This window comes from Pholis gunnellus (assembly GCF_910591455.1).
Source record: "Pholis gunnellus genome assembly, chromosome: 1".
Classification (NCBI taxonomy): Eukaryota; Metazoa; Chordata; class Actinopteri; order Perciformes; family Pholidae; genus Pholis; species Pholis gunnellus.
This window is the reverse complement of record NC_136528.1, coordinates 14,132,095-14,276,273: the sequence shown is the minus strand read 5'-3', so window position 1 is coordinate 14,276,273 and position 144,179 is coordinate 14,132,095. Positions and strand designations below refer to the sequence as shown.

General features: G+C 40.1%; 1 protein-coding gene across 1 annotated transcript; it reads left to right on the top strand.

Moving 5' to 3' along the window:
- Window positions 1-55,782: 55,782 nt before the first annotated feature.
- Window positions 55,783-140,919, top strand: unc13c (unc-13 homolog C (C. elegans); the record flags this gene model as incomplete). The annotated part of the gene is made up of 33 exons (XM_079162216.1): window positions 55,783-58,329; window positions 58,546-60,055; window positions 67,397-67,419; window positions 68,067-68,113; window positions 69,259-69,337; window positions 72,122-72,193; window positions 75,920-76,139; window positions 77,257-77,484; window positions 80,829-80,970; window positions 82,664-82,833; window positions 84,462-84,577; window positions 84,864-85,027; window positions 89,212-89,368; window positions 89,831-89,899; window positions 97,792-97,881; window positions 98,937-99,065; window positions 105,141-105,274; window positions 107,743-107,828; window positions 118,307-118,433; window positions 119,733-119,829; window positions 120,659-120,802; window positions 121,015-121,092; window positions 122,915-122,992; window positions 123,775-123,801; window positions 126,772-126,860; window positions 127,618-127,755; window positions 129,650-129,773; window positions 130,725-130,784; window positions 132,663-132,743; window positions 135,715-135,862; window positions 138,873-138,965; window positions 139,177-139,336; window positions 140,634-140,919. 33 exons carry the CDS (start codon window positions 55,783-55,785, stop codon window positions 140,917-140,919), a joined length of 7,713 nt encoding a protein of 2,570 aa, XP_079018342.1.
- Between the last annotated feature and the right edge of the window lie 3,260 nt (window positions 140,920-144,179).

Genomic DNA, 144,179 nt, shown 5'->3' with positions numbered 1-144,179 from the left:
GACATTTCACAAACGCTTCGGAGAGGTCAGCATTAAGTGTAATTATGACTCCCCATTTTTATAATTATATATATATGTATATGACGCACTGTATGAAAAGGCAGCCATCCTCATGAAAACACCCACATCTGAGTTGAAATCATTTACTTTGAGCTCATGCGCAAAAAAACACACAGATATGTCTGCATAGTACAAGAACGCTGCCATCCTTAACATCCACATCTGAGTTGAAAAACAAAATGCCATTACGCTGTGGCATGTGTGCTACACATAAACAGATACCTACAAGAAAGAGAACATGGGTCAATACTTGGACCAAAACTGTTTTCCCTACACCTTGCAGTATGATATTGAGCTTGTTGAGGTGTTTGTTAATAACGCTGAGAAACACAAGTTTCACCACTAAATCGTCCTCAAATTCCTTTATGGCATCAAAGCAGCCGCCAAACCGCTCCAAAACTTTGCTTCAGCTTAGCCACCGAACCGCTGAGTGGAGAGGTCTTTGTATTTCCTCGAGCAGGGTCTGGAACTATGGAGTTAACAACCTACAACCTGGTTTTATGCAGAAGTGCTCCTCCTTTACACTGAAATCACAGTATTTTGCCAAGACTGCCAAACAAAGTAGATGTCATTCACATGGATTCTTCCTTAAGGCAAGGTTTTTTGTTTTTTTTGAAAGGCTAAAATCTCCATCCTTGACTTTTGATGCCTTTGCTAAACACACTGCCTTTGTTTCTGCTTTAATCCTCAGTCAGTGCTGTCACTTGGATACATCACAGCTTTTTCTTTTTGAGACACGGGGGAATACTTTTCATGTCTCAATCTTTGAGGTCGTCTTGCTCGGGGATCTCTCTTTCTACTATTCAATATTCTGTTTCTGTGTTTGTGTCTGCATTTCTGAGAAGAGGTGTGACAGATGAGAGAGTGAAAGAGGAACAAGGCGAGATAAAGCGAGGAGGTAGTATTACCTGCTACTGTATGTGCTGCACCAAGCTGATTCTGAACTGTGATGGGAGGCGACACCTTTCTGAAGCAGTAAAAGTCCCCATGAATCACACATTGCTCCCCCCCTTTCTCTCTCTCTCTTTGTAGATCTTACTCTCGCTCTTTATCTCCCTCTCTCTCCCCTGTGGGACACAGCCTGTCTGTGTGACTCTCTTTCTCTTTTTCTGTTTGTTTCTCCACTAACACACGTACCGGTCTCAGAGCACATCAGCGACATGAGGTGTGCTGGATAGAAATGAAGTGCATTTGTCACTGTTTTCACATTTATACACTCTTCCTGCCACATGCAGTTGTATCTCTCGCTGTGTCTTCACGCCTGTCTCGGTTTCTCGGTCTGGTCCTGCCTTACTGCCGTGTCCGTTACTGCTGTGTAGTCGAACAAACAGGCACTTCATCAGGTCAGCAATGAGGAACTCTCCATCTTTCACTGTTCAAAGAGTGGTACGTTTGCTATTTCAACATATTCAACAATTAGCTATTATCTGTTCAGAAGCAAAAAAAGATCATAAATTGCCGATGAGTCTTTAATAAGGTGACTCCAAATTTGACAAAATATATATCCCCTCCCCCACTAATACACTTTAACACTATAGGTGGAAAACAAAGAATGCATTTTGTAGACACAAATTCAAACGGCCACACTCAACACTCGACACTTCCAAGCCTAGTGTGGGGACACAGCAGTGCATTTCTTTTGGCGTCACATCTTTGCGAACACATTTCCGCAGATAATATTGAAATTGCATGTCAAAGCAAAGCCTGTGTTTGTGTGCTCACTTGCAAAAAGGAAAAACAGATCTAAAATAGAAGCTCCTGAAGCAAGCAGCGAACAGTGAGGATGATCAGAGCTGACATGCTACTTTGTGTGGGCAGGGGCAATGGGAAAGCCACTCTTCAGGGTCCTGTTGCGTGAGTCTGTATGTGTGCATGTGTACATTTGTTTGTGTGGTTTTATGTATGACTGTTTAAGGGCAAAGGAAAGCCTACTCCAGGGGAGGGAGAGAGGGGAGACTTTGGTTAATGTGAGGAGATGTGTTCAGTGAGCAGAAATTGGCTCTGACAATCCCAAATTCAGACCTTAGATTTACCCAGTTTGACCCTTTGACCCTAGACAATACGGTCTCCAATTGAGCTTTTGAGCTGCTCCTTTTATTAGCTGATTGATTTATTGACATGCATCTAATCAATGCTGATCCAGAACTCTCGAGACTTAAGAGAATATTTCAGCATGTTGCCCATAAATGTGGCCTTTGTGACACTATGGATTGTGCTAAATCTGTACTTGCAATGTATTTTTTAGTGTTTAGAGGAAACGAAGACTCATGCAAAACAAAGTATATCCAGGCAGGCCGTGTGAGCCTACCGCAGCTTTCAAAAACCCTCCGATTTTTACATTAATAATTGAAACACTTTTCTCTTGAGTCAGAGCTAAAGTAAACATACAACAGTAGTACCCTCACGGCATAGAGATCTACATGCTGCTCTGTGTTTCTACAGTAGCCCAGAACGGACAAACAAAACACTTGCTCTAGCAAGAGCCTTTTGTGTTTTATGTTACCTGAAGGCCAATAAGGTCCCATGGGGGACACTGGAAGGGGAGGGCTTTGCCTCTCTATCTAGAATAAACTTTAAAAAACTAGATTGCAATCAGCTGATTCCAGTAGAGGGAAGAGATGTGTAAAATAATAGGCAATGTGTTTCATAGAAATAGAACAATAGAGAATGTGTGTGTATCTCACCAACAACGGTCAGAAAAATCTGTGTTTCTCTGTAGTTTCGCAGTGAGCCTCTTGTAAGAAAGAGGTACCAGTAAGTATCTTTACTTATTCAATATACTGACTGAGAATATTTGTAGGAATCATCAAAAGTGTACCTAACATAATATAACTTCTATTTGTATATGATTTTCAATTGATATGTGTGTGTTGTTTGTGAGAGAGCTTACACAGTAGCTCCCTTTATTACTTTGCAAATTGGAGATCCCTGTGTGGATTCTTTGTTTTGATTTAATTAAAATGCTTTTAGAGCATTTCTTCAAGCTAATTATGGGTATTCCTTTGGGACTGTTTATGTGGCAGGAGATCAGGTGACTCCTTCACTGTCTCCACTCCAGACTCCATTTTGCATCACAGCGAGCTTTAATCCTCCAGAGCGTGGCCAACAGAGCTTGATGCCTTACATTAATGGCTTGATGGAGAAACTCAGAATTGAACTGTTGCCAGATTCATGACGGTCAGCCGCAGGTGGGCTTGAACCTCCACTATCTTCATTCTGCCCTTACCCATCTGTGCTGAGGTGGTTAAGAGAGGGGTCACATAATTCACAGGCTGCTTGTCATTCTCCTTAGTAAGAAATTAGCAAAGAACTTCAAATGTCTCCTCTTGCTCTACCAATGCAAGGCAGTGACACACTCCCTCAACCTGCATATAATCAACAATACCACAAATGATTGGACAGAGCAGGTATGGCAGTGTTTTATCAAGTAGGACAGCACAATATACAACAGACCCCAACATCCATAATCAATCTAAACACAAATCCCAAATCATCAGATACAAGTTTCACAATCAAAATGTACCAGCATTTCCCAGGTAGTTGGTGTTTCCTTTCCTCTCTGCCTACTGAAAGTACCTCTGACTCCTCAGCCACATGCTTGGGGGGATTGGAGACTGCTATCTGGTCCAGAATGAGTCATCACAGGGGTCACGTTTGAGGCCTCTCTTGAGTCGTGGCTCGTGATCACAGGATTTGGGTTAGGTTGCTCATCTATTGGCTGATGGGCACGACGATGATCGATCCTCTGAGAGTGTATCGATCAGCTGAGACGGAGTTATTGTCTCTTCCCACTCTGATCCACTCAGTCTTTCTCCCTGTCCTCTACTCCTTTAGGACTGAACTGATGGGAAGTCTACTTTACTTTATGCAGTTATTGATAGAGACAGTTGTCTCTGTCTGTGTGTTCAAACAACCGTTTATGTCAGCCTATGTGTCTGCCTGTGTCTCGGTCTGTATCTGTCTACCTGTACCTGTCATGCCTAGTACAACGTGCAGGTCTTTGCAAGCTTCCAATTGGCAATAGTAAAGACATTGACACCCAAATTATGATTACACTTATGATTACACGTTGAATTGCCTTGTTGCAAATAAACATGCCTTGCTTTTCTAAATGTGCAGCATAGGATATCATCATCACAAACAGCACAAGTGGTTATATGATCACACTGCTTGTAAGCGCAAGCCCAATCAACTAAATAACTTATTTGGACAAATCAGAACGTTAACCACCCAGAATGTCACAATAGCTACTTGTTTGTGTATTTGCCCATTCTGGGTCCCGGTCCCTCCTTTTAGCTACATTCCCACATTCCCAGGCCCCTTTATTGCCATTTCAATACCTTTTCACCAGATGCCCTCAGCCTTTTCAAACTGGCTTAGTCACCTCGCTCTCACTCTCTTCTGCCAACAATGTCTTCTAAAAATGATGTTCCCACAATGTTCCCACATAGTCAATTACGTATTGAGGGAGGCAGAGTTTTGCTTGATTTACAGCCACAGTTTCAAACAACAACCAAACAACTTGATTAGATTTTGTAAAAGATCATGGTTTGGGTTAAAATAAGTACATTTGTTAGGTTACTGAAGTACGTAAGTTAAGTATGTTACATAACTTTTGGTATTTGGGACACACACAGCGGCCTCTTGGGTGAAAGTCCCCTCATGAACTAGCCATAGGACGAGAAAGAATTTTGTCACAGATCACAATAAGTTGATCGTGGTGAATTTCCATTATCAAGATAATCGTGAATATTGTCAATAAAAAAGCTGTTTTGCTCGCTATCAGACTCATACAATGTTGCTATTTTTTTATGTATGTATGATTTATGATTAGCTTAATTAAGATTGTTTAAAAAAAAAAAGATGTGTCCTATCTGTGATGCAATGAAAATACTTATGTAAGGTAAACATGTAAGGTGAGGTCACAGTGTGAGTCATCATTTGTAGCATGTGTGTATATATAGCATGTAAGCTTTGTTTTTTCATTTTTCCGTCCAAACAGATTCCACATATATGCAGAGCCATATCCACACTGTTTTGTTCAAAATGTTTTGCTGCTTTCAACCATAAACAATGAATACATTACATATAACATGCACATACATACTGCCCTGCCAACATACAGCAATAATGAGGGAAATCTGGGGCAGTGTGGTTTCATCTGTTTCATAATCATTAGCCACATATGAAACTGTTCATCTTATTATGCGGGTAAAAGAAAGGATGGGTGTAGGCAGAATTGAGTTATAAGCAGTTTTGCTGGACATTTGCAGAGTAAATTCATGAACAGGGACATGGCTACTATGGTTACAACTGATATTGTTAAATTCATGCTTTGTTTGGGTAAGCAACTTCAAATTCTGTTGATCGGGATGTGACCCAGCTGGTATTGGAACTTAGAGCTCTACTTTTTACAGTTTCTTAATGTCAATATTCATAAAACAAATGCCATCGATACTACACTATGTCCTGTGACTCACTGACATAAAGGGGTCGCCAGCCCACAAACTAAAGGCCGAATTAATCTGTGGGCTACTGGTAGTTTGCAGACCACGTTTAAATTTATTTATATGGGTTTGCAAATGTATATTTACGTGGAAATGTGCGGTTATTGTATGTTATCCTTTGTTCTTTTCATGTCTGCCTTATAAAACACTTTGATGCTCGTTTTGAAAAGTGACTAATAGCCAAAAATCTAAGCTTTTCCTACAAAATGTGGTGTTTGCTGTCAAAACTGAGAGCCAATCAGCTCTTTGATCAGGCTACAGCCAGGTGTTTCCCATCATGCCCTGGGTCTTGCAATCGGTGGAGAGCAACTGTGGCGCCTGGCTCTTAAAACTGCGGCCGCCCTGATCTCGTTAGGTTACCGTTGCTCACGTGTGCAAGATGTCAGAGCAAGTCACGTCAAGTCGGACACAAATCTAACCGGCATGCATTGTGCGCCGATTGCCGGTGATCTGCGCAGGACTGCCTCATCTCAAACAAGCTTAATAGCGCAGACAGTTAGAGCTATTAGGAATGTTAGTAACATTAGTCTTTCCCCTGAGGCATTACAATGTACAATACTTCTGCAACATCCTATTCAGGCTTGAGTTATTTCTAATGCTGGTTAAAAACGAAATGCAAAAAGAAAGCCCATTGCTACCTGGTGGAGCAAGGGACATTCAGGTGCGTGTGTTCAGAAGAGCACCAGCCTCAACCAGAAAGTAGACCTCAGAGTAAACAATGATTGGAAATCAAACCGAATGTTCAAATAAACAACAACAAATAAAGGAGCTTTTCAGCACCCTGGTAGGGGGATGAGTGGAGCTCCCTCGTATGATTGTCTTAGCACGTTACATTGCTTCTGTACCATTGAATTATATTCACTTAAACATAGAGTATTTGATACATGCTATTTGTTAAATGGGAGACTCAGTTAAACGCTTGAAATTTCTCAAAGGATTAATTTCCATCATGTCTATGTACACAACACCTTTGTACAGAATACATGTATAATGCAGTAGACTGGGTGGATTTTAAGATGGAAGGTTAATGTTAAGTAAAAAGATGGTAAAGAGGACATTTTCACATGATGGGATCACCTGTGCTACCTTGTATTATTTGGTGTGGGACTTCTGTGCACATCTGTGTGAGATTAAGGTGATATTGGCATGTGTGCGAGAAAGAGACCTTTGAGCACCATTGCTGCAGAGGATATACAGTTAGGACCTGGGTGATAAAGAACACCTCCATTTTATTACATTGGAGCTGAGCCCTGGAACCTGCATGCACACAGTGGAGGCGCAGATTGATTCTTCTTTGATGCTCTGTAACTTGGCAAACTTCCTCTTAGTGATGGGAATATTAATTTTGTCCTTCCTTTGTTTTAAACGTCAAGCTCCCCCGACAGAAGATGACTTCTGAGGCGTACGTGCTGTTGTCAAGACATGAGGGATGCTCTCATCTGTAATGCTATTGTTCTTCCTCTGCAGAAGTCTACGCACACTTGGGGCTAAAACCTCTAAAGTCAAGTGTACATTATATAAAATTGCACAATTAAGTTTTAATTTCTTTGTTCTCGATTCAGCCTCATACAAACACACAGTAAATGGAGGCAGTTGAAGAGTTATGTCAGTTATGTTGAGTTTTCAGCCCTTGTCTGCCCATTATCTGGTAAAAGATCATATGATCTGATGAATTCAATCAACCAAACATTGTCTGCACAATTACGAAGGTAAACACTGTGTTAGCTAAAGGCCAATTCTCACTTCTAGCTGGATTATTCCAAGTGAGGGGATCGAGATAGCCTGAGTAACATTGTGTCAAAAATTAGCATTAGTGTATGACAATACTGAAGGCATAGCTGACACTTTTACTGTAGTACAAGTCTGTCATCTTCTCACGAACATGAGTTTTTAATGTTCACTGCTCAGTTCCATCAAAAAGCCAGCAAGACATCAAAGAAATGCATGTAATGGCCAAGTCAAACTATTTAATCATGACATATTTTGCCATACAGTAGATCCACATGCTGAAGGTGATACTACACCCAAAATCTTGCTTTCTAGTTTCAAATAATCGGCCCCCTGTATGCATGAAATGTGGCTGCAAAAGTCAATCTGCGGCCAGTTAAAATAAACATAGTAAACCTGTTAATGTAAACGGCTAAAACAACATATTGTTTATACAATTGCCACCATAAAAAGAGATTTTCAGTGAAGCAACACTTTAACATAGAAGTTGCATGAAGCCCGTGGTTCATGTATTGATACAAATATTTACAAGAGCTTCTACAGTTTGATCCAAAGAAAAATAATTTTGATTTAATTTCATCTTCACACTTTTTTCTGGTATTTGACATTCTTATTTGTTGTTTTACATTTTGTTGTTTGTTTGTTTTTGTTATTATGCAATGATATCGTACATATGTACCGTGTGTAGCTGTTTTGGTATCGGGACTGTAATCTGGCTTTTTATTCTGTGTGAAAAGATGAAACAATATTAAAAAAAAAAAAAAAAAAAAAAGACCAAGGAGCCCAACCAAAGATCTTGTGGTGTGTGTGTCAGTGTCAGGCTGTCGAAGGCCTCTCAGTGGTGTCCCACAGAGGCCTAACGCTCTGAGGCATGACCAGGTGTCGCTGCGCCAGGAGGCTGTCTGCACACTGTGCAGAATATTAACAAGCCTGACCACACACATACGGGGAGACACACATTTTTTTTGCACATGCATCGGAGACACACTCACATGGACAGTACAAACACACATATGCGTATACTCTGAGAAACAACCACACACTCATGTGCCTGCACAAAGTACACAAATAAGGTGGAAACAAATACTGCATTCAAATGTCGTCTTTTGTGCAAATGTCTAAAGTCACACCACACTCTTGATACCATACACACACATTCACACTTATCCTGAAGCAATCTGCATCCTAAATGCTTCACTAGTTGTATAAACAAGCACATTAACTTGTCACTTTAGGAACATGATCCATCTGGTTGAAACATTGTATTTACTGTATGGATATTGATTTGTTGCAATGCGCACAGAAATAAACACCTAACCAACTACGGTTGATATGGCAATATATTATTCAATCTTGAATCTTGACATGCACACATTATAATACGTCCATTTAAATGTGCACACACACACACACACACATACATACATACATACATACATACATACATACAAACACACATACAAAAGTCAAGGATTACGACAGAAATCCTCCCGCTGCCCTCCCCCACTTTCACCACATTGTGATAACGCAGTCTGAGGAAGAGGTTTTTCTCGGCTCTCGTTTTTCTGCCTCTGATTGATGGAGGACTGAAAGAGAATAACATTTAGCTGTCGGTATCTACTGCTAGAATGCTCTTCTGAGACATTTACTCACACAAACACAGCAAGCTGGGGCATTCAAGCAGGCACACTCTTGCATACATACAAAGATAGATGTGGACATGATGTCACAAAGGAAGACACACAGGTCGAGTATAAAAGTATCCGCCCACACTAACACACAAACGCACACAGAGATCAGACGAGAATTTAAGAGGAATGATTGTTTACATATACAGTACATATATGAATCATATGTGTCTTCACGAATATGTATCTTTTGTGTGAGAGGTATATTCGTGTTATGTAATTCTATGTTTTCTTCGTGGGGAAACTGCATGACTTCATTGGTGTCAGAGGCAGCTAGCCACAGATTACAGTAAACCGTGTGTGTGTGTGTGTGTGTGTATGTGTGAGTAAGCCTTCAAGCCTACACATGTGCACGTGTACACTACAGTAGTGTGTGCTGCTGTATATGTGTGTTAGATGTGTTTGTAAGTTTCAGTGTAAATCCTCAATTTGTAGGTTGGAATTACTCATCATTTGTAGAGGGATGGTGGGATTAATGTCCCTGGATTATTTCTCCTTTAGATCCTTGTGGGAGTCTTTAATATGCAGACCGTGGTGTGCTGCACATGTGCCGTATCGTGTTTTCTGTTAAGTAATTCCATTGATTACCATGCATAGAAAATTGTTCCTCTTTTAGAAGCTTTGTTTGAGGTCTTTAGCTGGGAAGAAGATGGACAATACACTTCTGGATTGAGGAGGTGTTGGTCACATTGAAATAGCTCAACTGCTTCGTAAAACAACTTGACATTTGCACACATTGGCTTTAAGAATACACTAACCAAGTAACATATTTGTATAGAGTTAACAGTATGAGTGAAATTTGCTAAGACTCAAAACAAATCCTATCCTTGAGGATATAGATTAAAAGAGTATTCCAGCGAATTAGTATTGGACTTCCATAAAGCTGAGGGGAAATGGAAAGTGAGAGATTAGAAAAAGAAATTGTCGTCAAAATGTATGCAGCAGTCCCTTATGTGGGTCATGCTCCAAGAATGGTGGTTTCTATTAGGCTTGGGCTGTATGACAAGATTGTAATTTAACACAGTTTTGGTTGGGCCCAAAGGCTTCTCACGTTTTGCACGATAACAGGACGATATTCAATTATGCAATGACTGTTCCTCATTTTGTTTCATATTCAGCATCTCTCTACCTCTTTTTCTCTTGCTTTCTCTGTGCTTCATCGCATTGTTGTAGCATGAAAAGTAAGAACATGCTTGCATATGTCTTTGTGTTGTTGTAGTTATACATTTAATTTATAGTGCTGTTAGATTGCTGCTAGCCCGCCCTGTTAATACATGTGTGCATACGGTTTTTGACAGCAGTGAAAATATAGTTTTGGAAAGGCTTAACATCAACAAATATGGACTGAAGCAGGATATTTTGTCAAATAAAAACATGTCATGAATTAAATAAATTATTATATACTGTATATAGACTTTTGGTCTGAGGAATGAGACAGTTACAGAGAGTGCTCCAATTGGACAATTGCATGCAATGTTTATGTAAGTTATTAATTATAAAAACTTTAATGTCAACGTTTTAATTGAAGCTTTGAAGCTTCAAACTATTCGTCATAGCCCTATAATTACCCATGTAACTCCAACTCCAGCAGGAAAGATGTAAAAAGAATGCAAATGCCACTTCTTGACAATTCTAAACGGCGGTTGATGGATCTGATTTATTGATCTCAGCATATCCTTTTGTAAAATGTAGATTGTGGCCACTTATGGGTATGGCAACAAATACGTCTCCAGTCTATGGATAAATATCTATGTAAGTCTCTCTCTTAAACTTCTTTTCTATCATAATTTCGTATATTATTTTTCCTAAAGCAATATGCTCAGTAGCAGAATTACAATATCTCCTACCCCAAGTTCCAACAATTTCTATAATGCATAATATTGTCTTTTGTTAGAGTTACACTGGCTGTCAAACACACTTGTTTTAAACCATTAGAGACCCACATTGACCTGTTTTTGTCTTTTTTTGGTGAAAGGGGACCTCTAGGGGAGATAGCAGGTTTATATGCCGCATACAAGTGTAAATCATCTGAAAGCTGGGCACCTTAAGATTTTCCCACAAAAAAAGAGTGGCCAGTAAGGGGATGGATATTATATTTTCTATTACCAACCTTTCCCACCCAAATGCCCGTCAAATGTCCACCTTACTTGTTGGCCTCATCTCTGTTGTACTATTCCAAATCTTACAAGATACAGATTTAAAGCAAAGTAATGATTATGGACAATGCCACCTGTTTCTGGCTTTAAGAGAATCCACTTTATTGAATAAACCTAAAGCTGTAAATCCTTTGCACACTAAACAACCTCTCGTAGTCTCTTGGTGATTAAAAGGACAGATTGATAGCCTTTGTGTCTCTGTTTTGAAGTTTCATTGATGCTTTTTAAGGAATAGTCATTTCCTCTTCATATTGATTTAGTAAGGCAGATTTTATGTGAAGTGTTGTTGTTGTCTATGAAAATGCTGTGATCCCGCCTGTATTACTACAACTCTGCTCTATATGAACAACAAATGCTTCTTTTTTGTACTAAAAACTTATCCTGAGGAATTTTTGAATGGTTACGAAACAGTCCCACTTTAATACTGAAGCCTGTAACCTACATAGATAAACAAGACCATCGGCGAGAAGATTGGCAATTTCTATAGAGTTGTTCTTAATGCTTGACATTAGTTCCATCGGGTCGGTTTCGGTGCAGAATCTAATGAAATCACGCAGGTTCATAAGAAACTCCTTCAGCTCAGAATCCAGTGGGGACTCCGGCAGCGACCAGCCCACCGCAGACAGACCCAGATCCGGCTTTGCTGACTGAGCAGGGAAGATTGTCAGACCCTGTACATTTTTTCGAAAAGGACCCTGGTGATCGTAAACACTGTCAACCACAAGGACCACCAAAATCAAGTTATTTTTAGTAGCTTCAAGTGCATTCATTTTGATTAAAACTCTGATTTGATATGTTTCTTTTCTTCTCTAAACATTAATGACAATCCCAGCTATCTGCAACATTCACAAATATAGCTTTCATCATAACTTACAGGTATTTGTTTAAGAAATGTAGTCGGTTGTGTGTTTCACTGCACAGTACAGCTTTACAGTAGTGTTGCTGTAAATGGGGATTTAAATGCTCATATCCAGTTGGGTGTAAATATCTCAGGTTGGCAACATTAGTGAATTTACTGTGATGTTTTCTGCTTGTGTTGACACTTTCAGGAATTGAATAATGCCAGACGGGAGATGTCATAGCCTGTAATATATCCCACATATCCTAACATTTACTTCAAAGAGCTTTCATGAATGTTTTTTGCAGTTAACTTGAAATTAACATCAGAAAAATATGTTATTAAATGCACTGGAGTGCTTGAACAATCTATTGGTGTAGACATAGCTCATGCTCGTGAAAATAATAACAGTATATTTGGAAAATGGAGGAATGAAAATATGGCATTTGTTTGTCTCTTTGCAGTGTTGGTGTCTGTTTGTTTTGAAAGAATGGGTTAATTGACTTTTGAGTTTATTGTGTTGGCCGGCTGTTTGTTCTTAAGGTAAGGTTAAGCTGTGAGGTTGAGAATAACTAGACCTCTCATTGAAGATTTTATCTTCTGTAGCTGAAGTGCAAGAGGGAGCTTCAACATTAATAGCATTCAACCCAGGGTCATGCTGAATGTCAAATACTGGGTCAAGGGTCAAATATTGATTTCCAGGCAAACACAACATTGGGCCGCCCAATAGATGGATGATGAGCGTCAATATTTGTGTTTTGTGTATTTCTAAATAAATCCGTTACATTACCACAACATACTGTATATTTGATCAGGTTTAAGAGTCCCTTTCAAAGTAATATCCCATTGTAAAGAAACAACATTAAAAGATCAATGTTAAGAGATAAATGATGTGTTTATGGTTGCAGTTGGTTTGGACAGTGCATTGTTCATATTCAGTCAATCATAATATGACAGAAAGATGTTCAGCAAAGGTCAGATGCTGTTTTGCTGAATTGGCACAGATCAAGTTATCATAACCCTGACCTTAACCTATACAACCGAACTGAGACTCGGTGGCAAAGGTTACTGATGCAAGCTTTTGAACCCTGCATGTCAATATGGCGTTTTCAACTATATCGGTAAGAGATATTCCAAAGGAAATAATTGCAGAAATTTGAATTTAGGAATCAGACAGAAAGGACTGCAACATCCATTCGAGAGTTACTTTCACAACATATTTTGTCGGGGTGTCAGGCATTTTTGGCTTTGGGAAGGCAAAAGATACTATAATCAGGTCAGATAATCATAAGATAATGAGGGACCACTTAGTCACTACTCGGTATAATGTATCACTTTATTAGGTGCTGCACAAAAAGAGTAACTGATTATGAAGTCATCAGTAATGAATGAGTACTAGTTTTCATGAAGAAGTGGTCAGTATGTTGATTTGAAAGATATTTCTGAACTAATCATGACCTTCTTAATCATCAACAAAGTATTTCTCAGTCTTTACTCTAGTAACTCATTTTTATCTACATAGTCTTTGAGTCAGTTATTTAGGAATTACTCATTAACGATTCATTAATTATCAGGTATTTCCTCACTTGTTCTTTAGTAACTACTCACATATTTGTTTATCATAAGAATCACTCTTTCAAACTATCATTTAAATGTGGGCAAACAATTTTTTTTTGGGAATTAATTTATACAACTTTAAATTCAATATGTGCAACCAAATAATAAGATCTCAAACATAAACCACATGTGACCCATTGCATTGTCCTGTTGTCCTATCAATAAACTATTGTAATATGCTCTTGTTTTTCTCTTCAGTAATGCAAAATGGAAAAAAAAAACTCTAGCTGTACTCAACGGATAATGACCAAACTAGTCCTGTGTTGAGCATGAATGTAAGGCTGTTTGCTAACGTTGGAACATGCAACTGCATTACAGTAAAGTTAGTTTGTCACTGAAATGAGTCAGAAGGAGGCATCATGTATGAATGTAACCACCTCTATCCTATAACTAGGGCTGCTAATTTTGAATTCTTTGTCTGACCAATGCCCGCCCCGGGCTAACCGATCGTTAACCATTGCGCTAACTGACAATATTAGTACTTTGCATGCAGTGCTGCTGTGGGTGAAGTGCATAACAAGCCATCCAGCTGCACAAACAGCTTTTAATGCGAGCTGTAGTAAATGCCCAGAACAAGTAACTGCATCCCCAGTTCATAGAAGACACTTCACTTTCCATTTTACTCTTCGCACCCTGCCAACTTCCTCTGGAGTGCCTCATCAAAAAAGGGGCGATCATCATTTTTTCACACTAGACTGCAATGCTTACCTACAACATAGTTTAGGATTAGGCTACATGTGTTGCATTTCTGCACAATTGCCTTTTAGAACATGATACTGAGACATCCAGCAACAGTCATCAGTGTGAGTTCAAAATAGCTTGTGGGTATGTGATGCTAAATATAAACTAATAAACAATGCATATGTGTTTGATTATTTATTAGAAATGACAGAACAATATTTCATCTGGGAAGTGCGATTCATCACTGCCATTTGATTATTACCTATGTCACTAATGATCCCTGGCTTTATGCCAGTGGCACTTATATATTAGTGTAGTTTAGTGTTGTAATGTGTGTATGTCTGTGCTTTCCAAATGACTCCAATTCATCACAGTTCCCATGCTTTGCTGTCCCTGCATTGTGACACTGTGGTTCCCAGATGCGTAGGCCGTATTTGTGTGAATGTGATTGCACTGGAGTTCGTGTCTCTGGTCTACACCCTGGGTGATGCTGTCGAGGATGGGATGTCACAAGGCGTTACATCACTTCTAATCCCCTCAAATCTCCCTCCATCCAGTTGAGGAAGTGTAGGCGGAAATAATGAAGGAAGAAAATGCCACCTCTAACCAGGAACATGCCTGAGGCACCTTGATGATGATGTCTCACGATGGCGAGTTGACCCCAAAAGAGTCATCTCCTCACCTCCCACGCACCAAGAGTAATTCAGACCTGACTTGTGTGTCCAGCCATGAGTTGCATGAAATTCAGATCTTTCACAGTCAATGTGCTGCAAATTGAGAATACAATTTACATCTGTGACTGATTTGGGGGGAGTACTTAGTTTTCGGTACTTGTCAAAGCAGGTAAGTGTGAAGAGGGGAGCGCCTTGTTAATGTAAACTCAGTGTATCAGGTATGTTAAACTCAAAATAGTGGCTATCCAAACTAAACCAGCTGCTGTAGAAAGCCAAAGATGTAGCAAGTCATAGGGAAGTAGACAAGGGTATTGGTAAAGTTGCAGATTTGTTCAATAATGATAGTTTTAAGTTTTAGAAGATATTAGACGGAAGTTTGGAATTGATCCAAAGCACTTTTTTAAGCATCACCAAATTAGAAACTTTAGAACAAAGACATAAAACTCTCTCAGTCTGTGAATCTTAACACTTAAGAAAACGATTGCCCTAAGCCATCTGGATACAGGTGGCCAATTCGCACAATTTGACCAAATTATTGTAGCCGCGACAAATGAATCTTCAGAGGATAAAAAAGCTTGCTTAGTGTTCATATCTCAATCAGGAAATTACAGTGGAGGAATGGCAGGATATTTGTCTATAATCCCATTTCCAAACTATAAACACTCGGTTGGAATGGCTTCAGTACAAATTACAGATTGCAATAATTGTAATTTTCTTGGCCAATTCCAAAAATGTAAAAATCTCACCTGCCGATTCCGATTTTCTTTCATACCAGGAATTACAATTGACACCATACACACAAACATTTTTCGCACTTTCCTTTCATGGACATTTTTTATTAAATTGTATGTTAATAATAAAGCACTGACTAACTACATTTTCTCCAAACCTGCACCAAGTTACAGAACTTTCTCTCGCTTTCACTCTCAAAGTTCTTCTAAATGTTTTTCTGTCTGTGTCATTGGTGTTAAGGTCTGTGGTGCAGTTTGCACGATGTAAGACACCTGATTTATCTATGTGGTATCACATGAGGGGAGCTTGTTTCATTGCCATTTTTTCCTTTTTAACTTTATCACTTTAGTTGTTATTTAGTTTTGGATCATTAGGGCCCGAGCACCGACAACGTCGGGTCCGCGAGGTCCCTATTGTATCTGTAGGAATTATTATTCTTCCCTATGATGAAAATGCGTTTAAGGGTATCTGACATGTCCCCAACCTCCCCATATTTGGCGAGCATATCAGGACTGCGGGAAATTTTGATATTTTATGGGTCCAATGCTCGAGCATGACAAAATGACTCGCTAGCGCCCCCTAGAAGTTGGAAAGGCAAGCCCCGACAGCCCGTATGTCCAAATTACTTAAGATTTTACAGACATGAGCAACTGAATGAGTTCTACAAAAAATCCTCTTGGGACCCTAAGCTCCGCCTACCAAAATCTTCCGCCATTTTGAATTTTGTAAAAAAAAAAAAAAAATCACTTCTCCTAGACCCTGGGTCTGATTGGTACCAAATTTGCTGTAAATCATTATTGGATATCTATCATCAACAGTTATGAAAAGTTTGTTGATATCTTATTGCATTAAGAATATATGGACCAATGAATTTCATGAGGAATTGGCCTTCTACAGCAATATATATAATTTCAAAACCATGTGGCTTATCATCACGAAATCTGTAGCATATGTTCACATTGTGTCCTGTAACATACCCTCAAATTCTTATTCCATACAACCTCTAGGGGGCGATGCAGTAATACTCCCATTTCTTTGCATTTTGAGGCATTTTTCATTGTTTTCAGGCATTGTACTTTAACGAACTCCTCCCACAGAATTTATACAATCAACTTCAAATTTGGTCAAGATGATCTAAAGACATTCATGATGAAAAGTTACTGAAATGGTGTACTGACATTGAACGACCTTCGTTTTATGTGGCGCCCATGTCAGGCACATTTCGTGCCGTTCGCCATGAAAGAGGAAGTTGTTGTAACTACAAGGTGCTTTATTCAATCTGCCTCAAACTTGTTTTGCATGATGCTGGTCCAGGCCTGAACACATCTCCATGCCAACATTTTCACAAAGTCATAGCGCCACCTACTGGCACAAGGAAATGACAAGTTTTACACTTTGATGTACTTCGACTAGGAAGTTGCCCAGATCACTCTCAAATATGGTAAGGTAATTTGTAAGACAATGATGATGCTTCATCATGAATATTGTGAGTTGTCGTTAAACGCTGTTGCCGTGGCAACGCGTCATTCGCCATGAAAAATGAAGCTTATTTTTCTGTGGCTTAGGATGCTCAACAAGCCTTGGAACTTTGCAGAGGTGTCATAGGTGATGGAAATAAATATTTCATATGGCTTTTTGGCTTGACACTTTCAAATTGCCTCGATAGCGCCCCCTACAAATATTCAAAAACCCAGCCCCAGCGCTACGTTTGACCTACATGTATGCAATTTGGTAGCCACGTGTATCATATGAAGACTTAAAAAAAAGTTTTGTGTGAATTTTCCCATGCTTTCAAGTCGCTATACTTTAACAAACTCCTCCTAGGGACTTTGTCAGATCCACTTCAAATTTGGTCAGTATAATCTAAAGACTGTTGCAATTAAAAGTTACTAAAAGTTTTACGTTTAATGGAATGGCGTAGCCGTGGCATGGCGGCCATTTTAAGTGATTCGCCGTTAAACAAGCTGATGTAACTCCACTGGACTTGCTCAAATCTGTCCCAAACTTGCCATACTTGATAATAGTCATGGCCTGAGGATGTCTATGAGCCAATTTCCACTTAAAGTCATAGTGCCACCTACTGGCAACAGGGAGACAGCGTTATGTGACACACTGAATTGGATTTACACAATGTGGCCTATACTTGATATCGAGCAAAATAATGCATATTTGCGCGTGTTCTCTAGCGCCACATAGTGGATACAGGAACTGGTGAAATATTTGCGTTACATAATTTCCAGTGTCACACAGTCAAAGCATTAAAAATACGTCTACCTTGTGGGCTCGCTGTCTGATGGTCGCAGATATTTATGGCCGCTTCTGCCGTCATCCCGCCAGTACCCCCGACGTGCGGGAGGATGCGAGGGCCCGTACATCGCTGCTTGCAGCTTTAATTATTTTTGAACCAGCAAGATGTGATTTTAGTACCAAATACGAAGGCAGAATGTGCCTTACTCAATTATATTCAAATTAATTAAATCCTTTATGTATGTTTAACTGTGCCTTTTCTTTACACATATTAATATATTTTCTGTCCACTTGGGGCAGCAGAAACAAGTTGTAAACGCAGCACTAATTTATCAACATTTAAGATAAGGAGAAACATTAACGTTCATTTGGAATTGTGTTTCTTACTAACTGATGAATGAAAGTCCAGTTCTTATTCTTCCTTTTAGGTCTGTGTTGGTGTCCGCCAACTCCAGAAATATCTGGCCCTTTAGCTGCTAAATGCTGCAGAATGTCCACCAGCTAGTGTATAACTTTGTCCGTCTGCTTTTTGTACAGAATCAGTAGCGTACACTGAAAATAACTGATGGGGGTGGTGAGTGTGAACCAATATAAAGTCTTGTGCCCCAAAACCAAAACAATGTGCTGAAAGACACCGAAATAATTTCCACTAACTTTCTTTCTGATGCGTTTTGTCTCTGTTTCAGTCTGATGAGAAACTCTTTCTCATTTTGCAGTTAAAATGGCACATGTAGCACTTCAAAGGCTATAATCCCTTTAGAGATTGGCATGTATGTCAGCCTACACACCTTGACAACAGATCTGTCAGCCCAACAGATCCCATGCGGCAGCAGAATTGCCTTAGTGACATTTCGCAGTCCTGAAGTTGATGAGTTGACTCCATTTCAATTCTAATAATCCTTTACTATTTCTGTTACTGCAATCCATCTCTAAATTTCTAAATAAGAGGTAAACAGCATGTAACAGGTGCAAGGTGTACTGTATGTCCGTACAAGGCAGGAAACAAACCAGGTTTCTGCACTTGTTTTATGTCTCAGCAAGTATTTGTATTATTACTCCTGAGAGTTTTCTCTCAGATATAAATATGACATGGCAATCGATATTTGTTTTAATCTAATCCTGTAGGATATTTATGAGACAGTATGGAGTGAATCTGTCACTCTGCCGTTGCACCCACAAACCAATAACACATTATCTCTTGCTTTGTCCGAGTGATAAATTATGACACGGCTCCCCAGGCAGCTAAATGCCTTTCACAACACATTTGTATTAATTGAATCTGTGGGACTTATCCCTTTCAATAATGTCCCCTTGTTCAGATGTGTGAATTTGTACACAAATCTCTAAATATACGTGAGACATGTGTGTATTCCCAATCTGGAAAACAGATGATTAGATACGCTGCTCAATTGGCTGGTTTTACATGTGACCTCTGCTACCTTCCTGCCATGCCTGAGATCTGCAGATGTGTGTGGCCATCTGTCATTTTAGTTTTCTTTTCTTGCCAAGGCTCACAGAATTTCCACTGCAACAGGGGCGTGACCAAAACACCAAACGACGTGGTACAATGCAGCTGCTAATGTCACTGTCAAACAGGACTACTAGCTCAGTAGCGTTGCTTATGGTATAACCTCCACTCTTTCAGAGGGTCAGACCTGGAGTGTGAATGTACAGTTTAGAGTTGTCTAGAAACCTGCTTATCTTTGGACTGTGTGAGGAAACCGGAGTACACAGAGGAGCCCTAGGGAGAACATGCAAAGTCTGCACAGAAAGGCTTCAGCCGGCTGGCAGGTTTGATCCCAGAACCTTCTTGCCGCACCAATGTGCCCCCTTACATTGTAACCCCATCATTCCCACTCCTCACTATATTTTCTAATATGCAAATGAGTGTCATGGGGAATGTTTTTGCACACAGGTTAGTATTTCAAAACAAGCTCTTTTTATCGTTGTGTCTATGTTAATTTAACCTAAATCCCTTCTGAATATGCAAGCCTTACAAAGAGACATTTTTATTAGCTTTTCCCTTTATCAATGCAGTCATAATGCTACAAACAAGCTGTCACATAGTCCGCTTTAGAATACATTTCATATATTTATCAATTGGATGACTAGACGGTGTCTTTTTGAAACAGGCTTAAATTCTGGCTTTGAGATTTTTTTCTTTACTTTAGTCTCGGCTGAATTTTCCACATTTGTTGTCTGTTGTCTGGGTTGGTAGCTACTGTCAGTCCAGTGATGTCAAAGCATTGGTAACACTTACTGCAAAAGGGTTGTTAGGAGGGGCAGAGCAAAACACTACAGCAATCATCACCAATCAGCCCACAAACACAACAATACACTTGCGTTTTGTTACTCTTCTGACAGCAGTCAAAAGCAAGAATAAGGATGCTCGTATAATGGTCACAAGTAAATAATTGAAGGGAGGATTCAATTCGAAGGAGTGTTATCACCTTGTTTAAGTAAATTATAACATGGATTCCCCCAATGCAGACATTGAAATCTTGAAAGTTTTCAATCGGAGCCAATAAGTCACTTGACACTGCTGCTCGTTATGATGGCGTTGTGACACTGATGATAGTGGCGATGGCAGCCATGATGATGACTTGCCAAGAGCTGTTCGGAGCCCATTTTTTTGAGCTGATCCACACTGATTGTATATCCAGTCTGACCTTATCCAACCCCTTAACCGGAAATGGATTTTCCATAATGAAATTGACACTGAACTAAAACCAGGCTCATGAGACCCATTGACAGGAGTGCTTGAGCAGAAAGTCTTCTCCCAGTCTCACGTCTCACCAATCTGAACCACACAGTCATGCTTTAAAAAATCGTTTGTCTGCGGACATGCTTCAAATGTCTTACCGTTTCCTTGGAAACAGCATTACCTGCCTGCGTTGTCAGGACCGGTTGCCACTGATGTTCATGGACAGACTCCCTAACACAACCTCTCCACCATTGGCCTCAGACAAGGGTTTTAGAAGTTGAAATAATATCTGGTTATTTTTCACATCAGCTATAAATGGATCTTTATTAGATATGTCAATTTATTCCATGCAGTAACATACAATGCAAACAAAAAGATCACTATAACAATGACATCATTACATTCTTTCCTGAAAATCTCATGTTCTGTTATATTTTCAACATAGTCTGGACTAAAGTTTTGATTCAGTGCCTACGATTTATTTACCACTATTTGTCATTGAAAGCTATTGAGAGCCAGAGGATATCAAATCAGTTTTGACGGATGCTAAAACATGCAGGCTTAATGCTCATTTTGAAATATTGGAATATTTTATAGTTTTTCTTGCTGTAACAATATAATATATTTACTTTAGAAATGAATTGACACAATGTAAGTTTATTTAAACGTGGATTTAATATTTTAAAATGTAAAAGAAAAGAAAAAGGCTGTTTTTTGTCAAAAGCAGATAAAAAACAAATGCACATCTATGTCACATCTATGGTTCACTCTTTTTAACCCTAGTGTTCTGAGTATATGACGAGCTATCACGGTGTACTACATGATTGGAAAAAAAGTCATATTGAGCCAGAACCATTTTTTGTCCATAATCAACTTCTTTGGGATATGTAGGTTTCACCACACTTGTCTTCACTTTCCCCTGGAGACATATTGAGAGCTGGTTGCCGCAGGCGACCACACTCAATGTAAACTCTGATGAACAGTTTTAGAAGTAAAGAGAGAATGTGGAGAGAGAGAGAGAGAGCAAAGAAGATACTGATATAAATGGAAATAATACCCACTCATCTGTTACGGCCTTCGGAAATATACTAACGTGACCCTGTTCTGATCTGCCGTCGGTGTGGTTACGTAACTAAAACTACTTGTTTGAAGTTAGGGAAAGATTAGTATTTAAAAGAATCCAATGTTTACTGTCTGTGGGGAAAAGTCACAAGGTGTGTTGACTCAAACAGTATCACGCTACTTCCTGCTGTTGGTCCCGACAGAAAAGAGTCCAAATGTCACATTTATGTGATATTAAATTCCTGTGTACTGTGTCTTTGGTCAGCAATACTGTAATTGACACGACTACAAGAGGTCCTTGTCAGGTATACAAACAAACTGTAGGTTCTTAGAGGGATTAAAGTTAGAGATTAGACAGTATTCAAATAAATGAGAGATGTTTCATTCTTTCCTGTGATCAGCTGGATCTCGTCTGCTGAAATCCTGCTTTCTTTCATCTCAAGCTGCTCATTCATATTCCACTTTCTGGAGCAGCTCAGTCTCAAGCACCATAGATAATTGGCCTTTTTGATAGAGATTTATAGCTATTTCCCTACAGCGAGGAAAGGATATGTGTTGTGAAAAGGTGTCACTGCCCGTTTTTGTGCTAGTAATGTGTGTATGGATGTGAGGTTGTTTCACATCCATTGATCAAACAGCAGCCCAGCAGCTGCAGAGTTGGTAATATCTCCTTATCATAGCAGCCTGCCCATCATTCAGAGGCTCTTAGTGAGCTGGAGATGCAAGGCTTATCTAACCTCCAAAAGACATGACAGACAGCAGCCTGAGCCAAGGCCGGCCGCTGCAAAACTGTCAAGCCGGTAAAAGGTTCTGCACCAAATTCATTTCCAACACTTTACCTCCCCCTTACCTCTCAACTCCTTTTCCACTTTTCTTTTATGACTGCAAAGCTATCAGCGTGTGCAGGTGTTGCAAATCTTGGATATCTTGGAATGTTTTGGGCTTGGATCCAGCTCACAATCTTAACTTCATCTCTCTTTCACACATATTTTGTCATTAATGCAGAAAAAGGGGTTTATCCTAAATCTTCAAACTAGTGTCTAAGTGTCTATCTGAACCCTTCTCACCCCTCTTTTCTCGCCTTTTGAATTCCCAGTTTGTTAAAGAGTATTATATTGTGGGTCAGATAGCGAGATGTTGTCGGTGTTGCTGCGCCATTCGCTCAGCAGAGACAGAATTTTCACCTCTGCTCAGGTGGGTTTTCACAATTTTGATAAAATGTTTTCCATTTCTGTTCAACTCAAAGGTTCTGGTGATAAAAATACAGGCTTTTACTGTCAGCAGGGATCCAAAGTGGGTGAACTTTGCAACCATTTTAGCAAAAAAAGCTTTCTTGAAAGAAAAATAAACTTGGCTTTCAGGGAAGATGGCAGAGCTCATTTATCAGACACACAGAACGATTTTTGTTGAATATGTTGTTTGCTGAAAATATTTTATGTTTTTGGCAAGTTCTCTGTCAGCAGACCACAGAAATAATTATGGTAATTTTAACAAACTTGATCTTGATGGCTGAATGTGCGGTATTCATGGGATGGTATCCCTTGGCATTTCAGGTTTAAGGGAATTAGAGACTCAATCAATAAGCTTAATATCTAAACAACAAATACGCTGCTTGTTAGTGCATTTCAAAACAACCCACTATAATTTTCTGATCTGCCAAGTCTATGGTTAAGGTTAAGGTTAGGATTAGTTTGTAGATGTGTTATGAGCACTGCAGCAGGTAATACCGGCAAGGCTTGAGAGTTTTTGCCTCGTTATCTGTCCTTTCAGTGTAAATAGCATCACAAGCTGAAACCATATCCATGCCTTCCTCCTGTGTAGCAGTATACTGGGGGGGGGGGTAGTAGAAAGTGAAGAAGCAACAGGAAACCAGCGCAATGATCTTCAGACCATTAATTCAACTTCTCCAATTGGAATATCCGTCCTGAAACAGAGAAGCACTAAGCTTGTCCGTCAGGGATTTGAAATTAGCCTTTAAGAGGGTGAGGAGGTGGGAGTCTTTGAGAGGAAGTAGGGCAGGAAGACGAAGAAAATTGTGCATTTCCCATGAAGCGGTGGTAGACGATCAGGTACTGCGGAGTGTGCCGGAGAGACATTTTATCGCCTTTATGTTCTGTCTTCTGTAAACAGTGCTTCTTATCTAACCTCACCTCCTTCTCTACATCTGGAAAAGAGAGATCTGTTATTTTCTGTATGACAAAGCAAAGCAAATCTGTTTATACTGCAGCCGTGTTCTGCTCTGTTAATGCATTGAGTTTTAAATTGACTTTTTCAAAACAACTTAACAAAACCGTATCACCCTTTTGTTTGTGTGACTATCTTCTTGCTGTGTCTGCCTCATTCTCGTTACCTTGTTGTTTGTTTTGTTCCCCTATGTGTTCCTGCTGTTAGTGTGTGTGTGTGTGTGTGTGTGTGTGTGTGTGTATGTGGCACCACGTGAACATTGATGCCATGGAGTTGGGGATACAAGATGTGGGTGAGTGTCAGCCCGGATTACACCCAACCGGTCTCATCATTTTGGCACCCACACAACATGAGCTTCTGACGTAATGTAAATAGTCATACGGCCTAAGGATGAAGACTATAGTCATCTTCATCATTATCATCATTTTTGCTATCATAATCTTCCCACCTCGATGTTGTGGCCCCTTTGGGTCTCCTCAGCAGATTGTAATATCTCTAGACAGAAGAAAGTAGGTTCTGTTGACTAGAAAGAGGGCCAATGAAATTTAATATCACGTTTATGTGATGTTAAATTGCTGTGTGCTGTGTCCTTGGCAAGCATTTCATGTCTCATTTGAAACGACAAATATACAATACACAATGCAATTATGCCCAAGCAGTGGCATTCATTGCCACTTTGATTTCACTGCTAAAATTGATGACAAACAGTGAAAAGAAGAAAAAATGTTTGCATGATTTAGCAACACACCTATCATGTTCTTGGTAACAGTGTGCATTACATCGAAATGAAATGTAGGATGCAATAATCAGAGTGGGATTCACAAGTTTTTTTTAAATGTTCCAAAAAGTAGCCATGTTGTTGCTTTGAGTCCCTGTTGTTTTGCCATCTATAGTCAGACTCACCGGATGTAGACTGTGTATATAATTCGGCCGAGGCGTTTTCCTCCCCTTCCACTATCTGTGCTGCATTGCTGCTGCGGCAACATAATGGATGCTGGCTGCCGTAAAACCCCAACAGATAAGCAGAAGCTGTCTAATCTGTTGCTGTGGAGAGCTCTAGCCAAAGATACTCTATTACATAAGATAACGCATTACGAGCTCAACCAATGGTTTAAAACAGGTTTCACTTCCGTGGTCATTGCGTATTGGCCTCTTTCCTAATCCCTCTACATCGTTTTGAAGTGTTTGTAACATTGTGTAGAAGAATGAAAGCAGATTGGGTTATATTTCCATCATGTATTTACATTTAACTTTTAACACGACATATTAACATTACAAAAATAAGTCAGCTAAGGCGTTCATGAACATTAGTTGCTGAGATGGAGAAAGGTCTCTAACACAGTTCACTTTCTCTGAATATGTCTGTCTGACCAGAACGGACACTGGGAATATATTGCTTCCAACAGCATCCAAGCATACGATTTGGTTAGATGATTCTTGACTTATGCTATAAACAGTATATATATATATATATATATATTACATTTTTTTCTTAATATTTATATACACACATAAGGAGGGAAGGAGGAGATGTGTGGGTGAGAGATGCTCAACATCAGAATGAAAGATAACATTCTGTTTCATGTGGGAACATCAAACCACAGCAGGGAAAGTGTGTTCTGAAACCTCTTTCATGAAACCTTGCATGTTGCGTTTAGAAGTGTGGCACATATTGGCATGCATACACACACACACACACACACACACACACACACACACACACACACACACACACACACACACACACACACACACACACACACACACACACACACACACTAAAATACATATGTAAACGATGTGCACATGCAGACGCACACCTCCATTATTCACAGATGACATTAGTAAACAGTGATAAGAAATGTGGATTTAACAACCTACAGTAAAAAACATAATCTCTTAACACAGGCAGCAGTGGCATTTGGTGTTTTTTTGCTATGCAGGGATTAATAAGGTGAGAACACTACATTAGTATTGATTGCCCTTCTAAGGAATCAAAGCCACTTTAACTACATTTGCCTCTGTTTAATTCCAGACTGTCCCTTTCAGCAGTATGTGCTCTTTCCTGTGTCCTCTAATAAGTGATGTCATCAGCCATCACAGCTACTGGTGGGAGGGCTTTCCTCCCACCAGTAGCTGGGAGGAAAGCCCTGTCTCATCATTTGCAGTTAGAAAGGAACTAGGAATGTCCTCTCCCTGGGCGCTGATTACCCAGCTTCCTTTGCATTTCTAGAAGTAACCAAGCCCATGAGTAATGTAACTTCTCTCTGTCCCTCACACAAACACACACATACAAAACACACACCCACTACCACAAACAGTGTTATGTAAACCCACCACATGAATATCTTTGTTATCTTGTCACATAAACATCCACTGTGCTTGCACACACGCACACACACACACACACACACACACACACACACACACACACACACATACACATTCTCATGCCCACCTGCATATTTGTGCCTGTGTATGCCCCCTTCTCACCACACACACACACACACACACACACACACACACACACACACACACACACGTACACACAGTCTTCCACTTACATCCGAACCAAATTGACAAACTGTTTGCTTCAGCAGGCATCTTTTGTGCTTAGAAACAAAGCGAACCCCCCCCGCTGTCTCCCACACAGACAAACAACACGCACTCAGTGATTTGCTTAAAGTTCAACAGAAGAAAGCAACGAAACAAAAATTGGTAGAAATTATGCTGCTCATTTGAGTTAAGGAATCTCAAATGACATTTTAGGCAGTTGTGGCTTCATAGCATGTGATTTTCAGTCTGTAGCAGATCTGCGGTTGCAAGTGAAGGGTTGCAATCCATCCAATCCATCATTTCTTTAGATGACATCCGACTGCACCCACACTCAGAGAGGGGACATCAGCAGTAAACAATGGAATATATTATACTGTGAATTTACCAAGGCATCACCAGGCCTGGGGTGGAAAATACTCTATTGTATGAGTAAATTCATTATTTTGTTGTGAGTAGCCAAGCATGCCAGGAGATCAAAGCAGACAAGTGTAGCTTTCGCCCCTGGAGTGGTTGTGACAAGGAGAATAATTGCGCTATGACCAACTGTGACGTACAGTTCAGTCAAGGAATGAGCGTATTCAAATTCACAAGGTTCGACGGTGAGCGCAGGTCTCACAGACAAGATGCTTATCGATCCTGAAGAAGCATCAACAAATATCAGTGGGCAAAGCTGAGCCACTCAATAAGAGCACTGTGCATTTCATCACTTGGTGCCACACAGGAAGACTGAATCAACGGTTTGAATTATTGGGGATGTCTGGGTTTTGTGTGTTAATCGTCTCTTGCATTTGAAATTGGACCTAGGTTTGCCATAGTCACAGCTGACTGGTATACACCATTTTTTCCTCAATATGTGAATGGAAACCTCATTTTTGTGTGTTACTACTATTCTCGTACACAGTTTGTAGCTATACCTACGAAAAGTAATGCACTGTAATTCGTATACAGTATATCCCACAAAATCAATTAGTATCTAATCCTCATAATAATGAACAACGAAGTATAAAGAACTACAAACTCCACATAGGGAGGAGGTCAGGGTGGATGAGGAGGTCCAAATACACCGGACTTTCAATCAGGAGACTGCTGTTTGTGTCCGATGTGAACCTAGTAGTCGCCGTTGATTGATTTGTCAGGACATTTGTATATTTAGTAACTCCACTTTTGTAGTTATTGTAACCCAGAAAACTATGTTTTCTACTAATCATGTAGTGTTATTTTAAGATTATTGTGAAAAGACTGTATGCCTAGAATGAGGAGAAATTGACACTAGTTGCTGGACATTCGTAGGAAGACACAGAAAAAAAAGTTAAAAGTTATATATCAAAGATATCACATGAACCGTATGATAAGCATCCTGACTGGAAACATTACAAACTGGCGTGGGATGTGCATGGTCCAGGACAGGAGGGCGGACAGCCGGTGATTAAAACCGCCCAAAACATCATTGGTACCAATTTACTGAGCATCAGGGATATTGGTGAGAAGAGGAGCCTGTGAAGAGCTAAAGGGATATTAAAAGACAATACCCACCCCAGCAACAACCTGTTCCACCTGCTGCCGTCTGCCCCATATAGTATGTGCTCTGAATATTGAATTAAGCATGTATCTTTAAGCTAATACATCCTAAACGTAGGCAGTCTAATTACACCAAGATTACTTCTGTTGTATTTCTCTGTAGGGTCCTTTCCATCATCTTGTCAGGTGCTTATAATACTAGTATGAGCCTGTTAGTGGCAAAAACAAGCACTTTTAGTGGACGTAAATTGATGGTAAGGAGTTGCCTTGATTGATTACATTACAGCCGGCTGCGTTCTGCAGCATACTCCCCCAATTTCAAAAAGTGTTGCCCCCAGTCACAAAACAAGGGAAAATAGGGTCCAGCGTGAAAAATATTGAGGTTACCCTCAACAGACTGTGTGATGTGTGGGTGTGGATGCTCTGAATAGAACAGAGCTCAGTAATGAAAGTAAAGTAATGTGTCATGCAACTGATTACTTTTGCATTTCAGTCATTTGTAAAATAATAGCTTTTTCACTGGGTAATTTGTAATGGGTAATTTATCAAATGTGTTAAGTAACTTACTCAGCACTGATTGTTGCAGCATTTCTGAGATGGAAAACGAGTCCACATTGTCGGGGCACTCTTCAAGCTCCCATAACAGCATCCACTCACCACCCACACTATAGTTAATACTAAGAAACACCCAGCTTTTAAAATAATAATAATAATGGAACCTAATGTTTCCCATTGGAAAAATAAGCTGTTTTAATGATCCCACCTGTCTATTGTTCACTGATTAATGAGCATCTTCAATAAATGCAACATCGGATGTCTTCATTTTCATTTCATATTCTAGCTATGTTCTGTATGAGAAACTTAATAATGTTGTTTATCATTATTAGACTCAAAAAGGTTTATAAATCTACAGTCTAGTCAACCATATTAGTCTTTATTTAAAAGAAAATAATAGAGGAATGATCTAAGAGGATGGAGACAAAAGTAAAGATAGACCTGACCCACCACTGAAATAGCTGAGTTATTCTCATTATAAACACCTTCATTTAAGAAATGTTTGGCTTAATTAGGTGACTAATATTAATCAAAGACCTTCCTCCCACCATCTTAGCTTAACCAGAGCACAATTCACAAAATGCAGATGGTATCTCATATCCATATCATGCCATTTCTCTCTGACTGTATGAACTATCGTCACTTCTCCGCCAACTCCCCTATGTCAGGTAAAAAACACAACTTACATCCTTGTGACTTCATCATACAATATTATTCATGGTAGTTTTCTTTCTGTGGATGGCATCATCTCCCTGTGTCTCTCAAAAAGAAAATTCAATTTGAAATTGCGAGTCATCTATAGTCATGTGGCATGTTCAGTGTACTGTTTAAAAAAGAATAATAAACAGACTTTGCCTGCTTCAGTATGGATAAGAAATATGTTTTTAAACTGCAGGATTGTCCAACATCCTTAATTTAAATGTCTTACAGAATCTGTCAAATGACTACGCAAATTAGCAGCCACAACTATTGCAAGGTCACTGACCACGTGCACTTTCATTTATGCAGCGTCGCTATCTAATGCACACAAACCGATGGAAGAACAGATTCTTTGATGGTTTGAGTGTCTCAGATTCAGCGGGTGGTTACTTGACACTCGGTACAGTGGGAGGCTTATTGTTATTGCTAACTATGAATACTGATTCTATTCATTAAAACAGGCCACACACTCTTTCCACCCCTCTTACAATCCACTACAGGCCTGTCGACTCTAATTGAGAATCAACAAGCTTTCTGTCGCAGAGGATCATTTTGCTTATGCATGTGCATGCATGTGTGTTAATCAGAATGTCAAGCTTACATTGTAAACCAAGAGGTCGTAGTTGTGTCAGGCAAAGACAAGAGGGTTGCTGGTGCGTTGATGATATTGAAAAGTGAGGCGTGCCACCTCTTGAAACCAGCAGGTGAATGCACCAGATGGAGTAATCTGCATAAATGCTAAAGCATGGGTTAACCCCTTATATCCGAGACCCAACGACCTTGCAAATACTTTATACAGTTATGGGGCTTGAGAGATTTAAATGTATTATTTAAGACAACATGGTAATTGATCCTGTGTGGGCTGAAGGAGCTGCAGCCTTGATTAAACTGAAAATGTGTACAATAGGAGCAGTATACAACAAGTAAAGTTATTACTATGCTAATGAGGCATACAATCAATACCGTTTCTACAAAATTAAATTGCTTGGGTATTATTTGGCAATGTTCACAAATCCCAGTCAACAAATAGTCCTAACGCTGAGTTTTGAAAATGGACTGATTTAGATGTGACATTCTGAAATATTTTAGATTTATTGAAAGGTAAATCCTTTAAAACACCTCATCAGCCTTGATTATTGTTCACAACACTTTTGTGTTATGTATTATGAAACCTTTAATTTCCTGCTAATCCAACAAAACAATACTGAGTGATTATTTAAGCATATTATTTACTATGGTGAGATTTGCTTAGCAACCATATATATCCTGTGTTCTTTTTCCTCAGGGCTGATAACTGAGAATATTTGAAATATTTGTTGAATTAAAAGAAATAATGAGTTTGCAGCACAGTGAGATTTCTGTATAAAGAGACCGTTTCTGAATGTCATTGACTTGCATGATTCCCTCCATGTCAGGCCAATTAAAATGAAAAGATGAAGAGAGACCTTCAGCTAAAACAGCCTGCGGGGGAAATCAATCAAAACATAAGTAACAGACAGTGTTGACTGGATTATCTATTTATGATGCCAGTTAATATATGGTAGCTTTGCAGGCATTCTTTCCCCTGGACTTTATGATAGCTGAGCACGGTTGTGCAGGGCTCAGCTGCACTTGAACACAACCCAAACACCACTAAGGACAGCCTAACAATCTGAAAACATCAGCAAGATATTGTTCTCCTAGTTGCGCCTGACATTAACATTAATGTATTTGTATGGCTATTGTAGAGAGAAAATTTATACTAGCACTGTAGTGTAAAAAGGTTATTAAAATTCAGTTGATCACCAGATCAATGTTTGGTATTGATCAAGGGAAAATGTGGCATGAACAGGAGTACCTAAGCAATGTATTGCTTCTGACACCAAGTTAGTTTGGATCTTAAAGTCACACAATGACACAAACTAACCGACCTATGCAGCGGTAGACCAGTCCTGTTCTTTTTCTCAAAGGAATCTTGTGGCTTTGAAGACAGTGATATATAATCTTCTGTTCCCTGAGGCAAAGGGCTGACTGATGGCAAGGTAAAGCTGTGATAGATATTCTAAATGTAGTGTAAACTTAAAAGACATTTTTTTTGAAGTGGACCTTTTTTGTGGCTGAAATATGAATTATGGCAAAAATGTTCTGTCTCTTCCGCCCACAGCCACTTTACTCCAATGTCAAATAGCCCTTTCTGACGGGCAGCTGAAGCCGTTATATCGTTCTCTTTAAAACACGAGACTCAATTGACAAAAACAGTAATTTTTCACTCGCAGTTCACAGGAGGAGACATACATACTTACATACAGGCATACAAATCCAAACCAACTCTTTTAGTTATTTCAAAAGTTACCGCAGCTTGTGTTGACTCAGCTAGTGCTAGCGTTCTCATTATTCATAACCAGGGTTGGGAGGGTTACTTTAACAATGCATTCTGTTAATTAACTTTTACATTTTTGTAAGTAACCTAATCCTATTATCACAATATTAGTAAGTAAAGTAACTTTATAAATGTCCTTTACATTTGGATTACCAAAAGAAGAAATATCAACAACTCATAAAAATGCTACTAATTAAACTACGTCCCTCCGTCTGCCTGTGTCTCTGGGGGCAAACATAATTAACATTACGCATATTCAAATGCGGGCTTATGAGTGGGTGTTTTCATTTGACAATCTGGGAAAAGAACGCAGATGGACCTGTCCTTTGATGTACAAATGTAAGGCCACTCTGATACACCTTTGCTGGTGCTGGTGGTAGAGTTCAGTCTCATTGAAGGCTCTCAATCAAATATCCTAATACCAAGGTATTAAGGAACTGGGCATTAGGGAACTCAATTGGGTGCAGAATGAAAGTGTACCATTGTACTGTCCACAGTACACATGTGTTCATGATAATCAATGCTTCCATTAAGCATATTAGACAGTGTGCAGAAAACATTTGTCAGCTGGATCTACCAGTGAGTCTTCCAGCCAGTGGTCACTATAATGGATTCAACCATCTTTAAATTGATTAATACAGATTTGTGAGGGGGAATGAGTGCATATTAACCCTAGGATCAATGGAGCCATTCTGATGATTGATTGAACTCGTTTTTCTAAATTGCTTAAGTGGTGTGTGTATTTTGGCACAATTGACTGACGTGGGGGGCACATGTTACCTTTATTTGTTGCCGTTATCAAATTGTTGGGGGTTGTGAAAGGGCGTCTGTGGCGATTGTTGAAGTGTTCAAGTGTAATGGCTATCCTGCAGTGATTGGTGGTGCAACTGATCATAAAACTCACGAATCGGATCAAAAATCGGCTCAGCACAAAAGAAAAAAAGAGACCAAATATAACTTTTAGAGATCTCTGATCATGTTTTTTTGCCGCTGGTACTAATTGATGATCATTGGTGATCCATATTGGTGATCCATATTGGTGATCCATATTGGCAGATACAGATCCCTTTGTTGTTTAATAAGGCTTCAGGCTTTTTTGCCATTGTCCCAAACATCATTTCAACCACTCTGAAGTCAGTGTAAACCATCAAAAATTATAAATGTTATCCTTTTATGATGTTAAAGTAATTTATAGTGTTTTTTCATAAAGGCACACAATTCAAATGACAAGGAAATAAAAGATTGCATTTTTATGGATTAAAACAAATCTTGTCATTAGTAGTTTTAATGATGTATTATGTGCTGCTCAAAAAAACCCTATAAATTACTATTACAAAGTCAAAGGATAACATTTATCATTTCTTTATGGTGCACCGACTTAAGAGTGGTTTTGGGCAAAAATAAAAAATGTGTGGAACCTTGAAGACCAGCTGCTATAGTTAAACAACAAAGGGATCTGTATCTGCCAATATGGATCACCAGTGATTGGTATCGGTGGCAAAAAACGTGGTCAGGGATCTCTAAAAGTTATATTTTCTCCCTTTTTTATTTTGTGCTGATCCAATCAGTGATCCGATCTCTGACTCCGAACCGTGAGTTTTATGATCCGTTGCACTACTAGCTACCCGACAACAAAGAGTCAAAGTTGACCATCAACGCTTCTGAGAGCAAAACAAACAGAACAACAGAAAATATTGTATATAGAAAATTGTATTGCATTACTACAATGTGACACATTATTTTCTCTCTTAATGTTCTTAACTTATTTTACTGATAAAAAAGCACATTACCACCCAACTCTGGTGGTAATAAGTTCCAAAGTTAGTTGTTGGGAAATTTGTTTCTATTACACATTTTCTTTGGATGAAAACATGTTTGGTTGTGGCCTCGTGCATCACTGGTTTTAATTAAAATGCAAAGAAGTTCTCAAATGATTAACCATAATTTTGAGTGTTTGCTCCTTCACAAAGTCTCTAACAGGAGTTGGTTTGGAGTGAGAGCCTCAGCAGGCACCTTTATTGAAATCTTCCAACCTCAACGGCATACGTTGTCCTATTTTATTCTTTCTATTTCTGCAACAATACACAAGAGCTTTAAGACAAGGCTTACGATTAGTATATGTTAACAAGGTGAGGTTACATGTTCAATGAACAAGCTAATTGCTTTTTACTCTTATGAGAAATGCTATAGATGTCTTGTTATATGTGCAGAATGATGATATCAGAACACATTCTGTTTATACGTTATGTTTATATCTGTTCTTCCTCCCTGATTATGTGAGGTGATCCACTTACACTCTACTATTTATGTACTTCGCCACCCTGGTCATTGTGAGTTTTAATGTTTTCAATCAATTAATGTCTGTGGTTTGACTTGTTTTTTTGTTTTATGTCAAATGTACTGAACCATACTAATAATTGTTTTTATTCTTGATTAAATCTGCCACACCTCTGTTGTTGTGTATTAATTGTGATATATATTGGCCCCACCCTTAAAAACAAAATGGTACATCTCAAGGGGTTTTATCCTAATACATACGTTTTATACTTTCTGACTTGTTGAGAAAAGTCACTTTTAGGATGCACTGAGCTGAAAAAAAGGAGGTAATGGGCAGGATGGAATATCATCAGCAATGATTAGGGACAAAAAAGAAATATCAAGTTTGGTTTTTTTTTCATTATGATGAGAACAATACTAAGCAAAAACTATTTAATTATATGAATGGTCACAGAGCAAGGTCCCAGGAACTGGTCGGCTTTCAGTGTTCCTTCGTTGCAAATAAACAGGAAGCTTTATACCACAATCATCTGTGGTTCTCGAAACAGACGTTTCAGTACTAGAATACTGGCTGTGAATGTGTGTGTGTGTGTGTGTGTGTGTGTGTGTGTGTGTGTGTGTGTTTATTACGCCTATGGACGAAATCCAGAGAAAGGCCATCTGTTACGATCTCACCTCGCCTCTCTCTCACTTTCCAAACCCCTGTTGTTTACCCTCCCACGGCCAACACCTCCTCCTCGCTCAATAACCTCACTAACTACAGCCTGCCTCGAAGAACTAATGGAAATGACAAGCTTTCCATACTGAACTAATGGGGGGCTGAGGAGGACCACTAGTTTTAAGATTTGTAATGTAGAAACATGGACTTTGTGTAAGAAAGCAGGATTTTGTTCAGTTTTATATTATATCTGGTTAGCATTTATACTTCAGTAGATTTACTGTCATGGTCTTAAAGGTGTTTTTGCGAGTTAGATGTGTCATCATTTCTACATGTCATCCACTAATCCCATCTTCAAGTCTAAAGAAGCATATTTTACTCTGTACAAACTGTTACTTTGATCAAACTCAAAACAATTAAGAGGATATTTTTCAACCATTTTTTGTAAGTGAAGTGAACTTCTTGGTATTTTAAGTAGGAACAACTTGATAATATACACTCACTATAAGTCTAGAAATTGAGTTTAACTCACATAAAAAAGTCAAGGAAATAAGTTGCAAGAGAACTGTATTTTTCTTTTCTTTCCTGTGAATTTCTTCAAATCTACATTGTTAAAGCAATAATAATTCACATTTTAACAAATTCAATTAAATTAAAAAACAAATAATGTCAACATACAATAAGTTATGTTTGATAACCAAACACACCAATTAATTCTTGTTAGTATCACTAACTTTCTGCAACACAGCAGAGTCAATTCAAACATTGTTTGAACTTGAACATGTAAACCGCTTACTTAAAAAGCATGATAGCTGCTTACAACACTACACAGCACTGACACATATTTCAGTAAACATGGTCCGTTAAACCATGAGCTTTAACAGTTATCCCCCACACCGTTAAAAGAAAAAAAAATGTAAGCTCCACACTATATCCCACATGCTGGAACACGCTATAAACACACACACACACACACCTACACACACACACACACACACACACACACACAGGAGTACACAGTAGAAAGAGCCTTGCACAAGCCATGTCAGGCGAACTGCCATGTTTGATTATCTAAGCCAGGCTGATGTTATAGATATCCTGTGACCTGGCTGAGTGGGAATATTCACAGACAATAGTAGTAGTTATTCATGTTTGACTGGACGACTGAACATGGAATAAACATCCAGTTGATTTATATTATACTAGGAGTGGAAAATAAGGGGGAAGGAATTATATTCTAATAATATGTGAGTGTACTGAGACTGTACGTTCATGAAAGGTGCCCTGTGCAGTTTTCTTGTAAACCAGCAAACGTTGTGTTTGCCACCAGTGTTTCTTACCAAGAACCATTGTGTGTTTCCTTGTCAAAAATATATAATTTTGTTCCTGCTTTAGGAGAGACATTCATCACGAGACTCTGAGGTTCCTCTAAGCTCTAAGGAACTTGCTAGCATCTTTCAGGTCATCGTTTTAGTTTCCTGAGACTTTACTGTTTTGGGTCACTCCCATCGGCTTTCTTATCGGCCACAGCTGGCCTCTGTTTTCAGCGAAAAAGCTCCAAAAACCACTGTATGCCACCTATCCAGCACAAAATGCCAGAAAGAAATAGCAACTAACTGGTAAACCGAGAGGAGTAGTTAATAGCGCAAGACATGGACATGCCCCTCAGGAGTTAGTAGATACCAAACAGAGTTAAATGGAGTGTGGATTTTTGATTTACATTTCACCTGGAGGCCAGAAACACAACTCCAAATACTAATGTTGCTATGTATCTGCTTGGCTGTTTGCTAACAAGTTAAAGTGCCATACACACAACAGTTTTTTATAAGTTATGTGATTAACTAAAATAATTAATTGCACGTGTAAAAAGCCTTAGCTTTACACAAAAAGTGCTGTCCAGTTTGAATAGATGCCTTGATGTCTTTTAACCCTCTAATTGCCACACTTACTGAGCTGTGCTGTCATCCGCTTCTGCTGTGGTAAACTTCAACACTTTATGGTTTTCATAACATTTGCCGTCACCACTGATTCAGCTGTTTGGTTTGTGTTCTCCAGATAAGTTGTTTTATACAGTGTATACATACAGTATGATCCTCTGACATGTAAACATGTGACAGTTAGTTTAATCACTCAACTGGATTCTCCATGTCGTCGAGTTTAGTCATTCCCCCACTCTCCACCACACCTGTCCAATAACCTAAGCTATCTCACCATTTGAGCTGCTGCGTTTCTTTACGTCAGCTTATTTGTGCCTGTAATTATAGGCTGCAGCAAAACCCATTGGCCAGAAATTGTTCTGTAAATATCCGCAGAAAGTGTTGTATTGTCAGAGCAAAGTCAGTGAAGAGATTAATAACACAAGTGCTGTTGAACTCTATGATAATTGCTCTCTTGGGGAATTCAATTTTGTGTATGTGTATGTGTGCATGAGAGAGAGAGGGAGAGATGGGAAAGACGGGCTATGAATGCAGTCAGGGCAGCTGCAAGTAAATCAAAGCAGAGCCACATTCATCACTGAGGCTGAAACGTAATTAGCCTGTTGTAGCAAGGGCAGGCATATTCTCCAATGACAGACATATGCACAGACATTTACAGCTTAATTCGGCCAGGAACCATCCAGGAGGTTAGACAACACACACACACATCCTGAGCAACACATCCTTCATCTACAGTATGTTAGGTGCAATTGTGCATTTTTTGTTTGTGAGGTAGCACAGTGTGTGTTGTTTCTGTCCACTTCTGCATGCTTGTAGCATCGTGTGTGCTAATTGGACTACACCTAAACTTGAGTGAAGACAGTTTTGCAAAGACAGGTAATTTTGAGTTTTGAATGTGGTAAGCATTGCACATTGGGCGTTTGGTACAGATGTTTAAGGTTTAAATTAATGGCACAGGCATAGATGTTAGTGGAGGGCTCTCACGAGGACACAAGTACAACTACTGTATGGGAGGCTGTATGTGTAAGTTTGCACTGAATCTTAATGAAGCCGGTCCTAGTGGTCTTCTCAATGGAGGCTTTTCACAGTGTGAATGGTACAGGTTAGAGCAGCCTATCAGCCGCTGTTGTATTTCTTGGAACTTGCTGTTGAACTCTTGTTGAGGAATCAGCAGAGCTCTTCCAGCACAAAAAACTATTTTAGAGGAATGGGTGTGACCTTTTACAGTTGAATGGATATTTGCAGCTAGAGTCACATTCAATAAATTCATGTGCACCCTAATGTTGATAAATATGACCATGCCATGAATGTGTTCAAAGCTTCCAATTTTTCCGTAATAATGAAATGCCGACCTGAGAAGCAATAACCTGAAGAAGTGCCTTCCTTCAATTGGTTTCTAAAATACCACAAGCAGGATAGACAACTTCGAATTCTGCACACCAGATCTCTCCCTCGCGGCTCTGCTGGTTCAGTCTCGTCTCTAGCTTTGTGTTCCTGACTCGACGACCACGGCCATCCGGTGCCGTCTCATAGATGATAGATAAAGGTGATTTAAAATCTTCCCTGGTGCTTCTCAAACGGTCAACTGCTGAAAGGTGTATGTATATACATGTTTTGAGCAAATTGTAAGGTATAAATGTCAGACGACAGATTTTATTGATTGACATCAATCAACAATATGAGTCACTGATTCTGGTCACATGGAATCCTTTCCATATATTTGTGGTTCTTTGTTATTCATTGTACTGTTCATATTCTTCATGCCTTGTTTATTCATTTTCTGTTTAGTAGTTAGTAGTCTAATAAATATTCCATTTATAAATAATTTGATCATTTGATTTGTGTGTATATGAAAAAATAGGTCCCTTTACACCTTGAGAACAACTCCGGAGCGACCCTGACATTAAGATTGAATTGATTAATATCAAAGTTTTCCGTATTTTTCCAAAATTAGGTGGTGTCCTAATTTAAATCTTCTGTTAAATTCTGCCAGTTAAAGTATTGGTGTCTTATGGCATGAACTGAGTGCCATCATTCTTTCATACTAATTTATGGGTTCATAAATCATGATTTAATTATTTATAATCGTTACATATCTTGATATTAATTAATTATTAATTATTAAATCTGCTACCAGCAACAACGCTACAGCATCTTATCATGCCGATGTTAGCACTGAGCTCAAAGCGATGTTGTGGCCAAGTACTGCCTCACAGAGTTGATGAAATGGCTGTCGACTGTTAGTCTTGTTAATTTATGCCTGTTTGGTGTTTACAGAGACAGTGTGAAGAACAGATTGCAAGTCAAAATCCTTAAAAAACAGATTTAAAAAACAAATGTCATTGTAGTTGTAAAAAATGCTAGTGTGAATGGATCATCAACACTGGCTTTTCCAAAAGGTGTTTGGTTGAATAGTGAAGGAATCGTAGCCCTCCAGACTGAAGCCAAAAGCTCCCAAACAAGCAGGAAGTAAAACTGATATCCATACAGGCCATTCACAGCAGCCATTGAAAAAAGCTTCCTGAAACTAGAAATAGGAGACTGTGTGTAAAGTGATTGTGATTCATCTCACACTCAAATGAAAGAGTCAGCACTTTGACTTCAAAGTCATTGTTTTAGTTCGGGTCCATGCTGGAGTACAGAGCCAAAACAATGAAAAATGTCCCACTGTCCTGTCATGGCTTTAATACACTATAAATAAGCTCAGAAGAAGGAAAAAATACCATCAGATATATTCCACATGCATAACCCTACTACATTTTCATGGCTTTCATGACCCTGTAACTAGAATAGGAAATAACTGTCTCATTCAAGGCTAAAACAAACCTGATTGAAACTTAGTGGCAATTTAAGCACTTGCCCCCAGTATTTGAGCTGATTTGCTTGGGATTCAAATCTGGGGTCTACTTTACGAGTCATCTCTTTGGCCTTGGACCCGCTGTTATTCTTCACATCCTTTGGTTTCAGGCAAGACTCCTTATCATAGAAATGTGATTATTCAACCACAAACATACCTACATTGCACAGCAGTTGGACTCCTGCAATATGATGAGATCAGGCAAAAATCCATCTTGTCAGGCTTCAAGTAATGTCCGAAACACAGTGGTTCAGACCAATCAGCATCACGTGAGGAGCTACTGGCAGGTACTAGCATGGCTTAGGTGTGTGTGAGACCACACAGAGAGGCAACTGCCGTGGCTCTGTCATACATTGAATGTGTTGAAATTACATTGAATGTCTTGTAATTCTGTTATGCTATTCAACACTTGACATCTGTCCATCCTGGGAGAGGGTTCCCTCCTCTGTTGCTCTCCCACTGGTCTCTTCCTCTTTTCTCCCCGTTAAAGGGGCTTTTTGGGGGAGCTTTTCCTGTTCCGATGTGAGGGTTCCGGGACAAGATGATGTCATGTGTACATATTGTGAAGCCCTCTGAGGCAAATTTGTAATTTGTGATTTTGGGCTATACAAAAACAAATTGAATTGAATTGAATTGAACTGTTCGTTCAGAACAACAATGGCAGCTCCTGAGAAGCTAACCGTAGATGCTGCTGTAGCATCAGTTATATCAAAACTGGAGAGTCGTTTTTATTTTGAAAGAAGATTTTCTTTGTTTTTGCCTTTCTACCAGCTGGCTGCGGCAAGAGTTTGACTGAAAGATGGTTGACCAATAGCCTGGCAAGTATTTTGGCAAGTGCCCACCCTTTTCCAAATAGTTTCCAATGACGGTTTCTCGGATGGTTCACTAACAAACCATCTAATTGGATGAGTAGCACGAGTGTTAAAATTCCATTTGCTTAAAATGTCAGTGTAGACTGAAATATATATACAACTGTAGCGTTGGTGTTTTGTAAATGTTGAACAGTACTGCAGTACTGTATGTTGACTCTATCACAAACACACTTCTCTCTTTCCCGCTTTCTCCATCATCCCCTCTTTCTCTCATGTGCAGGTTTGTTTGAGGGAGTACCTTTCTCAGCAGTACTACTGGCTGATGCCACATCAGGCATCAAAAGGGGCTATGGGGGCCCCAGCACATTTTGTGACACTTTTATCTCCCAGCATGCTTTGTGCCACTGTTATCTGGCGTCTGCAGCCTGCTGCGGGACTAAGCAGTAAACAGGAAGTGCTCTGCTGACACAGTCATGCCGCTAATGCTGTATTGTAACGAACCTTTGCAGCGCTCAGAGTAAATTCTCGTGATAATCATCTATGCTCTCTCTCTCTCATTGTTGAAGCATCAGGCATCCACACCTGAGGAACTCTGTGAGTGAGTGAGTGAGTGAGTGAGAGAAAAAAATAAAAGTAAGCAATAGCAGCACTATTGTTATAAATACTATAAGTAAGCATTACTTTTTTTTGTTGTAACACGCTAGTTTGCAATTCAAGTAATCAGTAATTTAGTTATGTTTTCAAATAAGCAATGCGCTACAAGAGCATCACAGTGAAATGCAAATTGTGCCCGGGGGATAAAGTAAAGCGTCTGTCAACGCTAGTAAGTGCTAGAGGTACGATGCATAAAAAAACAACTAATTTCAAACCGTATGTTGGTAAATTGTATTCTACTTTTAAATGAATAGCATATTGAATTTTGCAGTGAGTGATTTATGCTCCTATTTGTTCTTTCAATATTAAGCTATGGATAGCAGCCGGTTAGTACAAAGGGGGAACGGCTACAGTAGCCTGGCAAGCACCTCTAAAACTCACTGATTATTCACAAATTATATATTGTTTACTTTATCTGTACAACAACTGGAATGTAGGAATGTCAATTTGGGGCCACACTAGGAGTTATGTGCTGTACTATGATGGTCCATGAAGCCACATGGAGTCACCATCATTCATTGGTTATAAATTATCTCCAACTCCAGACAGACAGCCAATCACAGTTAGTTAGGCTGTAAACAGCATGTGGTAATTAGAACAATTTTGCTGTTAGGCAGCGTGAGCAGCGAGAACAATTATTGTGATTCTAGCTGGCAGAGATTTCACTCAAAGAAGCAAGGGGTTTCAGAGTAGCAGGACAGTTTGTCGTCTGAGGCATGACGTGCTGTTTTTCAAGGATAAGCTCTCAGCCCGTTTAAAATAAAATAAAAAAACACAACAACAGACACAAAACATACAGGAATCAGAGTCAGTAATATTGACCTTTTAAAGTCTTTAGTGTTATGCCCAACTCACTTTCTCAAAAACATCCTGGTTTACCTGCCGCAGTCAACAGCAAAGATGATAATAGATTTAGTGCAATTCTCTACATGATTTAAAGGGGAGATTGCAGATTATTTACACTTACAGCATGTGGGGATTTCATTCTCAAATGGCAGTTTGAACAAACCACATCTTATCATTATGAAACGCAAAGGCTTACACCAGTGATATTTGTCTACAATCTTACATTTGCTGCAATCGTGTATATTGTGATATTGCATATGATATGCAGTATTTTAGTCTAATGCCACATGCATGTGAAAATTGATTCTGTGAAATGCAAACTACCCAACACGTCAATACCGGCCCTGAAGAGATAATTACAAAATATCCTTATCGGATATTTTTTGCTGAATTATTATTATCCATCTGGCATTAAAGTGCAATTAAGCAATGCAAGTAAAGCAGCACACCCCCGATGGCATTGCATTAATAAACCATACTTACACAAAATTAAAATGTCTGCTCTAGTTAACTGTGTTTAATTTTAAACTCATACATGCCAAATATTTTGAAATTGAGCATTTGACTTGAGTGCAGCAAACAAGTGAGTCAGTCAGTGTGATGTCCCATTTCCTTTAAAACCAGGCACATTGCTATATAAATGGCAGATTCGGTAAATTGGAGAAGCGAGCGGTTTTCTGTGGTTAAAATGTTGCTTTTGGAAGGCTAAACACCAACAAATATGGATTGAAGCAGAATATTTTGTCGGATGAAAATGGAAGGTAGCCACCACTGGAATATAATTCTACAAATGGTATGATACTGATATTAGTGTAGCCTGATCTTTATCTGCAACTGTACAGAAATACTGGTTTAAACACAATGAGAGACATCCATCCATCCATTCTCCGTAATGGCCTATCCTATTTAGGATCGCTTGCGCATGTAGCCGATCCCAGCAGACATCGGGCGAAGGCAGGGTACACCCCGGACAGGCTAACACATAGAGACAGACAACCATTCAGGAGTAACAAATGAACCTAACCTACATGTCTTTGGACCTTTGGCACAAAACCCACACGGACACTGGGAGAACCTGGACCCCTCTTACTGTGAGGTGGCAGTGCTAACCACTGCACCACTTGCCACCCAGAATGAAAGAAATGCATTAAAAGAAAAAAAGAAGCTTTGCAGCATTCAAAAGATCAACATTATGAATGAAGCTTCAAAGTTTCCAACTATATGGTACAGCCCTAGAATTGTTTTGTATTATAAATAGATACTGATTGTCACTGTCGATGGGTGGTGCTGAATCCAGAGACAGCATTATACACAGGCTTGCAGCTCCACTGAGCTTAAGACCAGTTGTTGTTGGTCTGTGGCACAATTGCTTTCTGCTGCCTATGCCATTAATGTGCCGAACCACACCTCATTTTAATACTTGCAGAACAAGGCCTGTGGGAGTGAAAATGACAACTGCGTCAGTCTGAAACTAGCAATGACGGTTGCACCTTGCGTAGCTTTGTGCGGGCTGTAAGATGGGGCTTCCTTCCAGCAAGAACAAAGAAAGATTTCAACCATAAATTCTAGCTTGAGGGATTATATTATGTATTGTAATTGTGATATTAAATGGACACTTACAGTACGTCGAGAGCTAGCCCAACGTTTGTTTGGTTAACTCTGAACTGCAGATTTACTGTATTTTTCCAATTTCATATATATTCAAAAAGACTGATTACTGAATCATGTACCCTCGACCTGATAGAGCATGGTTAAGTGAGTTTAGGCGGTAAAATGTTTCCTGTTGTGTGTGCACAACAATGCAGCAGTTGGGCAGATTGAGGAGAGAACTGGGTCTTCCAGGGACTTCAACACCCTCTGACTGATCCACAGGATCTCCAATTTTGCAAAACTGCAGGCTGAAATCCAAAAGTGCTGATGCTGTTTTGTGATCCTGCATTTCATGAAAGAATAAACATGAGAGTGCAAGATCTTTCATATTTGTTTCTCAAACTGAAAACTCTATCCAAACATAACCCCGCTCAAGTTTAGCTTGACCCCAGCACTCACAGAATTAAAGGCCCTATCCATTATTTCAGAGCAGTGCCTCTTGTTAAAGCTTTGTATACTGAGTGATACCTTAAATGTGTTCTTTCACTCCTGGATTGAATTGCTCAGCTTTGAACCTTTCATTGACCTTTGAGGACTAAGTGTTTTGCTTATGTTCGGTATCAGCTAACCTTCTCTTCCGCTCTGTAAAATCTATTAACACTGAGGTAAGTCTGTTAACATCATTAGCTTTTTTTAATGATAGGATGAAACTTTTTTTTTAGATACATACATTTATACTTATACTTAGTGAGAAAAATGCTGGACCAGTAGATACCGAGAAGATGAACTGGCACGACAAACGGGAGCACAAAGACTAAATACACTAGGGAGGAGGAGGGGTAATTGGGAACAGGTGAAGCTGATCAGGGCGGGGAAAGGTAATCACACAGGTGGGAAACACACAAGGGCAGGAAGTGAAGTTATCTGAAACGAGAGGGTAAGGTGAATGACAAAAGAAAACAGGAAACCCAAAAATGACATGACGGGCTGTGTGACCTCTGAACCCGCAACAAAAAAAACAAAACAAAAGACAGCTGATGCCTCAATTCTGAGAGGCTAAACTAGCTTAACAAATAACTCCGCACATGACGGTATGCTTCGTAATTAACGGACAATGCATATAGTCCAAATCTATATAATTAACACAATGACAACAACAAACTCACAAGAACCAGTGCCATATATTCAGCAACAAATCAATCCAGCAACACTGCAGCAACACACATTCTGCTACACACTAGAGGGCCATTCAGCTATTAGATATAAAAGAACAAACACAGTTGACTTACCAAATGCTGTTCACTTAAAGACAAACTCCATGCTCCTTTCTTTATTGACAAAGACTTTAATCCAACGGTTAAATCACAACTCACAAATCCGTTTCTTCTCCTTTAGTCATTGAGTGTTAAAAATACAAAGCTAGGTAAAAAAAAAAAATCTAGACCGAGCAAAATGCAAAAAATTCCATCATTTCTTCCACATCTTTCAATTTGAACTCTTACTACACAGACTTAGCATCTGATGGCTATTTTAATTTTCGTTTCACAATAGTCACATGCTCGCCCACTGACCAATTACAGCACATGCTGCACCCCACTGCAAAGCTGCACCTGCAAACTGAGCTGCACGTAATGATGACGTACTTATAGGCCAGCTAGCAGCTCTGGCACATCAAAGAATATGCCCAATATGTCAAACTAAAGATCTGATTGGTTGAACACTATTACAATCAACAATATCGTCCTCATTCACTTAAACTGCAAAGGGATTCACTTGTGAGTCTGCAGGCCTCGGGCCTCTCTTCTTACTAGAGACACAGAGGTGACATCTGATTGGATAAAAGCTCTACTTAAAACAAGCTGCACTGGAAGCAGAGCAACTGAGGAAGACAGTAGCTGTGCAATGAGAAAATAAAATAATGGGAAAAATATTTTTATAAATTATAATACATGTAGTGTATTTAAGAAAAAATATTAAATTATAAAATAGCTATAACTTTGTGATTCTGTTTAGGCCAGCAGAGAAAGCCTTGAAGGCCCTGATGGCCCACCACTGAGTTTTACAGCGTTTGCACTCTCCCATGAGCATTTAGTTGTAGTACTATAAATAGGAGGGAAACAAAATACTCTTTTTTACACTCTCCCATGAGCATTTTATATTCTTGCAAAACATTTACATTTTCTCAAGAAACCAGGGTTCTCCCGGGAAATCTTTTTCCTGTTTTCTTAATCCTGTACTTAATGCTTACACTATCACTTTCTTTGAAAATCAAATCATCAAACCCAGCTATAACATTAACATTTTTGAGAATGAAATGGACACTGTGCAATCCTTTAACTTTCAACCAACATATAATAATCAAATTGCACCGGCTTTTAATCTCAAATTAGAAAAGTTTTTTCTCCAATATGCTTTTATATCTCCTCTGCCCTGCTCACAAATTGCCTGAGTTAAATTGCATCCATTTCTAAGCGGAAATACTGAAATGTCTCAACAACTGTCAGATGGCTTGCCATGACATTTTGTACATGACATTCATGGTTCCCAAATGTTGTATCGTAATGACTGGGGATCCACTAACTTGTCCTGTAATGAGCAGAGCAGGTCCCAGTTACTGGGACATAGGCTTTTAGCTCAAAGGACAGCTGTGCAGAAGTACAGCACAGCTTTTAGACTTCATCATTGCTGGACCAGTGACTGGATGGATGTAAGAAAATATTCAGCACCATATTCACTCTCTCTAGCCCCCTTCAATTCACAACCTTTTTCATTTGTTATTCTGTAGACACCCAGTAACAATGTTAGACTATCTCTGGTTCACCAGGTGCTAATAGGATGAAAATGATAATCTACTATAGTGCTGAAGGCAGTGTGAATTGATGCCAGCTGTGTGTCAACAGCTGTGTGATCTGAAAACATTCCTTTAATGTGTGCTCTCTTCTCAACATAAATGTAAAGATATTTTCTTCATGTGCTAAATTTAATGCTACATCAGCCCACAGCTATCCCTTTATGCTTCGGTGGAAGGATTTTAACCACTAAAGGGCTGTATAAAGGCCATCTGCTGGTCTCATTAGTGCCAGCTTTCCTGGGTTTCTGCCTCAAGAGAATAAAGGTATTGAGATTTTGATTCTCCTGGGTTAAGATGAAAACTCCAAGTCTTGTTTAACATGATGTTTCTTCAGCATACAAATCTTGTATCTGCATAAGTCACAACCGCACAGCGGCTCAGCATTAAGCGTCTCCTCTGCAAGTCAGAAAATAATGCAAACGCACACACACACACACATTAACGTATATATTGATGAGGTTGGCCAGAGATATGGTTCTCTGGTTCTGCACTTTATAAGGAGCAATGATCACAGCTAACAGATTAGAAAGGGGTGGCTAACCCTTTTCTAGAATAAGATAATAAGAGGGCAGATTAATAATTATAATTACAGAAGCTTGGCCTATGGAGAAAAGAACAATACAGCTTTCCCAAAGATGACGATGAGCTATGATGGAAAACACAAAATATTTGTCTTTATCCTTGACCGTGAGTCAGCAACAGTTCCTGCTCTGAGACTTCTCCATGAAATGCCTTGTAAGTCAAAAGTAATATTTGTAAGTGCCATTAAGAGAAACCATTGTAATGTGTAAACCGTGTCTTGTTTTTGTCAAAAGCCTTGCTGTAAAGTTCACGACTGTTAGGATTGATCGTTCAAGCATTATAGGTGTGATATAATAGACTAATGAGACCAGAACAAAGAATAGGTGTTTTTCACATTTAAGCTGCGTCCAATTTTGAGGAAATCTTCCTTTCATCACGCAAAGGCAATTTCTGGCTTCATTGACTCATTATGGTTTCATCAGCCAAGGGACACAGTATAGCTGTCTATCATCAGCCCAACTATAATACAATAAGAGAGAGTCTTAATTGCAAATGACGTGGCCTACGGGGAGCAGGCACACCACTAAATGAGCTACTGAGGTTGAAGTCCTAGCAGTTTCTGTTAGACATTTATGTAAATCATATTTGTGCAGTTCTAGATATATACTTTACAGCATATTCAGAATGATCAATACTGTAAAATGCAGCACTGGTAATTAGGAGAAACGGCATGTAACAGCCACCAGAGTCCGCCGACCAAATGTCATCAAAATGGCATAAAGAAAGGTGGTCTCTGTGGAGCTAGCCCAGGAGCTGTACGGATACGATTTTCTCAGGGAATTTTGGATAGAAACAAGAATAGAGAGAGATCTATAGTTGTGGAGACTGATTATTTAGCTAATGTGTCTCATATGTACAATACAGGTGCAATGGTTTTTTAGTTGTTTGGTACAAAGCTACTAACAGGAGAGCTCTCCAGGTGCACAAGGTAGCGTCAATGACTCTTTTCAGAACAGATGGCGGTACATTTTCAAATGATCTATAGGAGGTTTTGTTATTTGAAATATATACAGTATACCTAAAAGGTCTGTAAAATTAGCTCTTCACAACAGGAAGCTCTGATTTCTGAATGTTGGATACAAAATGACATAATTTTAGGTTGAATGCCAGTGAATTTGTTAATGAAGAATAAAACATGACTCAATTTAAGACAAAGATTGTGTGATATAAAGCAGTCTGGAAAATAGTTTATTTCTTTGAAATTAGCTCAAAGAAATAAGCATGTCAAACATCCTTAACTTAATGGTTGTACAAAGCCAGGAGCTATTTCAGAAATAGCAGATGCACCTCAAGTCTGTCACTCTTCGATCAACACGTGGCCTGTCTGAATTTGTGTTTCAAACTATGGTGTCTTCATGGAGAATGATTGACAACTGCAACAGAGCATTTTTCAATGACTCATTGAAGTATCAAGGGTAAGAAACAATGCTTATTAAATCTGTTTACCGGATCAACCTGCTGTACAGATGTTGTTGTGGATTACTGTTTGCCAAATCAGAATATTTCTGAGTAGATTCACTGTAAGTGAGAGCAAATGACAATTATCAGAGGCATTGTGTCTATACTTAGGGATGTATTCAAATTACAAATCAAACACTGTGTGTGATCACAGAAGGCACAAGAGAACCAAAGAAAGATCGGGATGATATTTGCGAGGGCGAGGGCTTTAGAGAGGAGAGGACGGTGGGGGATGGAGGTGGAGAAGACCTCAGGAGTCTTGGCTAGCTGTCCCTTGGCAGCTCACGGCACAAACGGAAGCAAGGGTCTCTGTTTACACAAAAAGCATACGTGGTGGAATAGTGAAATACACAAGATAGAGAGGGATGGGGAATGAAACTGAAATAGAGAAAATTAGCAGTATGAGACAGTTGAACCCAACAATGTAGTATTCGGCATTGTTGGTGTTTGTTTTTGTCCTGTTCTGGCAGCTCTACAGTAAAAATGTTGCACAATTGAAATACTCAATAATATTCTCCGGACATGACTAATAATAACCTCATCTCCGCAAGTTGGTATTCTTACTGTTCTCGTGTTAATTTCATCAATCATTTCATTAATTTTCTTCAATCACATTGGACTTAAGCTGAACCATGTCAAGTGTTTACATAAATCAGCCATTGCTCTGCAATCTTCGGCTGAACACAAGTGCGCTGCAGTGATTGAAGGAGATCATTCGGGTCGGAGTGGCTCAGAGGTTCCAGTTTGCAGTTGCTTTCATCGCCAGCGGGGGGCGAACAGCAGCCATACACAACATCAGTATCCGCACCATTCCCCTCCGCTCTCCTCCAACCCCCACCTGCATGCGCTTGCGCACACATCTCTCTCTCTCTCTCTCTCTCTCTCTCTCTCTCTCTCTCTCTCTCTATGTGTTTTCGCTAGAAGGCCAGACAATTAGTGGCGGTTGGAGGAACGCGTGACACACATCTCAGCTGAGAGAGGGAAGCAGGACTGACAGAGGCAGGCATACTCATGCACGGGGGGGGGGATATCTCTGAGAGATAGAGAAGGAGAGGAGGGATGGGTTTTTATTTGAGTGCTTAATCAACACCAAGGCAGGGGGAGACGGGGAAATGATGTGGACTATCATGTGACACTCTACCTGCAATATTTTCACGTCACTGTGTCCGTCTTAATTTGTCCCTGTCAACGTGAAACGACAGCCTCAATTAGCGATGAATTACACAAGGTCAATTTTATGAAATTACCTCCTGCCGTTTTGTCATGAGGTTGAGTGTATTTTTCCCCTTTTTTTTATACCTGTGAAATTTAGCCACGTGCATTATACACCGCTGATGGTGTTTTAATACACCAGAGTAGTCTACATAGATGACTAATCTGCTACGGGGATGAGCAATCATGTATGACGACATTTCCAGTGAGAGACGCAATTAGATGATGTGTGAGTGTACGTGAGGCTCTGTTGTGTATGATGTAGCCTACTGATGAGAATGGTCTTCGGTGGAGACTGGAGGGTGGCTCGGATCATAAAGTGTGTGCGCGTGTGTTTGACAGAAAGAGATAAAAGTGCGCTCCGCAGGCATGCCCATAAACCCATGCACGCAAGCACAAAAGCAGTGACGTGCGTGCACGAGCCCCGACGAAAAATCGAAGCCATCCCTGTAGATTAACATTGTTCTTCCATATGTGTCTGTGGTGTTTAAGGTGTATTGACCCGTTACATCACACTAATGTTTCCATCGGAATGTGTAGTTTTTGCAGTGGTGTGAACACAGTTATCTAGCCAAAAGAAATTACACACTAGCACACACTTTTTTTTTATCCTCACCCCCCCTTCCCTCCATTTCTATTTGCTTCCCTCACACTTAAGCTTGTGTGCGCGCGTGTGTGTGTGAGTGAGAGAGAGAGAGAGAGAGAGAGAGAGAGAGAGAGAGAGAGAGAGAGAGAGAGAGAGAGAGAGAGAGAGAGAGAGAGAGAGGGACTGTGGGCTTGATTCTTTCAGCTGAGGGAGAAGGGGAGGGGGGCAGGGAGGGAGGGAGAGAGAGAGAGAGAGAGAGAGAGAGAGAGAGGGAGAGAGAGATAGTTTTGTACAGGGGAGGGACACACATTCTCCAGCCGGGCAGAAGAGCCTCAGTCTAGGCAGCCAAGTGCAGCGCTGTCTGCCTCTTCATCCGCACCACCACCACCACCACCCGTCATCCCGTTTTGGACTAGACACCCCTTGCTGTGACACTGTCTACGAGCAAGGGTGTGTGGCTGTGTGTGTGTGTGTGTGTGTGTCTGAGTGTGTGTGTCAATCGTGGAGAAAATAAGACCCCAGCAGCTTGCGGCATTTGAAAGCAACATCTTCGGTACCCCGTAAAGCGTACAGGGGAATACAGCAGCGGAGCGAGAGCGGGGGGTACAGAAGGTGGCATGGAGGAGGTGTGTGTGTCTGCGCGGAGGCAGGGCTCTGGGATGTGGTGTCTGACGGACGCGGAGAGAAGCTGTGAGCTCTGGTATTAGCAGGCAGCTGCGCACCGAGTCGCTCTCTTCCCTCCCTCCCCTCCTCAGTCGCTGTCCTCGCGCCGACCATTCGCCTAAAAACCGGGGAATCGGCTCCACACGGCTCGCCGTGCTCACTACCGCTGGCGTCCCGCACGGGGGATTTGACACGAACAGGTATGTGCAGCAGCAGAGCCCATTTGGGCGCTGGATACGTGTTTGCATGGCGGGGGGAATCTTGACTGTTTGACTTCAACCTATATCTTCTTGTTGCTTCCCTCCCTCTGTGGCCCTGTCAGTGGAATAGTGAAACGATATTTGAGGATGATGCGTTTAGATGGCATCATCTGTCGATGGAGCTGGGTTGAAAATACATAAAAAATAGGGTTTAATGTTATTCAATCGTTTTGCAGTTTATTCTCAAATGGCCCATTGCTCCCATTCTAACCTTATCCCATGTTGTAATGCATAACGCACAACATGAATGCATGTGAGCAATGCTGCTGTTTCACACTGAGCAAATGCGATGGGACTGGTTCTCGTCACGCCATTCAAAGAAAATGTAATATTTTGATTTATGAGGTGAGACATCTGTTGTGATGTTGGCTGGTTTCCTAGGGCTGCAGGCAGTTATTTCACTGTTGGGAAATACACAGGTTAGGAGGAGAGAGGCAGAGTGTAGCTGAGGATGGGCGTGAGGACAATATGATCTGCACACACCCTCACATGCTCATCCCCCACTGGTATGCTTCGCTCTTCTCTCGAAGCAGCAAATGCATGCTTAAAAAGCAATAATGCACGGAGGCATGCATGTTGCACATGTGTGTGCATGCAAGGCTGCACACCTAGACCCACTGCAGGCATGCACACACCCACATGTACACCAATCCACACTCGGCCATAATCCATTATCATGTGTTCTGGAGACATGACGTAACACATGAGCATCTATTTTTTGTAAAGGTTTGCAATGAGATACTCCTCAGTCTCATCCAGTATGATAAGAGAATGAACATCACATCACAGCATGTAGTATAATTGCTTAGAGCATAATAACCTAAAATTGGCATACTTGGGTTGTCATCAGGAGAGAAGAGCCGATTGTACTATTGTGAGAAATAGGTTAGCATGCCTCCAACTGACACTCATTTTCATTAAAGTAGAGTGGCAGAGACTGTACGACTGTCAGAAATTGAGTGCTTCAGAGTGCTCTGCTAATCAAATGCATTCGGAAAAAGCGGGGGAAATAGGTCCTTGGACATTAAAGCAGGCCTGGGGCAGCAGTGCCTCAGAGAATGGGGGGTGGGTGTGGCTGAGGTGCTCCCCCTTTCTCTGGAGGTTTCTTTAGTCTGACTCACAAATGGGAGGGGCTCTACCTCAGGACCACAGGAGTTCCCGATTTAATTTTGTCACAGTCAACTATTTTTTGGATTAAAGTGTCTATCCAAGCAAGTTGATTAAGGAGCATTATTTTACATAGACTATTGGAGGTTCAGTGCCTTAGCCGTAGCCGTTGAATTGTAAAGGATGAAACCAGCAGTTTATGAGGATAGAAAAACCTATATATTCACATCAAATTCACAGGCCTATGAAACATATAACATGCTTGAACGCATATGATGTAATAAACTCAATAGCTATCTATTATAGGGACTGTGTTCCACAGAGGGATTTACATGGTGGGCGTTATGGTGTGCAGGGTGTGTGTGTGTGTTAGAACACGCTACTTACATAAATTAAATGTTGATGACTTATCCGATTATAAAAAAAAACAAGCGTGACTGTCCACTTATCTCTACTCATGTGCAACATAATGGGCTTTATCATGAATCTGCTTATTACACTACGAAGTAAGGATGAACAGCGGCATACTGTAGACCTAGATTAGCCAACATGTAATCTCATTCTCACATGTCATGATGGCTCGGAAAAATGGTACCATTTAATTTGTAGCCCATTTGCTGCAGAGTCTTCAGTGTTTGCAGGTTCCGTGGTCAAATTGATAACACACATGAGTGGGATAAGGTGATCTAGTTATCTGTCATCCTTTCATCCTAATTCTTGCATCATTACGCCCTAATGGGATGATACAGACGATACCTTGTGGGTATTATCAAGTCATTTGCGTATTAACTCTAGCTCTGGAAGAGGGAGAATGCTTCATTTGTCAAACCTTAACATGCAGATGTCAGGATGCTGGCTCTGTAAGGAGAAAGGCAGCCCCCTAATTGGTAATCAACACTCATTAAACACTAGTATTCTTTTATTGTAATATGTCCTGACAGAGTGCAGCCACGGCCCTTTTATATAAGTGATGTTCCAGTCACCGCTACAGTAAACAACGACATATCCCAGATGCTGTCAGACATGATTGTGACTGTAGCTCAAATGAGTACATTGAAAACATTGCAAAATTTGCATCACAAAAACGTTAACATAATTCGTCAAAATTAACCATCAGTCATTATTAGGTGTATTTTGTGTGGAGCGTTATATACGATAATGTTCCATAATGGTTTAGTCATTTAACAAGATGCATTAAAAAAACAAAACATTTATGTTTTCATTAACTATGCTTTCTAAACATGAGCTATCAATTTTACATATTGCATTTTATGAACTGAAAGGGTAGAACATGTTATTCACATATTATTCCTTGAAGCAAAATACATTGCTTTAAGATTTAAGATTATGGACTATGAGTTAAGATTATGGACTATGAACTCTACACAATTTACCATTCTGAACAATAGACAACCCAAAGATAATCACTATAAACCTTTCCTTTTAAAAAAGAGGAAACACACCAAAACCATTAGCTTGGCCCAAAGCCAAAGTTTCACCGCATTCTGCTTAAGCTCAAAGTGTTATGCTGTATTCTTCTCAATATTGGGTTACTATTTTTGCGATCTTAAAATGGTTTTATTTATTTTAAACCACTGTACACGCCCACACAGTCATGAGAAGAGGTCTAATCGGTCCAAAATATGTGGAAACACTTTTGTGGGTGTGTAAAAGCTTTAAATATTCAACTGTATTGCAACCGTTATCACTAGTTTTGGACTTGTTTTTTCATTTGGATACCATACCATTGACAAAACAATCAATGTAACAATGAAATGGCTAATTTACTTATGGCCTATTTACTTATCTTGGTGGACAAAGTGAATAAGCCATCACTTTCTCTAACAACTACAGGTGCCCTTGAGCAAGGCACTTAACCCTCAGCCGCTCACTGATTAACACAAGTTGACTGTGTTTGTACTGTCTCAGTATTTTACATGCAGGTAGAGATTTTTTAATTAGAGCTAAAGATGTCAGTGGAAGTAGTTGAGGCAATGTCGGGACATATTTAAACAATATATTTTAGGTCTTGACCCATCAGTTGCAAAAGCCTGCTCTTGGCTTTACACCACTCTACAAGAGAGCTGAGTCATGAACTTCCTCATACCATGAAATATACTGTAGTCCTATAGTCCTCATTTTGGTGCCATTCGACTTCTGTAATGACAAAGATTGATGCTGCTTTTTTCTTATTTATACAACTCAAGACCATACTGACCTGAGAATATACCAGGACCGTTCAGGGATAAAACTTTCTAAGAGTCATTAATTTACAATTAAAAAAACGCTTACTTTAGGTTAAAGAACCTTAATAACGTCACTTAGTGAACTCACCCATTAGGTTCGGTACAATTGTACCGACAAGACCTGTCAGAATTGCATACTGTGAAGTTGACAAATAGTCAAAGCCCTTGATTAATTTCATCCTCAATTAATCTGACAGAAACACATATATACTGGCCAACTAGCCTTAAGCTCTATTTGCTAACGCCTGGTCCTTCCTTAGAGTCCAGCATTAAAAGATAACTGTGATTCTGTTTCACAGCTCATTTGAAGTGATCATGTATCTGTGGTCACGAGACTGTAGACACATTCAGCTCTATACCCCTGAACTAATGTGGAGCAGCTGTCCGATTCTCTACACAACAAACATCCCTCTTTCGACTCAGTTGGCCAGTTCCACTCTATATAAACCACACACCTCTCAGAGCAACTGCAAGCTGTTATGCTATGCAGCATGATTCAAGAAGTTTCAATTCTCATTGAGACTAAGATGGTCATTTTGTCCTCTTCGTATCTATATAGTCTGCTGCACATTTACATTACGACACCTGGATGGTTCAGCACCTGAACCATTACAATTAAACTAATTGGAACATTAAAATGTACGGCACCAATAGATCATTAACTCTATCATTTCAATTAGTGAAAACATCCTTATCGTTATATCAATATAAGGAAAATAGCTAACAAACACATTTTTTACATGATTTGATTATGATTTTAGAATATTGATGTGTTAAATGAAAACAAGAAACAAAAATTTATGAATAGCAATGTGTCCATGTTCTTTGATCATGCTAGATATTAATTTATGATGAACACATTCTGACAAGTGTAATGTAGCACTGAAGCAATTGGAATTATTGACTCTCCTGCTGTAGAAGCTGGATACCACCGTGTAGCCTGTGTCTATTGACCTTGACTGACACATACAGTGTATACATTCATGAATTTGCACACAGTCATGTACACATGCAACTGATTACCCCACCAACCCCTTCTCCCAACAACATGCAAGCTCATACACCCAATGTCTTCATTCTCTCTCCTTGCTTCTCTCTCTGTCACCACCTCTGGAATAGAGTTTAAGTGATATCTAAGTAGGGAGGGTGACTAGGATGCTTTGTGAGATTTGCTTTAAAAAGACATGCACCCAACATACATTTTTGAAAACTGAAAAAAAACGAACATTGTTTTTCTTGTATAATAGGTTTGGAGATTGCTTAATGAGTAACTTTTTACATTATGCATGTTAAAGATGAAACCGATTTTCCACTTTCTTTGTAATTGCAAAGTAATAACTCAGGTTATTCCTGCTTGTGTTTAAGTATGAACTGAGAATCTGCAGCCAAATTGTAAATATCTGTTGCTTTTTTTGTCTTTCAGAGAGATGTTCCTTTTCGGGATGAAGGCCACTGGATTTAAAAGTATTAGTGAGTCTCCACTTGGACTGTGGTGTTAGTGATTTTGACCTGGGATCCGACTGTCAAGCACTGGCTCATTGTGCTTGGCTCACTACCGCTATATTCTCAGCCAACTTCTCCTTTCACTAGATGATAAAAACTGTCCACAGGATTGCCATCCATGGTTTCTGCCCTAATAAATACTATATCATCCTACATTAAAAAGATTTGTAAAGGAATGTTTACAAAGAAATTGGCAAACTCAATAAAGAAGAAAGAGAGACGCGAAAATAAAGAGCCAAAATTGACCACTGATTTGCAAGCACATAATCCAAATCTCTCAACCACACTGAAGACTACAGTTAAAAAGATTTCCAAATGCTCTTCGGCACGTAACATATCGCTTGAAGAAGACGACGGAAAATACGACTGCTCATCTCTGTCACCCACTTTCAGTTATCGTGTAGCTATAGCGAATGGACTGCCGAAAAACTCTCTTTTTTTGAATAATAATGAAAGTATCATTTCTGAGATTCTTTCAATTGATAGTAGTTACTCTAACTCTTTGAGTGAGAAAAAACTTGTCAGGAGATTGGATGAGCATAAATCACACACTATGCCAGTAAGACGAAACAGGAAGAGCCTCATCAGTTTGGCTCCCTCTGATGGCAGCTCTGAGGGCGAGCGAGTGGAACGCTCCAGTCTACACACACTTAGGCTGGGTGCTCTACGCAAGTTAAGAAAATGGAAAAAGAGTCAGGAATGTGTCTCCTCAGACTCCGAGGTGAGCAATTGGAGGAAAACCTTGGGCATCCGGAGCAAGTCCTTGGACCGCGCTGGACGGCAGCAAAAGAGCTCAACCCTGGAGCCTGGCTCCTCCTCCACAGGTTGCATCAGTCAGACCCAGGATGTCATGGAGATGATCTTTAAGGAGCTTCAGGGGATCAGTCAGATAGAGACAGAACTGTCTGAGCTACGTGGCCATGTAAATGCCCTGAAAAGCTCCATTGATGAGATCTCCAGCAGTGTGGAAGTAGTTCAGAGTGAGATTGAGCAGCTTCGCACAGGATTTGTCCAGTCTAGAAGGGAAACACGAGATATTCATGACTACATAAAACAAATTAGCCACCAGGCCAACAATTCAACCTTGAGGTTCCTTAATGTTCCTGAAGAAAGGTCAGAAAAAACAGAGAGTCTAATTTATAAGATACTAAAAGACAAAATGGGTTTCATTGATGCCCTTAAAACAATTAAAATTGAGCTTGCTCATAGGTTAGGGCAACAAAGAGAATGTTCTAATGCAAAACCCCGCCCTATTATTGTTATTTTTACAACAACTCAAGAGAGGGATATAGTCTTGAAAAAATGCTACAAACTTAAAGGAACAGGCATTACAGTCACCACTGATAGCTTAACTCATGATGGAAAGGAGAGAAAAGACAAAACAATGTCTTCCTCACAAACTTATGAAAGCATGGATATGAAGGCCTCAGGAAAGGATAAAGTGGTGGAGAGTGATGATTGGGACTCAATGGACAGTGATAAAGAATTAGATGAATTAAGCCGAAATAAATATGCAATGGTGATTTCAAAGCCCGTTCACAAGAGCAAATCAGAGAAGAGGCGATCCCATGACCATAGCCGGTCAGGAGAGGAAGCAGGCTACTCAGGCGCTGTTCACTATGCTGATGACTCTTTCTATGACCCAGACAAGCATGCAAAGGCTTACTACTCGGATTTGACCCCTGGTTGGCTTTCTCAGAGTGACTATTCCACCCCTAAACTCAGCCGCTCTGAGTCTGACTGCTCAAAACTTTGCCAGTCATACTCAGAAGACTTTTCAGAGAGTCAGTACTTTACACGGGCTAATGGCTGCTCCATGCTGTCCTCCTCAGATCAGGAACTGTGGCAGAGAAAACAAGAAGACATGGCTTCCTCCTGGTATGCTAGCGACAGTCACCAACTCAGCCATGAGAATCAAGCATATGAACACAATGAAGTTGAGACTACGGAAACTATTGACAGTGGGGTGAGCAATGGACTGGTCTGCATGTCTGGGGACAGAAGCCACTACAGTGGCTCCCAGCTTTCTCTGCAAGGTGACTTATCACCCTGGAAAGACTGGCATCATCTAGAGCAGGGTGCTGATTCTGGCTTGGAAGCCTCAATAGAGGTTAGCAGTCCCTTTGACCCATCAACCATCCCTGGTTTTCCAGAAAACATCACTAAATGTCAGGAGGTTGATTTACAATTTGAGGGAGATGAAGAATTCATGATGCTTGACAGAGAATCTTCCCTACCACCTATAACCACCCACATTATTGCTCCCGTCACAGAGCGTGAGTCTGTCATCAAGACATCTGCCCGGCAGTCTAAGGAGGGAAATAAGATGGTCACAAAAGAAAACACAAAAACATCATCAAAAGATACACCTAAAGCTGCTGCTAAAATTACACATAAACAGACAAAATTGGCACCTAAAGAAGAAGCAAACATCAAAATATTGCCAAAAGAAAGCTCGAAGGTGTCTGCTAAGGTTTCATCCCAAGTGACCTCTAAAGCAGCTCCTAAAGAGTCACCTAAGGAGATTCAGAAATCAGCAGCTAAAGAATCCTTTCAATCCCTTCCTCAAGACAGCCCTAAAGTCACATCTAAAGATGCCACAAAGCCCAGTGTTAAAAAAGTATCTAAAGTGACATCTAAGATAACTTCTAGTGAAGCTGCTAAAGTGGCATCCAAGATAACTTCTAGTGAACCTGCTAAAGTGACATCTAAGATAACTTCTAGTGAAGCTGCTAAAGTGACATCTAAGATAACTTCTAGTGAAGCTGCTAAAGTGACATCTAAGATAACTTCTAGTGAAGCTGCTAAAGTGACATCTAACATAACTTCTAGTGAAGCTGCTAAAGTGACATCTAAGATAACTTCTAGTGAGGCTACTAAAGTTACACCTAAAGTGACCCCAAAAGATAGCCCTACAATGACTCCTAAAGAAAGTCCTAAAGAGTCACCTAAAGAGAGCCCTAAAATAACCCCAATTGAGAGCCCTGTGTCAACTCCTAAAGAGTCCCCTAAAGAATCCCCTAAAGAGTCTCCCAAAGTCATTGCTAAAGATCCCCCACAAATTGCATTTAACGAAGGTCTGAAAGTTGTTGCTAAAGAGGTTACCAAAGAAGCTGTAAAACTACCCCCAAAAGAGGTATCGAAAGAGATGCCGAAGGTAGCATCTAAGGAGACTGGTAAAGTACCCACTCAAGAAGTTTCTACGATTCCACCTAAAGAAGTCCCGAAGGTGGCCCCTAAAGAGAGTCCTAAGGTGTCCCCCAAAGAGACCCCAAAAGCCACCCCAATAGAAGCCCCTAAAGTAGGAAATAAAGTAGCTTCTAAAGATGCCCCAAAGGAAACCCCCAAAGTCATTCCTAAAGATAAATTCCCTGAACTGGATGTCAATCATAGCTTCCACCAGAACCAGAATAAGTCTACAACTATGTACCGCAGTCAGAGTGAGATTCGAACAGAGAAGGTTGAGGAGGTTCCCAAGTCTTGGAGCAGTAGGCTCAGCATAGATCTCACTGAGAAGTCCTTTGGTTTTGGCTTTGGCTCTACACTGCAAAGGGCTAAGTCAGCTTTGGAGGTTGTTTGGAAGTCTGGCCCTCAAACGCCTACCACTGCTCCTCCTGAGGAGACCACCAATTCATCATTTATGGGGCGTTTCCGCACGCTGTCCACCTCTGGTGCAAATACCCCTAGTACTACAATAGACTCCGATGCCAACACAGAGTCTGTCTTCAACAAGGCAGAGGAAGATAAAGCAGGTGCAGAAGCAGAAGCTGGGGAACAACCAGTGGACAATGAGACCCACTATGTTGAAGTGATGGAGCAGGTATTAGCTAACTTAGAGAACAGAACTAATGCTAGTGAGACAGATGAGACAGATGAGCCTGCACAGGAGTGTGAGACTTCTCAGGACTATGATGTGTCTGATGACTTTGAGGCCTCTCAAGACAGTGATCCCTTTCAGGATGTTGAGACCTTTCAAGATTTGGAAGTGACAGGAGACCATGAGACAAGTAAAGAGGCATGTGTTCTGGAGTATGATTACAATTTGGATGAAGAGTACAATGAAGAATATGAAACCCAACTCACTGAGAACACTGCTGAATTTGACGCAATGGTGGAGTATGTAGACGTAGAAGAACCAGATGACAATGATGTGACAGAGGAGATGGAAGAGGGTGATGAGGAGTTAGAGGAGGTAGAGGAGATCATAGAGGATGCCGCTGAGGGATCTGAAAAAGTAAAGCAAAAGCAGGAGGATGAAAACAAAAACTTTCCAGAGGAGAAGCCTACAGAGGCCCCACCCAAGAAACATGTGAGACCTACATTCAAAGAGGCAGCACTGAGGGCCTACAGGAAACAGATGGCTGAACTGGAGCAGCAGATCCTGGCAGGGGGTATGACTCTTTACTCGTTTTTCTTTGACTTTTTTTGTACTGTTTGACAAGGCTTTACATTGGCAATACATGGGTACAACCACAATGGTAACTGTAAGTTGTAGTCAAAACCAAACACCTTGGGCTTAAAAAACTTCATCAGAGGACTTGTGTTACACTACAAATTGTGAATACATAACAGTACTTAAAAAATAGCTTTGGCTGTTTTGAAAACTCTTGGTTTTGTTAGTGGACTCTTTGTGCATTCAAGTTTGCTCTCTGAGACTTATCAGAAAAGACAAACAACTAGCAATCATGGACATAAGGGAAAGGGCAACTTGTATTTACAACGTTGTGTATTTCACTAAGCAGATACAGCAATTAACTCTTATGTCTCAGATGTTGGAACATAGTTGACATCGTTTTGTGTTTCTCTGAATTGAATTCATACCACACTGAAATAAAATTACCAAAGGCTGCTTATGAGGATGAAAATTAAATCCTTAAACTTCTAGTACAATTTGGAAATTGGTGGGAAGTCATATAGAGTATACCATTTTTCGTTAATGAGCTAAAACATACAAATGCATTGGTATCCTTGCAAATCCTTAACATCTAGTGGGTCCTCTGGGTTGTTAGTGGAAGTGGAATCATAGTGAATAACTTTCATTGATGAGGTGGAGACAAGTCGTAGATTTGGATTTATGGGAACCTTAGACTTTGATCAATCTGAAGGATGTCTCTTTGAATTGGTAATTTATTTTAGTTGAAAAACTGAAGAGGAGACTCTCTCTGGATGGCAGTATTACAGATGGCATTGACTTTGTATTTGTATTCCCATGGCACAACACTACATTCTCTCATAGCGGATTGTGGCTAGTGATAAGCGATTAGACTGTCAAATGTGTTTTCTGGAGGTCTATCATTTATCATCAACAAAAGATTTTAAAATCTACGCTAGGGTGGGCTCCAAATCTAACATCAATTCTTCACAATGAATAAAAACATGACTACAATTTTGCTATTGGGTGTCATTACGTTGGCACTGGCAGACAGTTAAAGCAAGTGTGAAGTCTTTACAGATTGACTTACCACAGAACGTTCTGCTTGTCTCTGATGTGTTTTGCACTATGGTGTTTTAAATAAGATATATTTAATTCTCTACATTTAGTAGAATATTATGCCTTATGCTCTCATTAGTCTTTTTGTATAATTCTTTTGGCTCTCTGCAGTAGTTGCTTTGAATCAAAATGCGGTAAAGCTGATGGCTTATGTAAAAAGGATGCCATTTAAAATCAACGTAGGTATATAAATGGTTAAGATTTACACATTGAAAGAAAAGGAGTCTTCCAATAGGAATGAAAAAAAGAGACCAGGGAATTTCCACTTGCAAAAAGCTCTTGACCTACATATGTAGCTGCAGCTGTGGTACTCATGGTGAGGTAGGTACTGTTGTTCAGGGAATACAGGCTACACCTGATGACTGTGTGACAGATGTGTGCACAAACCCTTTTAGTGGCCACATTCACCAAACATCCTGCACAGAATGTTATTTACTGAAAATCTTATTTTAGGAGAGATTCCTTCGCTGTCATATGGTTGTATGCGACCTATTCCTACCTAACTTTTTAAGACCAACAAACTGCAACTCATAAGAGGTATAGTGCACAGTACAATATTCATTACAATCAAAAAATATTACCATATGGTTATATATACCATTACTCTCATTGAAATTATTCAATTCAATGTACTTTGTTCCAATGTGTGTAAACCCATCCATGTCAACACGGTCAGAATATAGGCAGAAGGGCTGCACCAACTATTTGAACTGATATTATTTCAATTATGTCTCAATTGATACATTTTTGAGGCCATACCTTTAACCTCACACCTCAACATAAACAATCATGATAATTAAAGAACTGTGATCACTACACACGCTGCTGCTGCTACTCGGTGGAACGTTTTACTGTTGAATAACAAACTGGTCAGTCCTCTCTGGTGGATAGTTTATGTAATGGCGACATAAATCTAAATCACCGCAAACATGTGTTTGGCATTTCTTTACTGCAAATCTTGCTATTTATTGACTGATTGTCCATTTTCTATTCTTGCACGTTGCTTTTGCTGGACTACCAGACGAGAAGAGTTAGGAGTCGATCCGAGAATCTGTCTCATTAAGTGATTGACTCACTTCTCATTGTTGACTCGTGCATGTGTGAGGTGAGGCATGTTGTGGACTCCGGGCATATGACTCCAAATTAAAATGTGTGACCAATTGTCCTTACTGTCCGATGGCTATTGGCTCTTTTCTTTATCTCTCTATTAGTTTGTTGTCTATAGCGTTCTATAGTCATTCTTTATTGCTGTTTAGTGTTTCCCAGTTCTATGAACAGTCACATATGAGTCCAGATGTCATAACTGTTGTCAGTTTTCACTTTACCCAACACATCGAAAGCTATTGAGACAGGTCGAGATGAGTAGAGGAAATTTGAGGCAGGATTAATTCAAACCAAAGAAAGGCAAATGTCTGTATACGTTAATCTGGTGTGTAGTCAGATCTTCGGGTTCACATGTATAAAACAAAGTCGCCTTGCTTGATTATTATCCTACGCATGAAATGACCTGCCTGTTTTGATTTTTTTTTTCAAGGTTTATACCTACGTTGGTGATAAAAGGTCATTGTAATTATTAGAGTTAGCCATTTCTGGGCATTTTTATGCACGTTATTTAGGTAATATCAAAGCTTAAAATCCTGCAAATAGCTAACAATATGTCTAAAACAGTTTTAGACTCGCTTGAGGTGCTTTATAGTTAGTCAATATGTAGTTTATGCTCTAAATACAATTTTGCAAAGTTTGTTTAAAAAAAGGGTACACCGAAGTCCAGCTATATTTTATGTTTGACACATAATTTAGCCTATGCTACCTGACATAGAAGCAAGAGGTTAAGCAATCCTTGACTGTAGACATGCATACCACATACTGATTAGCTTTATGCCTTCATCTCGTGTAGCTGATGTGTGCGCATGCTCCTGCTCTGAAGCATGCTTGCTGGTCTGTATGGGAACTGTGAAGGGAGTCTCAGCTGTACTGCCACTTTTGCCAGGCCTGTCTTTAACCGGCTACTGCAGCGTCTGTATTCAGATGCTAATTCACACTCCCAAGGGCATTCTGTAACCAGGTCAGCCTTGCTTGGAATATTTATAGAGGTCTGCTGCTAGTGAAGTTTGCTGCTTGCTCCTGGGGGAGTAAAGGAGGTAGACCCTCTTTATGCTTAGTGCACCATTTCTAGAGAAAGTGTGAATGTGAAAAATGCTTGCTGTCTGTTGTTGTAGGTGATAACATCCAATTCAAAGCACTGACTGATTCAAAATCGCTGTTTTTTTTTGACTGCTGTAAACGGAGGGAGACTCCTCTCCATAGTTTACTCTCTCAACTTGGAGGAACTGTCTATAGATTCTAATACATTACCTCTGGCTTTTATTGCTTTCATAATAACTCATAACTTGGATTGTACAAATTAGATCACAGTTTCCAAAGCAAAAGTGCATCTTTGATTAGATAAGGGTCGATAACCCGTTTTACCCAAACGCTTTATCCCTGGTTCATGCCTACAAGGATTCTATTTTTGCGCTGAAATTGAACAAAATAAAACCTCTGACATCAGACTGCCACAAACATGGTTTGGATATGTGATATTGTCAGGTGGACAGGAAGTGAAAAAATTGAGGCCACCACATTTTTATTACATCAAAGCCTGGAGGGCTACAACCTCTCAATACACACATTTCCCCTTTGTCCCTCTCTTTTTATCACAAATCCTGTAACACAGTGATTATTAATGACACAGCTTTAAAAGGTCTAATATGTGTTTGAATTCAATATCTTTGTATTACCTCCATCTGTATATTTCCTTGCACACCAACTTGAAGAACCTTTACGTTGTAAAACACAACGTATCCTGGTTTTGCTGTCATGTCGCCATAGCAGGTATCAAGCTGAACAAATGGTCCTAACAACTGCTATATGATAAAAGAGGTGCAAGCAATACACGATTGTGTAATTATAAAGACAACAAATGCATGTATGCGATGAATGTTATGAAAATCGAGCATAAATAAATAAACAAATGAATAAATATAGGAATAATAAATTGTTTCCTGTAGATCAGAGCACTCACAAGCAGATCACATTAATCAATATTTTGAACCGTAATACGTATCACTATTTAACAATGTTCATGTTGAATCACATTTTGAATCTTGTTTGTGCTCAACGTTAGTCTGGGTGTGTTTGTGGCGGCTGAAGAGTGATTCGAAGGCACCCTCGGTTGAGCTGGCTACTGTACTGTAATGTTTATACTGTTGAGTAAAAAACGTTTTCCATGGTAACATTATGTATCTTTAGAAGAAAAGAACATGTGTTTATCACGTTAATGATGGCTCTGTTACAAGCTAAAATGCTCAAGCTAAAATGTTATTAATAACACGTGTGCTCTTTCTGCAATCGCATTTCACGATGAATAAAGAGTTTTTTATTTAGTTTGGTGGGATAAAGTTGCACCAGCCCAGACGTACATTTTGTCAAGTTAAGCATCTAAAACTGTTCTCGGTCAGGGAAAGATTGTCCTAAAAGAAACCAATGCTGACGGTTATAGACGCAAACCTTTGTCTCTAGGTAGAACAAGTGTTTAATGCCACTGTTGCAGCAGTATGAAGGTCACACTTATTCTTATCGTGACACTAAATGGAAATATGAGCCATTTTAAGAAGTAATTAACCCAGCCAGTGCAAAAATGAAATATACATATATATATATATATATATATATATATATATATATATGTTTTTTTCTGCTTTGAATGTTGTTTGCAACTTTACACTAAATCCTGCACTGCACTTGGTAGCATTCGGTAATGCCGTTTGTTATGTTATATCATTCGTCATTTAAACTTTACCTTGTTAACTTTTACCTGGATGTTTTTTTAGTTATTTATTATTTTTATATTTGTTGATAGTTTAACATTAATGCTTGCATGGTTGAAACAGTTGATCACCTTTCTTTTAAAAAGGTTAGCGTTTTACCTTTAACTTCACGTATTAAGTTACAGGACTTGGTTTCCTCCAGTGAGATTTTAAACTTGGTGTAAGAGTTGACACCAGCATGCAGTTCTGCTCTAGTGAGCTTCTTTTTTTATTATTTTTTCAGGATGTGTTCACTGTACGGCCTACAGCCTATACTCGGTGCTGGGATCTTGGCAGTCTGATCCAATGAGCCCGACCACAAACTGGTGGTCATGTCAGCCTTGACCTCATGGTCCCTCTCAACTCTCCTGCTCCCGTGACTCCACTTATACACAAACCTTCTCCTCTCTGCTGGGCCGTAGCATACACTTTGTGCAGGATTGTCTAAACTTCTGCTAGCCCTACAATTTATATCAAGCTATAGATTTCATTACAGTTTGTATATTGTAATAGTTGAAGCCAATACTCTAATAGCAATATCTGATGTGGGCAGTATGGAATAAAAATGCTGTCCAACTCTTCTCCAACACACAGTACAAAGGTGATGCGACGCTGATGAAGGCAAGATCATTGTATATTGGGGAAAAGTTGTGAGATTTGTTTAATTTTGATTGACCTCAGTTTACTGTATGTGTGTACTCAAAGTAAAAAACGGAAAAATAAATATGGCCGCAAGATGTTATCTCAGTAATAGTTGTTAAGTGTCAAATCTATTTTATACTCACTACCATTATCTTTGTTTTCTCCGTCTTTCATGAGCTCCTTGGAAATATCGTCATGCTCACACACTCAGTGTTGGACTTTGATCATAGTTTTGTTAAGTGTTAGTGTATCTCTATAAATGTGTGCCTGAATATGTCCACACAAGAAGACATGTTCCTGTGTGTCTTGGTGCAGGGGCAGGTCCCTGTTTTACTATCAGCCATGTGCAGGCTTTTCTGCTCTGGCAAACTCTGATCTATGAACGCTGTAACCATGTGTGTCGGCACTAAAATGCAGGATTTACTGCTGCTTTTCATACCTCAACACGTTGCCCACAGCACACACACACACACACACACACACACACACACACACACACACACACACACACACACACAAAGACATACAGAGAGTTTTCTACCAGTCAATTACATTTTTGTTCCACAGATTTAAGGCACCTGTGAAATGAGGTTCATACCAGCAGCCTGTAGCCTATCTTTGTGGTCTGGCTTTATCTATAGTGCAGCTGCAGACTTGCGGGTGCAGGAGGTGACTCTATCTCGTATGCCGTGCTGAAAGTAGCTTAGCTGATCGCTGTCCATGGTACCCACTTGCAGCGTAGCTCCTCTTTGAGTGCTGTGTGTCTGCGTTCGTGCAGCTTTTGATTTCACCTCGCCCAGTAATATTATTGTCACAGTTGTACCCACATTTTTCAACCTTTTCAGGAATTTATACTACCTCAGCCTAAAATATTAGTTTGTATAAATTCAAAACTCTTATGTTAACTTGAATCCTTTTTTAAAATGTTTTCAAATGATCAGTGCCTCCTTGAGTACCATCGTCACAAACAGATATGCACTTGTACAGAGATATGCACTGGAACACTAATGGTACTATAGAGCACTCTGGGTAATAGCATCCACCAAATACTCTGTATTGTTTTTTTATTGGTTAACAATTAATATCTTCATGATGTGATTTTTTTTTAACAAGTGGCAACTTTCGACTAAACGGATCAAACTAAATCGAAACGATACTGGCAGAATTAAAGAAAGAGATTTACATTGCCTTTTGCTGTATTAGTGATGCAGAAACTGCACATCGACAACAAACTGTGCATCACGTTGTTTTAATCAGAGCAGCAATTTGATCTTTCTCTTGTGAACAGCTGTTTTCTGTTTGTAGCACATTAGATCATGATTATGCTGCCATTCATCACCCATGGATCAATAGCACAGTAATTACACCTCTGCAGTCTTGCTTATTTAAAAGGCTTGCCCTCTCGCAGTGCGTCTCTAAAATAGCAATATGATACCAACCGCTTATGCTTACCTAATGTCCCATGTCTCCATAGCTGGGATTGTTAACTCATGTAACGCTATTGATCAAAGGCATACTTTTTATTAATTTATGCTGCATTGATTTAGAATATTCTACATCCAAAGAATTATATTCATATTTCAACCTTTAGCTGAGAGGCCTTCTGTTCAGCTTTTTCTACTGCTTTTTACTAAACCTGGTATTCTTCTAGGCCAGTAATAGTAGATTACTGTGTCCTAACTAAGTGTGTGTATTTTCCAGTGAGCTGCTCTTTCCTAACACTCCACCCTACTCTCACTTTCTCCTTTCAGACAGCAGTGCTTTGGACACACAGGTTTTAAGTCATTGTTTTATCATCAACCACGGATTTCCTAGCATGTGCATGTGTTTGTGTATATGTTTGTACATTTCTCTGTTGTGTTTTGTGGTATATGGTGTGATGTTACGTGGATTTTGCATCTCACTTGAATTTAATTTGTATATACTCCATCTACCTGAGTCTGTCAGAGGGTGTTTGTTTGTCTGTAGACACGTTGAAGTGATATCTGTAGGTATACAGCATGTGCCCTTGAGCCATGTTGTTGTCACTTTGTGCTGGTTATCCTTTTATTCCTTTCCAGAAAATTATTTGTGTTTTAAACTGGACATTTTTGTCAGTGAATGGGGAGCGTTACACAATAGGCAAATCTGGCCTGAAGCACCAAGAGCGGCAAAACTCTCAGTCTTGAGCCCACAAATTACATTGATGTGGAACAATTTGGTCTTTTGCCTGCGGTGTCTTCCCTCCCTTCTCCCTGTTCTGTACTCCTCTCTTATCATTTATCTTGTCCTGAATTGACCTCCAAATGTACTGTAGAAAAGTACATTTGATCATACAGTATATTTCTTTTGTTTTCATTTAGCTGCTGTGTGCTTTGTGTGTAGCTGTGTGCACTTACCTTGTATTTCTTGTTTTACATTGTGTGTTTCTTCTCTCTGCAGCCCCACAGTATTTTGGACCCCAAAGTGCTCGGCTTGCAGTCTGGAGGGTGAGTGGTAGCTCACTTCCTGATCTGATCGGTTCACAAGTACATACATCTTAGCTGCTGTGCTGTTTTCTACCCCCATACTGAGGCCCATATAGCGGAAATGCTGCAGACGTGCTGATTCTCTGGCATTCACCCCTAATTAAGGTGCTATGCTCCCTGTTTTGTGATGTACCACAGAGAGGAGATTAATATACAAGATGCCTGATGCTTTCACAACATCTGTTAAGGAATTGATGCTCTTGGCTTCACATGTCTGATTGATTTCTTATTCAGACATGTGTGTAAACGATTAAGGTTGAGAGTCTATGTGAAAGATAGAAGAAGCCGACTGTTGTCATATCATGTCATAAGGGAGAATAGCCAATAATCATAATTCACCTCCATTACCTCAGCTCATGCCATGAATTTACAGCCATCTGTTTATACATTGTTTATACAGTAAAGATGCAGCGAGAGCCAGGGACCCTAGGGTGAGGCAAGGGCCGGGGCAGCTCGTCAAACTGTGTATCTTTAGGGTCATACCACTGATGTCGCTGAGAGGGCTGACAGAAAAGCTTGAGGAGCTTTATCTTTGTGGATGCATTGGGGCCTTGATGTCATGCTGAGGTCATTAGAGTGGCTTTGAGTGACAGTTGAGGTGATGCCACAGAGAGCCTCATGGGAAAAGAAGCAAGACGGGTGGGAAAGCAGTGAGGGAGCCGCGGAGTGTGCACAAGAGAGTTGGAGGACGGATGGAGCAAGGTACCTGGTGCTGAAGTGCTGCCTGAGAAAAACCCCATCTTGAAATTTCCATTTTTGAGGTGTGGAGAAACTTTCACAAATGTCCAGTATTCTTAAAATGTAGTATACATATGTATCATAACAGGCATCACTGCAGCAATACCCAATACGCATTTAGATAACGTGGAAGAGGAAGTCTAGCAGAGCACAGCAGAGGGTGAGAGGGATTACATGGAGCTCCAGTGTTGGTGGTCGGCACCAGCGAATCAAGCGGAAGGGGGGAGACAGGTTATGTAGGAGGCATGATCCATGGCATTTGCTGGCTGTGTAAATCAAGACCCCCCCCCCCTTTCACTGTTGTAGTGTCTCCCCTAGCATGGCATTATTATGATATTAATGCACTTTAAATCTGTCTGCTTCTCCAGGGCTGGCAGTATTCTTTATGGTATTGACAGCATGCCAGATTTACGCCGCAAGAGGACAGTGCCTCTTGTCCGAGACCTGGTGAGTCATCGGCCTCAACAAGGTTATGTGTGATTTATGTCAAAACTATCTGAGTGACCCCACATTACACCACACTGGTGGAATCCTGCTCTGTGTGAGTATGGACGACTGCAGAAGACAATGATAACTTTACTGGGTACCTGACAACATTTTATGGTGCATGATAATGACATTTGTTTCTTATTAGTATACAATATCCCAGGACAAGCCGAGGACTAATGTCCGCCTTGGTATTCTTTAAGCTGACGTCTCTGGTTATTAAAACATAACTCATTCTGGATTAGTGATTTAATTACAAGTTGGTTCTATGCGTACACAATTCGGATGATTGGAAATACTTTCCCCGCTATGTAATCCTGCTATGTAGTTTAAAAAAAAAAATAAACAGCTTCAAAAATCCCATTATCTCTAATTGTGATAGAAAAAAGCATGTCAATAAGAAGTTCATGGGTGATAAAAACAACCGCTTAAAACTATGGCTATTTAGTGTAGAGCACTGCTTTGTGGGAGTGTTAATCTAACCTTAGCCATAACTCTATGGTTTGATTAATTAGCCTAGAGAGGGTGTTTAAGACATTGCATCACAGTGCTGCTCCATCATTAGTTTTTATTGCAGCATAATGTGTCATAACATATCCCACAGAGAGGCCTGTTTCAGTGGAGTCCACTTTAGCACTGTGCCACATGGTTAGTCTTTCTGAGAGACAGCATGCTGTCGTGATGCCAACAGTATACATGTCTGTTTATAACTGTTTGTCTTTTATGTGAACACAGTGTGCGTCTGTCCTGTGTATGTTTGTTTATCATCGTCATGTATTTTAGTCTAAAGGATGGAAGAAATGATCAGAACTCTAAAAATTAAGTTGATTTACAAGCAACCTGTGTAATACTTAAGCATTCTACTCTTAAAAGATTTCGATTTTCTTGTGAAATAATATGATTATGCAGCTTGATGTCATACACATAGATGCTGATGAATGTTTATATCACGGTGAAGAACATGAGTTGATGCTGTATTTGTCCATATCTCTCATGAAATTAATAACCAACAATGTCTTGGTAAGTATGGGTTGTCGTTTTTAAATTTTTTAATCTTTTTGGATTTTGCGTGTATATTTGCCATTCCTACATAGACCCATAACAGCTATGGGTGATATTTTTCAGTGAGTTGTCAGATTTCAGCCTCGCCGATGCTTGACCATTTTTCTTCCTTTTTTTTGCTGCTCGGCAGGTTGCTCGATAAATTGCATTTAACTTGAAATGTTGACAACTCAACCCAAAAATATATCAGAGAGACTTCATTGACTTCTGATTTAACTGTGTGAGGCTTTTAAATCATGTAAAAGTGACACTGAGCAAGCCTTTTACACGTGGGATGAAGTCAGTAGTCAGCAAACTAATTGGTCCCCTTTCATGCCTCTCCTTTGTCAATGTCTCCCATTTGCTGTGTGATTGCTTCCGGGCAGCAACAGCGTTTGATTGGAACGGACAGCAGGGTTCCCCCATATCATGGCGGGAACGCAAAAGCATAAACCAAAAAAAACGAGCGTTGTAAATGGATTCCCAAAGCATTGAACGCTATATTGTAGATGAATAGATAACATCTGGACACAGGGTCTTGTTATATTGCCCGTAGCAACCTCAACAGTGCTGGTGCATGTTGATAAACTTACATCAACACTCACGGTTCATGTAGAGGTCACGTTCCCTTCTACATTCTCCATGGCTTCCATGGATCTTTACCATAGCTGGGCTGTACAAAAAAAGAGGGTCGTGGTAAAGACTGATCCAATATTGTCAGCTGTCCATGTCTGCATTCCTCTGTTACGTAACTTCCTCCAGTATGGGATAAATGTTTATCAATCTCTGGTCACTCAAACTCAATGGATATTAACATAACAGCTAATTTACATTTGTGTATCTGTGTGCGTCTATGTGTTACCTGTTTGTGTTTGTATGGGCGTGTGCTGTTTAATGTTTGAGTAAGTTTGTGAATGCGTGAGCAGATGCGTGTGTTTTATTTTTAAAGTGTGAGTGTGTGTGTGAGTGTGTGTTGTGCAGTACATCTGGCTTCACCCATACGTGAGTGTGTGTGTCTTGTGTTTCTCTGTTTGTGTCAAACTAATGTGCAGAGCAGACAGCAGAAAATATGATCAAAGCTTCATCCAACAGAGAACTGAAAATAAATGCCAAGCATGACTGCAGTTAAGTAACTTCCAGTGCATGAGTGGATAAAAAAAAATCATGCAACGGCTGTTTAATCTCTCTTGATGAATAGTTGAACCTTTCTAGAGCTCTGTGCCCTAATCAGCAGTCCTGCATGGCAGTTGAGACACCTATGCGTTCAGAATGGATAGTAAATACAATTCTTCTGCTGTTTGTGCTTTCAGTATTCATCCTCCCGCTCCTTGTCTAATTAAATTTCTTTATTTCTTTCATTCTTTATTCCTGGCCTCCTGGAAAATCACAGGCTTTGGTAAGCTTACTATATGTCTACACTTTTGCGCAAGCTAAGAGCAAAAGATGAACGCTTCATCTGCATCCATTACAGAAACGTCTTTTTTATCATTTGAGCTATCGATTTACTGTGATTTAGACATTTTCTCTCTCTTATTTATGTATCCCATATCTATTAAGGCTTTTTCTTCCTTTCACTAAATACTATGCCCCATTCAGAAACTGTTCAACTCTATATAGAGTGCCACTGTGTGTAAACATTGAGATTCTGTATAAAAGACGGAGGATTTTTCCCTCTTCATCATCTTTCCTTTCCTCTCCTCTTAGACCCTCACTGCTCGAAAGGCAGGCATCTCGTTCGCTCTGGTGAACCGGTCCACCCTGAATAATGAGGATCTGGTGAGTACTCACATGCCTGCAATGACTGCATGGAACGTCATTGTCTGTTTATTGTGGAGTCTAATTGGGTAATGGAGGCTTCTACGGGGACATGGGATGCTGGACCCATGTTCGCTCATTATTTTTTAGGGAGCTGTTTTGAGAGCAGGGAACTGGAACTCCGACAAACTTTTATAGCTGTGCTGTTTGCTGCAGCCATGGTACTTCAGGATCACGTTGCCAGGAACGTTCAAATTAGAAAAAGACCCAAATTAGGTTGATAGCATTAGTGGTTGAAGGATTTTTCTTCAGATGTACAGCATGCCATCATCTGTCTGTCTGCCTATCACTGTCATATCTATAAGACATACTGCAGTTTATTAAAATAGTGTCTCTGGCCAGCTACTCACGCTTTCTGCTGTGCTCCTTCTGTCAGATTATTTAGTTGAGTTCAGAAATGATAAGTTAGTTTTAAGAAAATGTAATTAAATTAATAATTAATTTGTACAATTTCTACGATTAATAATAAGTGCTGTGTATCAAGGCACACAGAGCTATGCAGAAAAAGCAGAATGTCTCAGTCGATGGTGTGAGACACTTTTATGTTGACCTCCAAAGCTCTCTCTGCATTAATTGATTGCAATCCTTCCCTCCCAGAGGGAAGACGGCATTATAGGATGCAAACAGCAGGAGAAAGCAGTTCTTCAGCAAGACAAACAAGCAGACAATTTGACATCTACCGGTGTGCAACATGGGGCCGCCTAAGCCTACAACATGACTAGATTGAAATGTGTTCTGCACGTCATGCACAAATATTTAATCTTTTTAAACATGAGACCTGGCCCTCAATTTGTGCACACTGATTTGTCTACACGTTCGTATCACTTGACTTGGCCCTCATGGTTCACATGCCCAGTTGTCCTACAGTGACAGGGTCTTGATTGCTTATGGGTCTTATGAAAGGGGCTTTAGGGATGACCAACTCGTATCCCAGATGAGGGAGAAATGAGATGGATGCACTGTGTCAATTGGTGTAGGAAGGGAGCTGAGTCTTGGGCCGATTTTGGAGATTGCACCACAGTGGTAGTATAAGGACTTGAACAGGGATAGATGTCCAATTCTGATTCGGAGCGAACGAGGAATAGTTTAATAATTGGTGGCCGAGGGGAGCTGAGTTCCGAGCAAAGCTGCAGATTGTGCGGTCTTGCTAAGTAGGACAAGCAGATGTCAGAGTTTTATCTGCTGCATTAAGTCCAGGAGAGTGCTTTCCTGTGAGGACTGCGAAAGTACTCAGTAAACGACCATATGCTGTTTAAGAGTGTAGAGGGGTTAGGCGAAGAGAGGAAGGGCGAGAAAAGGAGGGCAATAAGAAGAGGACGAGAGAGGATCTGAGCGTCAGAGTGTCTTGTCATCACGACCCCCTGGCCCTTATGTGTCACTGATCAGGCAGCCATGTTGAACAATCTGCCCCCAACTCCCGGGAGAGATGTTTGAACCTATTTAGAGTGCATCCATCTTCCGTCCTCTTTTTGCCTCATCTCTGCTCCAATTCTTCCATTGTTTTCCCTCTGTCAACACAATGCATTTTAATTTGATTAAAAGATCTTACTCTGTCATTGCTGACGTATAGAAGTCTCTCTTTCTGCGTCATGTTTCCCATGTATCTGCTTTTTAGAGCAGAAAGGAGCATTATGTGTGGGCTGGCTAACGGCCCGTGTGTCCGCCCAATGTTCTGTGCTTGATGTGATCCAAGCACCAGAGCCTTTTAACAGCGACTGCCAACATAAACTGAGGCTGTGCTTACCTGCTGAGACAAAGGCAGAGACTCACTCAGTTGTTCAAAGGAAGAAGGGAGCCACGACCTGACACGGGTCAAGGAGTATCTGGAAATGAGATGTGATGTGTTACTTTAAGTCAGTTCAGATATCATCAGGCAAGTTGTTACTAGCAAACTATAATGCATTGATTTTAAAATGCTGGAGAAGGCTGGAGGTGGACGGGGAGGATGGTAGTGTTCTTGTCTGTCATGTTGCTCTCAGGCAGAGGCTGCAGCTGTCAATCAATTCCAGTTGTGTCTTGCACAAAACCACCAGGGTCACCTCTCAGTGTAACACATGAGACTCACACAAGCAGCACTCTTCCCACATCTGCTGCACAGTATGTGATGCAGTGTTAGGACTGAGAGTGGGTAGACAGAGAGAGGGAGGGACATTTAAAGAGACAGATATCGACTTTTGTTAATGAAATAGATGAATAGTATACACTCATGCAATGGTCAAAGAAATGCCAAGGCAGAAAAAAAAAAAATAGAGACTAAAAAGATACGGAGATAAAGAGGTGTCTAGATTTCCCACGTTCATAGAAATTTTGGCTCACTCATCTCCTGCAGGCGGTGTCAGTATTTAACAGTTCAGCATTAAATTCGATGTAGCTTGTGTGCAAGTTGTGGGTTAATCTCAGACATCTGCTTCATCTCATCGTTCTCAGATTAAAAGCAAAATCTCCCTGTCTCCCTGCTCTGTTTCATTAAAGGTCCTCTAGGACTCAGCAGCCTCTCTGTTGCATCAACAGGGGTTTGCAATGTTAGATGGCCTTGTTGTCCTGTCATCTGCTGTCATTTAATCATCTCTGCAAGTGTATGTGTGTGTATTTGTGTCTGTAAGTGTGTTCCAGTGAGCGGTGTAGTGGTCTTCGTGGTAAAGTGCAGAGCTACTGTTCAGGTGTTAAAGCCCATTGTCAACACACAGGGGGCTGACAGCAGGGGGGGGGGGGGGGGGGGGTGGAGGAGAAGGGGGGGGGAGCGGAGTGCAGTAGAAGTGGAGAGCAAGTACCTCTTGAGGATTTATTCAACCACCATACATCTTCTTCTCTTCCTCTGTCACTTTCTCACTCGCTTGCTCTCTCTCTCTCTCTCTCAATCTGGATAATGCTCACTTTTAAAAAACCTTATTTACAGCATCCATTGATTCTGCCTTCAAGAATTGGCAAGTCCCGGCCCGTTTTCCAGCCCTTGTGGATGGCAGGGCTGCTGCAGTAAAGCACTCAATTTGAGGAGGTTTCTGTTACACAGCAATCAGTCTAGACAGGCCGCGAGAAGACTTTAGTATTTGGTCTGTAGGAGCTTTATTCAGTAACCACTCAATGTGAACAAAACCTGTGGGCTAAGGATGCTGTTAATAAGCTTAATGAGATGTAAGGCTGATTTACTCTCATACAGCTGACCTCTCCATTGGTGATAAGGTAATCAGAAAAGGATCAACAAAGCCTCCTACGTGTTATCTCTTGGAATGAAGTAATCTGTTGGATCGCTTTCTCTCACAACAAAAGTTGAAAAATGCTCCTGTACTGATGAATGATAGCTGCTGTTTAGACAACTCATATATATAATACATATTACTAGGATGCAGAAGTGTATTGTAAATGTCATGCTATTAAGACTGCAGATCAATTTGAACTGAGCCGGCAAAAGCTGCCTCAGTTCAACTTTATGCAATGATATTAGTCTATATTGTGGTCCCTCAGCAGGTGCAAAAGTATTCCTCTTTTTTATTGCTGATCTCAAGATGTATTGGATGTTTCTGAAAATCTATTTAAGTAGAGTTGTTTTTATTAACTTTTGAAGTTATTACTAGTAATAAGCCATACCTCCTCTGTTTCTTGCAACAACGTATATTTTCCTTGTCTATCATTTTCTCCATACCTTGTATTATTTTTCACAATCTCTCAATGGCTTTTATTTCTTTTCAGAAACAACATGTCTTCAAGAAGACTCTCCAGGCCTTGATCTACCCGATTTCATCCACAACACCCCATAATTTTGAGGTGTGGACGGCGACTGCACCCACCTACTGCCATGAGTGCGAGGGGCTGCTGTGGGGCATCGCACGTCAGGGCATGCGCTGCTCAGAGTGCGGCGTTAAATGCCACGAGAAGTGCCAGGACCTGCTCAATGCAGATTGTTTACAAAGTAAGAAAGTAGATCCATCCCATCATGCTTTGATGCACAGTTCACAAAGACTTTAAAGCCCATAGCTATGTTCTTACAAACATGCCTTTGTGAGTACAGTGCTACATGGGTTCATGTAGTTTGTGTGTGAGACGGAGAGGGGTGGGGCGGGGGGAGGAATATTTGAAAATGCATTAATTCTTATTTTTTTACATGCTTAATGTTCATTTTCATGATCTGACAGTCTTATTTTACGATTTACTTCCTTTTTCTGCACGGCTCGCTAATAATCAAATAACTGCTATATAAGTTTTAAAATCAGTTTACTCTCAGGTCATGGTTTGTCTGTAAATCTGTAAAGTGCCCACAGTGCTAGTGTTATACTTCATCTACCACATTTCTATAAATAACAGCACTATTCTGTAAGTCCTACAGTATATGTGAATGCTGTTACGGGGATTTGTGTAATACATATTACATATCCTCTTGCACTTATTGCTACAAGTATCATGGTGCATTTACACTGCTCATTACAGTACCCAATCAGCTTTTTCAATCAGGCACACCCCTGTTGTTACGGTGTAGTCATAAAGGAACGATGTGACATGCAGGCTTCAAGAATGAACCCCAAGGCAATCCTCACACACTCCAAGTGGATTTGCTACACTCTGGCCGTGATAAAACTCAATGTTTTATTACGGTTTTATACCAGCATTACAATGTCTCATAGTTCAAAATGCGATTAATCTTTATCACATTTCGATCTGCACTCATGAACACACTCTAGATACATAATACTGTGATCAGATACAGGGAATTAACCGCTATTTTTTTTTCTCTTTTATCGTACAGACACACATTCACATTAATAAAACACACATATTAACTCAACATTAAAGTGTGAATTTGTGATTGCCCAACCTCCAAACACACTCACTCAACGTCATAGTGGCACATATTAGATAGCTTTCTGGATGGTCTAACACAGTGTCGTACACTCTTGCAGTATTTAAGAAAGGTTCTGAATACATATGATAGATATGCTGACACTGGGATGGATCACCAGTTTTTCTAACAATTCTTGGGTATTAAACATGCAGACTACTGAGCGGAAACACTAAACTTTGGCTTGTTTCAGGGGCAGTGGAGAAGAGTTCCAAGCACGGGGCGGAAGACAAGACCCAGAACATCATCATGGCTATGAAGGAGCGCATGAAGATAAGGGAGAAGAACACCCCTGAAGTGTTTGAGGTGATCCAGGAGATGTTCCATGTCTCCAAAGAAGACTTCACCAGCCACCTGAAGACAGCCAAGCAGGCTGTTCTGGACGGGACCTCCAAGTGGTCTGCCAAAATCAACATCACAGGTTAGCATTGTTCCCGTAGTTTCATCAGAAAGTTCATCTTCAAACCATCTGCTAAAATTTTGATTATGTATCTTAGCTTAGAAATGTCCCGAGAAATGATGGTGATAAACGTCCTGATACTGCTGCAGGTGACCTTTGACCTTTGGTCCATGACCTGTAACCCTTTGCTCAGTCCGCGGTTGCCAAATCAACAAAACTGCCATTACAAGTCAGGCTCATCTGGAATGACAAACATTGTTATTATAATTAGTATTTACTTGTCATTAACCTCAAGCTCTTGGTCATCAACCTCTGACACTGAACCACAATCAGCAATGCATGTTTAATTAGAAATAGAAATGGAAATTGATCATGTATTTTGTGGAGAAGTACTTTGTTGATAATGCTGTGATGGTTGCTAATGCGTCATTGTTTAAACAGCTGATGCTTTTTTGGTTATCATGTGGAGACTTCGAAACAAGGACACAAATGTGTAGACTCATCTGCTATCAACTCATGTAACTGTACATATTTGTAATAACACGTGAATTCTGAATAGGAGCTTAGTCCATGACATGCAGCTCTACTCTAATGAAAACAAGATATAAATTGATCAGTGGGGGAGCTTATCAGATTGCAACAATGCTTGCCAAATGTTAAATGGTGGCACGGTAAATACAAAGCATCTGAGAGGCAGTAATAAAGAGGCGATGGTGACTTATTATTATTGTGGAATACTTGCTACAACTGACAGAGATATTGTGTTTGAGCTCACTAGCATGCTGATTTGAACGGTCTACTTTGGAAATGAACCCCCCAAAGCTGCCCTACAAGCTCTCTCAGAGATGCCAATCAAAATGTCATGTCCCTTACTGCAGTTTGACAGTACAGCACTTTCAGAAGGAACATTATTATATATTTTATTTATAGTTAAAATGTATAGTTTAGTTAGTTGCATTATAGAACAGCTGTTCTCCTTTTTCTCACCTAGCCTCTCTTTGTTTACTCTCCCTCTTAGTAAAAGGGAGTAGATCTGAATCCCATATCCATATTTCAGTCTAATTTCTGGCACTATTTTCACACTTGATTATATAACCTATGTTGTTTGTCCCTGTTTCTGAAGACCATAAACCTAAAAAGAATAATCATCCTTGAGGATTACAAGGCTCTTCTCTTCATTTCACTACCTCATTTACATACATATGTACATGATTATCACTTAATCACTGGGTTTCATTTTATTCCCAGTCATAGCTGGCAGAAAGAAGGTCAGGAAGTTAGCTTTGTAACCTCAACACCTGGACTCCAATCTATCTCTGTGGTAACTGTGCCAGGCCCAGCTCATTTATTGCTCACCTTGCATTTCTCACAGTGTCAATACACTGGAGAGACATAGAAGAGGGAGGGAGACAAATATAGAGTGAGATGGAAAGGTTAGGAATAGCAAGGAAGAGGAGAGAGAGAGGAAAATAGGATTCAGAGAGACATTTAGAAGACCCAGGGTTGCCTTGATCAATTTCTCACAGGCTTATTGAACGTCCAATTTTAAAATATAGTTATTGAGTTGTTGATTAGGTCTCATTCATTCGATAACTACAGACTGACATTGACTCTGCAGCACTCTCACAGCGACCATGAGATATTCTGTTTCTGGCTAGTGTGCACATTACAAGGTTTGGCAGTGAATGTGAACCTTGATCATACGATGTTATGCTAATTAGAACATCTCTGCTAATCACCAAATATGCTACTGTACCTGCCAATGCACTGATCACATCATTATCAAACAAACGTGCAATAAGGAGTATGAGTATATTACATAATACTATTTTCCTACTTAAATTCTCAAATTCTTAAATTCTCTTTGAACAACTGTTTAATGAAAGCCTTGCTCAAACTCACCGTAACAGACGTTAATGTATAAAATGGAAACACATGTAGTCCTTTTCTCTGTCCAGTTGCCACTCTTCATACCACAATCTGTTTATACCTCTGGGTATGCCCTCTTTGTTACTGAAATCAATAGAAATCGTGTCCTTTTCTCAGCTTTTGTACTAATAGGCAGTCATGTAAACTTTGCAGGAACTTTCAATTCTTTGAAAGTTATATCTGACTTTTGTTGCTTGGAATTGTGAAAACCTAAACCCAAACAGACTCAATAAAGGATTCAAAAGGATTCAAATTTAATAAGCAGATTCAAAATGCTATCAAACCCCAACTCTCTTCCCAGTTTCGTCTATTTAAGGTAGGGGGATGTGCAAAATGAAGCCACACTTGAAGGCAGGTCAAAAAGCTGGCCTCCATACATACAGAGGAGTGGGGCAGGGATAATCTTGGGGATAATTGTGCTCATGTTTGTAAATCGTACATGTGACAGAGGTAGCTGCATTCTTACTTTTTCAACTCTGCACATCTGGTAGAGAATGTGGGATTGTCGATTTCAGAATGTGGCAAAAAATGACAAGCACTTTGTTTGTTTTGAAGCGTACATCATACCCCTCGATATGTTTGTCGCTTTAACTACAGGAGCCATTTCATTTTCAGTACTCCTGGAGCAGGGAGGCCATGGCTCTTCAAGCCTCAATATCCTTCCCACCAACTTCTGTCAGCATTGAGCTGAGGGATATATATGTACCCTGAATTATTTAGACTGTCACTTATGCATATTTAATGCCTCAGTGTCCTTTTTCCCTTTTATGGCGCTGTGAAATACTACTGTCTCTTCTCTGCACCTTCCTGTGTCTGTGCGTGCGTGTGTGTGTGTGTGTAGGTGTGTAGATGTAGGTGTGTGTGTGTGTGTGTGTGTGTGTTAATGTGTAAGTAAGATTCAAAATCTTAGCATTAGCGCAGCGTAGACATATTGTAGCCGTGGGCCGGCACACATGGATGGGATCTACCTATAGCCTGGATGTTGAAAAATATAAATCATAGATATAATTAATATATCACATAAACACAAGAATATTAAATGTGGCTGCTGCCAATGAACCAAAGAGCTGCTTAGTTGCCTCAGCTTTTGGCAAGTGCACAAAGTTGCTGTAGGCACTAAGAAGCCCTCAATTCTTGAGTTGACACCATAGAATCAAATAAATAAAATTCAGGAAACTGATTAGTAAGCACTAAAATAAAATATATAGGTAGATGCATGACTGGGATTTTGAGCGATTGTTGCTTTCTGTTTTTGACTTCCAAAATAATGTGCCCTGTGAATTGAGTGAAATAAGCTGTAGATCAGTATAAGTAGTAAGTGAGTTTAATTTCAGGATAAGTAACTTGAAGGTGTATGAAATCCTTAAGGTGGTCACATATGTTGCTTATGATATTTACAGTGCTATTTACTCTATTCAACCCTGTCTTGTCTCCAGTGATGAGTGCACAGGGTTTACAGGCCAAGGATAAGACTGGCTCTAGCGACCCTTACGTCACTGTCCAGGTGGGCAAGACCAAACGCAGGACGAAGACCATCTTCGGCAACCTCAACCCGATCTGGGATGAGAAGTTCAACTTGTGAGTGCTCTCTACTAATTTGACCTGTATCCGACCAGACAATCCCCACTGAGATTAAGAATCATCTGTTCAAGGGAATCTTAAGGCTTTAGTAAATACGTAGACGATTCTTTTCTTTTTTTGTTACTGACGGTGACATGATAGCTTCGGAAATTGCTCTGTTATGACATCTTATACACCAGCTACACTGCAGAGGATGTGGCGGTGCAGACACTGCCAAAACCGCTTTACGATGCCACCCCCCATACTTACACACACACACACACACACACACACACACACACACACACAGGCAAATAAAACTGTGTTTCAGCTGGTAGGTTATTCTGCAATCTAATCTAATCAGATTGGAAATTTGATTTGGATTTGGATTGTGAGTGAGTGAGTTTCCAGGAGACAGCTTTAAACATTTACTTGAGCCCCAAATGAGTGGTTTTGGAAATTTGGAGCCTTTGAGAACCCTGGTCAAGGCTTGCTATGCTTAGCCCAATACATGATGTTGTTTTGTTTAGCAGAGCAACAGAACTCTGAAATTAAGAACCAGGTTGAAAAGGAAAATATTTGCTAGTAGTTGTTCATGTTTTTTCTGCTTCACTTTGAGCATCAAATGTCCTGCACCAGGACTGAAGTAAGAGCAAATGTATACCAAAACGACTTGCAAATACTTATCATGCTGTGATAAGTCGGAAGGGTTCGTTTGATCATCCCTTTGGAGGTGTGTCTATATCATATTCCTGTAAGAAACCGCATATTTCTTTTAATATGAAGGTATGATTTGAATTATTATTAAGAATAGTATTTAGTATATACTCCTGAGATTCTCTCTATATATAGTCATATATATATGTGTGTGTGTGTGGGCGTGTGTACGTATGTACCTGTCATATCTCAAGGCTAAACAAGGCTCCACACCTGTAATGTGCCTCCAGTGGTGGCTCTTTCCCATTACGACGAGGGTGTAGATTAATAGAGCGATGCATTACTGTGTGCTTGGCAGAGAGCAAAGTACTGGACAAGTGGAGCAGCAGCAGCCAGTGCTTCCCCCGGAAATGGATTAGTTAAAACAAAATACTGCAGATACTGTTTCTCTGGCTGTTGCACCCAAGATGTCATTAGAACAAAATGTAATCTGTCGGTTTTAATTCCAGAGCCAAAGAGTCTGACCCCATCTGAAGCTAAGTGCTTTGGCCACCTCTGTTCTATTTAGCAGAGTCATTATTGCGAAACGTCTGTCAGCTGCATTGATGCAAAGAGGCGGACTTTCACAAACATATATAATCCACGCTATGAATGCTACGCAGTCATTCTTGTGAAACGTTCAGCTCTTCTCTGATTATATTAGTATGCATTGGGAGTAAGAATAGATGCAGAGTAAAGGTCATGCAATGTCTTGTGGTAATTCCTCCTTCCGGGCAGAGAGCCCTCCTCCACATACACATGCTAAGCATACACACTCACTCATACACACAACACACACGAATACGCACATTTTCTAATTTGAATCGAGGCAAGAATTGTTCTCCATATGTGTCCAAAGGATCAGAGGTGTCTGAACTTGTATTCGTGCATTTGACTGTCATTCTGCTCTACTGAATACCCCAGCCTGATGAGCTGTCACTGAATAAGCCGTTGCTGATGTTGTTCATGTCGTTGTGATTGTTTTGACCTGACGTAATCATCTTCCAAATCACAGTGAATGTCACAACGCCACTGACCGCATCAAGGTACGTGTGTGGGACGAGGATGACGACATTAAATCAAGGGTGAAGCAGCACTTCAAGCGTGAGTCAGACGATTTCCTGGGACAGACCATCATCGAGGTTCGCACTCTGAGTGGAGAGATGGACGTTTGGTACAATCTAGGTATGTTTCCCATTTGATCTCGCAACAGTTTTGAGATTGATACCAAAACAACTGAACTCTTTTTGTTGTAGCCAACCCTCTTAAATGTCTAATGTTGTCTGAATGCAGCCACACAAGAGCTTTGCCTAAATAATAAAAACAAACAGTCTTAGACTGGCAAATGATTAAAAACAATTTCTCAGAGGCAACGATGATGTCTTCAATTTGCTCGTATTGTGCGACTAATTATCATTGACTAATTGTTGCAGCCCTACTTGACAGTTTACAAATTTCGTCTTTTTAGACACATCCGGGTCGATACCAAGAAGAGTGCCCTAGTTACCTTTGTTATGATTGCAACACATTTCACAAGGTTCCTGTTCATTTAAACTCTTTATAACTTTCTCTAAGCAATCTAGTTGTAATGTAGCCTTTAAACAGGAAGATAAAATGTGGTCCAATTGAGATCACCATACTATCCATGTACCAAGAAGCCACAGAGACCTTTGGTTTAGTTTTGGTACTGCTGCTGTTGATGCAGAGCCCTTCATTGTTTCCACTCTCAAATATCACCAGTATCTCCATGTGACATGAGGTTGAATGTGCAACATAATGCGAGCTCCCACTTCTGTTCAAGTATTATGACTGGCTGGTGCTGTCTTTGTTTGCCTCTCTAGCTAAAAGGATGCACTTTGTGGTAATTGTGACCCCTGACCGCTGCTGCTGCTCTCTGCCTTTTTAAATATCCACAATAAATGTTTAAACAGCCCTTTGCTGTTGTGGGTGTCCACCCTTCCAGCTGATCTCCTCTCTAAGCCTCTTCAGCTCCTCTTCAACCTGGGCTGTTGCGTTTACAACGCTAGTCTAGTCTCTGTCGCTTTGTCACTTTATTATTTTTTAATCGTCTGTCTCTAGACCAACTGACAGTAGGGGGAAATTTCCCTCATTTAATACGATAGAGATGAATTTTATATGAAAGCACAGAGGGGAGGCATTTATAGTCTGTAACGAACCCCAACAGCTGTGGCGTCATTAGCTCTCAGACCTGTCAGGAATGTGTAAGCCTGCATCTTTGTGGCTGTGTATGTTTGGGGCGAGATATGAGCACGTAAGAGACGTGCTCATATACTGCATCATAGCCAGTGATATTGCAAATGCAAGTGTTTTCTCATACATTAAAATTGCATGGTTGTGAGCAAAGATATGATGTAATTTGTGTTTTATGTTGTGCGCTTTCTATCGAGGTGGACAACAATGTTGTTTATTGAATTGTACAGTCTTTCACTGACTGGGGTTAGTCCATTTGTGCAAGAGATGAACTGAATGTAATAAAACTTTTAGAAAATATTCTTTTAATAGGTCTTTCACTTGCGCCAGCTATTATAAGGAAAAATGTGACGCCAAACTTGTGACACACAATTTAGAAACCTGTACAGAGACAGAACAAGAGACTGGCAGTCCAAGCTGGTCTTTTTAGTGCTTTGTGTTGTGCTATATCATCCAGGATACAGATAACGAGATGCTTCTGTATGTCTCGGAATAGAGATAGTCACATTTTGCCTAACCTATCTAAAATTCAGCTTGTAACTGGTAGTTACTCTTCAGTTATGTTGCCTGTATGACTAACTCAGCTTGGTTGTGTATTACAGATAAAAGGACTGACAAGTCTGCGGTATCTGGTGCCATCAGACTCAAGATCAGCGTGGAAATGAAAGGAGAGGAGAATGTGGTTCCTCCTCATGGCCAATACACCTGTTTACATGAGGTAACCATCATCGTGTGATTCAGCATTAGGCAAAATGAGTTCTCACTCAACTCCAATCATTGTCTTTGGGAAGCTAAGCATTAAGTCTGCGAAGGCAGCTACTAAAGAAAACTTAACTTCTCTTTTTGTGATTACATCGGAAAGCAAACTAACAGGATTTTCCAACAATCAATAGTAAAAAAAGATGTCACCAGCAGTGATAAGGGTCTTTATTTGCTGTTACTTGTTGTGACTCTGTGCTACATCACCGTAACCTCTTCTGTCTTATCTCTCGTGCCACTCACAGAACCTGTTCCACTGCCTGACCGAGGTGAAGAACAGCGGGGTGGTGAAGATCCCGCAGGTGAAAGGGGACGAGGCGTGGAAGGTCTACTTTGACGACGTGTCTCAGGAGATAGTGGATGAGTTTGCCATGCGATATGGAGTGGAGTCCATCTATCAGGCCATGACGTGAGTACCACCCTGATCTATGGCCTTTTCTACCTCACCAATCTGTCATTGTCCCATCCGGCAGAGTGGAGGCGAGAAGGACATGAGAAAAGGAGAGCAGAAGGATACGAGAAGTAGTAAAGATGTCTCCTCAGCAGAATCAGAGCTTTGGAGGACAATCGAGCTCCTAAGTTTAATTGATTAATTTCTGGTCCCTTGGAAAAACTCCCAGCCTGCCCTCACACATTGATCATGGACACACATAAACAGTCTCGTTTCCCTCTCTCTGTCTGTCTCTTTGATCGTCTGTGACCCTGTCCACCACCTGAAACATGAAAATCACTGAATATTGATCAAGCCAAAATTCAAGCCAAGCACTAGTTGCCACTGTAGCTTTTTCTTTTGTCTTTAAACAGCAGTCATTAGTGGCCAGATTTACTAAGTCCTGTGCACCTCATTTCACATGCAGTTCCCCAGATAAGTGTTTTTATGTGGCTCACTGAAATCGATTTGGCCCCATCCAAAACGATTTTACGTTTATATTTTTTTCTTTCAAAACTTTTTCTTGGTACATACTGTTTAAACTGTGTTAGTTAAAAACACTGTCAGGATAGTGCTTTTATAGTCTTTGACCACTGTTCAACACCAGACAGAGAGGATACGAGCAGTTGTGGCCGTGTGGTTATTGAACTTGAGCTTCAAACTGTCTCACTAAATTGGTCATGAAATACAGCAATGGCACCATTATCAAAAGTCATTCTGAAATTGTATTTTGTTGATGTTACTTGGAAGTCATTGAAGACATCAGACACCATCTCCGTCATCCACCCACTGTGGTCTGAGCTTAATACAAAATCCAAATACAGATATTTTAGTAAACAGGTATAGCAGTTTTGAATTACACCTTTTATCTCTTGTTCATTGTTTGCTTTAGTAAGTTGTAATTGTTAGTGAGTCTGAGTCAGTCTAAAAGTGTCAATTCGAATCACCAAACTGCACTTTTAAGGGTCTGCTTGCCCTTCAGAATCGGCTTGTTGGGCAGTCCCAGAAGCAGACTATGTAATTAGCTGCTGCCTTCGTAAATCAGGCTCTAATTACACACAGATTGTGTTGGCAAATTGAATGAAAGTCACAGCTCACGTTTGACTTTCATGTCCAGAAATCTGTCTGGATGCATCAGTTAGATGAATCGTGTTGCTATTAAGGGTCGTGTTTACAAATGACAACATAAAATACTCTTGCTATTTTTTTTATTTTCTGCAGCATAGTGACACCCAAGGTTCCTGCAGAAGGTTTTTGGATGACTAGTTACCGTTACCCTGACTTTATCCTGTTTCATATTTTTTCCAAAAGACCCCAGGCATGTATGATCCCCCGGCCCCTCCTCTCCCACTTTTCTGATCGCAGTGATTATTATGACTCAACCTCATATGTCCCACAGCAGATGCTTTCTTGATCTTCCTCATGGCCCTGTAAGGTAGACATGCCATTGGGTTTCTTTTTTTTTAGCCCTGTAAAGCTTGATTTAGCTGTTTCTACAACTGTTCTTTGCCCCATCGCCATCGTGTCCACAAAAGTAAGGAGTGGAACTGCTACAATAACGACACGTATTAAGCGTTATATATAAGGGTTGACACAATTGATTGTTTTGGTGTTGTAAACTGTGCCAGGTGTCAGACGGTTGTGTCAGTGTGACAGGGTATTACAGCATATGAGGGATTGCAGGGTTATCTAAGTGCAGACAAGTGAGGCAGTAAGTTGCCTTATTACCAGCTTTCTCAGGTCGAGGTAATGCTTCAGACTTGAACCTTGTTTAAGCTTGGCGTTTCTCATAGAAGCGCTTAGTATGCTTCATCAGGAATTTATGAAAGGCCCTACCTTTCCGTTTTTTTCTTCATAGATCCTTGACTCCCAGCCACTCCTGACATGATGGCTACATAAATCACAGTAGCTGCAAAGACACGACTATCCCTCCTGTGCCCCACACAACAACCCCCCAACGTATCACTCACTCATGTTCGTTTTTCTTCATCTCACTCTTTCACCACTCCCTACCACCTTCACATCCCACCATCCTGTTTCTCATTATCTTTTTTTTATCATTTCTCCCAGCCATCTGAAATCGTAAAATGAGTTGTGAGTTTGTGCGTAGTGCGTCTCATCTGCTGGTGAAAACCAAGGCAGGGTAACACGAGGAGAAGCAACGTCTTCCTCTTGAAGATTGGCTCAGGAGATCGAGCTCTAAAAGCACCATGGGAATTTAGCGGATGCCATCATCACTCTCTTTGCATCACTCTCTTTGCTCGCCTAACCCCAAGTGCTCCTGGGTAATTTGGAGGCTGAAAGCAAAGTAATTAAATAGGCCTCCCGATGAGAACATGTTTGTGTTTCTATTTGTGAGCGTGTGCGCGTATGTGTGTGTGTGTGCTTGGGCTGCACTCAGGAGGGGGAGTAAATCTGTAATCATTACTCCCCATAACGCGGTGCCTTTTCCAACACTTTGGCTGTATGAAGCAATGACTCACTGTGCAGGGTGTTCTTAGTTTCAAAATCTCTGTTCTCCAGCTTCACAATACTAGTGGTCACCTTTAATTTGTGATATATAAAACTATTAAAAGAAAAAACATGTCGATAACACAAATTTCTCTTACGATTAATGCATATAAAGTAAATGCTTAGTTATATTATCCAAACACTCATTTCTGTTTGCAGTATCTGAAAGTGAAGGTGTGAATAATATCAATATTATTCTTTTTGTATTATGTCAACAAATCCTATATTTATAAAGCTCAGCTGGCTTCAAGCTCTCGGGCAAAAGCATCCAATGCGCCCGTATGTTTGGTTGCTATGGGTCTCGCCGGAGGCTGGGAAAAAAGCCCTCGTATACATTTTAGTCAGCCGCATCAAAGTAAACACACAGATTATTGCACACTCACATTGTTGCATAAGATATTCTATCTAGAATGACATGATCCTTTGTCTGCTGTATGAATGGGTTTCGAGATGGCAGCCAGTATTTATGTTCACTCTAGATATCAATGATTTATATTATGGGAGGTATTCCGCTTGGCTTGTGAAGCAGCAGTGTGAAGTGTTAAAAGGGGAATATATGCTTTTCACTCAGGCCTATGCTCAAACCAGGCCTCTCTGGCTCCAGCACTTAATTACTGCTGGGTAGCGCTGTTGCAGATGTGTGTGTGTGTGTGTGTGTGTGTAAGGAAAGAAAGTGAAAGATCATCACAAATCTGAAGTGGCAATATATGAGCCTGTCTCATTGTGTAAAGTTTAAAATTCAGGAAGTTAAAAAAGCTCTGGAGACAAAAGAAAAGGAAACAACATTTATCTAAACAGAAGACACTAAGTTTGCAACAGTAAGATGCGCCTGTTTCAGTCCCTCCCCTGGGAAAGATCCCTTGTGTTTTTTTAGTACACTGCATAGTATTTAGATTTAGTTTGTGCTCTGTTGACATAGGTGGATTCACCTCAGTGGAAAACATTTACCTCGGCAAGTGTGCAACAAACAAATAAGTTAAATGGTACGCAGTGAGATTTACATTTCTCTCTTCTGTTCCCCATGGAAGGGATTATATCACAGCCCCCCCATAAGAAAGTTACTTGCTCCATCTATTACCTTGCAGCCTTATGTCCTTAATAGTATAGGTTATACAGCTGTGATTTATGACATCATTGGCTAGAGATAGTCACTGAAGACACAATTATAGTACATGAACGGAGCAGTTAACTTACTTATCCATTAACTCTTCCATCAGAAGTCATTGTTTGGAACATTCAAAATATCTTCTCTCTTCAGCAGTCAGTCAGTGAAAATAATAGAGAAATACTGTACTTCAGTCAGTCTGCTCACTTTCTGTTTATCTTGGTAACTGCAAAACAATGGACAGAAGCCTGGTTTAGGATGGTTTTTTTTAGCTCTATATTTTGAGGGAAATGCTTCTTGATTCTAAACTATGTTCTATTTCAGTGCTGTGTAACTTTGTTGATTATGAGGATTGCTGAAGAGCAAGTCTTTCAAATGTTCTCTGTCTGGAATTGTGTCGTTGATGTGGTATTTGTCACTGTCCCTATTTTTTCACAAGATTGTCTGTTGAACCTTTGGTCGAGAAATGATCCGACATTGTCAAAAAATGGCTACAGCGGTGCCCCTTGTGCTACGCGGAATAATAGCTGTCTCTTCTCCTCTGTAGGCACTTCTCCTGTCTGTCCGCCAAATACATGTGTCCCGGTGTGCCAGCAGTGATGAGCAACCTGCTTGCTAATATCAATTCCTACTTCGCCCACACAACCACCACCACCACAACCACCGCCTCCGCTTCTGACCGATTTGCTGCCTCTAACTTTGGGGTAAGCACACCTATTATTGTCTTGTAGTCTAACATCCGCAGACATTACAGTAGTGATAGCGTAAATTAAAATGTCCGTTTCTATGGGCCCCAGTTAGACTTAAGTAACATCTATTGCTGTCTTAGAGGTCTGATATTAAACCCTTTTTGTCATCAATCTCATGAAGAGTTATTTGTTTAAAACAAGTTGTGCATTTGAAATCAACCAGATCTCAGAGGTTGCCAGTGCTTTCCGATTGAACTTTTAATAAGCTAACGTTGTACATCATCAAATGATATTTCCAGGCAGTAAGCCGAGTCTGGCAATATTGCTAAACCTCTACATTTTGTTCCAGGAAGTAAAAATGAGTCACTGCAGGCATAGCAATAGACCACAGACCATGCAGTGTTATACATTTTTAGACACATTGCTTTGTGTGCGGGGACACTTTGAACTGAATTATGGAATTTTTCATCCTGACAGAGGGAAAAATTTGTCAAGTTACTGGACCAGCTGCATAACTCACTAAGGATTGACCTTTCTAAATATCGGGTATGTATGAACTTTTGCGTCTGGTGTGTTTGTTTTCTGTGAGTTTTGTCAATTCAAAATAATGATAATTTTTACAGTATGATGTTAAAATTCACCATGAATCTATGTTAATAGTATTTAGATATAGACAGCAGGAGCAGGAACAATTCTCCTGTTTTTGGGAAAATGCAGGTTGCCATTTAGTACAGCCTGTTTATCATTTATCCTTTAAAATTGGCTCTACTGTATACAGAAGTGCTACCATCTAAGTTTCCTGCAATTTGGTTGTTAATAGGTTTCAGGTTTGATTGAACTGTATACAGTACACTTTGTGCTTACTATTTCTGGCTTGGAGCAGCAATCCATTTACACTTTGTGTCTGTCGCCCTCCAAATGTGATTATTGACTGGATTCTCTTCTTTCTTGGATACAGTTCAGAGTGTATTTTATGCATGCTTGCCTTGTTTGAATCCCACAATGTTGTCACACAGCAGGCACATTAATGCCGGGTGTCGTAAATATCGGGATTAAGACAAGGTAAATGTCATAGCTGTGATGGTGTCATACCAAGAATGACATTTGATAATGTCACTTGCGCCACACTCATGTTCACATAGTATTAACAATATATAATATATGGCTTTGAAGTCTATTTGTGGTTCCAAGATGTGATAATGAAGGAAGATTTGTGAAAAGTGTGATTTGAAAAAGCAGAAATTCCAAATAGATACATATATACCCAGACAGATATCATGTCATACATTGTTGTAAAGAAAAGAAAAAAACCTCATATGACTGAATCAAATTGAATTCATACAATGATGAATGACTATGGAGTGTATTTGCAGTTTTCAGCAGAGAGAAGCCAGGCACTTAAATATCAATAATCAACCTACAGTGTCTAGTGGGCCATCGGCAGCTCAGGAAATAGTGTTCCTCATGGTCCAATAAATAGACTCTGTCGTGAGTGTCCAGCACTCTGTCTGCCATGGTGGTTCATGAATTTAGGATATTGGACTTTGTGTATCCATACACCCATAAACTAGTCTATGTGCTTCCACATTTCTATGTAGGCTATAGCATCTGGAGATTGATTTGGTGTTGGCTATTACTAATATATACAACAAAGATCACGTTTCAAAATAATTTGTCAAAGCTTCTTTCCATCCTGCGGACTATATTAATGAGACAATCATGTTTGTTCAGTTTTTATCAATGGCCTCATTTAGAAAAAAGGCAAATGACCTAATATACCTATAGCTAACTGTACAAGCTAATGCGATTTTGTGGGAGAGAAAGGGGCGACATGCAGCATACACGCTGCTAAGGAATCTCTACCAGATGTTCAACCAGGTGATCAACCAGGTCAAAGCGGTACAGTCATGTTTGAAGTCTCCGTGGCAGTGTTGAACTGCTGAAATTACAGTACATAAATGCTGGTCATAAAATGTCTATGTAAATAAGTGTAGTGATGTTTCATCCCCCACTGAACTCAGTCACACTTGAAGAACCTTTTGTTGTATGACGATCATTCTTCATGGTCATTGGTTTGGTGATTGCCACTGAATGATGGGCAGCAGGCCATGTCTGGTAGCTGCATTGTTAACTTTTGTATGTAGAGAATTTTCTGCTTGGCTTGTTTCAGCCCCGTTTGATGTAAATTATTGAAGGTCTCCATTTGATGCTTCAGCAGGCGACATGTGTCCACGGAGCTCTGCTATATGGCTCAGTCTTGCATGACTTATTGTCCTGTTTTCTGCTCAGATTGTTTCTGCATATTTGTGTTGTATTTACACATTGTTTAATATACAATGACATACATATAGTAACTCAAATTAAACATAACTAAAAGCTTATCACATTTTAAAAAGTATACAATTAAGTTAAATTAGAATGAACAAAAAGACATGATGACGTTTCTGTACAACCATCACCCTTGCACATTTTATCAAATGACCCACTAATGAATAGTGATTTCATTTAAATGAACAATAGTAAACATTCTTACCCCTCCCTAACCCAAAATAAATGACAAAGAGGCGCCAATCAAATACATACCTTAGAATAAACAACCCCAAACAATTGTAAAATGAACAAACTGGAATCTTGCAATCAGAAATGCATCTCTAATTGCTAGAGATCTGCCAATTGCAGGCCACTAAAGGTCCTCTGTATTCTACTCAGGCAGATTGAAATTCTGACATACAGCACATAATCTTCCAGAGCAACCCCAGGAGAGCTAAACCTGTTAAGACACCACACACCACCACACATGCACAGGCACACAAACCCACACATCTCTCGCTCGCACACACTCCCTCACAAACGAGCAGACATCCACACTGCTGTTTAGCTACGACTGCTCGCAGGTATGCACCTGAGCAGCCACACACACGCTGAGCAGCCACACACACGTCTTCTCCCCTGCTGGTGGCATTGCACAGTGAACTGTCACTGAAGGATGACCCTTTCACCTTTAATGTGACGCAAAAGGACAATGTGACATTAAGTGTGTTATTGCTATTATTGCCCTGTTCTTTACCACGGCTCTCTGTGTGAAGCCACATGTGATTACAGAGACATACCCTGAGAGCATCCTTGCAGACAAAAAGAGAGGATGAGAGAAGGACAGCAAGTAGATAGCATGAAAGAGAGAGGACTTGAGTTAGACAGAGAATGGACTGGCAAATAGCGACTGAGGGATAAAGAGGATTTGGAAAAGAAAACGTGAAGCAGAGAGAGAGTTGGACGAGATGGGATTTGGACAAAGAGGGAGAGAGTTGGAGGGAAAGAGAGATTGATTTGGAAAGGGAGAGGAGAAACAGACGAGGAATGAAAGGAGGCATGCTGGTTGGGCAACAGAGGGTTAAGTGAAGGAGAGATGACCTCTTTCATTTTCAGATGGCCTGGCTGTCTGGCGATGAGAGCAGTCACAGAATATCACATTGGCTTCACCTGCCAGAGCTGCCCTGCTGCTCTCTTGTCAAGCCTGCCACAGACCAGTGGTTCATGCACACACAGTTCATCTCTCTCTCTTTCACTCTCTCACTCTCTGAAGCCGTCCCACAGAGCCGGTCTGCCACTATTGGACAGTAATACGATTCAGATCTTGCTACTTCGTCCGTTCACCGTATGGATTTCACAATAATGACTTTCTGAGGGAGATTGAGTTTTCTTTTTGTAAAACCGGGGGCTTGAATCAGTAGAGAGGGAGCCGGGTTGCACCTGCCACTTTACATTTTGCTACATATGCGTTTCTTCCTTGTAAACTTTATTCCAACAGCCCTGATACAAGTGACACCTTGCAGAGCCAGTTTGTCCCAGCTGGGATTTGCAGGTTTCTCTGGTTCGGACATTATATCTCAGTATTCAGAGCACACTGCGAGGGATTTGGGCTGTTGGCTTAGTTTGGACAGTTTGATATAAAGTGATGTTTGTTCAGTAAGCTCCCCAGGGATATTATCTTAAAATGTAACTCTGTGCAGCATTACTGTGGGCCTTCAGAGAAAAGGTTACTTAATGTAAACACCTGCTTTGTTGCTTTCTATGTTGCAGTAGCTTCTGCTGCCTCCTCCAGTAAAACAAAAAGATAATAGTTACTGTACCTGTAGCTCTCTACAGCAAGATTGTGTTATATTCAGCAACATTTAGCTGTTAATGGAGCTGCTAAAGCACCACATACAAAAAACTATACTACTGGGATAATATCGACAAGGTTGCTCCATTGCAAGATGTACTTATACATATCACAGTCTGCTATTGAAGCAAACAACCGGCCTCTGGAATCCGAACATGGCGGACACATTTCTTAAGGAATACAATATTTACAGAGAAAAGAGAAAAAAACGTCTGCATTGTTGTAAGTATTTGTGATAAGCTTGTTCTTTGCAGAGTAACACCTGCATATTCCAGAGCTCTCCCTTTGAAATGTATGATAGTTATAAGAGACAAGCTAGTATAACCTTTGACAGTAATAATCATTGCATGTATAATATACACGCATATATACATGGTTTAGAAGAGTTATTTTCTGTGTAACATGATGTTGCTCTAGATCCAAACATCAGCTCAGGTGAAACAGCAGAGGTTGTTAAACCACTTTGAGTGGAGCTTAGGATATGTCCCTTTTTAACAAAACATCTCAAATGTATACCCTTTACTGCTGGGTTCGGCAGTTTATTTTGGGCGTTTTTGGGGGGAAATTCCATAATAAACTTTAAGAATATTGTAATTCAACTGGTACTCCACAATAGGCAGTTGTCTGGAAAAGGCAAAAAACCCTGCCTGAATAAGATAATACAGCCCATCATACTCCAGCTCTCCCCATTCTGTCCTAAGCCCCTCTGAACCAGACGAGTGCGGCCATATGCAAGCAGTTAATAGTTGCTAATAGTTTAGCCCTCTGCTGATCGCAATGCGGAAATTCTCACTAAAGCTAACCACATCCATGAGCTAAAGGCTAAACTATAAGTCCGTCTTACTTCTTTGCGTTGCTTAGCATTATGGGCAGTTGTTGCCGATGCTGGAATAGTAACTTTTCCTGATATTCTGCCATTGAATGAGGCTTTCACCAAAGCGATGTGCACTCATAGCTGCATTTGTTGGACAGCCAATAGGAACGCCCTCTCTCTGAAATTACCTGGGATTGACCAACGTCTCCTGTCACGGGCTAGGTTTTCTAAAGGAAACCTTTTCTAAAGGAAACCTAACTCTAGGAAGTGCAGAAGTCTAGTTTTCTCTCGGGCCACTTGAATTACAAAATGCTGAAAGGTTATAAAATATATACTGCTTACCCCAGCTTTAAGTAATTTATTTATACCTTTTAACTTCAATAGACACTCATCCACACACAGACACATACTCTGTGGCATATGCCTTTGCTCAGGATGGTCAGAGTGCAGGGTGAACAGTGCAGTCTCCCTGTGGCAGTTTGAGGTCCAGTACCCGTCAGAGCATGACTGCTTCTGATCTCTTTTTCCACATAATTACCTTCACTTGCTCCACTTGTTGCCCAGTATCTGACAAGCAACTTTTTTAACCATTAGTCTGGTCTTGTAAAAATATTAAATGTTAAATCACAGGGATATTCATACATGGTAATTATGAAGCGTGTAGTGTGTATATATATATATATATATATATATATATATTAAATATATATATACCTTTTTTTATGATTAGCAGTCACTGCTTTTAAGTTTTGCACTGCCCCAAGATAATATTCAATGTACACTAGAAGAAACACAAAGAACTAAAAGCTCATCAGCTTCACTCACTCCTCGTCCCATCGTGTAATGAACTTTCTGTCATTTTTGGAAGGCAGAGCTAATGTTGTCTCTACTTTTGGCTCAGAGATGGATGCTTTGCTTTCTTAGTATGCTTGCTTGCTTCTTGGCAATAAGTGATTCTTTTTCCTTTGTTCTTTTTGCTGATGAAGTAGGAGTTTCTCATTTCTGGTCTTTGTGTATTCAGAGAGAGCATTTGTTTAAAGTTAGGCAAAGTTATTTACACCGCTGTCCCTGCTTTTAGAAACACTGAACATTGAGAGCAGGCTTTCTGCAGAGAAAGGGGTTTGCATCTGTGTTTAACATCAGTAATTGTAAAGTAATGTACTGTATTTATCATTTTTTTTATGTTGGTCAACAACAGTAAGAAGCTAAATTCAATTTTACAGTATCTGTACTTTGTACCAGTTCTCAAGTACATGCTGTTTTATTTTGTTACTGTTTTGTTTTATTCTTCTATCTGTCTTTTTCTTTTCTTTGCCTGTAAAGCACTTTGAATGACCTCTGTATTTGATAAGGTGCTGTTCAACAATAACTTGCTAAGTTAAGCTACCGGTATATAAACATCCCACACGTGGTTCCCCGCCTGAAGCTGTGATTGTTATTTAGATAAATCCTATTAAGTTGTTCCGTGCTTCACACAGATATAGTCTATACTGAATGCACTGTTTGTGTACCCTTGCTATCTGCAATCAAAACAGGACATCGAATGCCAAATTAGATTGGTAGCTGTGATTATAACATTTTGCATGTAGAGATTTGGTTTTTGTGAAGAACCCACCTACCTCCTTTTGCAGCAAACATAATGAGTGTCAATACGCACTTGATTCTCCGGGACTTCAATCACCATAATTGTACAGCTAGATTCCCTTCCTATGTCAGAATCCACTAATTAACTGATTTAAAATGCTACCCTTTTTTCTTCATTTAAATGTAAAAATATGATATTAAATATTATTTAGTGTGCAATTTTAATCATCATTTCATTTAAAAACCAGTAGACTCAATGGATCAGACTTCCACTATCACTGAAAGGCAGAGTGACAGTAGTGGAAATTACATTTTGTTTTCCTGTGCAATTTCAGCTTGTTCATTGGTGAGTTTCCTCTCCTAGATAAAGGTGTTAATGCCTCTTTTGGAAAAGCAAGAAAGCACATGTTGGTTTGATAGTACTTGAGGAGCATTGGTGTTTGTGAATTACCGTAGATTTATTTTTCGAAATTACTTTTTAGCGACGAAGCGCACTCTCAATTGGCTTCATCCTATAAAAGTTGCAATTCCTACAACCAAAGCAAACAGATAAAACACATTTTGAGCTGTTGTCGTAACTGTTCCAGCGCAGTGGTTTCAGGAGGTGTACTAATGGCGACATTCAAGGTTGCATTGAAAGCTACAGAGTCCACATTTCGAAGGGACTGATGGTCTCACTTTTATCTGAAGGTTACATGTATGTGATGATATTGTGAAAGAAAGTTCTATGTCAGCATAGAGAGAAAGGGTAGTAACTGATAGCACTCATGGGCTCCATTCTGTGAATGAGACTTGTGCAGCAGAAGCAGGGAAATCATTTGCTTTGATTGTAATTGAAGGATTTACATTAAAAGGAGTCTGCTGAGACAGGATACGCAATCTTCTTAAATAACATTTTAAAATTTAAACTGAGGAACAAATGATGAAATACTCAATATATTGTACAAAAGGAAGTGATGCAAACTGCATTTATTGGAGTGAAAAAAAGCCCGCTCCCAACAGATTTTCTTTGCTTTTTTCCCCCCTTCAGAAGCCAAATATAACTGGTCCACATTTGCTTGTGCAGAATGTGTGTCAAGCTTGTTTTCCTGGAGGCTTTTAATCCTTACTGGGGACTACACTTTCACCTCTAAATTTGACTCTTCCTATTAATCACGGGTCTTGAGAAATGTACTTTAAGTGGACAGCTGACTGTGTGGAAGGCATTAACAGGCCATCCACATGTTTTCCTTCTCTACTGTTCTTTTTGAGACCACTGTCCGGGTTATATTGGATTGTGTTTTATGTCTTTGCTTCTTCTTCTAAAACCGGTCATCTTGAATCATTTATCAACCCAATAGAAACCTCTCTCTGCTGCTCGAAAAAGATGTCAGGCGGGTTTTGCTTCCGCTGATCGGCCTTGATCTCAGATCGACCTCTCCTGTGCTTGTGCTGTCAGACCTACAGGCTGCTGTGAGGATTTGCCTGTATTTCCTGAATCCCCATTGTGCATTTATTGACAAGGTACAGGAGGGATAGAAAACAAGCAAAATTATATTAGAGCACTGAGAATGTAGGAGAAGTAGTATAATGAATGGGGCAGTGATGCCTTTCCTCACTGCTGCCAGGGCTTTATATGCTCCCCGTCACGGTTCTCTGCACTGCCTGATGACTTCATGGCCCCGAAATAGAGGTTTTCATCAGCAGAGACCTCCCTTGTCCACTAAACGATTAGACAGACATTCATTTCGATATGATTGCTGGGCATTGTTCTGTAATCAATTTCAATGTTTCGGGCTAAGCAATGTGATGTGATGGGTGGGGGTGGGTGACGTTAAAAGGCTGTTTTCAACAAGATGTCTCCTCATGTTATTTTCCCCTCTCTCTTTCTTACTCCAGGATAATTTCCCTGCAGGAAACCCAGAGCGTCTGCAAGATCTCAAGTCCACTGTTGACCTGCTGACCAGCATCACCTTCTTCAGGATGAAGGTAGCTTGTGTGTATGCGTGTGTGAGAGAATGTGTAGGTTGTATGGGCAGGGAGTACAATTTGATGGGCGATGGGGGAGTTTGGCACTCGAATTAAGAGGAATTGAACATAAGCGTTGTAATAAATGATGATGGAGCACAACGCTATCCTTTGTAGTTATCATCTATAACCTTTTAGCACAGCAGTGCAGTGACTGAGTGACTGAGACTCCTTCAATACTGACCATGCTTGTGAAATCTCACAACATTCAATTAAAAACATAAACCCACATTGATTTCAGGCACGTTTCGTTTAGGTTGAATCGATTCAAGCTCATAACTCCTGCCATTGAAATCCAACTAACTTATGGCTTAACCATTTTCTTGACTGCAGGCTGATGCAATGGGGTCACGTTTGTGTAACGTGCGTTGACCTGCATACTGCAGTTAGCCTGTGTGTTTATAAAGTGTCCAGCCCTGTCTTGTTTCCTCTCCCCCCCCCCCCCCCCCCTCTCCCCCAACAGTACGTCTTGACGTGCTCCGCTATATGAAGGGCTCGGCTCCGTTCAGCTCTTTTTTGCGTGAGTGGGGGTGTAGCGCTGGTGCACTGAAGCAAAGCTAAGATGGCAGCTATGAGCAAAGGAATGAAATCTGTCACTTTAAGTTACCAATGCTTTCACTCTGTCCCATGCCCATGCTGCACTGTGTCAATGCTCAGCTGCTCACACACAGGAGCTACGGTGTTACTCGACGATATACTGCACATTTACAGTCTGGCCACATGTCAATTATGATACATAATGGATGTAAGAAGGCTGCCCCTTTTCCACAAGGAAGTGATATCTTGGGATTAATACTTCATGTACTTGTAGTATGATATCATTAAGTTATCACTTCACTGATGGATGGTCTCTTACATAGAAATCAATTTAAGACACAGCAACTGTCATTGATTTGGGTGGCTAACATCGTATATATATATAGTTATTGGATGATTTAATATAGTATAAATTGCTATGAGACTCAGGACAACACCAAACATTGTAATCATGTGCGTGTATTTATGTGTGTGCGCAGGTACAAGAGCTCCAGAGTCCACCAAGAGCCAGCATGGTGGTGAAGGACTGCGTGAAGGCGTGTCTGGACTCCACATACAAATACATTTTTGATAACTGTCATGAACTGTACAACCAACTCCTTGACCAGGTAAACCGTTTCCAGATCCTTTTGACTATCACTACTAACCAACCTTCATAGCTTATTAAAGGCAGACCTCTACTGTCGCACAGGTACCAATAGCTTCTCAGCAAATTCACAGACCATTCAAAATGTGAATAAGTGCCACATTTTGAGATCTCTGTATTTTCTCACATTAGCATCTAGCAGATGTAGTGACGCGCACACTAAACAATGTGTCATTTCAACGCTTGTCGAGTTCTCACTTGGATTTAGTTATCATGGGCTTTGAAACCCTCAAGTCTAGTGAAATCAACAACAAAGACATTTGTGTTAAAAAGATGAAAAAGAGCGTAAGGTGTCAGTTATGATGTGTGGATAGTGTTAGAGTCTAATCAAAATAAGGCCTGCTGCATGGCTCTCGCGCCGGACCAGCTCCGTGCCTCTCAGCTTCGGAATCATCGCCTTCTTTGGCTGCGCCGGCTGCTTGTTGGTCAGTTAAACCTTTGACGCAATTACTTCCTTCTCCTCCGCCTACTTTCTAATCACACCAGCAATCAGATAGTCATTGTATTTTCTTAGAGAACAGGGAGGTAAACTCTGCTGCTGTTTCTTGCTTTGAAGATTGGTATATTTTTGTATTTGGCTAAAGTCCTGTCCCAGTGCCTATCACTCATCTTGAGATACTTTTCACCTTAAAAAAACATTGTCTTGTCTTTGGCTGAAGCAACCTTTGTGCGTCTTGCTGCAAATGTTGAAAAGCTGAATATAAATCCAAACTGTAATGTTTTTGTTCACCCCTGTTTTAGTATTGGATGTGTCTGCCATCTGTTCAGCTTTAGTGTTCTTTTGTTTCTTTTATTATGGTTGTTGTTGTTACGACTTCCCTGGGTTGAAAGCCATAAACCAGGACTTAGCAAAATATTTAAAAAATTATATTTTTAACGAGGACTTATTTTTTATGGATAGTATACACAGGATACTGGCAAAGACTATCAAAATGTAGGCACATTTGTTTAATGTTACTGAATGTTAACTTGATTTTATGAGTAAACACAGTTGGAGCAAGAGCTGCTAAACTTAAATGAAAGCAGCTGACAATATACCTGCTTCGCTGATTTATGTAATTACATAACCTACAAATCTACAAACTAGAAACTCAACATCTGGTAATTAGCCAGGCAGATATTGCAACTCTAACCAGATAACTCACCCTTAATGGAGTCTTTATGAACGTACTACATGCATCACTGCAAAAAGTGAGCTGTGAGCTAAATGATGTAGCTTACTTAAATTCATGTAGAATACCTGAACAAATTGCATTTAATTACTGGTAGTCCTTTAAAAGTCATTACAACAATATGAAATAGAGTTACTACTTTGGGGCCACTCCAATTCATTTGTCAGTAACTCGAGGTAAAAACACACATTTCTTAAATTTCCTGCCAGCTTCTGGCACTTACGTCATGCTTTCATCACGTATCACCTTCATCCTGTCACAAAAATGACATCCCTTTTCAGCTTTAGTGTCCTTTGTGTTGATGCGTGACGATGCCGGGAATATATCAATTCAATTCAACGTGGCTACAAATCAATAGGCTATATGTCATGACTGACATTAACCAGACAATAAAAATGTTCACCGGGTCTATTGCAAACTTTGCGTGAAGGCGTTCCACCTTCTCAGAGAGTCTGCGGTGAAGAGTCATATAAAAGCAGCCAAGCCTCAGGCAGCACTTACCTGATTCAAATCACTATCTCATCTGTTTAAGGCACTTTTGTCTCTCAAGAGTCACAATGGATAATGTTGTACTTTATGAACACAAAAAAGACGTTGTCAATGTGAACAATGTAAATAAACCGGAGTGAAGCTATGCTGCCGTACTGCCTCCTCGTGTAAGAACTAGCATGCCACGAGCAGCTGAAGGCATGTTCTCATTTTAAAAGCTCATAGAGCATCATCCAGTCATCAGTTATGCTTCTCCAAACACATGGAGGTTTTCATGGGCTAGTTTACTTGCTTTGGCCTCGTCTGAGTAAATAATCAGGCAACAGGCAGCTCCACCGAATTATGTTTACGGTTTACTTCCCAAGGAGAATGGCCTCCCCAACTCAGAAGATAATGTCTGCAATCCGCTCAAAAGTTGAATAATAAGCTTTCTTTGTTCAAACAGCCTGAGGGGTTGTAAGCAATTACCAAACCAGAGAGATAGACACTTTCCCTAATTACATCTTCGTCCACCACAGTTTCACAATTGACAGCCTCTCGGTCATTGTTTCCTCCACGGCAGAACAAATAGACATCAGCTACATTCCAGAGCAAATCTCACTGTGACTCTAAATTATTATGTTCACATACACTAGGTAGCCTTTGACTCAGCGGATGGAACACATTTCAGACCCTAATTCTCCAGTTGCTAACAGTGACTGAGTGCTGCGACACAAGAGCTGACACGGTGGCCAGGCAGGCAGTGAAATTTCCAAGCTCCAACGAGGCATCTTGCATAACAAACAACAAAGCTTTCTGCCTCTGTTTAGGTGTAAAATGACTGGGAGGAGGAAGGACAGGGAGAATCTGGCTTAACCGCTTCTTTAATCCTGGCAGGAAAAGTACGAATTTGAAAAGCAAGACGGAGGGGAAATGGAAAGAGGGCAAAGGGATCATGAAAAAGGGCAAAGGGAAAAAGGACCATATTTTCTTTCTGGCTCATCCACTGGGAATGAATGTGGATGGGCAAATGATGGTGCATAGACCCGAAATGCCTTGTAGCATGCACATAAATCTATGATAAATGAACACGTATATGCACACATTCTTATGTATTATGCAAATGCTAATGCATAAGTAGACAGATGAATAGAAGCAATCTGGTTTGGAGGAGGGTGGTTGGTGAATGTTGACAGGCGTGCACAAGCAGGGACCCAGTGTGCCTGTTTGTGAGACGAGCCACAGAGGATCTAGAAGACTACTCTACTTGTTACTGAGCAAGTGATTCAAATTGATTTGATAGGTATCTCTCTAATGGACATTATCACATATTTGCCAACAATACCCAAATGGTTGATTTAACTGTGTTTGACGAACACATTGTTTGTTTTCAGAATGTGTGCCTTTGAGTTTATTTTTTCCCCCCAATAGTTACACATACGACCTATTTTCTCTGGGCGTTACAATGCATTGCAACAGCTTCGGTTCTACCCTCAGCTCTTTCTCTCTTGGGAATTTGATCTCATTCTCTACGAACATCTTTCAATCAGAGACTCTGTAATTTGTGTCACATTGTGAGAATTGATGAGGAGCCAGTGATATGGTAATGCTGATTCCTCCCACACAGGGTCTGAAAGTGCTAAACAATAAACATAAACCACTAGCTACCCTCTGGAGGAGTGATATACTGCTATGAATATTTCTGCAGGTTCCCCCACCACTGGAAGTATAGTGAAACTACATTGCGCGGTGAGTTCAGTACAGTATTCATCCCCTAGTACAGCTGAGAGTGAAGCCCATGGGTGTGTTGTTGACTGTAAAAAGACAGTAAGCTACTTAATCACCTTTAACAATGTGTTTGTACCTACTTGAGGTGAATACAGATGAGCAAAGGGTTTTAGCAGGATGCATACTGCATCCCATTTAATAGGGATGACACAACCTTCTGTGTCCTTCATACATGCATACAGCTATGATACACCCACAGACAGGTTTTGCATAGCTGAGTCACCTCCTGCAGAGATAGTTGCTTCATTATATCATGCTTCCAATTGAACACATATTTATCTTGTAGCAGCATATCTCCCCCTGATGGCCCAGGTCTCTCAAACCAGGCCAGGCCTTCTTCTTTGAAATCATTAACTATGGATTAGGGGCCAAAATGGATTGCAGGCCTATTTCTTATAGCTTTGATCTAAACTCATGCATCGCTCACATTCTTTAGTAATCACTTGTTAACCTTTCAATATTTAGAATTTCATGATTAATGGACCAAACAAATGTGTGTCAGGTGCTGCTTGCCTTAGTTTATGAGGACACTAAGCAATGTTGTTTCGCCTCTCAGCCATTTTTTACCAGTTCTAGTAGTGCGTACTGTAGATGCTTGAATCTAATCTAAGGTTAACATGCATTCAGCTTCAATTGAAAGTCCCAACATGGTCTTTAATTCTGCTAAAGCTCCCTGTTGGCTCCACATGCAAAAGCAGTGCATTTTTAATGTCTTGCTATGTATTAAACACTAGTGAGTATGCAAATTATAGATTAAATGAGCCTTTGATCAATATGATGCCTGGGATGGAACCACCCATGGAATGAGGAGTAATCTGTTTTTATGACCATGGCACACTCGATGACTTAACTTTTGCAGTGTCAAACCCAAATGATTATTAAAGTAGTGAACCCTGGGTTGACACGACTGACTGTCACAGAATCAGCTGTAAACCGTGTCTGCGTTTCTTGTTTCTGTGAGATTAAATTCTGTAGCTCCTCCATCTTAAACGTCCGCCTTGCATCACCAGATATCAAACAAAACAAGAATCAACGTCATGAGACATAATTTGATGATCGTAGGAATTGATTGGGTTGTAAGGATTGGATCAATGATGAATTGACTAGAGTTGCATTTCCATTTCCCAAGCTCTCACTAAAGCATCTCCTCTCCGTGCTGCACAGAAGTCAAATTGGCTTAAGGCCGTTAAATAATTCAACCTAAATTATTCAACAACTGATTGGAACATATTTCATTTTTAACACAATTTTATTTTCACCAACATACATCAAGCATAGATTTTGCTTTAAACCAGAACTACGCACACAAATGAGAGAATGTGTATTGCATCCTCTTGGGAGGGGTACGTCCCCATAGTACACAGTCATACAGAGGATTATATTTGTCATCGTCAGTGAGCATAAGCGTGGGTGTGTTTGCATGTTGTCGTGTCTGTGTAAAATACAGAGCTGTCAGTATGGCTGAGTGTGTTCCAGTATGCGCACTCAGCTTTGTGTTTTCTGCTTGTTTTCTGTGGAACCTTTTCATGGCAGAGTGAATGACTGTGACAATTAGGTGCTGACCGGAGATCAGTGTGGTTACACTCAGTGTGGGGTGAGCAGATGGTAGATCTCAGTGTGAGGTTTCATATTTAACACCTTTCACCAAGGTACAGCCACACAGAGATTTCTGCAACAAACGGTGACACACACTCACACATCTACATAAGCACATAACAGAGGGTGATTACGCTTTTACAACTTTAAAGTTGTGATCCTAAAGATTGTGTGTTCGATGCATCTGTTTCCGATGCAGTCGAACAAACTCACATTGTTGCAATAAAGAGCTCAGTTGATAATTTGCTTTTTCTATCATGGCCGTGAGCAATCACTATCTGATTTTACGCTGCGCATGGCGGGAGTAGTGTTCCACACAACAGCAGGGCACAGTGATCGTAGTTGGTTACCACGCTGAGGAGTTGGAGGTTTACAGCCTGCAGCTCTTCCTCTAGCAGCTCACTGTGCCTTATTGTTCTATTACTCCCTGCAAGATTTAAAACAAATTCACTTTAAAAAACAAATGCAGAAAATGTCTTGTTGTCTTGTTTTGTGGACAAGCTGAATACAGGTTTTTTCTGCTACGCCTCCCAATAAAAAACACCTTTTATTGTCAACTTGTTGCAGTAGTCAATGTTCAGTTTGCATTATGAATAGCAAACAGCAGAACAATATGTATAGTGAGGCTGACATCAATAAAATAACATTTCAAACAGTAATGCAAATGATGTGGATCCCTTCTGCCAGTAGTTTGAATCCAACACGGAGATGTCAAACTCCAGCACTAACAATGATTATACTTTATTCTGTAATCACATAATGTAAATACCTTATTGCTGAAAAAATTCTGACCGTGAATAAAATCTAAAACTGGCTTTGATTTCATTAAACTATCCTTGTGATTGTGAGATGTAGAATGTGGTTTTGGATGATTTAGGCTCAGTTGAAGTCTGCTAACCATGTGTCATTATAAGTTTGTTCACTTCTTTGGTTTTTTATTGTTTTCAGTGCCCTTAAACTGTGAATATCAATTTGTCTTTGGACTCTCACCATCCTTATATTATCCTCTGTAGAGCCGGAAGCAGGACATTCCCCGAGAAGAGCAGGGTCCGTCTATAAAGAACCTGGACTTCTGGCCAAAACTCATCACTCTCATGGTCTCAGTAATCGATGAGGACCGGACAGCTTACACCCCAGTCATTAACCAGTATGTACTTCTTTATTTTTTCATCCAACCTTTTTACCAAGCAGTCTGATTAAATACATGTTCAACTTGATTAGTTGCTCTGTCAGCTTTTCTGGAAAACAGTTAGGCATTGTCATTACACATGCATTGTTGAACATTGTGTTAACATTACACCATTTGCATGTAACCATATATCCTCCATTTAATTTCAAAGGTATAAATGACCACACTAAAAACACACTTAACAGGCAGAGAGAGAGTTTTCAGTGCTTGCTATTAAGCGTCATGCTGTTGGGTTTTAATGGACATACTGTACATGTGGGTGACTGGTAAGGAGGTTTAAGAAAGTGTTTGTTTGTTTGATATGGAAATATTGTAAAAAAATAAATAAATAAATAGAAAATAAATTAGTGATGTTTGGGTCTTTAGTAAAACTCATTGTAATTAAATATTTGCTTAATTGTTCAATATTTATAATTCGGTTCTCTATTTCTGTATTTATTTGGTTTAATTAAGGCCAATTTGTGCTTCATTTTTCATGACACATGATTAAAAAGACAAGGGAGAGAAATCCTTCTTGAACCTCGTGTTGATTCATTTTATAACCCTGAACCTTTTATATTGTTTTTTTTTTAGAGAATGTGAGGGAAAATATAAAAAACCTTCTTGCCCTCTAAAATTTGAAAAATGTATTTACTGATAGTCGAGACATGAATGAGCACAGTGTTGCGTAAGAAGGCTGGGAGGCAGCCAGAGAAGCCAGCTGTAAAAAATGCTTTGTTTGTACGGTGAGCCATAGAATGGATGGATAAAAAGGGGAATACAGTGTTGCAAAATTATATAACAGATGAGAGATTTGTTTGTAGAAAAAAGTGATAGAGGGCTGGTTGTGGGGATGGTGTTGAGGGGACTTTTGTGTTTGCGTCCGTCTGATGATTTGGTTAATAAAATCAAACAAATGACTGTGGCGCTCACCTTATAAGAAATAAGATGAAGCATATTTTTCTCTTTCTGTCTCGCTCATATATCCTCTCACGCTCTCGCCTCCCCCTTTTTCTTTTCTCCTTCCTCTTGCTGATTTACGATGCTTATTAAGACTCTGTTTATGCCCTAAGCTTTCTCTCCTACACTGTCTAATGATAGATTTGCAATATTCATGCCCATTTCCTCCACATTCCCCTGGTCAAGTTCCAGAGTGACAGCAACTCTGATGCTTTTTCACTACAAACCCAGGAGTGGAGTTGTTGCTTTTAAATAATGGGAGCAGTTGCCAGAGGAAAAACTGCTCAAATGTTACTCTGTGCTGAGAACATTTATTGGGAATCATACTTAGCTTTTAGAGCCAATAGACTGATCTACATACAGAATTTATTTTATGATTGGAAACATAAAATTGGATACTGCAGGTGTTTTTAAAACTGTGAAAGATAAGAAGCTTTAGAGATTATTCCCATGAATACTCATCATGCGGATTTTAAACCACATAACATCATTCATTTCACCACATCGAAGTAGATTGTAAACCATCTACAAGCATGCACAGTAGCTGCAGATGTCATTTTTGCCATTTTCTTTTTTTATTGACTGCCTTGCCCACAGGGCACCACGTACTTGCATGATGAAACCAAAGAATAACTGATGTTGGGAGACAGATTCTGAGAGTGACAGAGATGAAAGAGGGACCAATTGTTTCTGGGAGTCTTGTTGTTGTTTTTTGTTTGTTCTTTCCCAGTTGTAACCGGGAGCACAAATTCGCCTTCTAATCTCAGTGTTTGTTCCATAAAAGAATGTGCTCTAGGTTAGGTTGGGGAGGGAAGAGGAAAGTGTGTGTGTGTGTGTGTGTGTGTGTGTGTGTGTGTGTGTGTGTGTGTGTGTGTGTGTGTGTGTGTGTGTGTGTGTGTGTGTGTGTGTGTGTGTGTGTGTAAGTGTACTTGGTTTGTTGCCAACGTCCTGCCTGAGCAGATGATTTCCGTTTCAATGGAGATCGTCAGTCAAATGTGTTTTGTTGTCGGAACCAGCGAGGTCTCCAGCATAAGTAAAACATTTCCAACTAAATTGACCTTTCTCAGGCCAAGGCCCCGTCATCTATAAATGTCCTCCTATAACTGTCTGAAGATGCGGGTGATTAAACCATTGACACCTCGCATTCAAGCTTTGACTGAAAATCTATAGGCATTCAAAATAGCAGATTACTCTCCAAATAGGTTACCACCCTCTCTCTCTCTCTCTGTCTCTCGCTCACTCTTTTTTTTTGGAGTCATTTCCACTTGCACTTTTTCTCATCTCAATGCCCCGTGCACGCGACACCATTCCGCCCCAATTCAACCAGGTTTGGAAATGACCCTGTATTATTAGATTAAGAGATTCTCCTTGCACATCTGTTAAGTCGTTTGTTAGAGATGCAGGCTGGGCCAAGCCATCAGGCCACCCAGTCGAGCATGTCATTGTACGGAAATGAGTCTGATTGGAATCCGTTTCAATTCCATCAGGTTTCCACAGGAGCTGAATGCGGGCAAGATCAGCGCTGAGATCATGTGGAGCCTCTTTGCCCTGGATATGAAGTATGCAATGGAAGGTGAGTAATGCTGCTGATCAGACAATTATCTCTGGCTTGAAGGCATGCTTGTATGTGTAAGGGAGTGAATGAGATCTGAAAATAAATGGTATAAATGGATTGAGTGTTGGTTAAGAATAACACGTTACACTTGATTGTGTAACAATGTGCACAACATCCAGAGGAGTCACTACTGAATGAACAGCTACGTGTTAGCTATTTACTAATTAGCAGTTTATTCTAATTTGTCCCTTCTACTACCTGAGTACCTACTCAGGAAGAACTGTTAAGTGTTACTGTGCTGTACCTCTTTCAGTGCTGTTTATTGGCTGGTGTCACAGTGTTGTTTATCGGCTTTGTCTGGCTGTGGTCAGCTCTACTGCCTATCTAGATTACACTCCTCTGATTTCACTCTATTGATCATTATAGAGGAACTGGAACTTCTTTTAATCAAGATAGACAATTGATTTATGATATAATCGAAAACAGAAGAGATGCTCAGGTTAGTGTGTAGGTGTGCTACTGTGTGTGTGTGTGTGTGTGTGTGTATGTGTGTGTGTGTGTGTGTGTGTGTGTGTGTAGGTGTGTGTGTTCTTGTACTTTGGTAACTATGTGGTCCAATTATCCTCACAAGCAATATACAAACATGTTAGGGTGATTTTCATCCGGTATTGTGTCTGTGTATCTCTTCAGTCGTAGCTAGGTAGTAGCTGTAAGTCAAACAGTTTGAAATTGTATCGACAAAATTGACCATAATTATGGATACACAGCAGCCATTACAAACACAAGTATTGAAATTATTATATTAAATTGTAACTGGACAATTAGTATATAAGAACTGCCTATAGTTTTGAGGATAAAGGTATAAAAAGGGAATTTTGCTCCATATGAAACGAGTGCTTTACAATCTGTAATCTAGCATGAGCCAAAATAATCAATCAATCAATTTCTTCCACTATCGCTAATTACTCAAGAGTGTAAATCCGTCATTCCATAGCAGTCCTACGGTTCCACAGTTCAACAGTAAATGTGCTGCAAAATGTGTTTCACATTTAGGATTCTTCTCATCTTCAGTAATTTACTATTTTGTCAACAGAAGTCTATTTCTTTCCAAAGACAGCAGAGACTCACAGCGATCGAGCAATAAATCTAAGATCTGCTCTGCTGGTGAGAAGATAGATGTGTCTGACCGGTTTTTGGCTTTAATCCCCACCTGCTCTATCTCAAACTCAGCTTAGGCTTTATTACCCAGAAATCCTGCAATATGACATATGCAGCACACACCATGTCCTCTCACTTTTGTATCAAACCAAAGTGTGTAGTTTTATATTTCACTTAGGGGGAGAACATTACCATCCTCAGCAACATTTTGGAAATACGAGTGAGGCACGTGGTGCTCTTATCAGCTTCGGCCCCACTTTGACATATATGTTGATGCAGGTGCTTTTTTACACATATCTTCCTGGAATCCAAGTTGAACCTGTGAACCACCTCGATGTTGAACTAGAAGTCGCAGAGGCCGTGGTATTTGCAAATTTAATGATGACAGAGGGGGGTGGAGAAGAGGCGGCAAGAGAAGCATTGGATCCGATTGAGGTCAAGGATTGAAAATGCTCTTCAGATTGTGTGTAAGAGGAAGGCAGAGATGCACCAAAAGAGCTTGCTGGTGATTTATCCTCATCTACAGTGCACGTTACTGCCGCTTTCTAAGTGCTAAGCCATCTTGGGTCGCTATGGTAACCAGGTGCCACTGCAATCTGCAGCGCCTCGATATACCCACACAGAGCACACATATAGATTCTGCCCATGCAATATGATGTTAAATATGAGGTGGTTTAAAATATGATCTGCTTTTTGGAACCAGCATGTGTATGGGCTACATGCATATACAAGTGCCTGTGCATCAGACTTTATTTTAAAGAGACACAAAGCGTCATTGGTGTGTGTCACATATGGATATGTGTCTCTGTGGTAGATTTACATAACATCACTAATCCTGACCCTTTTTACACTTCCACGTGTGTCATTTTAACATTCACTATATCCTTGTAAAGTGTACTTTGATACTTTGGTGTATTTTTTACTGAAAAACAAAGGAGTCAGCCTTCAAGACTACCAGTAGCCCCTATCTTATATTAGTGGTAATGTCGAAGTTACTCAGACTTCCGTTGCCTTTTGTCATAGATGTTGTTACTTGTTACCTCATCTCTTCCCTTTGCCTAAAGAGAAAAAAAGGCATTTTGAATATGAATTATCCATCAACCTTGTTTCATCATCTGGCAATGCAATAAGCTGAAACGGTGTCTCTCTACTGGAAGAATAGTGACCTCTGTATGTTTTGTGTTGTAACACAAACTAGCAGATTTTGCGCAAAATCCAATCCCACTGACATTCTGTAAAAATGTTGTTTTCTAAACTGTGGTTACAAACAAATCCAGAGTTAGCACATGTGTTGTTTACATAGCCATGGCCATGCATGCATATTAGTGAATTTGAGTCTGACTCCCCAGTGGCTAGCTAATGGCTGCCGCTCTGCACTGCACTCATGCAGTGGTTAGCTCTTATAACAATATCCAGATCAACGTGGTCATCATGCAAGTGTATCGCCCACTCTATGGTTCCACCCCAAACACCGAAAGCTCTGTCAGCCCTTTTGCCATTGTTTGTTTGTGGTTCAGCTGTCTCCATGTTGAGAGCTGTTTGGAGGCAATAGATGTGCTCTGAATTCCGCATTGCATACAGGAGATTCGCTTGTATTGAATCTATTTTAATGTTAAAGAATATTATAGATGCTTTTTGAGATGTACAGAAGAGAAACAACATTGAGCATTTGCAACATTATTGTATTCAGTAAATCAAAACAGAAAACTTTGTCAGCAATATAAAGATACACATTGCGTTCACTTTACTCAGGTAAAACATGAATGTAAAATGTATTTCTTTAGATAATCAACAATAAAAACCTCCGTGGACACTTTTTTGAAGGATAATATTCACAGTTAAGTAAATCAATAAAGATCTAGAGAACAACACACAGAGCAAAGGTCGGATTGTACGTCTGCATATCTGAGTCAGGGCAGCTGGACAGGGTGTTACTGAGTGGAGGTAGGTTTCGGTAGGGTGTGTGTTTGTGTGGGTGTGTTTGTGTGTCTGATTTTCCTGAGGGTGTCCGTGTTACACAAGGAGACAAGAATCATGGATGCACTCAGTCACATATCCTCTTTCTCGCTCTTTGAGCCTGAACCCTCTTCCCTTGCTGTCCCTCTTCTTGCATCATCTTGTCGGCACATCACTGCCTGCCCACAGCGACACGTGCCAGGAGGACATGACTGTCATGTTCCTCAAAGAAGCACTTTGTATGAATTATTGCTCATTTCTTGTTGGTCCTACTGGCTGACGGAGTTCTAGGTTTGGTTTAGTGGAGACAGGTTAATGGTTAAATGGAGAGTTTGACAGCTTATAAACTGCATAACGATGTAGAGTGTTTTACTGTACAGATTGTAAAACCACGCAAAAAACAGATGTTTTGCGAGTTGCAACTTTAAAAGCAGAGCCCACTTTTAATTGCTGATTCTGTGTACTTAATGCCATAGGTATGTGACTACAGTTTGTGTTGACATCAATACCTCACTATCCTGTCCACTAACCATTACAGAGTGCCTCATAATACATTGCTGCTGTATAACGAGTATGGTTACACATCAGTTTTACAAATCGATGTATGAGTGGTGCGCATGTGTCGTATTATATTGTCAAAAACCTTTTACTGTTGAAAATGCGCCTCATCAATAGATGCTCCTCCTAACATTTTCTTCTGCTTGTATAGTAATTTACTGTTGTAGAAAAAGGAATGTATGACAAGTTTTTGTTGTTGTGATTTCACTGTAAATCAGTAACACATTAGGCCTCAACAACTTTCAAATTGACCCATGCTGCTGCACTGGGTGGCAACAGTCTCTTTGCTCACAGGGAGACAGAAGTGCAGTTAATTCATTCTGTATCAGGAATTGATAACATTGACATGCAGAGTAATACAAGCAGTGTATTTAAATGTTACCCAAATAAAGTCTCACAAAAGATGTGGCTACAGAAAAGAACATGATTGGTTATACTGTAAGAAATCATTGATTTCTTAGGTCATCTTCGATTCATTGTTATGTTTTTTTAAAGTTTTTTTTTAATTCCTGGCGTGACATTTACTCAATCACTCTCAGTGCCTTTGTTTCTAAACAGTTAAACTGTATATGTATGCAGGCTCACATATGCATTCTGCACATACTCCTTCATTCGTGTGTGTACTGTTTGTGCAATGAACGATAATAATGAGGTGGTAGGAGTAGGTATACCGAGCCTTTCTCATTCAGACATATAGAAGTAACTGAGAGTGACCTGCTTACATAAGAAAGCACATATAAGTAACTGGTAAGGCAGCTTACAGAGACACCCTAAAGGAGGCGGGCCAGAATGTCCTGCTTTGTTGGTGCGTGTTTCTCCGCTGTGTGTCTGTGTAGCAAGTGTTCAGTTGGGCACGTAAGTAAGAAAGAATGAATGAATGAATGAGAATAAAAGAGGAGTCTGTATTTGTACGTGTGTGTGTGTGTGTGTGTGTGTGTGTGTGTGTGTGTGTGTGTGTGTGTGTGTGTGTGTGTCTGTGTTCACGCACGCGTGCATGTGCATTACTTAATGAAGTCTCTGATGCATCCTCTGCTTCCTGCTCGGAGGCCTTTGTTGCCAGAGCTGGTGCAGAAGTGGATACTGCTAATTTTAGCATCTCTGTGTGGATCTCTGAATGTGTGAGAGGGAGAGAGCAGGAGAGCAGTTTTGCTCAGAAATGTTGGCCAAAATGATACCTAAAAGATCATGCATTGGAGATAGTGATTCCTACATAATGAGACTGTACTCGTGGGAGTCACAGTTATGCTTAATATAATGAAGAACAAGTAGTGCCACCTCTAGACTTCTGGGATGAAGTTCTACAGGACATGCTGTACATCCACTGTATAGTTGTTTAATGGCTGTGGTCCCTGGAGCAAGTCATTAAAGATCCAATGCTCCAGCAGCCCATTTACTCATCTTCAGCCTGTTGGAACAGCTTTACTCAATAGAAAATTTTAATTGAATTGCCTCTGCAAGAATAGTTTTGTTCCTACAGAAAGACATTGTTTACGGAGTTATTGTGTTCTCAAACAGTTTCTAATGCCTCTTTGTAGTTTTCAGCATTGCGTAACACTGCACATTCTATTCTGATCTTTCTGTGCCTCAGCTAACAGCGAATTGCTTTTTATTTTGATGTGTTTTGAGATTTCCCAAATGTTTTTTGCAGTAGACTTTTGTATTAAAACATCACACTGCAGTGGTGATTCATCAAACTGAAGTAGAGTGGACTCTTACATTATTAAGTCATAAGTTTGCCTGTGTCCTAACGCATTATATGATTGAGTCACATCAACATGAGTTAGTGTCTCTGTGGGCTCTGGTGTTGTAGCAAAGCTGTGTCAGTCGGCCCCTGTGATACATATTAGGGGGCCCATTGACAGAACTGGGTCAGAAGCCAAGATGAAGGAATTATGTCACAGGGAGAACCATACCGGCCTCAGCTGCCACTCTGGTCCTCCAGCCTTTTGTCTTGAATGATCCTGGCCCAACCACACGCTTCTAAAGATACATTCACCAAATAGTAATTAAAGTATAAAAATGCTGTGGAGATCCGCTGCAGTTCATCATCATATCCACGGCTTTTAAATCAATGCGGCAGAGAGTGGGTGAGTCTCCTGTGAGTTTGTCCGTCCCTGTGGGCTGAGTCAGACAAGATGACATCCTCACCAGGGACCTTGAGCCTACTCCTCCCTCAGGACCACCCACACTGTTTACCACCGGCAGTGCACAAAGGCACACACACACACACACACATACTACTGTGTATGCGTGCACAGATGCACATACATGCATAATCTAACACGCACAGACATGCACACACAGATATTAGGGCGCTATTTTAACTGCCTGATTGCAATGCTATATGATGTATGCATGAAGACAATGGGAGCACATTTAGGCACACTTGGCACTTTTGTTTATATTTGTGATTACAGACAAGTGCAGGTGAAATTGAAAATAAATAGGATGGGACCAGTCACATTATCTATTAAACGGCTGTACCGATCACAATGGCCCATAATACAAATGTCTCACTAAATGAAAAAGATCCATACTATTGTTGAACAAGAAGTGGAGAGTGGTACGGTGCGAATGTATGGCGCCACAGGCATGAACAGAAAATCAACCATTATATACATTCTGAAATTACAGTCATAATTCTGCTGTATCACATAATTAAGCTGACAATTCAACAATCAAACCTGTTGGAAAGATGGCGATGAGGCACGCAGCTGTTGCAGCCGGTAAGCTGATATTCTTGGATGAAAATATAGAGAGACGATAAGAGTGGTGAGGGTTAAGTGATGTAGCAAGAAGAGGGATTTTTCATGGCTATATTTAGCTCATTAAAGATCACCAGCATTCCTGCTATAATTACATTGTACTTTCCTTTTTGTTTGTCAAAATATGTCAACTGTAGGCGAAGAATTTAAAATTGCGGTAAATATAGACCTGGTACTCGGGCGTTTATTCTCATCCCTTTGCATAATTCACAGTGTGCAGGGCACAGTGCCTTACGAATGGATAAAGCATATTTCAAGGTCAATAAAAAAAACACACTGTAGCGCTGCTTGCTATAGTCTTTGTGATACAAGGAAAGCTCACAATCAAACATGCCAGTATGTGAAATGCTTTTTTTTATTTTTAATGTGTCAATCCATGTGACACCATGAGGAGACTGGATTTGCATAAACAGCATCAATAAAAATGAATTAAATTGCCTTTGAAAAGGAAGAATTGCCCATTTGAAAAAATCTGACACCTCAGCTTTTCAATATAATTCCTGTCATGGAAATGAAATTCAGATTCAGAAATGTCTCTCGCCTCCAACATTATTAGGTGGAAGTGTTACCTCTAAAAAATTAAAAACCATTTTCAATAAAAAAAACAGATGAAGTTAGGCATCTTCTGTATGTTTTATTGCAGTATCTTGAAAACACTGCCCCCTGCGGCCTCATTTCCCTCAGATTCTCTCCCCTATTCAAACAATCACATTGGGCCCAGTGGATAGAAAATTCTATCCTTTTGCTTTCATTCAGATTGTGCAAAGAAGCGCATTCTGTCCCTCTCTGCCTCCATGTTCTAGAGAGAGGATACGAGCTTTATGACTCCTAAAGTGAAGCGTTTAGAAAGACGGAAGCTTTTCAAGAACATGACACTCCTTTAACCTCTGGCATACATTCCTGTCTTCAGACCACAGATTTTGAAGCTCGAAATCAAATGGTTTTAGCAGCATTGAAGTTTCTCAGAGTATGTATCCAATTATCTTTTGTGATTCCAGGTAAAATTCCTACTTGTAGACATGAAACAGGAATAAAATAGGCAGATCTTTACTTATGGAACATTCAGGATCTCCCATGGTTGTACATTTCTGCTTAGTATGAGCATCTTCCAAAGCCACTGTCACAACAATAGGTTGTTGTAACTGTAACACACACAAGCAGAAAACTTGAGACTGATCCAACTCATTTCATGCTGTTTGTACTTTTGTTACAGTAAATTCATCTCCCTTCATAGATTTTATGTCTAGTACAATATCTGTAGATAATGCTAACGCTTGCCTTAACTCGGATGCATTGAAAACTTCCAGTCAAGAAGATTATGTGGGGCAGTAGAAACTTACTGCATTGATTATGTACAGGTATATACTCTGGGCAGTATGTGTATGTGTAGGATGTAATGTAGACACACACACACATTCTGCAAACACTCACATACTGTACCAAGCTAGCAGAACCTGTCTGGCAGCACCAAACAAAACACTTGCTGACCTCAACTGTGCTGTCTCCTAACTGACCTCCATCTGCTTGGAAAGAGAGGTTGACAAACTGTGTTTGTGTGTGCATGTGTGTCCATCCTGTATGTGTATAAGCTGCCTTTGCGGTGCCAACTCAGTAAGTGGCACAGCCAGAGTGGATACCACAGCTCAGATATTACACAGCCTCTGCTGCAGAATACCTGCAGGCCGTCTGTTGTAAAACAATCTCGACTCAATATTCACAATGTTTAAGCCACCTGCTCCTTCAGTGACACAGACTGACTAGGTGAATCCAGGTGAAACCTTAAATCCCATGGCAATTTCAGCCATCAAAACCACTTCGGCCTTGAAGGTTAGGTCTTGATGAAAGAAGTGATCCTCGCCGTTTCTCATTGTTTGGCTTCCAAAATAATTAACCCTGAGGTGCAGGTATCATTGTGGCTTTTCATATCAGCCATCGGCAGGACATTGCAAAACTTTAAACAGTCCCCTAGTGTGACTCCTTGGATTTGTTAGAATATAATTAGAAGTTAAAATATATATGTGCAAGTTGAACAAACTACACCTCAGACATTTAGTGTATAAGTGGATCAAATTACTTGAATCAAGCTTGCTGCTCAAAGGCATTTCTCGTATCATGGGATATTTAAAGATGTTAGTCTGTGCTGTTTCAAGACCACTTACCCGTACTGTGATTTTCAGCTAATCAGGGCTCTGTTTCTGACACTATGTGTACCTATGTGTTAAGACCTGGTGGCTATGGCAACTAGACACCTTTTCTTATACAATGTCTTCAACAAATTGTCTTCTACAAATTTTAAGAAGATCCTTATTCTAAAGTTACACCAAAACACACATATGTGTTTGTGCACACACATTCACACACATACATGCTGTATATGACAACCTGCCCTTGTCATTTTAATGTTTTCTGTAAAGTCTTACCTCGGTGGCAAAAGTAGTACTGAAATGAGAAGTAACTGATATCAGACTGCCTTGAGTGGAGCATTCAGAATTGTATCCATTCCAAGGAGTAAAATATTGCATGGTGCATTTGAATACATTATCCACAGGTAGATATGTTAATTACACATAAATATTTTCCTCCAAGCTTAGTGAGGAGTGTAGGCTGGTAAGCTATGCACTATTCATCAGAGTAAGCACAAAGGTTCTTCTCAGGCTTAAGACACGACAGCCAGGGTGCAATGCGTGGATTTAAACACGTCTTTGATGTTGTGTGAATGTATGAATCCTGGATATGCAAAACAGTGTGTGTCTATGTGTGTCTTTATTTCTGCCTTACCGTGTATTCACCTGCTGTGAAGTTAAGAACAAATCTATCACAATCCTTTAAATCCCCAACTTCTGTAGACTTGTATCCAGGTATAGCCAAATTGTGTCTCAGTACAGCTGAGATGGATTGGAGTTCACACCTGGCAAATCCAATATGTCTCAAATGTGTCTGAAATACCCATTTATGATCAGATGTAGCTTCACCGAACCCGACATTTTCATCTGTGGAAATCTGTAACAGCTGCTGAACCGAAAATAGACTCCTGTACTGTGCCGTAGAGAAAGGGATTGTATGGCTATGTCACAGAGAGCAGTTAAGAGGGAAAGAGAGCCCATTCTAAGCATGTGAACAAACCACCCATGCCATTTTTGGCCATACTAGTGGCATAGCTCAGTGAATAGCAATGTTGGTTGGTCAATCCAGACTGAAATATCTCAACAGCTATTGTGTGTATTGCCATGAAATGTTGTACTATGAAGAAAGATGTTTTTTTCTCAGTTTTGTGTTGAGTGCTATTCAGCAAATGTTGGCATACTTACTCAATGTTTCCTATCACCTCTGTTTCTTCTCATCCTTCTTAATGCTGTTGTCTCATCTGTAGGAATGTGTAGCAAAGAAAATGTAGTTTACCCACCACTGCAGTCTTATATAAATGCTTTTTCTCCCATGTTTTTTTTTTGTCTCATCCAACTTCATTGGTTTCCTTTCTTTTCCCACATCTCTTGTTTCCTCTCTTGGACCATCACCATCCATCTCTCCTCCAGGAGATCCCATGGAAATGTTTAGTTGTTCTGAAATGTCTACATTGAGCGAAACTAAATGACTCAGCAGTCTCATCTGCTGCAATGAAAGTCTAATCCATTTTAGCTTCAGTTTGTTTGCAGTCATTCAGAGGCTTTCTTTCCTTTGAAGGGAGCTTGATACCGTCGCTAGCTTGGTGTTATTTTCTTATTCTTTGATAGCTCAAGGTTGTACATAATTAAAGTTAATGTGTCAGATGCAAATCAAACACTGCTGGTCAGATCTGTTTTATGCTTATTAAGATATTTGCACACTTCTGTTAGTGTGTGTGAGTGTGTATCTATACTTGAGTTTTTTGAAGAAGGAAGCAGGAACCGAGGTGCTGCTTTCTGTCCAAATCACATGAAACTCATTTACTATATTGTAGACTGACAATCTAACATGCTCTATGGTTAATTCAGAGTATGAGACTCTGTTTGAAAATCAAGACTTCAGTGGATATACTCTATATGCTAACGTATGCTTCTCATGTTTTAATCAACATTACAGAGCATGACAAGCACCGCCTATGCAAAAGTACTGAATACATGAATCTTCACTTCAAAGTCAAATGGTTCCATAATGAGTATGTTCGTGACCTGCCAGCCTTCAAGAATGTCCCGCCTGAGTATTCTCTGTAAGTATCCTCTTTTCTCACCTACATATAGCAGACTAACTTACCTATAAACCACACCGATTTACGGCACACATGTCACAGACTTAGTGAGGTGAGGTTTTGCAGTAGAGACTGAAAGGAGCAGTGGATATATATATATATATATATATATATGTATATACTGTATATGTGGTTGTATATATATATATATATAGAGAGAGAGATTAATCTCTGTGGAACCGCACAGGAAACTGTTTTGCAGCCTAAAAAAACATTTATCTTGACCAAAACTGTTTTCAAGTACTCAATAATTTAATTGAAAATAGTTTTGAACTATATTTTAATCATATTCCAGTACTACAGAAACCACAAGGAGAAAGATGATGTAATGGTCAACAGTAAGACTATCAATCATGGTAGTTCAGATCAAGACTAAATCTGTCATGTTCATGTAATCTGTGCTGGCAGTTTTTTTTCTTTCCAGCAAGATGTTTTCCAAACAAGCTGATCATGAACTATTTTGGATGAGGAGAAAAAATCTATAACCTAAAAGCACCTTCTTCTTTACCCATAACTCTGTTTTCCATTGTGCATGAATAATCATGTCCAACAAAGCAGGGATAGCTGCAATGTAAACATGTGTAATGCAAGCAGGTAACGCAATGACCTCTCCCATCCTGCCAGTTTGTCAGCGTAACGACTCCCCCTCCCCCTCTCGGGTCACTCAAACACTATCTCTAGCAGGATTGATTCTTCCAAAGTTATGTACATCATACAAACACACACATGCACACACACACACACACACAGTATTTCTCTTTTGTCTGTCTGTCTCTCTTCTCTTTCTCTGTAGCAGATGCCCTTAGCCAGAGTTCAAAGTAGCTTTGGGGGGGACATCTGTTGCTCTGAGGACAAGCTCAGGCACCATATTACACAAAGAAATGGCCAAGTGAAACAGACAGAACAGCATTATTATTTCACTTACAAATGTACTTCCTCATCCACCCCGGCCTGTCCTCTGCCGTCCTCTGTCTGAGCCTCGCAGTCTAATCTGTCGACAAACGGAAACCTGATATCAATGCCTGCATGGATTTCAGCCGTGGCCAAAACCACACTGAAATCTGCTAGGTCTTTTCAGTGAACCTTTTTTGTATGTAACACAATTCATTTTTATTGATCTCCCTTAAATACAGTGGTTCTCCTGGTGGTTCTATTCTAAATGTCCTCATATACTAAACCCTGACACTTCTGGTGCTCCTGAAAGAAGAGATGAAGCACTATGATTTGACTATTCAATTAAGGAAAGTGTTTCTTTTTTAGGTGGTTTGAGCCATTTGTAATTCAATGGCTTGCTGAGAACGAGGACGTTGCCATGGATTTCCTCAATGGAGCGCTGGAAAGGGACAAGAAAGATGGAGTGAGTATAACATTGAATTATTTCTCAATATATAACTTTGTATTTAACCAACCAAGCCACTTAAGACTGTTACTTATTCAGAAGGTCAGTCTGCTTAGACTGAATTTACCTCTTGTAGAAGAGTGTGTGGGGGATAAAAGACATTTTGCAGTAAAAAAAAAAACAATCCTCGCCCGGAGGCATCATTCCTGACAAAAACAGGAAGCAAAACATGATTTTCAGGGCAGTAAAACGCGTATGATGAGAGAAAATGTGCCCAAGCTTCACACAACAAGTTTGACACAGAAATTATTGTAATATATTAATGCATCTTCTAGCTTAACATATAAAAACATTGCACAGCACTATATATTCATGATTTACGTGCTTGATTCGTGTAACCCAGAATGTCCACTGAACAAAGTTAGTAGTTAAAGTCATGATGCATCTTTACTTTAACACATGAAACATGGAATTGAAGACTTTTATCTCAATCATGAATTAACGCAGGAATTCATACGTGTCAAAGATATAACTGTAGAGTTTAAGTGTTAAATGTTTATAGTGCACCTCAGATGTTACTGAGTATTCATGTGTAAAGGGTTAACAGTACACCTTCTAGTTAGTAATTTGCAGTAAGTGGTCTAGATTGCTCTGCGAGTGATGTAATTATTAAGTAATTAGTACGTTAGTCTATGTTCTCTACCGTGCCTTAATAATGTCTCGCAATTCTGAGGTGCTTAAAGGTCTTAAGTCTACATCTGTATCTTTCTCTCGTTTCCTTCTTCCCTCGTCCCCATCACTCTCTCGGCCCTCATGTCGCTCTCTCCCCCTCTCTGTCCTGCAACAGTTCCAGCAAACCTCGGAGCACGCCCTCTTTTCATGTTCGGTGGTTGATGTGTTCACTCAACTAAACCAGAGTTTTGAGATTATCAAGAAGCTGGAGTGTCCAAACCCACAGGCTCTGGCTCACTTCATGTGCCGATTCGCGAAGGTCAGGCTCTTTGGAACCCCCCTCCTGTGGAGAGTATAAACTTATAGTTAAAGAGTTTGCCATTGAGTTGAGGAGAGACTGTGGTATATTTATTCAGTTTGATATTATCTTGTTATTAGGTTGTGACTGCTTACATTTTTTCAATGAGTCCCAGAAATGTAATAATAGAACAGCCAACAAACTGTAATATAACATGGTCTCTTTCCCTACAGACTATCAACAAAGTTCTTCTGCAGTATGCTGTAATCATAGCCAAGGACTTTCCTTTGTATTTGAGTAAGGAGAACGTGGTAAGTACCCAGTCCAAGTCTGATAGTGTTAATAGCAAAGTTTACATTGATTGTGTTGGTTTGAAATGCAAATATGGTTTGTCAGATGATGGTGTCTCCATGACGACGGTCTCTAACAGCGGTGTGTATGGGAAGAATTTCAGTTCGCAGCCCAGCCGGTTTACACTGAACCCTGCTCTGCCTTCTGTAATGCACTTCATGTATTGTCCCTAGGTCCCCTCTCTCTCCCTGTTTCAACTCTCAATCTGTAAAATGAAAAACAAAAAGCGTCTTTATTAACCAAGATGCAATAATTCATCTCACAGTCCATAGCTGGCAAAAGTCATTGGTATTTTCTGGGCTTTTTGTCCATTATTTAATGTGATGGATGACTAAATGCAGAGCCTTCTGAGTGGCCTCATTATCCTTGCTGGTGTTTGAGGTTAAAGTGAGAGATAACACACAGGATGCTAGCGGAGGAGGCAGATGCTTCTTTACAGTGTTGACAGGCTCATTACTATTGTTCCAGAGAAAGCATTAAAATCTCCCTCCCAGAGACAGGGCTGAACAGACAGATGATGGAAAGAAGGAAATAAGAGGCAGATGGAGTTGTACAGTGGCAGGATTACGTCAAATTAAATCTAAGCTCTAATTTGTTAGACTGTCACGTATATAGTACATGACCCACATCTTAGCCATTTTTTACCAAGAACGTACTGTGTCTCTGTCTTTCCCACCAACAAACAGACACATACATTATAGCAGTGCAGTTATTGCATTAGTTAAGATGAGGATTCAGAGCAGTGCTTTCCAACTTTTGTGGCTTGTATACCCTTTATTATTGTGACCGCTGCGAGAAAGGCCATAGTGTGGACATCAGTTTTTTAAGGTTTGTTCTTGCTTCAGTTTGCCTTAACTATTTTCAAAATCCTCAACAAACAATATTTTACATAAAAAAGCATACATTTGACATTGGTGGAGAGGTGCACCCTGGGAAGGAGTTTGCCAGTAAATCACGAGATTGACACATAAAGCCAAACAAAGTTTCACACTCAAATTCACACCTACCAGAAGTTTTGAATATCCAGTTAACCTAACCTTCATGTTTTTGGGCTGTGGGAGGAAGTATGAGCACCCTGCGAAAACCCAAAAAGGCACAGGGAGAACATGCAAACTCCACACAGAAATGGCCCAGCTTGCCAGCTAGCTCAAATCTACAATGTTCACCCTCTGTCAAATCACAAACATGTAGCTGAGGGAAATCTTCATTGCTTTTATTTAGATTTAGAATATCTTATCACTCCCTTACAAATATGTTCATAAATCTATTTTAGTACCATCCATTACCACTATCATCATTTTCAGGTGTTGTATTTTTGTCAGTTGTTTTTTGGGCAGATAATGTACTGACTGAAAGCTCTGAAGAATAGCTCACAGTCTCCATAAAAAGCAGCGTGATTAATGTCTGTCATCTGTTAAACTTGTTGTGCGGCTGAGAATCGATAATGCTCGACATACTCACTGCAGACATTCCTCTCTGTTTTATTATGTATTGCGTTTCCCTGCGGACTGTCGATGTCATGCTGAAATCCTACCGTCTTTGTATAGATGAAGTGTCAGAAAATCAAAATCAGTTTACTTGTTCTACCCTTCTGAGAATGTGCTGCAATTACATGGGCTAGTCTCAAGTGTACGATGTCAATAGCTGTAAAAAAAACAAGGAAATTCATGTTCTAGGTTTTTGTTGGAAGTCAACACTGTTATATAGTATCAATATACACCATAGTTGGTTGTACCACACAAACAATCTAGTTTTATCATTAATATATTTATACTTTTACAGCCCTGCATCATCCTCAACAACATTCAGCAGCTCCGTGTCCAACTGGAGAAGATGTTTGAGTCCATGGGTGGCAAACAGGTCTGTGCCTACTTAAGTGTATCCGTCAGCTGTGTCTATGTCACCTTTTGAGGCAATTCACTTTGAATTAAATGAAGATTTTCCATCAAGATTTAAACTTTTTTTTTTTTTTTTATGTATAAATTATTACAATGTAGTACTGCAAAGATCTGCATTCTTCCGCTGGAAGGTGAAACCACAAGGTTAGCTAAAGAACGGTGTTCCCAAGGCTTCAAAGGATTCAGTGTCTTTCAAAAGGACACTTCAGCAAGGTTGATGCCGGGCTTAAACCTCCATCCTCAGATCTTTGCTGTGAAACAAATGCTGTGTCATGATCATGTAAATGTAAAAGACATTTATATGAAGTGAATGTGAATTGACCCCAACAGTGATGTGCTGTAATCCTTCCATCAGTTTTGCACTTATCAATTTAATCAGACTAATCAGACATAGTTCAGTTTGCTAAAATCACCTTTTTGACTTCTACCTCAACTAAACTTTCTCAATAACTTCCTCTGTACCCAGTCACTACACCCCTTCCACTAACCCTCCTTGTGTATATTGTGTTTCCTTGTTGTAATTGAATTAAAACCCTATAAATCTGTGTATTGGGTTTGAAACAACGTTGAGTATTTTCCCTGTCAGTCTAACCTGAGAAGCAGCAGCCTCGGCTTCCTATGACTTACACGCATGTTTCTCTTCTCCAGTATCTAACGCCTGTCTTGCCTTGCGTTTTGTCTCCCGTCGTCGTGTCTTCTGTTTCCCCCCCATTTCCTTTCTGTGCTCTCTCTCTCTGTCTCCAGGAGGAGGGGGTTGTGTCCTTCTGTAAGGTGTGTGTAATAGGACCCCGTCAACACCCCTTCCCACCATTTACCAAATGATACCAAAAAGCACGCCCCCTCCCCCCTGTTCCTCCCCGCCACCCCTCACACGCTTCTCACCCCACTCCCCAAACCCCTCCAGCAGCATGTGCCACAGAGCATATGGAATCTGAATTACCCATCACCCCTCTGGAAAGGCAGCTCAAGCTCGCCATCCCGAGCGCTCTGGGGATAGTGGCTCAACCTACCCGATCCCATCTTTATTTTTAGCTTGCTTTTTTTCCCCCTTCTGCCACTTCTTTATCCATGGCTAATTTAGAATTGCAATATTTATTTTAGTCCGTTGTTCCTCGTATTTCTTTCTAGCGCAAAAGAGGCTCGCCCGGTTGCTGGCTGTGGTTTTGATCATCTCTATCCATTCCCCAGGCTGCAGCCACAAAATGCTTCTGACAGGATTTTTCAGACCGTGTTTAATGAGCTTCTCAAACACTTACAAATCTCTCCAGCTGTGTCCTCAGCTGATGTGCTGCTACCCTCCCCACAGTTAGCAGTTCTAGACCTGTCCTGGATCACTCCCAGACCATTATTGTCTGAAGAATAATGACACCAGAAGTCCTGAACTCCCTTCGAAAATCATGGATATTCATTGTCAATGGACAATCCGGTATATCTTTAAGAACATCTTAAGTCATTTATCTTGAATACTAATTATGCAGCTGAGGTGTATTTCATTTAAAAGTTGTCCATTAGTTTCCTCTCTGCATAGTAGCCTATTCATTACAGAATAGTTTCCGATCAATTAACTCCCAGAGAGCAAATGTAATTACCAAGAGCTGTTATCATAGCGTTACCAATAAAGGAGATTAGCAATCATCTCTTACAGTGCCCACATTCATGGAATCACCATCGACTGATTTCTCTAGATTGATATCAGGCTATATTTTGGATGCCGGCCTGTTTGCTAATATGTTTTTCTCACTTTATGTGAGATGGTAGTTATTAAACCTTTATTTACTTGGCACTGTTCAGGACAAACTATATTTCGCAATAGTCACCCTGCCAGAGAGTAGATATTGTATTGTTGAAACAGGCAAAGGGAAGCAAAGCTGGGCTGCTGTTGATAGGCTGACAGCCAGGATAGAGTTTGTGCACTCTGGGGGACTCTGGATATCAGTCAGCTTCCAGTGCAACTAGCTACCGTGGAGGAGCCAGGTGTTCTACACATTCTACAAGTGATGTTTCCTTTGTATAACGTTGTATCACCATGATGAAGAATATAGGTAATCCCTAATAAATGGCGCGTGAAAGACATTAGATCGGACCTATTCTGGTATAGCCAATATACATTTGACTTGAGCAACAGGAACCACACACAGTCAGAATGGGATTTTTTCTCTCAGGAGATGACAGGTGCCTTGGTTTATACAGTGGGGTGAATGTCCTTTAGCAGCATTCACATTAGGACACAGTGTTCCTGGAAATGAAATGGAAAATCTCAATTTCAGAGACTGCCAAGCTGCAGATTAGAGCCCAGTCACAAACCTTCCCCAGGCCAAGAGGAACTGATAATAGACCAAGGCCTACAGTATTGTTCTGCGATCACTTGAAAAGATGTTATCTGTTACTCAAAGATTAAAATAACTCGAACCTCTATGGTCAATTTCCTCTGTGACAAGAAAATCTTGAATGCTGTGATCATTTCCATTGAGGTGACAGCAGTACGAATGTGTGCACACGTGAAAACACACACATCAATCGATCCTGTGTGTGCTGCAGATAAGAGGCATGTCTGCAAACTAACAATATCTATGAAAGGTTTAGTTTACATATCTGCTTCCCAGCTGAGCCATCTGCCATAATAATGTGCGAGATGAGCGGCTTCATGGCTAAGCTTACCGGTTCTAATATGACGATCTGTCATGCATGTGGTGCGGTGCCTGTCCTGACACATCCATCTCAGGCACTGAGCCTGTGCGACGTGTGTTCTCCACCCCCATCCAAAACATCAATGTTTAGACATTTGTACATGGCAACCTTAATTCATAAACACTAAGATGAACCATGATGCAGATGCACTCATACATGCAGTTGCTTACCGACACACAAATGCACTCACACAAAGCACAGCACATATTTCCGATATCCACCCATGCATTTGCTTATAATAGGCCCAAAACCACAGAGAACACAAACATCTGCACATCCATCACATGCATAAAAATGGTGCTGCAGAAACCCAATACATGCCATGCATGGGCATATACACGCTGTAAATCAATTATGCAAATGTATTTTGTGTGAGCTGGTATATGGAAAATTCTTCATTGCAAGGTCATGTTGGATTTTTCAGAATATCATACCAGGTATTTAGGAACATAGTACATGTTTTTAGAAGGCTTGTAGCAAATTATAGCTATTTAGTTCAAACAACATCTCCTGAATAATGAACAAAATATTAGAAAGTTGCACACTCAAATTAATGAAGTCAAACAAACACATGCAGCAACAATTTCTTCCTGAAAATAAAAAGTCATGAAGAGGATCTCAGTATCAGAACATCTGCAGATAAACAGGATTTATGTATATATGACAGTAAGCTTTTTCCCTAAGATGTTACAATGTCAAGGCTACCTGACAGCAGACTTTCTCTACTGTAACTTGTGTAGTAGTGCACAGAAATATTTCCTTTTGAGAGGCTACTAGCTGGCTGCTTCTTTGCCATGTCTCTTGACTCGGCAAGCAGTCATCGTTGCAGCGCTCGGAGGTGAGCCGTCCATTTGTATTCAGAACGTCGCTCGGCACAGATGGCAGGCAAAATGAGTGGGAGGCCACCAGCGAGGCAGGTTACCTCTCCTCTGTTCCTGTTGTCTCGCCATCTGACACCCCCACCCCAGTTGAGGCAGAGATGCAGCGCTCTAGTCAGTGTGGGCTAATGTATGGAGTGTAATGATGTAGTAACTGCTTATTTTCCACTGACAGCTGGATGCAGAGGCCAGTGATCTACTTAAGGAGCTGCAGAATAAACTCAACACAGTGCTGGATGAGCTCAGCGGAGTGTTTGGCTCCAGGTGAGCATTAGTGTGACTCAAAGTGTGTGTGTGTTGGAGATCATTTTATTAGGGTTAACGTATCCATTCATTTCTTGTTCTTTTAAAGAATTTGTACTTCAAGACTGCTTAGTTTCTTAGTTAAAATATAAAAAGTCTCGCTGTGCACCATGCTTGTGTCAAGTTCTCACTACACGACTTTCAAAATGTTCAGATTGCTGATCACACTTCACGACTTGCTGCATTGCAATCGGAAGTTTTGGGCCCAAACCCAAACGTCCCCTCCAATAAAGTCTTAAGCCCTGAACCCTCAGGGGCTTACCTGACATCACCTGTTAAATGGTGAGTGTGAGAGGCTGCAAGGGCTTGAAATGGTATAAATAACAATGGGACAGCACTTTGCGGCGACTTGTCACATAAACTTGATGACACCAAAACATGTTATGTACAATTGTGGGTTTTTTACTTCACATTTTAACTCCCTAGCATACTAGATATCTGGAATGCATCTGTGATGCACCGGGGAGCATCTCGGATCGCGTCTTTGAACGCAGATTTGACTCTGATCTGGGGCTTTTGTCCAGGAGCTCCAAAAACTGTTGGAGAGTGGAAAATAATGGCGAAAGTTGTGTAGTATGAACTAGGCATTAGTGAGCACAGCAAGTTGCTAAACATTTCATCATGAACAAGGCACCCCTGCTCTTATCACCTGTTCAGTAATCGGATAGGACCAGCGAGCTATCAGGATTTAAGGGATTTTTTTTTTTCTATCACACAGTTTCAAAGGTGTGATCGAGGATTGTGTGAAGCAGATGAACCAGGAGCTGGTTCAGATGAAAGGTACGGCCAAAGGGAGCAACGCTGCCATGGATGCAGAGACTGTCCTCCGGCCTCTTATGGACCTCCTGGATAAAAAGTTAGTATTTACTGGATGCAAGGTCAGCGTTTAACCTTTAACATGTGATGCAATTTTGTACCCTGGTCTTCACCACGTGCCAACCTCTTTTGCAAACCAATTGAAAGTCATTAATTCAGGCATCAATAGGCTCAGCCATCTACTGCCATCAAGTTTGACAGTTTGGGCCTTGAGGTGATAGGATTTCACCCGGTAAAATGCTAGTAAGAAGCGTGGCTAGTGGGCTAACATATTTAGACTTATTTTTATTTACAGTTATTAATTTCTGTCACTCTACATGTAATCACTGCTTTTTCTGTTGCTAGTATTCATTCAGTTATTTCACAAATGATAAAACAATTTCAGAAATGACAGGCCAATTCCTTATCTTGCAGGGCAGCTGGATTCTAGCGATGTTATGAGTTGATGCAATAATCACATATCACTAGAAAATCCATCTTATCAGACATCATGTAATGTCCAGCAAGCTTGTGCACGGACACATCTGTGTGCTATGAGGAGTTACTGGCAGCTACTGGCTTTGCTTAGGTGTGTGTGATGCGACACAGACTGTTGTTCTAAACAACACGGGTACTCCAATAGAGGTTAGCATAGATACTACAAAAGTATCAGTTATATAGGAACTGGAGAGTATTTATTCACTGAGAGAACAGTAATGAACGGCACTGGAAGCATTTCTTTATGGGAAAAGTTGTTTCCGCTTTTCTCCCGACTCTCTCGGTAAGAGTTTGATTGATTGATGGTTCATCCAATCACCTTGCCAAGTATTTTGTGAAAGTGCCTGCCCTTTTCCAAACCGTTTCCAATGACAGCTTCTCAGATGGTTCTGTTTAGCAATCCATCTGGTGGGTCAGGTTAGCCAATCCCACCACATCATTCAAACTGACTGGTATCAAAATTCACTCAGATTGAACTCTTTGCGATAGTACCTGCAGAGTTCCTGAATCGTACGATTCGTCAATGTTAATTTTTGTGTGAGGTGGTTGTATCAGAATCTATAAGGGCAAGTTGATTAATAGATACACACATTTCAGCTACCTCTACCCACTGTGTATAACCATTTTCTTATGCAACCATGGCTGGACTATCCAACTGGCCAAAGTGGCCAAAAATCCCAGCTTTACTGCATGTCAATTGGCTTAAGTTACTGAATCAATTCCATAACTGTGTTGTGTGTGACCACTAAAGTACAATATCAACAGTGGTGAGTCCTACATTACTAGCTAATGATGGTCCTGTCTTATAGATGCTCATGTGTCGAAATCTAGTTTTGATGTCGTTTTTTTTTTATGTAGGTACTTAGAAATGGCACTGAGATGGTAGATGAGGTAGTCCCAACAGCACTCAAGGATTTCAACCAATGATGAGTTTTTCCAGTTCCATTTTATTTCTATTTCAGTTTACTTTTTGATAAATAAAAAATAAATATAATACCCAATTAAATGAATACAGCAGTACAATGATTATGACTATTTTACAATTATTTTTAGACCAGGATTATCTGTTAGTGTCTTCAACCTTCAAGGACTATATTTATTGTCATTCTTGAAAGAACCATAGCGCTGATATGCTTCAACTGATCTCTAGGAATCGCTCTCAACCATTTGTCAAAGCAACATTGAGGCCAATGGGGTATTACAGGGAATCCTCTTAATGATATGGAAATACCAAATCCTTCCTCTTGTCTCTGAGACCCTGCTTGCACAATAGGGTGAGATTAAAGCATAAAGCTGCTGCATTTAATCTATGAATCACAGGTGTTTTTTTCTTTTCTTTAATCATATTATTTATTAAAGCGTCATCACTTATTGTTGTCTTTAGCTGTGTTTGCTCAGTTTGAGACACGTGCTTTGAATGTTGACCTGACAAATGCTCTTCTTTTGCTGCTTTACAGTTTGATGTTATTTGCCAAGATTTGTGAGAAGACAGTGCTGAAACGAGTCCTCAAAGAGCTTTGGAAGATCGTGCTGAACACCATCGAGAGAACAATTGTTCTGCCTCCACTGAATGACCAGAGTGTGAGTTTGATCAATGATCTGTTTTTTCCTTATTCTGTTACTCTTTTATCTCTTGGCATGCCCTCCACTTCCCTCCTCTTCTCCACCTGTCTCTTTTTCTCTCTCTCTCTCTCTCTCTCATATTCTCCATCTGTTCAGCTCTCTCATGCTCCTGCATAACATACAAATTACTGTACAGGAAATGAAACATGGCATCTCTAAATCTTCACACACGTGGAGTGAATTGTTAATCCTTCTGTTAGAGCTGGGTTGATATTTTTCATCTCCGGAATATCTTATTTTCAGTTGTGTTGGTTTTGGTGTATTGTCTATGGCAACATGAAAGTGTACTTTGGCATCATGTCAAGCAGTTTTCCAACATTTTCATCTCCATGGCACTTGGAGTTTCCAAAATAACCAGCTTTAAAGATGCAATGTGGAATGTGTGTAATGCAAGCCACGAAGCCAGCCTCCAAAGAAATAGGGGCAGCATGTCAACTCTACTACCTGGTCCAAACAATCTAAAAAATATTTAAAAAAAGAAGCCAACTACTTACTGACAGCACGGCAAGAATACATCAAATTTGACCAAATCTGAGAACTGGACAAAATAACACTGCTGTTCTTATAATCACCACGTGTGGCGACGGCCTAATGTTTACATTAGCCATCTGTGTGTTTACTGTTCCACTAACCGGGGGCTGTTCTGTACAGTTCAGTACACTGACCCCAGCGCCCTGAGCAATTTGAATTCAGCCACATCAAAGCCCAGCTCCAGGAGTCACAGCAGGCCGGTGGAGTGCTGGGTCTTAATTGGGTTTAAAACACAATTACATTAATGAGTTAATGTTTAACATGTTACCCCTTCATCTTCTGTTGCTTGTTTTGTTTTTTTATAATATATTTTTCATATTCATCTATTGAGTGTTTATTTTCCTTGCGTTAACGGAAACATATCTGTCTGTCCAACAGCAGGGAGCTCAGATGATCTTCAATGCTGCCAAGGACTTGGGACAGCTGTCCAAACTGAAGGTAATTTTTGGATGAACCAAAAGTGGGCTTTGCTAATCTTAGCTAAAAAATGACATCTCTAATTATGCTGAAAATTACGTATTATATTGTAAATATTATATCAGAGGCATTAGATAATACAGACTCTTTTTGTAGCTTTCCAGATATGTAACTAAATGTCAGAGTGAATAACATCATGGCAAGTTACCAAGAATGTAAAATGGATGTTTCTCTCATCCACAGTCTAAAATTGTTTGGATGGAAATAAAATGATCAGTTAGCACCTGCAACTTATTGTGCACTTAGATTCACTTTATCTACAAATTTGGATGGATGGATTATGTAATTTGGAAGCATTGTTATTTAAGCTACTGTAGGTTTTTACATTGTACAGTGTAACTCAGTGCAACACTAGCCGGGCTGATATCTAATTGCTGATGTGACCGGAGGATGTGTAATCCCTCGAGCTCTGTGTAGTGAGGCATTGGAACGGATCAGTGGTTACACTGTGGTTTTACTAACAACAGCGGTATGACAGTTCCACAGAGAGGTATTTTAGCTCTGATTAATACAGGAGATGCAAACTGAATGTGTGTTTATGTGCATTTATATATGTGTATACTTGTTTGTGTGTCTGATGTTCTTTGTGGAAACTTCTGGGTATAGTACGTCAGTACACAGATGTTTTTTGCTCCCAAAGCATTCAACATTGACATTTGTGATTGTGACTGATTATCTTTTTCATGTAGTACATTATGTTACTTGCTGTGTTCAATTACTTCCTTATGATATACAATTGTATTTTATTGTATTATTAATGCATGTGTGTAACCTCATTTACTACATGCAAAATGACTACCCCTCAAATTATTATTCAAGCACTGAATTCTGACCAATGTAATGGCATAGCAGAGTTACTCAGGCTTATATGTTGTTTGTCTGACACAGATAATGCTGTGTGCAGGACTGTTTTGACAATCTATCCTTTGAGCTGGTCATTTCTGGGCTGCACTTATCTTCCAAAGCATATGTCACGTTGGAGGATCTATTGTGTTTTATTTGTTTTCCCTCTTTATTTGGTTGAAAGTTAACCATTTATCTTAAAGAACATTCAATTATGGATATATGAGTAAAAATATCATAAGTCACTCGAACAATTCTATTTGAACACTAAATTCTACCCTACCTCCTTTTTTGTCATTGAATAAAAAGCATTATGGGGTTTTCATTTGAGAGAAATATGTTTTTCCTCCATACAGCCTTTAATTATTTTGGAGCTGGCCTAAGCGCAGATGTTGATTAAAGTGTTTTCTGTCTCACACCAGCTCTTTAAAATCAGTTTAAAACAGATTGGTGGCAGACAAATCTATATCATATTCAGCATACAAAAGAAAAATGTGTATGTAAAATGTGTTTCATATCTAGCCTCTAATTTGAGGGATGGTATGTGCATTTTCACAATGTACCACATTGTACAACCCTTTTCTAAATAGGTTGAATAAATCTCAGCGAATAACAGCAAGACTTGTGAGCTTTTGTACACATGAGTAGCCAGACGGATGACCCTTTTCATGAAACATTAATGCCAATTTTAGGGCAAACACCCCTGGAATTAAGGCAGTGCCAGAAGTTATTTGCTGCAATCAATTCACAAATCAGGAAATCCTAAATTATAATTGTCAAAAAAACATTTTTTTTCATGTTAGAACTGGTCTGAGACAGCACGGCTCAAATGTGTCAGACACTTGCAGTTTAACACTCAATCTTGAGTACCATGGCCCACGTAAGGTCATAACCATTAAACTGGAGAAACAGCTTAATATTTGAAGCACTTGAATGTGATGCCGTTATTGTTTTGCCAACTGTAGAGTGTTTGACTTAAACTGATATCCCCCCCAGGAGCATGTCATTCGAGAGGAAGCCAGAAGTCTGACTCCACGACAGTGTGCAGCCATGGACCTCGTGCTTCCCACCATCAAGGTGAGTTTTATGTAGATTACATTGTTGGCTGTACAGCGAGAGACACCTGGGTGGCTTGACCTTTAGAAAAGACAGGACCTTTAGAAAAGACAGGAGAGCATAGCAGAGCAGAGATATGCAAATGAACTTAAATGCGAATTTTGTAAATCAAAAACAGTGAAATGTGTGGGGCTGTGGCTTATGTCATGATGTCCTTAGGACATCGTGGTCTGAATTGTTATTGAGCCCCTTTTACTATTTTCCTCTGTTCCTCTGTTCAATAAATGGGCTCGTTAAAGCAAAAAGAAAGTGTGGAAAGCAGAGGCACTGGACTCGGAGAATAGTGATGTTTATAGCCAGATACTTACATGCTGAAAAAGGTGCATTAACAGTATAGGTATATCTGAAATGGAAAAACAACCTCTTGTGTGTGTGTGTGTGTTATCCTTCACTGTCACCTCACAAATGGCAAATGAGCTGACATTAATTGTTTGAAATCTCCTCTTTTTGATAGTATTTCTATCTCCTTGCTGTTTCTTTTTGAGACACAATACAGCTGCAAGTAGATGAGAGGATACGTAATTAATAACATCCAGGAATATGGAAAGTTGCCAAAGCCTCTCAGCAAAAGAACGTGTGAAATGCAGCGCTGTTAATTTACTGCCATACTCCTCGTTGTTGTAAAGGGATTTGAGACAATTTCAAGACCAAGCCTCAGTTCTACAGGGACAAGAAGAGAGTTATGGTGACGTGCCACTAGGGGAACACTGCATCATAAAGTGCAGACAAGACTAATTGATTCTGCTGTCTCCAAGGAAACTACCTGCAGGTTTAGATCAATCATGTTGCTGGAATTCTGTTCATCAGTATTCCAATGAGAACAGTCAATTAACATAGATCAGTAATGCCTTCGGAGAGTTAGACGATCAGCCCAAGGAATGCTATTCAGGGGGTTCTTTGCATCATATTTGTCATATAGCACAACAGCTTTAAACCTGTTATCTACAACAGACAAAATATACTGATTAATACAAATATATATTATTATCTCCTATTTCACTAGTGAGCCCAAATGTACATATTGTATTAAGGCACGTATACAGTGGAGTGGCTAAAACACATATCTACTTGAATATTTTGCCTTGAGTGCATTTAGTGATTATCCCACTGAAAATATTTGATCCAGACTGAACTTTGATCCTGCAAAATCTAATGGGTAGGATAATGGGTAAATGCACTGGTCCATAGAGGAGATCATATGTGATGGCAGATGGCATGCAGTCCATTCAACTGATTCCCAATAATGGACTGTTAGGTCCTTTCTTTGAACTCTGGCTTGTGAGGGATTGTCAAAGAAAGGCAGCTGTTTCTTTCTCACAACTCCCACAATGTGTGTGTGGATGGACTACACATCAGAATATGTTTGTTCTGTTGTCAGATAGAGGTTTATAAATGCAGTATATTGAAAATACATGGGAGTACCCGTTTGTGTAGAGTAACCTCACCTGGTTCACCACAAGATGCCAACCGCTGATAAGCCTCGAGGATAGAGAAGAACAAAAGAAAAAAGGAAATACTGAAGAAACAAAGAATGAGATTAAGGAAATAGGGAAAGATATAAGGAAGAACAGAAGGAAAGGTAAAGGGTAAAGAGACTACAATGAAGAAATATAGGTTACTGTAGGAAGGATGGCTGTCTGGCAGGTAATGTTGCCAGAGGCAGGGAGATATTTTTGAGCATGTGGGGCGATGCTGCCCGTCGCCTGTCAGAGGGAATGCAGCATTGCAGCCTAGCAGAAACACTTCCAGCATCCTCCAACACGTACGAACACACTCCTTGACCAATAAACAGTAATGCAATGACGAGGTGATTAGAATGGCTCTTCTTATTTGAACAAACATAATATTAAACACATAACCACAACATGAATGTTTAACATTAAGATTCCCTAAAGCCAAAGTGAGACACAACTATTGAATACCCCTCTCAGAGTGTAGCATATTTTCCATACAAGTGCCTTGCAAATTCAGTATTTCTTTGAAAATTTAAAGTTGAAATATATACAAATGTTGTTAATTTAATTTGACAGACATAGGGGTAGGCTATAGGATGCATACACTTTTGTCTAAGACATATTTATTGTTTTCTGTAGGCTACGTTTTAGATGAATTAAAAGCAGTTTCCCATTTACTGTGTGATTTTATTTTCTCTCTCTGGATGAACTCCACCCATGACTAACCACCTGCATGCCAGATTATGAATCATTCACAAGAGGCACACGTCAGTCAAATATTGTGACACATGAGTCATTAATGAGGCAGAAAACAGTGCCTCCCTCTGCGCTGAGTAAATCCCCAAGTACGGACCTGACACAAGTACAAAAATACCAACTAGTCCCTATTGGGGGCATCATTCTATGTGTGATGAGATGGTTTTATTCAGTGCCTCTAAGGGTATCACAACAATAAATCCTAAACTAGCACTGCAAAAACTTCAACAAAGTGTGTTCCTATAATGACCATGTGTAAGGAGTGATAGCTTAACACATAACAAGCACAACATAATAAAGGGCTTAGAAATGTGTCTCCAAGTATTTCATCTTTACTTTTCAGCTACACCTCCTGTCTGTGGCCACCCTCCCACCGTCCACATGTGGGAGTGACAGCATTTGAAACGAGAGCAAAGCCTGTTCTGTCCTCAGCTATCAGGCTTATAAGCACAATTGTGCATTAACCATCCAATGGGTTTCAGATGTAAATGCATGGTAATTAGCTTGAAAGTGGCTATTACTGCTGCCTCTTGTCTGGTGTCTTTATGTGTTTTCGCCTCCTATTTAAATGCATCCTGTCCACATAATTCTAGGCTTCTCTCAACCAATTGTAACCTGCTGCCGTATATAACTCAAAAGAGGTTGCCATCATGTTCATAGTTACTCCAAAGTTTCTGTTCAAATCTGAGCTGCTTTTTTTTTTCTGTCCGTTTGTTTTTCAGCAATACTTCCACGCCGGAGGAAATGGGCTGAAGAAAACCTTCCTTGAAAAAAGCGCCGATATGAAGTCCCTCAAATATGCTCTCAGCCTTTACACTCAACCTACAGATGCCTTGATCAAGAAATATATATGCACCCAATCCTCTCAAGGTAATGAGCTAGCCAAGGTTGGGCTCAATTAGGTTTCAGTTCAGGGAGTGGAATTACCTCAGGAGTCAAGTAATGAAAAACTTTAAGGTTAAGAGCTGTTGTTCTGTAGAGAGTGTCGCATCGGGTCGGTTCAGGTAAGAAATGCAAGCAAAGACCAAGTGATGCTAAAAGATGCTTGGGTGGTGAAAGTGGCTGGAAAGGTGCGGATAAAAGCACATGTTGTCGATACTATTGCACCACAGCTCCTCAGCACTTTCTTCAGATACTAGTTAGTAAACATAATTAAACTTGATAAACTCTGATAGTTAAATTCGGAATCCATTTTGCTGCTGTTGTTGCAGCCTTTTTACTTCTATAACAGTAAAACATTTAAGTGCATTAAATGAGAAGGAAAGCCTGATTATCACCAAGTCACAAGCTGCTTCTATTGGTATTTAGAATTGATTGAAAATAATGTGACTCCAGTCCCTGGCTCATTTTATCCTCTGCCTAGTTCTGTTTGCGGAGGTCTCAGCTTCCTTTACAAAGCAGTTAATGTGTTCTGAGCATCTCTCTGTGTCACCTTATTCTTTTTAGGCTCATATGTGCAGTGGACATTGCAGTGATTGCATTCATCCCCTCACTGTTTAAGTCCTTTTTCTCTCTCACTGTTAATAAATAAATAAAAAATAAGCACATTTTTTCAGTGGCCACATCACCCCATAATACCCTGAGGGGCTTGAATGCTCCCATGCTCTAGTTCTCCCTCTCTCTCTCTCTCTCTCTTATGAGAAACACGTAAAACACTGCCATGACACATTTATAAGATACATGTATAGTGTAAATGTATAAATTCCCTTTTGTTCTCTTTCACTCCGTCATCACTGACCCACTTGTCTCATTCATCTGTCTTCATATGGAAGTGTCTTCCCATCGCTCTCTTTAACAAGGCTGAAATACCTTCAGGTGTACGAAGAGATTCGAGAGGGAATTCAGCCCAGTGGGGCGTTGAAGCTTTAAGCTCCTGGCTGCCTCAGTGTTTAGCCTTGCAGAACACTGCATGGGCAGAAAGCTAGTCAGCCAGGCAGCCAGCAGGCCCAACCAGTGTTCTCGTTCTCGCTGACTGGCAGACGGGCATAGACGCACAGTGTTTTCGCTGTGCGTCTATTTTGAGATTGCTTGATGTGTTGTCAGTTCCTCCTCTCTCTTGAGTTGACGCCATGTTGTCGCTCTTTGTCTGAGGTGGTACAACGTGATGCCTGTAAGTGGATTTAGTGAAGTGGTAGATGAAGCGCATTAGGTCAGTAAACAGTGTGGAGATGTGCTGATGCGTGATGAAGCGCAGTGGACACCGTTTCATTAATCACCAACCCCAGTGCTCTGGCACGTTTAGACCGTCGCATACACTGGTCTATTCCTGCAAAGTGTGTGTTTGGATGCATGCAAGTGTATTTCTGTTTGTTCTATAGCTGCTTTAAGCTACAATACAAAATAGTACTAACAAAGATAAACACATCTTTCTTCATCCAGTCATGTCATGTCATTATAGCACAGCTTTCTGCTTATAAAAGTTGATTTGTCACTTTTTTTGGTTTGGAATATCATCTTGGATTTTCAAAACTGCAAGGGGGAAAATGTAAATGAATTAAATCACCACATGAATGCCTACAGCTGACCTCTCTTATCTGTTACCTCTTCTTGTTAGCATTTTGCTCACTTGATCTGCTGACCCTCCTTACTGTCGCCGTTTTATCTACGTTTGCATTCATCTCATCTTATTCACACTCTGCTCTCCCATGTCCCTCCAACTGCCCATTTCAGTGTCTCGTCTCTAACCCCAGTCAGAAAACAAGCAGAATCTAATTATAAATTACATTATTTCTGCCCGTCGCTGAAGTAAATGTGCTGCTCATTGCCCAGGTCATTTCCTAAATTTCCTAAATGTAATTTCCTAAATGTCCCGGGCTTAATTTTCATTACAATAAATCAAGAGGCTTGTTTTTCATTGCCAGCTATAATGAGCACTGCATGTTTGGCACATATTGATTAGCTATTGGATCAACATGTCCTTTCATCAACCACACAGGCACTTGCCTTCCAGGGTCAAACATCTATTTGTCCCGTACTGGATGTGAAACACATCCCTGCATCAGGAAACGTGAGACGCATGGTCAGCAATGAGTCCTAATTGTTTACTGGCAGCAGTTTGTCCCCATGTGTTTGAAACTGTAATGATGTACCTGTGCAGGGTGTGGTGCCCAAATGTCTTTCTTTGCCTTCACTCTTGTCCCCTCTCTACCTCCTACGTTGTTTTGCTTTCATTTCACTTGAGTTTACTGCATACAGTCAAATGCAGGGTTGTGTTTGTCTTTCTGTTGCGTTGAACAGGATTTCATTTTGCAGAACATTATTTTTTCCTTGCATCCCCCTACACCATCTGCCTCCTCCATGGCCTTCAAACCATTATTATTATTTCTTTTTTTTTTTTTTTCTTCTTGTTGTGGCTCCTGTTCAGCCTCAAGCTAAAGAAAACCCTGGCGTTGCTTGCTACCTAGCTACCATATGGTGAATTCAAGTTTACTCCCCTACTGTTTTACTTTATTTATTCATTTATTTTAGCTTCCACACAGAGAGAGGTGTTTTTACACCATTTTCAGATCAATTTCTGGATACCTCATCCACAAAGCTGCACCCACAGTTTTGGATCGGACTTTTCATCTCGCTCTCTCTCGCTCTCCCTTTTTTCTCTCTCTCTCTCTCACTCACTCTCTCTTTTTTCTCTCTTTCTTTCTCTCTCACTCTCTCTTTCTCTCTCGCTATCTCTCTCTCTCCCTTTTTTATCTACCTCTCTCTTTCTTTCTCTCTCTCACTCTCTCTTACGATCAATTTTCTCAAATCTTTTTTATTTCTACTTCCTTATCCCTCTATTTCTCTCCCTGGCTTCCTCTCTGCCACTCCTCCAGTCTCAATGATTTTCATTGTGCTTTTTTTTTTTTCAATTCTCCTTCTTGTTGTTTTGGTGTGTGTCCAGGTCAGTCATCCAACGGATCGGTGGGGGAGGTGTCGATGCAAGTGAATCTCATCTCTCACCCTGGCACTGGAGAGCACAAAGTCAGCGTTAAGGGTGAGATTTTCCTATGCAATCAGTGTCTCACTCTGATTTATAATGGATTTATCCCTGCACAATGTTTGTGTTTCAAATGGTCTACAAATAAACTCTTGCAATTTGACTCATAAATGACACCCAGAGATGTTTACTGTTAATGTTCCAGACAAGTTCTGCTATTAAATTGTATTGTATTTGCTCTGATTATTGTTTTCTCTGTATTTCTCAGTGTTCGAAGTGAACAACCTCATCTGGCAAACCAACGCCATGTTCCGGCCGTTTGTCGAGGTAAACGCCGTGGGACCACACCTGGCTGACAAGAAGCGCAAATTCAGCACCAAGACCAAGAATAACAATTGGTCACCAAAGTACAATGAAACATTCCAATAGTGAGTAATCATGCATCCTTTATGGCAGTTACAGAGAACTAGGGGTGTTTTCAAAAGCTATTATTATTAATATTATTATTATCATCCACCATTTTGCTGGCTACATACAACTGAACAAATGGTCAACATTCTGTACCTGTACTATATGCTGCAGTATCTTCAAACTAGTATTCAGTATGCTATCGGCATACTGAAAAGATCCTCCAGCAACATATATACCACATAATACCTGACTGCCAAAGTCTTTACAGTTTTTCGAATGCAATTGCCTTACCAGCTCATCTGATCATTGCATGAAGCTGTTGCATGTAGTCATTCTGAGCCAAGCCAACTAAAGTCACTGAGCTAAAGTGACCATCAACACCAGCGTGCTACATCAGTGCAGACTCAGTGCTGTCTGCATATAGATTTACTCTTTATTTTATCATTTGAATTTTAAGAAGCTGTTCAAGTTGCTGCGGATGATTTAAATAAACAGCCTAAAATGAAGGTCTATCTTGCGATAGGTGAAGTAGGGGGAACAATGGCCTCTTTGCCACTTCCTACACCTCTACTTCTGGCAACCTTGCTCTGACCACGCGGGTCTTAGAACTCAGCCTTCATTTTGATCTAAACTACTCACCCGTACTTTCAGGACTGCATCTCGCACAGTTGTGACGCCATCTCTGTGACAAAATATGTGAAAGTACTCAAAACCGCTTCTGTGGCAGTACAGTAGGTGTCTTCAGGACCACACAATGCTAACCCACAATGACACACACACAGACTGGTGAAAGGTGAAAATAATACCAGCATCACTGTTGTGGCTGGCCACAAAAAGTTGGCTCAGAATAATGGCTCATTTCAATAGAAACATTAATTTCACTTGCAAAACACGACTGAATTGTCTCATCACAGCCACACATCTAATAAGCTGTGGGAATATCACCCAGCCACAGTCTCTTCCTGACACTATAGTCACTGGGAACAAAGCCGAATGTGACTGTCCAAAAAGCAATTTGTGTGCACTCGTGTACAATTCTTCATAATGGCACTTTGGGCCTTTAATTACGTTTCAACAAAAACATACATCAAAGTCAAGTTAGTGTACTTTTAGGTGACTTACAGCTAACTTGACAGTATCTAAACTGTCACAACGAGGTAAACCCTACAGTTCTATTATTCATGCAGGTTAAATAGCTTCCTTTTTAATACTGAAGTACTGCAGAATAGTAAAACACTACTGATTTTGCTTCATATGAACTTATTTAAACTCTTGAGTATGACCTTTCTTCTCTCTGCGTGTCATTTCTCCCAGTGTTCTAAGTAATGAACATGGTCCGGAAGCCTACGAGCTGCACGTCTCAGTAAAGGACTACTGCTTTGCCCGTGAGGACCGCATCATCGGCATGACGGTCATCCAGCTAAGAGAGCTAGCAGACAAGGGCAGCTGCTCCGCCTGCTACCCCCTGGTGAAAAGCATCTCCATGGACGAAACTGGCCTCACCATCATGAGGATACTCTCTCAAAGGACCAATGACGAGGTGGCCAAAGAGTTTGTGCGTCTCAAGACAGACACACGCTCGGTGGAGGAAGTATCATAATGTGCAAAAAAAAAGAAATGCAGTATTAAAAAAGTTGTGTTGTCTTAAGTGGGAGATAAAAAGAAAAGGCAGAAGGAGAAGGAGCAGTAGCAACAGATGCTCTTTCTGGATAGGAGCTGGAGAATGAGATTGTCCAAAGAGAAGCGCAGGAGGCCCAAATGTGGCGAGGCAGCAAGACAGTGAGAGAGAGAGAGAGAGAGAAAGAGTTGTGTTTGTTTGTTTGTTTTTGTGCATGTGCGTAAAACATCTGTTGGAATGTTCATTTTAAAACTACAGTATGTACAAGTGTTTACTTACCGTATGCTTACTATTAAGTACTATATTCTACGAGTTATGTTAACGAGACATGAAATACCTTTTGTACAACATTTAGTCTTTTTGAACAGAGATTTGTTCCAATAAAGTGCCAAACCAGTGAAAAAAAGAACAAAACCAACGTATATGAAATATGGTGAACTTCGTATGTTTGAAATTTGCTCGATTATTTTGTCCGGTGTAAGTCTTTTTCTGACAGTGTGGCGTTTTGATTGTTGCAAAGTCTTTCATTTTGCATCCTTGTTTTTTGGCTTCACGTTCTTCCACAAAGCACTGTTGTGCATGTCCTCTTCTCAGTCATGTCTCTCCCATGATTCTACAGTGACCACCGAGCAGGGTCCTGTCCCCTTGCCTTCAAACTGTTTGTATTTTAAGTCGACCTGAAAATAGACCATGTTTTTTTAAATGGCGATGACTGCTATGTAAACCTTCATAGGTGTTTGTAATTTTATAACCATGACAACAATGACGACAGCCTCCAGTGCTAACAGTCTTAGCAGAAAAGATGGAAATGTTTTATTTTCTTTGGCTTTTTGTTCTTTGTTTTTGGCCATCAGCTTCCAGCCTTTCTGAATGACCACTGTGAACATGAGCTTTGGAAGGCAAGCTTACACGACATTGCTGACAGTTTGATATTATTGTTTGATATTTTTCCGATAACTTTGTTCTTGATAAACTGCCAAAGTTATATAAAATATTTGTACAAAAGCAATCCATTACATGTATGAAGATAAATATGTACATGTGATCTATTACTTTTTCAATGCTTAATATTTGATTATTGATAGGGTGGTACTAAGATTTTATTTTTTTTATTTCCTGTGAAGCTGTTAACCAATATGAAAGTTGCACATGTTACTTTACACATTAGTTATATCAGCTTCTGTCATTGGAATTATTTTTCTTCATAAAGGAAAGAGTCTAACATTTGGTAAATATGCAACATTCCTATGTATTGCACTGATGGCGAATTGTATGTCATGTAAATATATTTAGTGAGATATTGTACAAAAGTCTACTTTTCTTCAATGTGCATAAAGTATGTGCAAATATGTTAAAACATCTGGATCCTTTTGGAAAAATTGTCCAGTTAGCATCCCTTTAACAAGTAGCTTACAGTAGACGTAATGAAAAATGTGGTCAGTTGCATCTAGATTGGCTGTCTCATAGCAAATTAGAAAAAAAAGAATCAAAACCAAATATCTTTTTTTATTCCATGAATTCTTCTTCCTTGTCAAAAACCTGCATCTTTACAGCCAACAATTCAGTCAGAGATTTGGGTGTGTTATGCTAGTAGCGGCTAACGTCGCCTAAAACTGATTAGGAGCAGGCTGCACAGGTTTGATAAACTCACTTATTTTTAACTATGCAACCCAGATTCTTTTACTTTTCAATCTTGGAGTCCTCAGCCCCAGCCAACGCTGCCTCATATGACATCACTTGAGGCAATACATCACCCTTGCACAGCTCCCACTGGAGCCACAAAATTGTTAATACATTTTTAGCAATAGTTTGGTAGTACTCCCCAAGGCCTGACAGACTTTGATGCGAGTTCCCCTTTAAATGTTACAAACATCCCTCAATGAAGCACAATTGGCAACATTAAACAAATATTTTATTTGTTTTCCATTGCTCTCACAATAGGAATTGCAGACACTCAACTCGAGCAACAACTTTATTCCAAACACACTAAAGAGCATTATGGCATTTTAGAATATGATGAAAAATTGAAGAAAAAAAAAGGTAAATATTTTCTTAATGGGTTTGACTTCCAGGGTGAAACACACACTGGACTGCCTGGTCGAATACGTTTCAAGTTTCCTACCCACCTAGAGCATAACATCTTCCTAGTTGTGTCTTCTCAAGGTTTACTTTGTCAAAGTTACTCTTGAGTGTGCCTCTGTCATGGTGAACATTTGATTTCTCCATTCACATGCATTGTGTATTTGAGTGTGTGTGAATGAAACACTTGCTTTGAAATCAGCTATGCTCTATTTAGTGTTAATCATTCAACACCCACAGAAAGAAAAATGCAGGTCTGTGGCAGGAAATAATCCTTGAAAAACATGTCACCTGCCAAAACTTCAATGCCACGTTTACATGTTTTTATGTGTTACTTCAGAGAGCAGGTAATTTCTGGGTAAACGTGAGAAGTAGCCTGAATTTAAACACTGTAAAGCCCAATGCAATGACTAACTGTATACATTTAGGTCCATTTTACAATACAGAATGATAAACAAATATTGTTTTAAAGAATCACCACAAAAACTACTAAGTAAATTGTTCTTCTGAGAAAAAACTGCCGTTCATTGAAAGCCAATAATAGGCACAGCCAGTTTCTTGATCAAACGCCCACACAGTGATATATAATCACCTGGAACCGGCACATAAGAGAGCCAGACAAAGTCAGTCCATTTGTCAGTGTCACCCTGTTGTCTGTTCTTTACAGCTGCATTCCAAAAAAAAGAAAATGAGAGATACCAAGAGAAAACACGGGGCTGTCAGAGCGCAATGAAGATATGGTTAAACTATAGAGAAGAGATACAAACATAGGGTAAAGAACTTCAGAGACAAGGGTTGGATATGTGTGGGGTGTTTTTAGTCCTGAGTTATAATGCTCAGCGAGGTAAAGCAATCACTGCTCATGTTTCTCCACAGGGATCTCATCACAGATTAATAAAGACACATTTGGGGTGAGTATTTGTTTGCCATTTAGTATACTGTATCATTTCATGTAAGAACATCTACACAGAATCTTTTTTTTCTCCACTGCAAATTCTATTTTCAACAGTCTGTGTGTGTGTTAATGTCACGGCAGACATTTTGGCTTGTCAAAGCAGGCAAGCGTAATTATTAACATAAAACGGCATGACTTACTGGGACACAGAGCTATTGTTATTAAAATGTGTTTCACCTTTATTATTCTCGCTATGACAACTTAACAT